The sequence below is a fragment of the Podarcis gaigeae genome (genome assembly GCF_964106915.1).
Source record: "Podarcis gaigeae genome assembly, chromosome: 13".
Classification (NCBI taxonomy): Eukaryota; Metazoa; Chordata; class Lepidosauria; order Squamata; family Lacertidae; genus Podarcis; species Podarcis gaigeae.
In genome coordinates, this window is record NC_139689.1 from 12,077,555 (window position 1) to 12,221,733 (window position 144,179).

General features: G+C 41.4%; 6 protein-coding genes and 4 long non-coding RNA genes across 14 annotated transcripts in view; 2 read left to right on the plus strand and 8 right to left on the minus strand.

The window, feature by feature from the left end:
• Nucleotides 1–1,295, minus strand: part of LOC310828923 (vomeronasal type-2 receptor 26-like) — a 5,540-nt gene extending 4,245 nt beyond the window's left edge. The window contains exons 1-2 of the mRNA XM_083707001.1: nucleotides 1,206–1,295; nucleotides 330–621 (exon numbers count right to left, since the gene is read on the minus strand). Coding sequence (XP_083563127.1) covers nucleotides 330–491 — 162 coding nt within the window. The 5' untranslated portion in view covers nucleotides 492–621; nucleotides 1,206–1,295. The remainder of the gene's footprint in view (nucleotides 1–329; nucleotides 622–1,205) is intronic.
• A 2,297-nt stretch (nucleotides 1,296–3,592) lies between these two features.
• Nucleotides 3,593–19,517, plus strand: LOC310829109. 2 transcript variants are annotated; one of them, XR_014557146.1, is made up of 6 exons: nucleotides 3,593–6,272; nucleotides 8,291–8,384; nucleotides 10,973–13,929; nucleotides 16,375–16,479; nucleotides 17,384–17,632; nucleotides 19,390–19,517. It is a non-coding gene; the product is annotated as an uncharacterized lncRNA (long non-coding RNA). The 2 variants fall into 2 exon arrangements; XR_014557147.1 differs by lacking the exons at nucleotides 3,593–6,272; nucleotides 8,291–8,384 and having other exon boundaries at nucleotides 9,554–13,929.
• On the minus strand, nucleotides 6,097–8,267 carry LOC310829140. Its single transcript, XR_014557186.1, has 2 exons — nucleotides 7,602–8,267; nucleotides 6,097–7,015 (listed from the first exon to the last, which is right to left on the minus strand). It is a non-coding gene; the product is annotated as an uncharacterized lncRNA (long non-coding RNA).
• A 65-nt stretch (nucleotides 19,518–19,582) lies between the features above and the next one.
• LOC310829118 lies at nucleotides 19,583–32,565 on the plus strand. Of its 2 annotated transcripts, XR_014557158.1 has the most exons (3): nucleotides 19,583–19,932; nucleotides 25,218–25,682; nucleotides 32,474–32,565. It is a non-coding gene; the product is annotated as an uncharacterized lncRNA (long non-coding RNA). The 2 variants fall into 2 exon arrangements; XR_014557159.1 differs by lacking the exon at nucleotides 32,474–32,565 and having other exon boundaries at nucleotides 25,218–27,371.
• LOC310829119 lies at nucleotides 20,141–26,696 on the minus strand. 2 transcript variants are annotated; one of them, XR_014557160.1, is made up of 3 exons: nucleotides 26,568–26,696; nucleotides 25,228–26,115; nucleotides 20,141–22,467 (listed from the first exon to the last, which is right to left on the minus strand). It is a non-coding gene; the product is annotated as an uncharacterized lncRNA (long non-coding RNA). The 2 variants fall into 2 exon arrangements; XR_014557161.1 differs by lacking the exon at nucleotides 20,141–22,467 and adding an exon at nucleotides 24,122–24,196 and having other exon boundaries at nucleotides 24,548–26,115.
• LOC310828783 (vomeronasal type-2 receptor 26-like) lies at nucleotides 30,591–40,741 on the minus strand. Its single transcript, XM_083706623.1, has 6 exons — nucleotides 39,548–40,741; nucleotides 37,768–38,059; nucleotides 36,357–37,244; nucleotides 35,469–35,696; nucleotides 33,910–34,036; nucleotides 30,591–33,354 (listed from the first exon to the last, which is right to left on the minus strand). Exons 1-6 carry the CDS (start codon nucleotides 39,766–39,768, stop codon nucleotides 32,453–32,455), a joined length of 2,658 nt encoding a protein of 885 aa, XP_083562749.1. The 5' UTR covers nucleotides 39,769–40,741; the 3' UTR covers nucleotides 30,591–32,452.
• Nucleotides 40,742–42,839: 2,098 nt separating this feature from the next.
• On the minus strand, nucleotides 42,840–51,915 carry LOC310828973 (vomeronasal type-2 receptor 26-like). 2 transcript variants are annotated; one of them, XM_083707096.1, is made up of 2 exons: nucleotides 51,556–51,915; nucleotides 42,840–45,646 (listed from the first exon to the last, which is right to left on the minus strand). In XM_083707096.1, exon 2 carries the CDS (start codon nucleotides 44,025–44,027, stop codon nucleotides 43,128–43,130), a length of 900 nt encoding a protein of 299 aa, XP_083563222.1. In that variant the 5' UTR covers nucleotides 44,028–45,646; nucleotides 51,556–51,915; the 3' UTR covers nucleotides 42,840–43,127. The 2 variants fall into 2 exon arrangements, with proteins under 2 accessions (XP_083563222.1, XP_083563221.1); XM_083707095.1 differs by having other exon boundaries at nucleotides 42,840–45,768.
• A 6,568-nt stretch (nucleotides 51,916–58,483) lies between these two features.
• LOC310830763 (vomeronasal type-2 receptor 26-like) lies at nucleotides 58,484–65,189 on the minus strand (the record flags this gene model as incomplete). Its single annotated transcript, XM_083710603.1, has 5 exons — nucleotides 58,484–59,385; nucleotides 60,178–60,304; nucleotides 60,568–60,795; nucleotides 63,594–64,337; nucleotides 65,019–65,189. 5 exons carry the CDS (start codon nucleotides 65,187–65,189, stop codon nucleotides 58,484–58,486), a joined length of 2,172 nt encoding a protein of 723 aa, XP_083566729.1.
• An 11,860-nt stretch (nucleotides 65,190–77,049) lies between these two features.
• Nucleotides 77,050–86,301, minus strand: LOC310830764 (vomeronasal type-2 receptor 26-like; the record flags this gene model as incomplete). Its single annotated transcript, XM_083710604.1, has 7 exons — nucleotides 77,050–77,951; nucleotides 79,102–79,228; nucleotides 79,498–79,725; nucleotides 82,045–82,332; nucleotides 82,549–82,788; nucleotides 84,346–84,637; nucleotides 86,126–86,301. 7 exons carry the CDS (start codon nucleotides 86,299–86,301, stop codon nucleotides 77,050–77,052), a joined length of 2,253 nt encoding a protein of 750 aa, XP_083566730.1.
• A 3,177-nt stretch (nucleotides 86,302–89,478) lies between these two features.
• LOC310830765 (vomeronasal type-2 receptor 26-like) lies at nucleotides 89,479–96,652 on the minus strand (the record flags this gene model as incomplete). The annotated part of the gene is made up of 6 exons (XM_083710605.1): nucleotides 89,479–90,380; nucleotides 91,172–91,298; nucleotides 91,566–91,793; nucleotides 93,304–93,579; nucleotides 95,397–95,688; nucleotides 96,477–96,652. The coding sequence occupies 6 exons, from the start codon at nucleotides 96,650–96,652 to the stop codon at nucleotides 89,479–89,481; spliced, it is 2,001 nt and encodes a 666-aa protein (XP_083566731.1).
• Between the last annotated feature and the right edge of the window lie 47,527 nt (nucleotides 96,653–144,179).

A 144,179-nucleotide genomic window follows, 5' to 3' on the forward strand; every position in this document is an offset into this window, starting at 1 on the left:
CATGTCCTGATCTTACATGATCCACTGATAATATGTTCCAAGGATATTATATGATCCCATCTGGATATCCCATTTATCAACCTGGCACTTTTGAATCAATCTTCCCTTACACACATTAAGCACACATCCTTTCTAATCTTGTCGCTCTTATGCACATTGTTGGAGACCCCCATGCTATAACATCAACAAACCCAAACATTTCAGTCCCTTTCACTTGTCCCTGTTATACCACTCTAAATTTATGAATCCATAGATTCCTATTGGAAAGAGAGCTGAAGAGTGAATTCTAGTGTGAAATCTCAATTTTCTGATACCCAGAATGTTCCTACCTGTGGAATTTTGTAAAGGCCCAAGATGTCTGCCATGCACAAGGTGACGTCAGAGCTCAGTCCCCCAATGACTCCTATTACATTTTCCTGGTAGCCACATTTGTAGTTGGGGACAAAGCTATGTGAGTTAAACAGCAGATCCAGAGTGGTGCGGTAGGTCATCTTAGAGTTATGGTAGTTGTCATAGATGTGGAACCCAAGAGTGACATTGGGCAAGACCTTGGGATTCTCATTGATCTCATCAATCACAAACACCAGGGCAAGGATGTGCTGGAAGAACTTTGATAACACGCTGTGAATAAAGTGACATTATTACATGGGGAAAGTAAATAGTGCACAAAATTTGAGAGATACAGCTTTCAGACTGTTAGGATATATAAGGACTATATTCAAAGGCAGCAAAGTTAGTAATGAATTAAGTCTTATTGGAAAGAGAGGTCTTGTTTTGTTCCTTTTTTTGCTCCTTTAGAATGTTTGGATTGCTCTTTAGTCCAAATCTGCTTTTTAAAAATCCTCAGAATGTTCTTGATTTTCACTTCATCTTCTGCATTTCTGAAAATATTGTTCCTTCTCTCTATAAAGTTTCATCTAGAAGTATGTACTGTGCCATATGAATGTGCTACGGTTTTTGTAATTATTGCTATATCCGTTTGGCAGCAGCTTTCTCTGTAAATAAAAACTTGTATTAAATGATAATAAAGCTGATGACAGCTGCCATTTTCAATGCAAATTATCAGGTTTTCGAGAGAATAAAGATACAGCAATGGAGACTTACACATATTGTACTGTAAATTTCTGTATGAAACAGATCAAACACATGTCAGGGAACATTAGCACACCAACCACATGGCAATGGCAGTGGCAATGAGTGTTTACTTCTCTGCCACTATTGCACTGACAAACAGCAATATGGAAGAGCTTTTATGAGTAGTGAATGGGTATCTGTCATCTGGCCAAGTTAGCGTTTCTCTGACATCAGCCTGCTATAACAATTTAGGGTGGCACTTTGGGGACAATATCACTCAGAGTCAGACAGTGTTTCATATCACAGTAGAGCAAGTCAAATGATATCTAGTGCACTCTCTGCTCCACCTTCCACTCAGATGTGTGGGATGTTGGCATCCAAAATGCATATGTAAAGGGTTAATTTCAAGAGCTGTAGAACTCTGTGATGTCATACACTTTGTGGCAGTTTTGACAGTTATGGCACTTAACTGAACAGTCTTAACAGTGAGAGCAGCAGCTATGAACTGTTGTGCTGCTTTCTGCCTCAGAGTTAGCTAAGTCTGTCATAGTTTAATCTAAATTTTATCTATTTAAGTCTCAGCTATATGATTTGTCTGTATTTAATCTGCAACTGCAAGTGCACTAAGTAAAGGTTATTGGCTCTTTAAACTTTAAAAGAGAGAGTTTTGCATAGTTTTTATAGGAGAAAAACGAGAACCAATTAAAGGATCAAACAACCCAGGGCTGACTTTTGCACACTCTGCAAATGTGAACTAGAGTCTAATTCCCACAAGACGTGCATCTGGCAACTTCACTATGTAGCTTTCAGCAAATACTGAAGAGGCAACTCCAGACTCTCCAAGTGACCCTATTTTCCAGGGATGTCCCTGATAAAGAGACGCCATTCTGGTTTATGATTGGATCCTGGAATGTCCCACTTTTCCTTAGGATGTCCCTACTTCCCTTGGAGAAATGTTGGGGGGGGGGTATGGAGTTATCTGACCCCTGAGCCATCTGAAGGCATCCCTGTATAGGGAAGCTTTTAAATGTTTAATGTAATATTATGTTTTCATATATGTTGAAAGCCACCCAGAATGGCACCCCAGTGAGTTGGGTGGGAAATAAATAGTAAAATTCTTCTTATTATTGAATAGGGCATCCCTATTTTCATCGGAGAGATGTGGAAGAGAATGAGTCACCGAGTCCTTGAAAGAATGCTAATAGAAGAACAATTGGCCATTTAGCAAGGGTTAGTAAGAAAGATCTTGAACACCAACATGTGTAAACATGTCTGCACTAGTCAAAGTTCATATGGGAGACTGGAAATCACACAGGGAATTTCTTCTTTTAAATAGCCACTTCATTTATGAATAACTGAGTAACTAAGACCAACATCGTGGTTCATTTTGTTTTATCTTAGCAGCCAGTCGTTAGGCAAGTTCAAGCCATTTTCCGTTACCTCTTGGAGGAGCAGATTGCATGGTTTAACTATGCAGTTTGTGAATAAGTAGGTTAATTTGCTTTTCTCAAAATTTTCCACATTTAGAAGAAGAAGAAAAGAGTTTGGATTTGATATCCCGCTTTATTACTACCCGAAGGAGTCTCAAAGCGGCTAACATTCTCCTTTCCCTTCCTCCCCCACAACAAACACTCTGTGAGGTGAGTGGGGCTGAGAGACTTCAAAGAAGTGTGACTGGCCCAAGGTCACCCAGCAGCTGCATGTGGAGGAGCAGAGATGCGAACCCGGTTCACCAGATTATGAGTCTACCACTCTTAACCACTACACCACACTGGCTCTGATTTAGCTTCATTGGATTTCCCCAAGTTCTAGTATTAGGAAAGAGGAGAAAAACTTTTCTCTATCCATTTTTACCATACCATACATAATCTGGTACACCTATATAATGTCACCTTTTGCTCACCTTTCTAAGAACTAAAATGTTATAACCTCTTCTCATAGGCGAGTTGCTGTATCCCACAGTTTGTATGTACAGATGTTTCTCATACATTTTATAAAATCTTCAAATAATTACAGGCTGTCAAATCAATGCAGTTCTAAAACTATTCATTCAAAGTATGTTTCAGTCAAATATAAAAATGTAAAGAATGAGAAAAATAACATTAAAGACTATTTACTTACTGTGGGTTGTCAATCAAGGCTTCAGAGGGGTGTTTATTGAATAAAACATTGGGGAAGACGTAGCGGATATGAGATGCTATGCCACCAATGACAGGGTCACCTGTCTCATACCACTCATGTGGAATAGGTACAGGGCTGGCTGTGGTAAAATTAGCACTATGCACTTGACACACCATGTTGGGGAAGAGCAGGAGAAGCAGCAGCAGCAAGGTTCTACACATGGACTCTTCTTGGCCTCTCTACAATATCATCATTATCATCATCATCATCAGCCTGATTTGAACAGCATGGATTTGGAGGCAGCAGATTCTGCCAATTCAGTGCTTAAAGGGACATGCATGCATCTTATCATTAAACCCTGTCACAAAGACCTGCCTTGAATGGTAAATAAGATTTGGAATTTTGCTGATATAATCACAGTGCCTGGCCTCTCTCTCCTGCATTATCCTAACTCGCTATGGAACACTGGGGTATTATAAACATTTCAGGCTTGCTTGTTGATTCTCCCCCTGACCCCACATTCTGTGTTCTGGAGCATTGACAAGGTGAATTAATTACTGCAATTTGAATAATTACAGGGGATACAATCACTTCTTGCAATTTTTTTTACGACTCCACATTGCATCATCATTAGCAGAGCTGCCAAGTAAATATATTTATCACCTCATGGAATTATAGTTTAGGAAGAACAAGGTTTTTCTTGCTTGTTTTGTGTGTGTATGCAACCATGTAATGGAGAAGAGCGAAAATGAGGTGATGTTAGATACTGCTCTGGGTGCTTTTGTGGGTATCTTGTCAGCAAATCTTCAGTGGAAGCAACATGATAACTTTCTATTTTGGTGAGCAGCAAGTTCTCACCAAGAAACAATGGTTTCCGGTAACTAGGTCAACTGTATGAATGCAACGGAGGAGGCAAACTGGATAATATGTGGGGGGAAATTGTAATTTTCTGTTCCTTGGCATGAGGAAAATTTGCATTACATTGGTCTGTAAGATGGAATGTTATTGGTATGTATCTTTATCAGTTGAGGAAGTGAAGCCTCACCCATTTGCCATTTCATACCAAGGTCCCTTTGATCCTTTGTTCTCTCAATGACTTGTCAGCCAGGCTATCACTTCATGGGAAATTAGCTTGTCCGAATTATCTTGCTGATTCAAGGGATTAGAGATGTCTAGTACACAGTTTAGCGTCCCAAACCCTAATTAAATTCTGAGACTTGCTGGGTCCAGAGATTACAATGGTCTGTCAACCACAAGCTCTATATTGCTTCATAAAAATAAATAATAGGTTTAATCATCTCTACTCCTCATTCATATCAGCTGACTATTAAGAACAGTTATTGCATTCTGTTGAGGTTTCTTTTTCCAACTCAAAGTTTTAGTTTCTTCATTTGAACTTTGGATCTGCATTTGAACTTCTGTCGCACTTGGTCAGAACAGCCTCTTAAAAGAACAGGCAACCATTTTGCAACCCGGAAATAAAATATTATTTATTTCATAGATAAAATGTTCACAATCTGATCATAAAACTGCCTCAATTTCATTTGGCCACACTGTCCTAATTTATTTAAATATGTTGATGTTTTGGAGTAGAACACAAAGAACATGTTTGAAGCCACAAAGTCTTCTGTTTATATCTTTCTTTGTATTGGATGCTACTTGTGGAGGATTGAATGACACAGCCTCCAATGACGTTAAATCAAAGTCAATTTAGATTTTAGTGAAGTTGCCTGTCAGTGTGAAGGCCAGATATATCATTCAGAACTGCAATAACTGCAGGCATAGAATTCCTGTTCCTGGATCCTGGGTCCAGCACATCCTTATGCCCACACAGCTGCAGCAGTTGCTTTAGTCAGTGGTTGGATAGGCAAACTCTGCATCGATCACAATCTTCTTGGGAGCAGAGCTGGCCCAAGACATTTTGGTGCCTGAAGTAAGCCACAAAATGGCATCTCCATCCTCTCCAGGGAAGAAGGAATGAGTGAATGTCTCCATCAGGAACAAGTGGGGAATAAAAATCAACATTGGGATCTGCTGCCCCTGTGGATCTTGCTGCCAGAGGTGGTTGCCTCACCTTGTCTCATGGAAGGGCCAGCCCTGCTTGGGAATCATGCAACACGCTGTTATCCTCTATCCCTTTATTTTCCCCTTGTGGTGTAGGAACCTATTACTATGAGTTTGAATGCATGAGGATATTACTTTAAATGCACCTATAGTTCTATATATTCTGCACCATACTAATCAATCTATTATTAAAAGATCATTTATTCTTTGTAATAAACCAACTCTGTGGGGAACATTCCAATTTGTGAGAGCTCATTTCTGGGCATGAGATAATTTGGGTCAATTCTCAGAGCTGTGTCCAGCTGACTCTAGTAAAAGATCTCACAAGGGAGTTTGTTTTAGGGGTTAGGTAGGTTGCACACATACATGGGGATTCCAATTTACACTTTTAGGACCTCATGTTCATACACTGATACCAACAACATAATTGAAACTACAAACATCTCTGTTGATTACATATTTCTCTCTATCAGCTGCTCTCTATTGTTGAATTCAGGCCTTTCCAAAATAATGTAACTTTTTAAATTTAGTTTTTTTAATTCATATATCACTTAGTCAAAAAATATACTATAATACATATATTATCTCTGCTTCTCATTCATATCAGCTATCTAATCAGAATAGTTATAGAATAAGGTTGATGTTTCTCTTTCTCTTTTGGAGTTTCAGTTTCTTCAGTTGAAGCTCATGTTTGCCTCATTTGTCAGAATGGGCTCCAAAAATAACATGCAACCATTTTGCAGTCCAGAAAAAAAGACAAAATTGCTGAAATAGTTTCATTTATTCTCATTTTTTTGATGTTTCAAAGTAGAATACAAAGAAAAACACCATGGGACCTCAAATTCTAATATTATTTATATCTTTCTTTGTATTAGATGTTCTCTGGTGTTCAACTCAGGCCTCACAAGAATAATGTAGCATTTGGGGAAAAAGATGCAAGCCAGTAATCCAGCACTAGAAGCCAAGATGGAGAAGATCTCCACAGCCACCATGTATTTTCCTCTGGTGCTCAGGTAAGTTGGAATAAAGGAGAGCCAAACACTGCAGAAGACCAGCATGCTGAAGGTGATGAACTTGGCTTCATTGAAGCTGTCAGGTAACTTTCTGGCTAGGAAGGCCACAGTGAAGCTGAAAATGGCCAGAAAGCCCATGTAGCCCAAAACACAATAGAACATGAGGACTGACCCTTCATTACATAAGAATATAATTTCTTCACTCATTGATTGCATGTCCAAATCTGGGAAAGGGGGAAAAGTTATCAGCCAAAGACCACAAAGCCCTACTTGAATTTTAGAGCAGGAGAGGACAATGGAATAAGCCAGTTTTTTGCCTACCCACTTCCTGATTGTGGATCCTGGCTTGGTAGCCATGAATGCCAAAACCACTGATATGGTTTTTGCCAAGATACTGGAGAGGGCCACAGAGAACACAATGCCAAAACCTGTTTGTCGGAGTGGGCAGGTTGCCTCCTTAGGTGTTCCAATGAACATCAAGGAGCAGAGGAAACACAAGAGGAGGGACACAAGGAGAATGTAAGTCAGGCTTCTGTTGTTGGCTTTGACGATGGCTGTGTCCCGGTGTTTAATGAAGATGCCCAACACTAGAGCTGTGATCAGAGACAACAGTAGTGCCGAGAAAGTTGAAATGATGGCCAAAGTTTCATCAAAGCCCAGAAAGTTTGGTATTTTAGGAATGCAATTATCCTGGTCTTTGTTTGGATACTTATTTGCTGGGCAACTGATACATGTTTCCATGTCTGAAAAGACAAATGATTAGGAGAATTTGAAACTATGAAGAAAATTCTTAAGAATTTTTGTCATCAGGAGTTCACCTAGCTAATGTTCTTTACCGGTGTAGCTTTCAAAGCTTCTAGCCCAAAGACATTTGCCTGAGATATATCAGAAATAAATCTCAGGCATCAAATCTGGAATTTCTACATAGAGGACATCCCTATGTGTTAGTGGCCCTCCTCCTCTTTCTTAGAATCACAAGGTGCTCTGTAGTGAAAATAGAGCAACATTACAGCTGAAATCTTGTGAGCCAAGAGAGGTCCACTGAATGAGAGATTCACTCTATCTCCAAACTGCCATCTTCTTAGAGAAGTGACCACCACTCCTATTCCATCATAATCTAGTTGAATTTGTATGTAAAATGCATTACATTCCTTTATAAAAACGATGTCTTCAGGATGTTTTAAATATTACATTGCAAACAATGGGAACAATACAGACATCAAAATTTTAATCCTTTCGCCTCCATACTTTTAGTGACAACAAAAATTTAAGGACTTAAGAGTTGGCTAAATAAATGGTGTAGTTTGGTTTTAGCATGACATTTCTCACCCTTTTCACTTGAGTATGTTCCGCTGGGACACGGATCACAATCATAGCAACAAAATTTACTTGTCTCCTTTTTTTTCTTCCCGTAACCAGGATGGCAGTTGTCATTACATACTGACAGGGGTGGCACCTATCCAAAAATATAAGAATAATTTATTTTTAAAGAAAATGTCTGGGGGGACTTAAGCTAACACCAGGGGGTCTATCAGCAAAAGGAGGACCGATAACATGAAACATATGATCCGTATGTGCACAGGTGACACATAGAATGGGATAAAAAGCTGTTGTTAAGCACCATACGAGTTCAATAAGATTCGGGTAAACATAGTTGGCATAGCTATACATACAACTTTATTAGAATTCAATAAACTGGGTATGCCAGTTGATGGAACTGCAGCTGTTTCCTTCAAGAATGTCACTTGGTGTCCTTAAGATGCAAATCAAGGCTTTGGGAATTGGAGGTACTATAGTATAAGGGTTCTGCTCCTACCTGCAGGGTTGTTACTAGAAAGTAATACTAGGAGGGTATTGCTCAGTTCCATGTCTTTGGGGCTGTGCTGGCCCACAAGGTTTCAGGTTCAGTCATCTTTATGATTCAACATTTATATGGAATAGCAGCTATCTTCTAGGAATCTGGAGGACAGTGTCACAAGTATACTGATGACCTGCATCTCTGTCTTGGCTTTCCGTAGGAATTAGGAGAACCAGTGAAGGTGTTGAACTACTGTCTGAAGGTTGTGTTGGACAGGATGGTGGCTGAATCCTTATAAGTCCAAAGTTCTTTGGGTGAGTGTTTTCTGTGTCTCAGAATTATGTGAAGGATCTCTTCTGGGAGGGATGGCACTAAATCTGAAGGAAGAAGTTTATAGGTTGGAACTACTTTGAGATTCCAACTCATCACTAGGGTCTCAAGTGGCTTTTGTGGTTGGCTCTTTATGCCCAGCTTAGGTTTATGCACTAGGTGCAGCTATGCCTAGCATCATACAAAATCCAGGATATTATAATGTTCATTTTAAGCTCAGGCAATGCTGCAACAATAATAGGATTCTATCAAATTCCACAAACTGGAGATCTCCCTCTGGGACTTCACATAAAAGAATGTCTGACAACAGTATCTGATAGCCATTGGTCCTTCTCAATGTGAGATGTCTTCTGAGCATGTTGCTCTTTTTCGTATTGTGGTTCATATGTTTGTTTAGTGTTAGACCTTACAGGATTCCTTAAAGTATATTGCTTACTGCTTGTTGGCTTACCAATATACAATAAATAGAAAGACAATATCCCTATATTATTCAATATAATATCTAATTCAAAGCAAAGTGCAATCAACCTCAGCTGGGCAACAAGTAGGCTCTTTTAAACTAACCTGCAAGCATGTTCCCACAAGTTAAGCTATTTGTTCAAATAGAGATTCTCTCCATTAAAATAGTATCCATCTAGATAGGAATTTCCTCTTCTTCAAGAATACTTTTCTCTCCCAGCAAACTTCACATTTAATCAGTGCTAAGTGACAAAAATGCCTCCTTGTTTTCATTGCATTCCATTTTATGGGATAGCCATGAATTTGACAGACTCTGCAGTTATTTCCTTACCTGAGTCAAGCCCCTGTGCCATTCAATCTGCCCATCATTAATGATGAGCTCTTTCCCTGGAGGGGCCTGAGGATCCAGCCTTCCCACTTTGACCCTGATGTAGGATCCATTTGGGAAAGTGATCAAATTTGTAATATCAAAACCAGCTGCTAATTCTCCACGTTCATTTAATGTAATTTCTTCACCAACAGAGTTGTTGAATGAGATCTTCTGTAGGAATGAGTGGAGCTAGGTGGAAAGAGAATCAAAAGGTCTGTAAAGTATTAAAACATTCTGATTAAAATTGTTGAATAGCTTTCCTAGATGCATTCAAGATCTTTATAGCTAAGGTTTATAAAGTTTTAATTCAACGTATAATTTATGACAGTGTAGAATTGGCTGAATCATTCTTGTTTTCTGCAAATGAAGGCATTTATACCACACACACCACACATGGAGGAAAAATTATATGCTGTCATGTCAAAAGACTTCTTTTATGCCCCCTTTCCATTTCACTTTTTAATCAGTATTGTGTGATGATATGTTCTTGCAATTTTTAAGAGGTTTTGAACAATCTCTCTGGATGACAATATTCAAGCCCACTACCAATTTATTGAGAAGCTGCAGTTTGTTATGCTAGGATGTGCCTCCTACCCTATGTTATTTTTAAAAAAAGGTATATTTGAACCTTAAAGATACTTTTTCAATACTGATCATTTGAATAATTAGTTATATTTTGTGCAATGCCAAACGACTCTGCTGCCTCATTTCACCAATCCCTCCCTTCTCCTCTGCAAATCAATAGTTGATTTTTCTGATGCTTTTGCTGGTGTTGGCAGTACAGAGAAGGTTTTTCAAAGTTTGTATGGGTGAGTCAGAAAGAAATTCTTAAGAAATTCAAAGCAGGAAGGGGATTGCCTATATTTTTTCTATTCTTTGTTAACATCACAAGGTGGCCAAGTGGAAAATATGCTTGATCTTAAGTTTCTTTCTCTTTTTGGTTTATGGCATCCCTATACTTTGCTAGAACAGTGCATACAATCAGAAGGTAGCAAAAGAAAAAAGAAAAAAGAAGACAGGCACACCTTCCTAGCAAATATATTTAACCAATTACGCTGCACCTAACCAAACATGGTTTGAATTTCTATTACTACCCACCCCATTTTTACTATGCACCCCAAAGCTACAAAAATTGTCTAATTAAAAGCCAATTGACATATTGGAAAACACTACCTCCAACTCATTCTCAGCTGCTGTTATTTAGCAGCTATTCTGTCTTCAGGTAGCTGCTAGTCTGGTGCTTATGAAAGTCCCTCATCCAGTATTGGTTCTGTATCGTTTTTAGAAATATGCTAATTCCCATCTTTGATATTGTATCTATTATACTTAAATTTTATTTCTGTAACTGAATATTTTTCATTCTTTTCTTTCTAAGTAAATACCAACTCACATAAAATATCAAGGGAGTCCACGAACACTTTGCAAAACAAACTCTTTGTAACAGCAAACACTACCTTCCAAGGCGCTATATTCTGAGGAGATCGTCTTCTAGCAGCCTCCATACTTCTGTGGTTGGATTTAGCCAAGTGCCTATGTAAGGCATGTGCCAAAGCAGAGACAGCATTATAGATACTGTAGCTGTGGCTGGTCATGCTCATTTCAAAAAATGGCGCAGGAAGGCTCTCCAGCATTTCCTCTCCGGTACAAGGCTTAGCTTTCTTTGTTGACTTAATAGAGTCTATAAGTGAACAACCAAATGTTTGTTCCCAGAAACCTGAGATAAAACCATCTCCCTCTTCCCAGGAAGGATTTACATGTTGCAGAAAGTCTCGGAAGTCACGAACTTCCTTGGAATGAATTGCAAAAGAGATAGCACCATGGAACATTTGAATATTAACACCAATAACGTTCTGAAGAACATATATTATGAAATCAATTTGAGCTGTGGTTATCCATACTTTTCCTTCAGGTAAGTTCTTTTTGGACTGGGAAATTATCAACTGAGTTAACTTCATTATATTTAGAGCAGTGGACAACCATATAATAGATGCACTTTCTCCATATACAACAACTGCATTTGCTTTGCTTGTTATGAAAGCTGGGGACAAGATCCTTGAGTCACCCACTATATTAAATGAGTTACTAGTGATATGAACATGTTGTTTAACTCTTTCTGTGAATGCTGAACAGATCCCATTTTTGAAAAACATTGGTTCAATGGTATTCAAGAAACGTTCTCCAGCTTCATTAGCTGGAGTGATGAGCCCAACCCATTTCCATCCAAAATGCAGAAGCAGCTGGATAATTCCCTTGTACTGAAGATCTTCATTAGGAGCCATGTGGTAAAAGGAAGGGAACTTAATTTGATCATTTGTGGATGTTTCAAATGCACCATATGAAATCTGAAAAAGGAAAAAAGAGAACCATTCCAAAGGGATGGAAGTATTCAAAGGAAACCTATTTATCTCACATATCCCAAATTTACTGATATTTTGGAAAATATCCACCTCCCCTTATATAAAAAAATACAGACACAATTTTGCTCAATTTCTCATTTCTTATGGAGAGCATTCTAGTTAGCATGTCCTGGGCTTAAATGTCCTGGTGCGGTATTATATGATTACAGTGGTACCTCGGGTTAAGAACTTAATTTGTTCCGGAGGTCTGTTCTTAACCTGAAACTGTTCTTAACCTGAAGTACCACTTTAGCTAATGGGGCCTCCTGTTGCCACTGTGCTGCCATCGCACGATTTCTGTTCTCATCCTGAAGCAAAGTTCTTAACCCGAGGTACTATTTGGGGGTTACAGAGCTGTAACCTGAAGCATCTATAACCTGAAGCGTCTGTAACCCGAGGTACCACTGTATATGATTCTATTTGGATATCCCATTTACCAACATGGCACTTTTTAACCAATCCTCCCTTACCTGCATTAAGCACACATCCTTAGTAACCTTGTTCCTGTCATGCACATTGTTTGAGACCCCCATGCTATAACAGTGCTATAACAACAACAAATCCATACATTTCAGTCCCTTTCACTTGTCCCTGTTATGCCACTCCATATTTATGAATCAATAGACTCCTACTGAAAGGAGAGCTGAAGAGTGAATTACGGTGCAAAATCTCAATTTTCTCTTATACAGAATGTTCCTACCTGTGGAATTTTGTAAAGACCCAAGATGTCTGCCATGCACAAGGTGACCTCAGAGCTCAGTCCCCCAATGACTCCTATTATATTTTCCTGGTAGCCACATTTGTAGTTGGGGACAAAGTTATGTGAGTTAAACAGCAGATCCAGAGTGGTGCGGTAGGTCATCTTAGAGTTACAGTAGCTGTCATAGATGTGGAACCCAAGAGTGACATTGGGCAAGACCTTGGGATTCTCATTGATCTCATCAATCACAAACACCAGGGCAAGGATGTGCTGGTAGAATTTTGATAACACGCTGTGAATAAAGTGGCATTATTCCATGGGAAAATAAAATAGGGCACATAATCTAGATTTGAGAGGTACAGCTTTCAGACTGTTAGGATATATAAGGGCTATATTCAAAGGTAGTAAAGTTAATAATGAAGTAAGCTTTATTGGAAAGATGGGTGCTGTTTTGTTCCTTGTTTTGTTCCTTTGGAATGTTTGGATTGCTCTTTAGTACAAATCTTTTTTTTTTCTTTTCTCAAACACATAGATTGTGAAGAAATCTATACAGAATGGGTTAGAATTTTTTTCGACTTTCAGTTCGTCTTCTGTATTTCTGACCATGTTGTTCCTTCTCTCTATACAGTTTCATCTAGAAACATGTGCTGTGCCATATCGCTATGCTACAGTTTTTGAAATTATTGCTATATCCCTTTGGTAGTAGCTTTCTCTGGAAATAAAAATGACAATAAAGCTGCTGACAGCTACCATTTCCAATGCGAAGTATAAGTTTTTTGAGAGAATAAAGATACAGCAATGGGGAGTTACACATATTGTATTTCTACCAAGTATGCCTACTTGTGAACTAGCAATGATGGTTGTCAAAGGCTCTGATCCCATGTTTACAAAGCGCTTTGAATACATTCGTCATTAAACTTACCTCTGCTTCTTTCCAATAAGCTTTGGACACTGCCATTTTATTTTAATAAATATTCTTACCACACTTCATGAAGGAAACACAGGCTGGCATTCACTTGCTATGAATCCTCACAAAACCCCCTAGGTTGTAGATGACCCAGAGAATGGAGATTTGAAACTGTATCTCCCTAGTGCTAGTCTGCCATGATAAATGACATGTGGGCAATGAAATAGGAGGGCAGAGGACTAGAACGCAGGTGATGTAAGTTTCCATATCAAACAGATCAAACACATGTCAGGGAACATTAGCACACCAAACACATGGCAATGGCAGAGGCGAAGAGTGCTTACTCTTACAGCCACTATTGCGCTGACAAAAAGCAATATGGCAGAGTTTTTAAGCGTAGTGAATGGGTATCTGTCATCTGGCCAAGTTAGCATTTCTCTGACAGCAGCCTGCCGTAACATTTTAGGGTGGCACTTTGGGGACAATATCAGAGTCTGACAGTGTTTCATATCACAGCAGAGCAAGTCAAATGATATCTAGTGCACTTTATGCTCCACCTTCCGCTCAGACGTGTGGGATGTTGGCATCCAAAACGCATATGTAAAGGGTTAATTTTAAGAGCTGTAGAACTCTGTGATGTCATATACTTTGTGGCAGTTATGACAGTTATGGCACTGTATTTAATCTGCAACTGCAAGTACACTAAGTAAAGGTTATTGGCTCTTTAAAATTTAAAAGAGAGAGTTTTATATAGTTTTTATAGGAGAAAAAGGAGAACTAATTAAAGGATCAAACGACCCAAGGCTGACTTCTGCACCCTCTGGAAATGGGAGCTGGAGTCTAATTCCCACAAGAAGTGCATCTGGCAACTTCACTATGTAGCTTTCAGCAAATACTGAAGAGGCACCTCCACACTCTCCAAGTGTCCCTATTCCTGATTAAGAGAAGCCATTCTGGTTTATGATTGGATCCCGGAACATCTCAGTTTTCCTTCAGATGTCCCTACTTTCCTTGAAGAAATGTTGTGGGGTGGGTATGGAGTTATCTGACCCCCAAGTCATCAGAAGGCAGCCCTGTATAGGGAAGTTTATAAATGTTTAATGTAATATTATTTTTTTATATGTTGGAGACCGCCCAGAGTGGCAACCCAATGGGTTGGGTGGGGAATATATGGTAAAATTATTCTTATTATTATTATTGAATAGGACGTCCCTATTTTCATCAGAGAAATGTGGAAGGGATTGAGTCACTGAGTGCTTGAAAGAATGTTAATAGAAGAACAAATGGCAATTGTGCAAGAGTAAGTAGAAAATAATTTGAACACCAAAACGTTCACTAGTCAAAGTTTATATGGGAGACTGGAAATCACATAATTTTATCTTATTCTTCTTTTATAAACCCATTTCGTTTATGAATAACTGAGTAACTAAGACCAACATTATGTTTGCTGCAAAGACCTTTCTGAACAGGGGGGAAGCAATCAATTAATAATGATACATGACATGAAATAATAGTTTTGCCTAGTGAAATTTATAGGTTCATTTTGTTGTATTTTAGCAGCCAGTCCTTATGCAAATTCAGGGCATTCTCCATTACCTCTTGGGGGAGCAAATTCCACAGTTTAACTATTCAATGTGTGCATAAGTAGGTTCTTTTGCTTGTTTTTTCCACATTTAGCTTCATGGGATTTTCCCATGTTCAAGAATTATGAGAGAGGAGAAAAAAAAATTCACCACACCATTCATAATCTGGTGCACCTATATAATGTCACCTCTTGCTCACCTTTCTCTGAACTAAAAAGCCCCAAATGTTGTAACCTTTTCTCATAGGCGAGTTGATCTGATCACTTTCTTCCTGCTTTTTCTGAACCATTTCAAGATGTACAATAAATCTTTTTAGATATGGTGAGCAGAACTGTATGCAATATTCCATAATTGGTATAATAGCATTATGATTTGGGTAGTTTTGTTTTTAGTTCCTTTAGGCTTAAGTGAAGATTCCTAGCATGGAATTTGTCATTTCCACAATTTCTATACACCAGGTCAGCATTTTCAATGAGCTATTCATTACTGTCCCAGTATCTCATTTGTGGTCAATCAGCAGTTGAAATGCCATAGATTTGTAAGTGAAATTAAGGCTTTTTTGCCCAAAGGTACATCACTTCACACATTGGATTGCATTTTTCATTTTACTGCCCATATATCCCATTTCAAAAGATCCGTTTGGACCTCTTCACAATCTATTTCTGTTTGAAACACCCTGAAAAATTTGGTTGCATCAGTAAACTTGCCACCCCCCCCCTTCTCCTTCTCTTACTCAATTTTCTCTTTGCAGAATTGGATCACTAAATCTTAAGGATTCCTAATGTCCAAGCGAGAGTTTAGACGTGGCTTATATGTGCAGTTGTTTCTCATACAGTCTACCAAATCTTTCAAATTCATGCAGTTAATTAATTAATATGGTTTATTAATACAATTCTAAAACTACTCATTCAAAACAAAGTATATTTCAGTCAAATATAAAAATGTAAAGAATTAATAAAATCCTATTAAGGACTATTTACTTACAGTGGGTTGTTAATCAAGGCTTCAGAGGGGTGGAAATTAAATAAAACATTGGGGAAGACGTAGCGGATATGAGATGCTATGCCACCAATGACAGGGTCACCCGGCTCATACCACTCATGTGGAATAGGTACAGGATTAGTTGTGGTAAAATGAGCACTATGCACTTGGCACACCATGTTGGGGGAGAGCAGGAGAAGCAGCAGCAGCAAGGTTCTACACATGGACTCTTCTTGGCCTCTCTACAATATCATCATTATCATCAGCCTGATTTGAACAGGATGGATTTGGAGGCAGCAGACTCTGCCAGTTCACTGCTTAAAGGGACATGCATGCATCTTATCATTAAACACTGTTGCAAAGACCTGCCTTGAATGGTAAATAAGATGAAATGATTTGAAATTTTGCCTATACAATCACAGAGCCTGGCTTCTCTCTTCTGCATTATTCTAACTGTCTATGGAACACTGGGAGACTATAAACATTTCAGACTTTTTTGCTGATTCTCCCCTACCCCACATTTTGCCTTCTGGAGCATTGGCAAGGTGACCTAATTATTGTAATTTTAATAATTGCAGGGGAGACAATCTCTTCTTGCCTTTTTAAGGACTCCATGGTGCATCATCCTTAGCAGAACTGTCAAGTAAACATTTGTTGCCTTAGGCAATTCTCAATTAGGAAGAGTAAGTTTTTACTAGTTTGCCAGGTAAATCATTCAGATCAGATGCCAGCCTTACAAATTGGCGCAGGGTTAGCAGCATAGTGTGAGGAGCCAAAGTCACAGCTCTTCTTAAAATATGCACCTGGGTCCATCATTCTTTAATTGAACATATGACCTCCTGTGAATCCTCACAAACCCAAAATTATACATGGTAAAATGAGAAAGGAGAAAGCAGTGACTCTACAATCCAAAACAGAAAAGCAAAACTGATGAAAAAGGGCTGATATCCAATTGTATCCATTTATAAATGGGACAAACTTCCATGAGTGGAGAAGAGAAAAAGAGCTGTTACACAGTGGTACCACATATGGTTCATGCGCAGAGGGTCTGACACTCAATACATAACATCTCCAGGGATCGCTGGAAGAGACCCCAGTCTGAAACCTTCTAAAGCTGATGTCCATTATTGTAGACAATATGGTAGTAGTAGTGAATTGGTTCAGTATAATCTAGCTTCCAATGTTCCTATGTTCGCTTCCTTCTCCTCCCTCTGCAGCTTCCCATAGGAGGGTACCCATGGTGTGCAGGAAAAGCAGAGGAAGGTGAAACGAGGGGTGAGGGGAGAGAGACTTTCTGCTAGCTATCAGGCAATGGCTTTCCCCACCTGCCTTGCCCCACCCTTCAGCCCTAGGAGCCTTTCACAGACCATGACTTTAGGAACAGCAGAAGCAGGCTTTGAATCATTTGATATTGCATAGCATCCTAGTTTCATTCCTTCACACAGCCCCTATTCATTAACACCTCTATTATGAGGGGTCATGCTTGACCTACGTTTTGTATTTGTAACTGGATAAGAAATTGGCCTAACCTGCAGTGTATCCTGGGTAATCACCTCCTTTGCCTATTTTTTCCCCAATCCCCTCTAGGAAGTTGCTGTGTGACAAGGGCCATAATAATGAAATGACTGAAAATGCTGAATTGCAGTGATGGTGATAATGAAATAAATTAGCAATGGAAACACCACTGAATGCAGATTTCAGAACTTTGTCCGAATCTCTGGAGAGAGTATTCCTCAGTAAAATATAGATAGCTGAATGTGGGATGAGTAGAACAATAGCTGGTCATGTTGGGTGTGCTGACTAGCCAGGAAACAAGATGTACAAAACTTCCTTAAGGTAGGAAATCCATTCAGGAGAACTCTCTTTAAGAAACCCTCCCTTGACTGCAATCTGTCATGTACAAAAGACTCACATCTTAGTGCCACCTATGCATCAGCAGCCCACTTCATTATATCACTTATACACACCCACTTCTGGTACTCTTACCGTAAGCCCAGCACCCTTCCACACATCTTCCTGCTACTCTCTGAGCAACATTTGTACTGCACTGGATAGCGTACCTAGGGGCTTGGTAGGGATTCAGTTGCCTGTCCGTGTGAAGCCCAGATATATCATTAAGAACTATAATAGCTTCAGGCATAGAATTTCTGGTCCTGGGTCCATCAAATAGACCTATGCCCATGCAGCTGCAGCAGTGGCTTTAGTCAGTGTTTTGATTGTTGCTCACTATCTTCTTGGGAGCAGATCGGGCCCAAGATCTTTTGGCACCTAATGTAAGCCACAAAAGGGCATTCCCATCCTCTCCAGGGAAGAAGGAGTTAGTAAATATCTACAATAGGAAGAAATGGGGAATAAAGATCTACATTGGAAGCAGCTGCCCTTGTAGATCTTGCTGTCAGAGGTAGTTGCCTCACCTTGTCTCATGGGAGGGCCAGCTCTGCTTGGGAATCATACAACACACAGTTATGCTGTATCTATTTATCTTCCCTATGTAGTGTAGGAACTTATTAATATGAGTCTGAATGTGTGAGGATATTATTTTAAATGTATCCATGGTTCTATATCTTCTACTCAATGCTAATCAATCTATTGTTAAAAGATAAACCAACTCTCTGGGGAACAGTCCAGTCTGTGAGAGGTCATTTCTGGGCATAAGGTAATTTGGGTCAATTCTCAGAGCTGTGCCCAGTTGACTCCAGCAAAATATCTCACAAGGGAGTGTGTTTTAGGGGTTAGGTAGGTTGTGGACACACATGGGGATTCCAATTTACATTTGTAATACCTCATGTTCCTAGATTGACACCAAGAACATATGTGAAACTACAAACACATCTCTCATTTACATATCTATCACTTACTCTCTATTGTTGGATTCAGGCCTCCCAAATATAACATAGCTTTTTTATTTAGATTCTTAAATAATTTATATATCACTTAGTAAAAAAAACCCCAACCACTCTAATACTAATACTCTCTATTCTTCATTCATATTCCAGTTTACATTTGTAATACCTCATGCTCCTAGATTGATACCAACAACTTAAGTGAAACTACAAACTTATCTGTCATTTACATATTTCTCCCTATCAGCTGCTCTCTATTGTTGATTTCAGGCCACACTAATATAACATAGCTTTTTTATTTAGCTTCTTAAATAATTTGTATATCACATAGTCAAAATAAATTACTCTAATACTTATCCTCTAGTCTTTGTTCATACAGTGGTGCCTCGCAAGACGAAAAGAATCCGTTCCGCGAGTCTCTTCGTCTTGCGGTTTTTTCGTCTTGCGAAGCAAGCCCATTAGCGGCTAAGCGGCTTAGCGGATCAGCTGATAAGCGGCTTAGCGGCTCAGCGGCTTAGAAAAGGGGGGGGAGGGAAAAAAACCTGCAGGAACTCACAAGACATTTTCGTCTTGCGAAGCAAGCCCATAGGAAATTCGTTTTGTGAAGCGCCTCCAAGACGGAAAACCCTTTCGTCTAGCGGGTTTTCCATCTTGCGAGGCATTCGGCTTGCGGGGCACCACTGTATTAGCTGTCTAATCAGAATAGCTATAGAGAATAGCTATATGTTGATGTTTCTCTTTCAATTTCAGAGTTTCATTGTCTTCAGTTGAAGTTCAGAAGGTAATGTGAACATTTGCCTCATTTGGTCTGAATGGCCTCTTAAAATAACAAACAACAAGTTTGCAACCCAGAAACAGAGCACAAAATAGATGAAATAGTTTCATTTGGTCACTTTGTTCTCCTTCAGTCACATTTTTGCTGAAATAGTTTTATTTGGTCACAATCAGGGCTTCTTTTCAGCCGAAACTCATATCACTGGAACTCATTTTTTACATCTCTCAGGTGGGTGCTGTTGCCATTCTAAGAGAATGAGTGAGATGTTCATTGTGAGTTCCAGCACCCATTTTCCTATTTTTTTATGTTTCAGTGATGAAAACTAAGAACAATCATGGAAGCACAAATTTTTAAATTATTTATATCTTTCTTTGTATTAAATGCTCTCTGGTGTTCAGGTCAGGCCTCACTTCAATAATGTAGCATTTGGGGGAAAAGATGCAAGCCAGTAATCCAGCACTAGAAGCCAAGATGGAGAAGATCTCCACAGCCACCATGTATTTTCCTCTGGTGCTCAGGTAGGTTGGAATGAAGGAGAGCCAAACACTGCAGAAGACCAGCATGCTGAAGGTGATGAACTTGGCTTCGTTGAAACTGTCAGGCAACTTCCTGGCTAGGAAGGCCACCGTGAAGCTGATAGTGGCCAGGAATCCCATGTAGCCCAAGACACAGTAGAACATGTGAACATGCACTGATTGCATGTCCAAATCTGGAAAAGGGGGGAAAGTTGCTAACCAAAGAACACAGAGCCCTACTTGAACAATGGAGCCGGAGAGGACAATGGAATAAGCCATTTTTTTGCCTACCCACTTCCTGATTGTGGATCCTGGCTTGGTAGCCATGAATGCCAAAACTACTGATATGGTTTTGGCCAAGATGCTAGAGAGGGCCACAGAGAAGACAATGCCAAAACTTGTTTGTCGGAGTGGGCAGGTTGCCTCCTTAGGTGTTGCAATGAACATCAAGGAGCAGAGGAAACACAAGAGGAGGGACACAAGGAGAATGTAAGTCAGGCTTCTATTGTTGGCTTTGACGATGGCAGTGTCCCAGTGTTTAATGAAGATGCCAAACACTAGAACTGTGATCAGAGACAACAGTAGTGCCGAGGAAGTTGAAATGATGGCCAAAGTTTCATCAAAGCCCAGAAAGTTTGGTATTTTAGGAATGCAATTATCCTGGTCTTTGTTTGGATACTTATTTGGTGGGCAACTGATACAAGTTTCCATGTCTGAAAAGACAAAATGAAATTACGAAGAAAATTCTTTAAAAAATTTGTCATCAGGAGTTCATCTTGTTTAATTTTCTTTAGCAGGGTAGCTTTAAAACCTCTAGCCCAAATATGGAATTTCTACACAGAAGATATCTCTGTTTTAGTGTTCCTCCTCCTCTTTTTTAAAGAAATCTATGTAAAATGCAGTATGTTCTTTGGTAAAAACATTTTCTTTAGGATGTTTCAAAGATTAAGCAATTATCTGACTTTTAGAAGACATCTGAAGGCAGCCCTGTTTAAGGAGGTTTTTAATGTTTGAAGTTTTATTCAGCTTTTAGTTCTCTGTTGGGAGCCTCCAGGAGTGGCTAGGGAAACCAGGTCAGATGGGTGGAGTATAAATAATAAAATTATTATTATTATTTATTATATTGTAAACAACAATAATAACAATATAGAAATCCATTACTTAACCCTCCCCACAGCAGAATTTTAATGACAACAAAATTTTAAGGATCTCAGAATTTGCTAAATAAATTGTGCAGTTTGGTCTATCTTAACATGACATTTCTCACCCTTTTCACTTGAGTACATCCCGCTGGGACATGGATCACAATCATAGCAACAAAATTTACTTGTTTCCTTTTTTTTCTTCCCGTAACCAGGGTGGCAGTTGTCATTACATACTGAAAGGGGTGGCACCTATCCAAATATATAGAATTTAGAATTTAGTTTTTTAAAAAATGTTTTGGAAATTTAATCTTATACCAGGGAATGTATAAGCAATAGGAGGACCAATAATGCAAAACATATGGTCCGTATTTGCACAGGTGGCACATACAATGCGATAAAAAGCAGCCACATTGCATCAAGTGAAGGCGCTGCACTGCTGTCTGAAGGTTGTGTTGGACAGGATGGTGGCTGAATCCTTATGTGTCCAAAGTTCTTTGGTTGAGTGGTTTCTGTCTCTCAGAAGGGATTGGACTCACTGTGAAGGAATACGTTTGTATTTTGGAAGTACTTTGCGATTTCAACTCATCACCAGGGTCTCAAGTGGCTTCTGTGATTGGGGGCTGCTTATGCCCATCTTAGGTTTATGCACCAGCTGTAGCTATGCCTAGCATCATGCAAACTCCAGAAGATTATAATGTTCATTTTAAGCCCAAGCAATGCTGTAACAAGATTAGCATTGTATCAGATTCAACTAAGCGGAGATCTGCCTCTGGGACTTCACACAAAAGAATGGCTGACAACAGTATCTGATAGCCATTGGTCCTTAATGTGAGATGTCTTCTGTGCATGTTGCTCTTTTTTTATTGTGGCTCATATGTTTATTTAGTGTTAGGCCTTACAGTATTCCTTAAAGGACATTGCTTACTCCCTGGTGGCTTACAAATAAACAATATTAGGAATTTCCCTATCCTATACAATATAATATCACATACTGTACAAAGCAAATTGTGATTAACATCAACTGGGCAACAAATAGGATCTCTTAAACTAACATGCTACCATGTTCCCACAAGTAAAGCCAATAGTTCAAACATAGATTCTCTTCATTAAAATACTATCCATCTATAACCATGAATGTTGGCACTTGAGCAATTTATTTCCTCACCTGAGTCAAGTCCCTGTGCCACTTAATCTGTCCATCACTAATGGTGAGCTCTTTCCCTGGAGGGGTCTGAGGATCCAGCCTTCCCACTTTGATCCTGATGTAGGATCTATTTGGGAAAGTGATCAAATTTGTAATATCATAACCAGCTGCTAATTCTCCACGTTCATTTAATGTAATTTCATCACCAACAGAGTTGTTGAATGAGATCTTCTGTAGGAATGAGTGGAGCTAGGTGGAAAGAGAATCAAAAGGTCTATAAAGTATTAAAACATTCTGATTAAGATTGCTGAATAGCTTTTCTAGATGCATTTAAGATCTTTATAATTAGGGGTTATAAAGTTTTAATTCAAAGTATAGTTTATGGCAGTGTAGAATTGGTAGAACCATTCTTGTTTTCTGCAAATGAAGGAATTTATACCACACACACCACATATGGAGCAAAAGGTACATGCTGTCATGTCAAAATACTTCTTTCATGCCCCCTTTCCATTTCACTTTTTAATCAGTATTGTGTGATGATATGTTTTGCATAATTGAGACTGGTCCGGGACATATTAGAATCTTTGCAATTGCTTCTCCTTGCCAATATCTCACTTCTAAGAGGAAGATGGTCTAAGGATCATATTTGGAGTGGACATGACAACTGAGGGGTTTTAAAAAGTTAATGTTATGACAAAACCTCCCAATGATTTATGTTCTGCTTAAGGAGCATAGCCTGCAACTCAGTAGGCATCTTATTTAGATTTGAGGAGGCCATTCAAAAGTCTCCATTACAGAAATCAGGTAGGATATGTTGAAGGAAATTCTTTGTAAGCAGGTATTTTTGTCAGTTCCTGGTGGCTGAAGGATGGATGGCGGCTAATGGATTGAGGTTGAATCCAGACAAGACAGAAGTACTGTTTTGCGGGGACAGGGGGCAGGCTGGTGTGGAGGACTCCCTGGTCCTGAATAGGTTAACTGTGCCCCTGAAGGACCAGGAGCGCAGCCTGGGAGTCATTTTGGACTCACAGCTGTCCATGGAGGCGCAGGTCAATTCTGTATCCAGGGCAGCTGTCTACCAGCTCCACCTGGTACGCAGGCTGAGAGCCTACCTGCCCGTGGACTGTCTCACCAGAGTGGTGCATGCTCTAGTTATCTCCCGCTTGGACTACTGCAATGCGCTCTATGTGGGGCTACCTTTGAAGGTGACCCAGAAACTACAACTAATCCAGAATGTGGCAGCTAGACTGGTGCCTGGGGGCGGCTGCCGAGACCACATAACACCGGTCTTGAAAGACCTACATTGGCTTCCAGTACGTTTCCGAGCACAATTCAAAGTGTTGGTGTTGACCTTTAAAGCCCTAAACGGCCTCGGCCCAGTATACCTGAAGGAGCGTCTCCACCCCCATCGTTCTGCCCGGACGCTGAGGTCCAGCGCCGAGGGCCTTCTGGTGGTTCCCTCATTGCGAGAAGCAAAGCTACAGGGAACCAGGCAGAGGGCCTTCTCGGTAGTGGCGCCCGCCCTGTGGAACGCCCTCCCATCAGATGTCAAAGAGATAAACAACTACTTGACATTCAGAAGACATCTTAAGGCAGCCTTGTTCAGGGAAGTTTTTAATGTATGACATATTAGTGTATTTTTGGTCTGTGTGGAAGCTGCCCATCTGGCTGGGGAAACCCAGCCAGATGGGCGGGGTACAAATAATAAATTATTATTTTTATTATTATTCCTGCTGAATCAAATGACTGCTGTCTCATTTTAGGCACACCATTGCTATTCTAACTTTTCGCTTGTGCATATCAAAAAGTGGATAAAAGAACTTTGTTCAGAAGACTCCATTGGAAGTGTTAAGTCTGGTGATAAATTTTTAAATTGAGCATGAAAAGCATCTCTTTACTGATCTGTATTACATGACATTTTAGAAGCAATTTTTCAGAGGTTTTGAACAATCTCTCTGGATGACAATAATTAAACCCACTATTCTTGAGACTCTTGAGAGTCCCATGAACTGCAAGAAGATCAAACCTCTCCATTCTTAAGGAATTCAGCCCTGAGTGCTCACTAGAAGGACAGGTCCTGAAGCTGAGGCTCCAATACTTTGGCCACCTCATGAGAAGACTCCCTGGAAAAGACCCTGATGTTGGGAAAGATGGAGGGCACAAGGAGAAGGGGACGACAGAGGACGAGATGGTTGGACAGTGTTCTTGAAGCTACCAGCATGAGTTTGACCAAACTGCAGAAGGCAGTGGAAGACAGGAGTGCCTGGCGTGCTCTGGTCCATGCGGTCACAAAGAGTCGGACACTACTAAACGACTAAACAACAACAACAAACAAATTTATTGAGAAGCTGCAGTTTGTTATTCTAGGATGCGCCTCCTACCCTATATTACTTTTTTAAAAAAGGTATATTGGGAACTTAGAGATGCTTTTTCAATATTGACAGTTTGAATAATTAGTTATATCTAGTGCAATGCGAAACAACTCTATTGCCTCATTCACCAATGGCTTCCTTCTCTGCAAATTAAGAGTTGATTTTTCTGATGCTGTTGCTGGCGTTGGCAGCACAGAGAAGGTTTTTCAAAGTTTGTATGGGTGAGTCAGAAAGTTCTTAAGAAACTCAAAGAGGGAAGGGAATTGCCTATATTATTTCTTATCCTTACTTAACATCACAAGGTGGCCAAGTGGATAATGTGTTTGATTTTAATTTGCTTTCTCTTTTTAGCTTATGGCATCCCTATACTTTGCTAGACCAGTGCATACAATCAAAAGGTAGGAAAAGGAAAAAGAAGACAGGCACACCTTCCTAGCAAATATCTTTAAACAATTAGGCCACATCTAACCAAACTTGGTTTGGATTTCTGTTACTACCCACCCCATGGTTACTATGCACCCCAAAGCTATAAAAATTGTCTAATTAAATGTCATTTGAAATATTTGAAAACACTACTTTCAGGACACAATAGAGAACACTTTGTAAACCAAACTTTTTTTTTTACAGCAAACACTACCTTCCAAGGCTCTATATTCTGAGGAGATCGTCTCCCTGCAGCCTCCATTCTTCTGTGGTTGGATCCAGCCAAGTGCCTATGTAAGGCATGTGCCAAAGCAGAGACAGCATTATAGATACTGTAGCTGTGGCTGGTCATGCACATTCCAAAAAATGGTGCAGGAAGGCTCTCCAGCATTTCCTCTCCAGTACAATGCTTAGCTTTGTATGTTGACTTAGTAGAGTCTGCAAATGAACAATCGAATGCTTGTTCCCAGAAACCTGTGATAAAGCCATTTCCCTCTTCCCAGGAAGGATTTACATTCTGCAGAAAGTATCGGAAGTCATGAATTTCCTTGGAATGAATTGCAAAGGAGATAGCACCATGGAACCTTTGTATATTAACATCAATCAGTTTCTGAAGAACGTATACTATGAAATCAGTTTGAGCTGTGGTAATCCATACTTTTCCTTCAGGTAAGTTCTTTTTGGACTGGGAAAGTATGAACTCAGTTAACTTCATTATAGTTAGAGCAGTTGACAACCATATAATAGATGCACTTTCTCCATATACAACAACTGCATTTGCTTTGCTTGTTATGAAAGCTGGCGACAAAATCCTTGTCTCTCTCAGCATATCAGTTATCTTACCAGTGACATGCACATGGTATTCAGCTCTTTCTGTGAATGCTGAACAGATCCCATTTTTGAAAAACATTGGCTCAATAGCATTCAAGAAACGTTCTCCAGCTTCATTAGCAGGAGTGATGAGCCCAACCCATTTCCATCCAAAATGCAGAAGCAACTGGATAATTCCTTGATACTGAAGAGCTTCATTAGGAGCCATGTGGTAAAAAGAAGGGAATTTAATGTGATTATTCATGGATGCTTCAAATGAACCATATGAAATCTGAAGAATAAAAAAGAGAACCATTCCAAATGGATGGAAGAACCATTCCAAATGGATGGAGGAACAAACATATTTATCACACATGTCGCAAATTTACTGATCTTGCTCAATTTCCCATTTCATATGGAGAGCATTTGTAGTTAACATGTCCCGATCTTATATGATCCACTGATAATATTTTCCCAGGATCTTATATGATTCCATCTGGTTGCCCCATTTACCACCTTGGCAGCTTTGAATCAATCTTCCCTTATATGCATTAAGCACACATCCTTAGTAACCTATCCCCTTTCATGCACATTGTTAGAGACCCCCATGCTATAACAACAAACCCTTACATTTCAGTTCCTTTCAATTGTCCCTGTTATACCACTCCAAATTTATGAATCAATAGACTCAAGAGTGAATTATAGTGTGAAATCTCAATTTTCTCTTACCCAGAATGTTCCTACCTGTGGAATTTTGTAAAGACCCAAGATGTCTGCCATGCACAAGGTGACCTCAGAGCTCAGTCCCCCAATGACTCCTATTACATTTTCCTGGGAGCCACATTTGTAGTTGGGGACAAAGCTATGTGTGTTAAACAGCAGATCCAGAGTGGTGCGGTAGGTCATCTTAGAGTTACAGTAGCTGTCATAGATGTGGAACCCAAGAGTGACATTGGGCAAGACCTTGGGATTCTCATTGATCTCATCAATCGCAAACACCAGGGCAAGGATGTGCTGGAAGAACTTTGATAACACGCTGTGAACAAAGTGGCATTATTTCATGCTGAAATAAAATAGTGCACATAATCTAGTTTTGAGAGGTACAACTTTCAAACTATTGTGGTATATAAGGACTATAAGGAAAGGCAGCAAAGTTAGTCATGAAGTAAGTATTACTGTATTGGAAAGATGGGTCTTGTTTTGTTCCTTTAGAATGTCTGGATTCCTCTTTAGCCCAAATCTGTTTATTTAATTCCTCAAACACATAGATTCTGAAGAGACCTATACAGAATGGGTCAGAAATTTTCTTGAATTTAACTTTATCTTTTGCATTTCTGACCATGTTGTTCCTTCTCTGTATTCAGTTTCATCTATAATCATGTGCTTTGTCATATGGTTATGCTACAATTTTTGAAATTATTGCTGTATCCCTTTGGCAGTAGCTTTCTCTGGAAATGGAAATTTGCATTAAATGATAATAAAGCTCATGATAGCTGCCATTTTAAATGCAAAGTATCAGGTTTTCAAGAGAATAAAGATACAGCAATGGAGAGTTTCACATATCATATTTCTACCAAGTATGCCTACTTGTGAGCTAGCAATGATGGTTGTGAAAGGCTCTGATCCCATGTTTACAAAATGCTTTGAAACCATTCTCCATTACTAACTTACCTCTGCTTCTTTCCAATAAAAATGAACACAAGTATTTGACCCCCGCCCCCAATTCATCAAGGAAACACAGGCTGGCTTTCACTTGCTATGAATCCTCATAACACCCCCTAGGCTGTAGATAACCCACAGTTTTATCTATGTAAGAAGTTTTAGCTATTTAAGTCTCACCTACCTGTGTTGTACACTTTTTATCTGCAACTGCAAGTACACTAAGTAAAAGTTATTGGTTCTTTAAACTTTAAAAGGGAATGTCTTGCATAGTTTTTATAGGAGAAAAAAGGAGAACTAATTAAAGGATCAAACAACCCAAGGCTGACTTCTGCACACTCTGGAAATGGGAACTAGAGTCTAATTCCCACAAGAAGTGCATCTGGCAACTTCACTAAGTAGCTTTCAGCAAATACTGAAGAGGCACCTCCACACTCTCCAAGATTCCCTATTTTACAGGGACGTCCCTGATTAAGAGAAGCCATCCTGGTTTATGATTGGATCCCGGAATTTCCCAGTTTTCCTTAGGATGTCCCTACTTTCATTGGAGAAATGTGTGCGTGGGGGTATGGAGTTATCTGACCCCCGAGCCATCTGAAGGCAGTCATGTATAGGGAAGTTTTTAAATGTTTAATGTAATATTATGTTTTTATATATGTTGGAAGCGACCCAGAGTAGCAACCCAATGAGTTGCAGAATTGGATCACAAAATCTTAATGATTCCTAATGTCCAAGTGAGAGTTTAGACGTGGCTTGTATGCGCAGATGTTTCTCATACAGTCTATCAAATCTTTCAAATAAATACAGTCAATTGATTAATACAGTTTATTAATACAATTCTAAAACTACTCATTCAAAACAAAGTATATTTCAGTCAAATATAAAAATGTAAAGAATTAATAAAATCCTATTAAGGACTATTTACTTACAGTGGGTTGTTAATCAAGGCTTCAGAGGGGTGTATATTAAATAAAACATTGGGGAAGACGTAGCGGATATGAGATGCAATCCCACCAATGACAGGGTCACCCGGCTCATACCACTCATGTGGAATAGGTACAGGATTAGTTGTGGTAAAATGAGCACTATGCACTCGGCACACCATGTTGGGGAAGAGCAGGAGAAGCAGCAGCAGCAGCAAGGTTCTACACATGGACTCTTCTTGGCCTCTCTACAATATCATTATCATCATCATCATCAGCCTGATTTGAACAGCATGGATTTGGAGGCAGCAGACCCTGCCAGTTCAGTGCTTAAAGGGACATGCATGCATCTTATCATTAAACACTGTTGCAAAGACCGGCCTTGAATGGTAAATAAGATGAAGTGATTTGAAATTTTGCCTATACAATCACAGAGCCTTCTCTCTTCTGCATTATTCTGTCTATGAAACCTTTCAGGCTTGCTTGCTGATTCTCCCCCACCTGACATTTAGCCTTCTAGAGCATTGGCAAGGTGACTTAATTATTGTAATTTTAATAATTACAGGGGAGACAATCACTTGCATTTTTTTTACGGACTCCATGGCGCATCATCTTTGGCAGAACTGTCAAGTAAACATATTTATCACCTCATGGAATTATAGCTTAGGAAGAACATGACTTTGCTTGTTTTTTGTTGTTTTATTTTGTATGCAACCATGTAATTGAGAAGCGAGAAAATGGAGGGGTGGTAGATACTGCTTCTTGTGCCTTCGTGGATACCTTGTCATCAAGGTGTTGATGGAAGCAACATGATAACTTTCTATTTGCGTGGACAGGCGGAGTCCCCAGATCCCGCGCGGTCCCCCCGTCATGTGGAATAACGACTCAAGACAATGTGCTATGGGATTAAATTGGCCACAACTTTATTAAATTTCAAATGTGGGTAGACCTTGGCTCAGGCATTGGGCGTTCTCCCTCCCCAGTCCCCAGCTGGGGACCTAGGGAGCATCAGGGTTATCCAGTGTGTGTGTGTGGGGGGGGATGGGCCGGCTCTGGAGAACATATGTTCAAACAGAGATAGCCGCCCCCGTTACGCCGCCGCCGCAGGGGAGAGCAATGACGACCTTTCGGCGTACGGTCAAAGCCTCCCTTCAGAAAACCCCTTTAACGGGGAACCCTGGTATCGCCGCCGCAAAGAGGAAGATGGACAAAAGGATTCCGCCCAAGGCCTGATACCGCCAAAGTTGTGACGTTTTGCTACGGGAAAGGCGAAACCTGCCAATGCAGGGAAATTCCTTTCCGGCCCTTTAACAGTGACCTTAACGTAGCAGCGCCCGCATACCTGTGAAGAAAAGTTAACCTGCAAAACCTGTGAGGAAAAATTAACCTGCAAAATAAGACATTAACTGAGGGTGGGTAGGGTGGGAGAAGCTCTGGAGCCAAGTGAGAATTCCCAGGTAAGATCCTCCCTCCTTTGTGTGGGCAGGTAATCCCTCCCCTACCTGGCCTGGTCTCCTTGGCAACTCTTCCCCCAGGTGGGATTGGACAACTGACTGAGGTAGGCGGAGACCTCCAGGTATCCCACCTGAGGGAAGGCAAAGCCAAGCCTATGCTGTTGGAGCCGCTCCAGATCTAGGGGCTGCATGCGTCCACGCAAAGGGCACCCCCCGTTTTAAGCGGGGAGCGGTCATTGTGTGAGCAGCAAGTTCTCACCAAGAACAATGGCTTCTGGGTACCTAGGTCAATTGTATGAATGTAATGGGGGAGGGGAACTGGATAATTTTGGGGAGGGGATGTCTTTGCCATTTCACACCGGGTTCCCTTTGATCCTTCGTTTGACACATCACCCAGCCTATCACTTCACGGGAAATTAGCTTATATTAATCAGCTGCTGATTCAGGGGATTAGAGATGTCTAGTACATAGTTTGGCATCCCAAACCCTAATTAAATTCTGACACTTGCTGGGTCCAGAATTTATAGTGGCCTGGCAAACAACAAGCTCTATATAGCTTCATAAAAATAAATAATAAGTTTCTGTTTCCATCTCAAAGTTTCAGTTTCTTCAGTTGAACTTTGCATCCGCTTTTCAACTGTTTTTCACATTTGGTCAGAACAGCTTCTTTAAAGAAGAGGCAACCATTGTGCAACCCAGAAATTAAAGATTTTTATTACATAAATAAGATGTTCATCATTTAATCCTAAATTGCTGAAATAGTTTCATTTGGCCACATTTTCTAATTGATTTACATATGTTGATATTTTGATGTAGAATACAAAAAACATGTATGAACCCAGAAAGTCTTCTGTTTATAACTTTCTTTGTATTAGATGCTACTTGTGGAGGATTGAATGACATGGCCTTTGATGATGTTAAATCAAAGTCAGTTTAGATTTTAGTGAAGTTGCCTGTCAGTGTGAAGCCCAGATCTATCATTCAGAACTACAATAGCTTCAGGCATAGAATTCCTGGATTCTGGATCCTGGATCCTGGGTCCAGCACATCCTTATGCCCACACAGCTGCAGCAGTTGCTCTAGTCATTGGTTGGATAGGTACAGGTAAACTCTGCATCAATCACTATCTTCTAGGAAGCAGAGCCGGTCCAGAACACTTTGGTGCCTGAGGTAAGCCACAAAATGGCATCTCCATCCTCTCCAGGGTAGAAGGAATGAGTGAATGTCTCCATCAGGAACAAGTGGGGAATAAAAATCAACATTGGGATCTGCTGCACCTGTGGATCTTGCCACCAGCGATGGTTGCCTCACCTTTCCTCATGGGAGGACCAACCCTGCTTGGGAATCATACAACACACTGTTATCCTCAATCCCTTTATCTTCCCCTTGTAGTGTAGGAACTTATTACTTTGAGTTTGAATGCATGAGGATATTACTTTAATTGCACCCATGGTTCTATATATTTTGAACTATGCTAATCAATCTATTGTTAAAAGATCATTTATTATTTTGTAATAAACCAGCTCCATGGGGAACAGTCCAGTTTGTGAGAGCTCTTTACTGGGCATAAGATAATTTGGGCCTATTCTCAGAGCTGTGTCCAGTTGACTCCCGCAAAATAGCTCACAAGGCAGTGTGCTTTAGTGTCAGTGAAGCTCAGATGCTGACAGGAGAAGAAGAAGCAGGCACAGGGAGAGGACAGTTAACAGCAGAAAGTAGAGAGGAGGGGGAGAGCAGCTGTAATCTGAGCTCTGACCAAAGGGACAGACAGATGTGTGAGAACTCCGATAGTGGGCAAGATGTTGGAATGCAGGAAACACTCTCTGCCAAATCTCATAGGATTTCAAAAGGGGCAGAGACACTTGAAAGATACCGGAAGAGAAAGCGGGGGCTTCTGTGCTTGGGAAGGGGGAGGAGCTCAGTCCGGGCAACATCATCTTCTGGGGAGGACGATGAGTAGAGGAGCTCCGTCCTAGTTTGTTATTGTAGCAATAAATCTGAAATAATTAACAGCCAGAGTAGTCTCGCGTTTGTGGGAGAGACCAAGCCGTAATATTTAGGGGTGAGTTAGTTTGTAGACACAAATGGGGATTCCAATGTACACTTGTCTGACCTCATGTTCCTAAACTGATACCAAGAACATAAGTGAAACTACAAACACATCTGTCATTTACATATTTCTCTCTATCAGTTGCTCTCTATTGTTGAATTAAGGCCTCACTAATATAACATAGCTTTCTTATTTAGTTTCTTAAATAATTAATATATCACTTAGTAAAAAACAACTCTAATACTTAACTCTTTATTCATATTAGCTGTCTAATCAGAATAGCTATATAATAATGTTGATGTTTCTCTTTCAATTTCAGAGTTTCATTGTCTTCAGTTGAAGTTCAGAAGGTAATGTGAACATTTGCCTCATTTTGTCTGAATGGCCTCTTAAAATAACATGCAACAATTTTGCAGCCCAGAAACAGAGCACAAGATAGATGAAATATTTTCATTTGGTCACATTGTCCTCATTCATTCACATTTTTGACATTTCATTGTTGAAAATTAAGAACAATCATGGAACTACAAATTTTTATATTATTTATATCTTTCTTTGCATTAGATGTTCTCTGGTGTTCAATTCAGGCCTCACAAGAATAATGTAGCATTTGGGGAAAAAGATGCAAGCCAGTAACCCAGCACTAGAAGCCAAGATGGAGAAGATCTCCACAGCCACCATGTATTTTCCTCTGGTGCTCAGGTAGGTTGGAATAAAGGAGATCCAAACACTGCAGAAGACCAGCATGCTGAAGGTGATGAACTTGGCTTCGTTGAAACTGTCAGGTAACTTTCTGGCTAGGAAAGCCACAGTGAAGCTGACAGTGGCCAGGAAGCCCATGTAGCTTAAAACACAGTAGAACATGTGGACGGACCCTTCATTACATAACAATATAATTTCTTCACTCATTGATTTCATGTCCAAATCTGGGAATGGGGGAAAAGTTGCCAGCCAAAGACCACAGATCCCTACTTGAACAATGGAGCCGGAGAGGACAATGGAATAAGCCAGTTTTTTGCCTATCCATTTCCTGATTGTGGATCCTGGCTTGGTAGCCATGAATGCCAAAACCACTGATATGGTTTTGGCCAAGATGCTAGAGAGGGCCACAGAGAAGACGATGCCAAAACCTGTTTGTCGGAGTGGGCAGATTGCCTGCTTAGGTGTTCCAATGAACATCAAGGAGCAGAGGAAACACAAGAGGAGGGACACAAGGAGAATGTAAGTGAGGCTTCTATTGTTGGCTTTGACGATGGCAGTGTCCCGGTGTTTAATGAAGATGCCAAACACTAGAGCTGTGATCAGAGAGAACAATAGTGCGGAGGAAGATGAAATGATGGCTAAAGTTTCATTAAAGCCCAGAAAGTTTGGTATCTTAGGAATGCAATTATCCTGGTCTTGGTTTGGATACTTATTTGCTGGGCAACTGATACATGTTTCCATCTCTGAAAAGACAAAATGAAATTACAAAGACAATTCTTAAGAATTTTAGTCATCAGGAGTCCACCTAGCTAATGCTCTTTACCAGGGTAGCTTTCAGTCTTCTAACTCAAAGACTTTCGTCTGAGATATTTCAAAAATAGATCTCATGCATCAAATCTGGAATTTCTACATAGAAGATATCTCTATCTTTTAGTGACCCTCCTCCTCTTACTTAGAATGCTCTGTAGTGAAAACAGAGCAACATTACAGCTGAAATCTTGTGAGCCAAGAGAGGTCCACTGAATGAGACATCTACTCTCTCCCCAAATTGCCTTCTTCTTCGTGGAGTGACCATCACTTCTATTCGATCAGAATTTAGTAGAATTTGGATGTAAAATGTATTACGTTCCTTTCTGAAAAAATATTTTCTTCAGGATTTTTTTAAAGATTATATTGTAAACAATGAGAACAATACAGAAATAAATTATTTAACCCCCACACCACAACATATTTTAAGGATCTCAGAGTTGGCTAAATAAATTGTGCAGTTTGGTCTATTTTAAGATGACATTTCTCACCCTTTTCACTTGAGTACATCCCGCTGGGACATGGTTCACAATCATAGCAACAAAATTTACTTCTCTCCTTCTTTTTCTTCCCGTAACCAGGACGGCATTTGTCATTACATACTGACAGGGGTGGCACCTATCCAAATATATAGGAATAATTTTGTTTTTAAAGGTTTTATGGGATTTAATCTAACATCAGGGGATCTATCAGCAATAGGAGGACCAATAACGTGAAAACTATGATCCATATGGGCACGTGGAACATAAAATGGGATAAAAAGCAGCCGTTAAGCATTATTAGATTTGAGTATAAATTAGAGGTTCTGCTTCTACTTGCAGAATTGTTTCATGAATGTTCTACCAGAAGCATCTTGCGTAGTTCCATGGTTTTTGGGCTGTGGTTCCCCATGAGGTTTCAGGTTCTTTCATCTTTGTGATTCAACATTTATATGAAACAGTTAGGGGCTATCTTCAAGGAATCTGGAGCACAGTGTTCATATGTATACTGATGATGTATACATCCCTTGGAATGAGGAGAAACAGTGAAGGTGCTGCACTGCTGTCTGAAGGTTGTGTTGGACAGGATGGTGGCTGAATCCTTATAACTCCAAAGTGCTTTGGGTGAGTGGATGCTGTCTCTCAAAAGGATTGGCATGCCTTCTGGGAGGGATTGGACTCACTGTGAAGGAAGAAATTTGTAGTCTGAAACTACCTTGAGATTCCAACTCATCACTAGGGTCTCAAGTGGCTTCTGTGGCTGGTCTGCTTATGCCCCTTTTAGGTTGATGCACTAGGTAGATCTATGCCTAGATGTATACCTGCTGCACATAGCATCATGCAAACTCCAGAAGATTATAATGTTCATTTTAAGCCCAAGCAATGGTGTAAAAAGCTTAGCATTGTATCAGATTCCACTAACCGGAGATCTGCCTCTGGGACTTCACATAAAAGAATGGCTGACAACAGTATCTGATAGCCATTGGTCCTTAATGTGAGATGTCTTCTGTGCATGTTGCTCTTTTTCGTATTGTGGCTCATATGTTTATTTAGTGTTAGACCTTATAGTATTCCTTAAAGGACATTGCCTACTTCTTGGTGGCTTACAAATAAGCAATATATAGAAAGGCAATTTTCATATCATATACAATATAATATCACATACAAAGCAAATTGTGATTAACATCAGCTGGGCAACAAGTAGGATCTCAATAATAATAATAATAATAATAATAATAATAATAATAATAAAAGTATTTATATCCTGCCCGCCCCACCTGAAGCCGGGCTCAGAGAGGCTAACAACAGTAAAATGATAAAACATTCTAAAATCTAAACTAACATGCTAGCGTGTTCCCACAAGTAAAGCCAATTGTTCAAATAGAGATTCTCTCCATTAAAATACTATCCATCTATATATTAATTTCCTCTAAAAAAACCCCCCACTTTTCTCTCTGAGGAAACATCACATTTAATCAGGTGCTAAGTGAAAAAAGCCTCCTTGTTTTCATTGCATCCCATTTTATTTGGATAACCATGAATGTTGGCATTTGAGAAATTTATTTCCTCACCTGAGTGAAGTCCCTGTGCCATTTAATTTGTCCATCATTAATGGTGAACTCTTTGCCTCGAGGGGCCTGAGGATCCAGCCTTCCCACTTTGACCCTGATGTAGGATCTATTTGAGAAAGTGATCAAATTTGTAATATCATAACCAGCTGCTAATTCTCCACGTTCATTTAATGTAATTTCATCACCAACAGAGTTGTTGAATGAGATCCTCTGTAGGAATGAGTGGAGCTAGGTGGAAAGAGAACCAAGAGGACTATAAAGTATTATAACATTCTGATTAAGATTGCTGAATAGCTTTCCTAGATGCATTCAAGATCTTTATAACTAAGGGTTATAAAGTTTGAATTCAAAGTATAGTTTATGAAAGTGTAGAATTGGGAGGACCATTCTTGTTTTCTGCAAATGAAGGAATTTTATACCATACATGACACAGTCAGATTGATAATTTTTGAATACATTCGAAAGATAGGTTACCTATTGTCACAGTAAAAAACTTCTTTTATGCCCTTTTTCCATCTCACTTTTTAATCAGTATTATGTTATTATATGTTCTTGGATAATTGGGACCAATCAGTCACATATTGAAATACGTGCAATTGTTTCTCCATGCAGATACTCTAACTCTAAGAGGAACGTGTTCTAGGAGAGGGGAGATGACAACTGAGGGTTGTTTTTTAAGTTAACATTATGACAAACCCCCTCTTTAATTTATGTTCTGCTATAAGAAGCATAGCCTGTGATGCAGTAGAAATCTTCATTGTTTGTTTCCTTAACAGGATACCTTTTATTGTTTTATTTATAACTAAATACCAACTCACATAAAATATCAAGGCAGGGCACAATAGTGAACACTTTGTAAACCAAACTTTTTGTAACCACAAACATTACCTTCCAAGGCTCTATGTTCTGAGGAGATTGTCTGCCTGCAGCTTCCATTCTTCTGTGGTTGGATCCAACCAAGTGCCTATGTAAGGCATGTGCCAAAGCAGAGACAGCATTATAGATACTGTAGCTGTGGCTGGTCATGCTCATTTCAAAAAATGGCGCAGGAAGGCTCTCCAACATTTCCTCTCCGGTACAAGACTTAGCTATCTTTGTTGACTTTGTGGAGTGTGCAAGTGAACAATCAAATGTTTGTTCCCAGAAACCTGAGATAAAATCATCTCCCTCTTCCCAGGAAGGATTTACATGTTGCAGAAAATCTCGGAAGTCATGAACTTCCTTGGAATGAATTGCAAAAGAGATAGCACCATGCAACATTTGTATATTAACATCAATAACTTTCTGAAGTTCATATAAAATGAAATCAATCTGAGCTGTGGTAATCCATACTTTTCCTTCACGTAAGTTCTTTTTGGACTGGGAAAATATGAACTCAGATAACTTCATCAGCTTTAGAGCAGTTGACAACCATGTAATAGATGCACTTTCTCCATATACAACAACTGCATTTGCTTTGCTTGTTATGAAAGCTGGCGACAAAATCCTTGTCTCTCTCAGCATATCAGTTATCTTACCAGTGACATGCACATGGTATTCAGCTCTTTCTGTGAATGCTGAACAGATCCCATTTTTGAAAAACATTGGTTCAATGGTATTCAAGAAACGTTCCCCAGCTTCATTAGCTGGAGTGATGAGCCCAACCCATTTCCATCCAAAATGCAGAAGCAACTGGATAATTCCTTGATACTGAAGAGCTTCATTAGGAGCCATGTGGTAAAAAGAAGGGAATTTAATTTGATCATTTGTGGCTGCTTCAAATGCACCATATGAAATCTGAAAAAGAAAAAAGAAACCATAAGGAATTGATGGAAGTATTCATAACAAACCTATTTATCCCACACATCTCAAATTTACTGTTGTTGGGTTGTTTTTTTTTTTGGGGGGGGGGACCCACTTCCTCTTACATAAAAAATACACAAGCAATCTTGCTCAATTTCCCATTTCATATGGAGAGCATTTCTAGTTAACATGTCCTGATCTTATATGATCCACTGATAATTTCACCCCAGGATCTTATATGATTCCATCTGGATATCCCATTTACCAACCTGGCACCTTTGAATTAATCTTCCCTTATATGCATTAATCACACATCCCTAGTAACCTACCCCCTCTCATGCACATTGTTAGAGACCCCCATGCTATAACAACAACAAACCCATACATTTCAGTCCCTTTCAGTTGTCCTTGCTATGCCACTCCAAATTTATGAATCAATAGACTCCTACTGGAAAGAGAGCTGAAGAGTGAATTATAGTGTGAAATCTCAATTTTCTCTTACCCAGAATATTCCTACCTGTGGAATTTTGTAAAGACCCAAGATGTCTGCCATGCACAAGGTGACCTCAGAGCTCAGTCCCCCAATGACTCCTATTACATTTTCCTGGGAGCCACATTTGTAGTTGGGGACAAAGGTATGTGAGTTAAACAGCAGATCCAGAGTGGTGCGGTAGGTCATCTTAGATTGATAGTAGCTGTCATAGATGTGGAACCCAAGAGTGACATTGGGCAAGACCTTGAGATTCTCATTGATCTCATCAATCGCAAACACCAGGGCAAGGATGTGCTGGTAGAACTTTGATAACACGCTGTGAATAAAGTGGCATTATTATGTGGGGAAAGTAAATAGTGCACAAAATCTACATCTGAGAGAGAGAACTTTCAGAGGAAAGATGGGTCTTGTTTTGTTCCGTTAGAATATTTGAATTGCTCTTTAGCCCAAACCTTTTTTATTTTATTTCTCAAAGACGTAGATTGTGAATAGATCTATACAGAATAGGACAGGAATTTTCTTGACTTTAACTTCATCTAGAAATAACTGCTGTGTCATATGACTATGCTACAGTTTTTGAAATTATTGCTATATCCCTTTGGCAGTAGCTTTCTCTGGAAATGCAAACTTGCATTAAATGATAATAAAGCTGATGGCAGTTGCCATTTTTAATGCAAATCATCAGGTTTTCAAGAGAATAAAGATACAGTAATGGAGTTTCACATGTATTTCTACCAAGTATGCCTACTTGTATGCTAGCAATGATAGCGAGTGTACTCTCTGCTTCTTCTTCCCCTCAGAATGTGGGATGTTAGCATCCAAAATGCATATGTAAAAGGTTAATTTCAAGAGCTGTAGAACTCTGTGAGGTCATACAAGTTGTGGAAGTTATGACAGTTGACAGTTATGGCAGTTAACTGAACAGTCTTAACAGTTGGAGCAGCATTTATGAACTGTTGTGCTGCTCTCTGCCTCAGAGATGACCAGAACTGTACACAATATTCCATAATTAGTATAATAGCATTATGATGTGTACAGTATCCCTTTTTAGATGAGGTGACCGGAACACAGTATTCCAAGTGTAGTCGCACCATAGATTTTTGCTTTTTCTGAACCTTTTCCAGATGTACAATATATCTTTTTAGATGAGGTGACCAGGACTGTACACACTGTTCCATAATTAGTATGATAGCATTAAGCCTTGGGTGGTTTTGTTTTCAGTCCCTTAAGACTTAAGTGAGGATTTCTAGAATGGAATTTGTCATTTCCACAGTTTCTATACACTGAGTCATTATTTTCAATGAGCTATCCATTACTGTCCCAGTATCTCATTTGTGGGCAAACACCCCCAGTTTAAACACCATAGACTTATAAGAGAAAGAAGGATTATTATTATTTTTGCCCAAACATACATCACTTTACAGATTGAATTACATTCATCATTTAACTGTCTATACATCCAGCTTAGCAAAATATGTTTGGAGCTCTTCACAATTCATTTTTGTTTTAGGCACTCTGAATTTTTTTTGTCGCAACAGCAAATTTGACTGTTTCATTTCTTAGGTTTTTATGTCGCCCTGTTCTATTCTTACTCAATTTTCTCTTTGCAGAATTGGATCACTAAATCTTAAGGATTCCTAATGTCTAACTGACAATGCAGACATAACCTGTATGCACAGATATTTGTTATATCATCCATCAAATCAATACAGTTCTAAAACTATTCATTCAAAACAAAGTATATTTCAGTCAAATATAAAAATGTAAAGAATGAAAAAAATAATATTAAGGACTATTTACTTACATTGGTCTGTCAATCAAGACTTCAGAGGGGTGTTTATTGAATAAAACAGTGGGGAAGAGGTAGCGGATATGAGATGCTATGCCACCAATGACAGGGTCACCTGGCTCATACCACTCATGTGGAATAGGTACAGGATTAGTTGTGGTAAAATTAGCACTATGCACTTGGCACACCATGTTGGGGAAGAGCAAGAGAAGCAGCAGCAGCAAGGTTCTACACATGGACTCTTCTTGGCCTCTCTACAATATCATTATTATCATCAGCCTGATTTGAACAGCATGGATTTGGAGGCAGCTGATTCTGCCAATTTAGTGCTTAAAGGGACATGCATGCATCTTATCATTAAACTCTGTCGCAAATACCTGCCTTGAATGGTAAATAAGATGATGTGATTTGATATGTGACCTGTACAATCACAGAGCCTGGCCTCTCTCTCCTGCATTATTCTAACTGTCTATGGAACACTGGGAGACTATAAACATTTCAGGCTTGCTTGCTGATTCTCCCCCACCTGACATTTAGCCTTCTGGAGCATTGGCAAGGTGACTTAATTATTGTCATTTTAATAATTGCAGGGGAGACAATCACTTGCAATTTTTTCCGGACTCCATGGCGCATCATCTTTGGCAGAACTGTCAAGTAAACATTTGTTGCCTCAGGCAATTCTCAGTTAGGAAAAGTAAGATTTTACTAGTTTGCTAGGTAAATCACTGAGATCAGATACCAGCCTCGCAAACTGGCGCAGGGCTGGCAGTGAGGTGTGAAGAGCCAAAGTCGAAGCTCCTCCTAAAAAATGCACCTGGGTCCATCATTCTTTAATTGAACGCTTGACCCTTCTGTGAATCCCCACCAACCCAAAAATATATATGGTAAAATGAACTTCAAGGAAAAAGCAGTCACTATACAATCCAAAACAGAAAAGCAAAACAGATGAAAAAGGGCTGATATCCAACTGCATCCATTTATAAATGGGACAAACTTCTACGAGTGGAGAAGAAAGTGCAAAAGAGCTATTACACAGTGGTACCACATATGGTTCATGTGCAGAGGGTCTGACATTCAATACCTAACATCTCCAGGTATTGCTGGAAGAGACCCCACTCTGAAACCTTATAAAGCTGCTGTCCATCATTGTAGACAATATGGAACTAAATGCAGTAGTGAATTGGTTCAGTATAATCTAGCTTCCCTTCCTTCTCCTCCCTCTGCAGCTTCCCATAGGAGGGTACCCATGGTGTGCAGGAGAAGCAGAGGAAGGAGAAATGAGGGGTGAGGGGAAAAAGACTTTCTGCTGACTATCAGGCAATGGCTTTCCCCACCTGCCTTGCCCCACCCTTCAGCCCCAGGAGCCTTTCACAGACCATGACTTTAGGAACAGCAGAAGCAGGCTTTGAGTCATTTGATGTTGCATAGCATCCATAGTTTCATTCCTTCACACAGCCCCTATTCATTAACACCTCTATTATGTAGGTCTATTATGCTTGACCTACATTTTGTGTTTGTAACTGGATAAGAAGTTGGATGCGGGTGGCACTGTGGGTTAAACCACTGAGCCTAGGACTTGCCGATCAGAAGGTCAGCGGTTCCAATCTCCATGATGGTGTGAGCTCCTGTTGCTCGGTCCCTGCTCCTGCCAACCTAGCAGTTCGAAAGCACATCAAAGTGCAAGTAGATAAATAGGTAGCGCTCTGGCGGGAAGGTAAACGGCGTTTCCGTGCACTGCTCTGGTTCGCCAGAAGCGGCTTAGTTATGCTGGCCACATGACCCAGAAGCTGTACGCCGGCTCCCTCGGCCAATAAAGCGAGCTGGGCACCGCAACCCCAGAGTCGGTCACAACTGGACCTAATGGTCAGGGTCCCTTTACCTTTTAAGAAGTTGGCCTAACCTGCAGTGTATCCTGGTTAATCACCCCCTTTGCCTATTTCTTTTCCAACCCTCTCTAGCAAGTTAATAATTAAATGACTGAAAATGCTGAGTTGCAGTGATGGTGATAATGAAATATATTAGCAGTGGAAACATCACTAAATCCAGATTTCAGAACTTGAGACTTTGTCCGAACCTATGGAGAGAGTATTCCTCAGTCAAATATATATACCTAAATGTGGGATGAGTAGAACAATAGCTGGTCATGTTGGGTGTCCTGACTAGCCAGGAAACAAGTTTTCCTTCCTTAAGGTAGGAAATCCATTCAGGAGGACTCTCTTTAAGACAACCTTCCTTGACTGCACTTTGTCACGTACATAAAGACTCATACCTTTGTGGAAGCCCACCTATACATCAGCAGCCCTTTTCATTACATAACTTATACACCCCCACTTCTGGTACTCTTACCGTAAGCCCAGCAACCTTCCACACAACTTCTTGTGTACCTAGGGGCTTGGTAGGGATGGAATTGCCTGTCTGTGTGAAGCCCAGAAATATCACTAAGAACTGCAATCCCTTCAGGCATATAATTTCTGGTTCTGGGTCCATCAATTAGACCTGTGCCCATGCAGCTGCAGCAGTTGCTCTGGTCCATGGTTGGATAATTAAACTATGGATCAATCACTATCTTCTTGGGAGCAGATCTGGCTGAAGACATTTTGGCACCTGATGCAAGCCGCAAAATGGCTTCCCGCTCCCTGACAGAGAAGAAGTAGTTGGTGAAGATCTACAACGAGCAAGTGGGATATAAAGATTTACATTAGGATCTGCTGTCCCTGTAGATCTTGCTGACAGAGGTGGTCACCTCACCTTGTCACATGGGAGGGCCAGCCCTACTTGGGACTCATACAACACACTGTTATGCTGTATCCATTTATCTTCCCCTTGTAGTGTAGGAACTTATTAATATGAATTTGAATGTGTGAGGATACTATTTTAAATGCACACATGGTTCTGTATGAGCTGCACTGTACTAATCAATCTTTTCTAATAAACCAAAACTGTGGGGAACAGTCCAGTTTGTGAGAGGTCATTTCTGGGCATAAGGTAATTTGGGCCTATTCTCAGAGCTGTGTCCAGTTGACATCAGCAAAAGATCTCACAAGGGAGTGTGTTTTAGGGGTTAGGTAGGTTGTGGACACACATGGGGATTCCAATTTACATTTGTAATGCCTCATGTTCCTACCAAGAACATATGTGAAACTACAAACACATCTCTCATTTACATATTTCTCTCTATCAGTTACTCTCTATTGTTGGATTTAGGCCTCACAAATATAACATAGCTTTTTTTATTTAGATTCTTAAATAATTTATATATCACTTAGTCAAAAAACCCCCCAACAACTCCAATACTAATACTCTCTACTCTTCATTCATATTAGCGGTTTAATCAGAATAGCTATAGAGTAATGTTGATGTTTCTCTTTCAGAATTTTATCGACTTCAGGTGAAGCTCAGAAGCTGATGTGAACATTTGCCTCATTTGGTCAGATTGGCCTCCTACAATAACATGCAACAATTTTGCAGCCCAGAAACAGAGCACAAGATAGATGAAATAGTTTCATTTGGTCACATTGTCCTCATTCATTCACATTTTTGACATTTCAGTGTTGAAAATTAAGAACAATCATGGAGGCATAAATTCTTATGTTATTTATATCTTTCTTTGTATTAAGTGCTCTCTGGTGTTCAAGTTAGGCTTCACTACAATAATGTAGCATTTGGGGGAAAATATGCAAGCCAGTAATCCAGCACTGGAAGCCAAGATGGAGAAGATCTCCACAGCCACCATGTATTTTCCTCTGGTGCTCAGGTAGGTTGGAATAAAGGAGAGCCAAACACTGCAAAAGACCAGCATGCTGAAGGTGATGAACTTGGCTTCGTTGAAAGTGTCTGGCAACTTCCTAGCTAGGAAAGCCACAGTGAAGCTGACAGTGGCTAGAAAGCCCATGTAGCCCAAAACGCAGAAGAACATGAAAACTGACCCTTCATTACATAAGAATATAATTTCTTCACTCATTGACTGCATGTCCAAATCAGGGAATGGAGGAAAAGTTGCCAGCCAAAGACCACAAAGCCCTATTTGAACAATGGAGCCGGAGAGGGTTATGGAATAAGCCAGTTTTTTGCCTACCCACTTCCTGATTGTGGATCCTGGCTTGGTAGCCATGAATGCCAAAACCACTGATATGGTTTTAGCCAAGATGCTAGAGAGGGCCACAGAGAAGACAATGCCAAAACTTGTTTGTCGGAGAAGGCAGGTTGCCTGCTTAGGTGTTCCAATGAACATCAAGGAGCAGAGGAAACACAAGAGGAGAGACACAAGGAGAATGTAAGTCAGGCTTCTGTTGTTGGCTTTGACAATGGCAGTGTCCCGGTGTTTAATGAAGATGCCCAACACTAGAGCTGTGATCAGAGACAACAGTAGTGCCGAGAAAGTTGAAATGATGGCCAAAGTTTCATCAAAGCCCAGAAAGTTTGGTATTTTAGGAATGCAATTATCCTGGTTTTGGTTTGGATACTTATTTGCTGGGCAACTGATACATGTTTCCATGTCTGAAAAGACAAAATGAAATTATGAAGAAAATTCTTAAGAATGTTTGTCATCCGGAGTTCAACTAGTTAATGTTCTTTACCAGGGTAGCTTTCAAAACCTCTAGCTCAAAGACTTTTGTTTGAGATATTTCAAAAATAAATCTCATGCATCAAATCTGGAATTTCTACATAGAGGACATCTCGATGTGTTAGTGGTCCTCCTCCTCTTCCTTAGAATCTCAAGCTGCTCTGTAGTGAAATGAGAGCAATATTACAGCTGAAATCTTCTGAACCGTGAGAGGTGCAATGAATGAGACATTCATTCTCTCCCCAAACTGCCTTCTTCTTCATCGATCATAATTCTTCTTCTCCATTGTAATTTAGAAGAATTTGGATGTAAAATGTATTACCTTCCTTTCTAAATATTTTTTCTTCAGGATGTTTTAAAGATCATATTGCAAACAATAAGAACAATTTAAAAATCTATTATTTAACCCTCCCCCACACCAGAATTTTAACAACAACAAAATTTTAAGGACCTCAGAGTTGGTTAAATAAATTGTGCTGTTTGGTCTATCTTAACATAACATTTCTCACCCCTTTCATTTGAGTACATCCCGCTGGGACATGCTTTACAATCATAGCAACAAAATTTACTTCTCTCCTTCTTTTTCTTCCCATAACCAGGACGGCAGTTGTCATTACATACTGACAAGGGTGGCACCTATCCAAAAATATTGGAAGAATTATTATTTTTTAAATGTTTGGGTGGTATTAGCCTAACACCAGGTGATATATAAGGAATAGGAGGACCAATAGCGTGAAACATATAGTCCATATTTGCACAGGTGGCACATACAATGGGATAAGAAGCAGCTGCATAGCGTCATACAAATTCAAGAGGATTATAATGTTCATTTTAAGCCCAAAGAATACTGTAACAAGCTTAGCATTCTATCTGATGCCACTAACTGGAGATCTGCCTCAGGTATTTCACATACAAGAATGGCTGACAACACTTTCTGATACCCATTGGTCCTTCTCAATGTTAGATGTCTTCTGAGCATGTTGCTCTTTTTTGTATTGTGGTCCATTTGTTTATTTAGTGATAGACCTTACAGGATTCCTTAAAGTATATTGCTTACTCCTTGGTGGCTTACAAATATGCAATAAACAAAAATGGAATTTCTATATTGTATACAAGATGATATCACATACCAAGCAGAATGCAGTCAACATAAGCTGGACAGCAAATAGGATCTCTTAATCTAATGTGCAAGCATTTTCCCACAAGCAAAGCTAATGGTTCAAATACAGATTCTCTCCATTAAAATACTATCCATCTACATATTAATTTCCTCTTCTTAAAGTCTACTTTTCTCTCCCAGCAAACTTCACATTTAATCAGGTGCTAAGTGAAAAAACGCCTCCTTTCATTGCATCCCATTTTATGAATGTTGCTATGTGATGCCAATAAAGGTTACTTGTTTGATAATCATGAATGCTGGTATTTGGGAAATTTATTTCCTCACCTGAGTCAAGCCCCTGTGCCATTTAATCTGTCCATCATTAATGGTGAGCTCTTTCCCTGGAGGGGCCTGAGGATCCAGCCTTCCCACTTTGACCCTGATGTAGGATCTATTTGGGAAAGTGATCAAATTTCTAATATCAAAACCAGCTGCTAATTCTCCACGTTCATTTAATGTAATTTCATCACCAACAGAGTTGTTGAATGAGATCTTCTGTAGGAATGAGTGGAGCTAGGTGGAAAGAGAATCAAAAGGTATATAAAGTATTATAACATTCTGATTAAGATTGTTGAATAGCTTTCCTAGATGGATTCAAGAACTTTATACTTAGGGGTTATAAAGTTTTAATTCAAAGTATAGTTTATGACAGTGTAGAATTGGCAGAACCATTCTTGTTTTCTGCAAATGAAGGAATTTATACCACACACACCACATATGGAGGAAAAGTTACATGCTGTCATGTTTAAAGACTTCATTTATGCCCCTTTTCCATTTCACTTTTTCATCAGTATTGTATGATGATATATTCTTGAATAACTGGGACCAATCAGCACATATGAAAATCTTTGCAGTTGCTTCTCCATGCAAATTTCTCATGTCTAAGAGGAAGATGTTCTAAGGATTATATCTGGAGTGGACATGAGAACGGAAGATTTTTAAAAAGTTAACTGTATGACAAAACCTCCCAATGATTTATGTTCTGCGTAAGGAGCATTGATTGCAACTCAGTAGGAATCTTCTTTTAGAATTGAAGAGGCCATTCAAAAGTCCCTATAAAATAAATCAGGTAGCATATGTTGAAGGAAATTCTTTGTGAACAGGCATTTCTTTCACTTCCTGCTAAATCAAATGACTGCTGTCTCATTTTAGGCAAACCATTGCTATTCTAATTTATCACTTGAATACACTCAAAAGCGGATAAAAGAACTTTGGTCAGAAGAATCCATTGGAAGTGTTAACTCTGGTAATAAATTGTTAAAATGAGCATAAACAGGATCTCCTTATTCACCTGGATAACAGGACAGTTTAGAAACAATTTTTCAGAGATTTTGGACGATCTCTCTGGATGACAATATTTAACCTCAATACCAGTTAATTGAGAAGTTTCAGTTTGTTATTCTTGGGTGCTACCTCTACCCTTTGTGTTTTCTGTGAGGTACATTGGGACCTGAAATATATTTTTTCAAAATTGGTACCATAGATAATTAGCTTTATCTAGTGCAATATCAAACTGCTCCACTGCCCCATTTCCCCAATGGCTCCCTTCTTCTATGAAGAACAAAAGCGTATTTTTTCTTGCTGCTTTTGCTGGTTGTGGCAGTGCAGAGAAAGCTGGTGAAAAGTTTGCAAAGTTTGGTTGGGTGAGCTTGAAAGCTCTTAAGGAATTCAAACAGGGAATGGAATTGCCTATTTCCATGTTAACATCACAAGGTGGCCAAGTGGAGAATGTGTTTGAATTTAATTTTCTTTCTCTTTTAGCATATCGTACCTAGTTGTGTACCAAATGCAATAATACAAGTAATTTCTCACTCGCTGGATCATCACTTTGTCTTGGTGAGGGGGCCTGCACATTCCTATGACCCTTGTGAACAAAGCTGTCGGGAGTCTTGTACTCCCAATAGGATCACCCAAGCTGATAAGGTCAAAGGGGAAGAGCTAGACAAAGAATGAACCAAGAAGTCCTCAGTGGCAGAACAGCTGGATGATAACAAACGGTATGTTACAATGGCTGTGAAGGTGGATGAAGGCTTCAGCAGATAAGAATCTACCAGTCATTGTGATAATCATGCCACCGGAATAAAGCATTCCTGTGAAGACTGGATTGGTCAGCGTGCACTGATCTACACACATAAAACAAATTCACACACAGTTATCTTCCAAAAACCCATCCCAAACCCCAAAAGTCCCATGGCAATTGGCAAATGGTAATGGGGGCAGGATCGTGAAATCTGGAAACCCCTAGCCATGAACTGGCGCATGGGTGGTGGATACAGATTCAGTCGCTCTGACTCAAGGAATGAGGCAGTTGAGCAGCTCGGCAGCTGTATCCATGACTGAGCAGCCCTTTTTAGGATCCACTCTACTCACCCCAAAAAGGGACTAGAAAAGGTGTCCTAAACATAGTCTGCCTCCCTTTTCCCCTGAGTGAATTACCATGCCCAGTGGGGTCACCACCCAGCGGTCATAAAAGACAATTGAACTTTGGAACATGGAATATATGGACTTAGTCAGATAACACAGATAATGAATGTCCTGAATGCAGAACTGCATCATTGCAAGAGAGCTGCGACATTTTTACATCGATATTGCAGCACTTCAAAAAACTCAAAGAGCAGGTGAGGGTCGACTGAAGGAAGAAAAAGGAGGAAAGGCCTCTCCCCCTTCTGGAGGGGAGGTGTTGTGGGCGGGATGCGATTTCTGCATCACGTAGGGGGCGTTATGCCCCCTGCCCCACTCACCTGGCTGGCATGCCATGCCCCTGGGTAAGCACCCAACCGGGCGACTTGGTGGGGCGTGGTTTGCTGTTTAAGTTAAAGCCATGCCACCCATTCCGCCCATTTCTTCACCTTTTCACCACGAGTCACCCACCCACCACTCTCTTAGGGTTCAGGGCTTAGCTTCTCTCTTGACCTTCCTATGGACCTATGGTTGGTCGCCCAGGTTGCCCAGGGGGCCTGGTAGGAATTTTTCCAAATGGCATTAGGCCTTTTGGTTTTTTCCCTTACCTCGTAGCAATCGTCACAACTTTCTCGGTATTTGGCGGTTAGGCATTGCAATGTGTTGTTGGTGTGTGGAAGGGCAAGGTGTGGCCATCTCCCATCCCTTCAAATTTGGGTATTCTGTTAAAGGAATTTGGTGGTTGTGGATCCTGTCCGATGCCTGTGTGGCGGGGGGCCATGGCACGACCCTCGGTGACATCAGGAGAGAGCTTATAGTTGTATTAGCATCAACAGGCTCCCCCTACTGGTGGATAACCCCTCTTTAGGCTCACCCCTCTAAGAGTGGGTGGAGTCAATCTTCCGTGGTCCAATGCCTAAGCCAATACATTCTCACTTGCTGTAATCAATAAAGTTGTGGCCTTTTCTTGCCCATTAACCTTATACAGTGTGTCCACGTGTCTTTATTCCTCAAAGCGGGGATCGGGTCCTCGAACCACAACACATTCTTCTGGAAAAAGTCTACCTAAACAAGAACGTTGAATACATGGAGTAGGCTTTGCTATCAAGAACAATCTTGTGAAGCTCTTGTCAGAAGTCCCTACCAGCATTAATGAACAACTTTCAACCCTTCAAATAAAACTCACAAAAAACCAACGGGCTACTATTCTAAGCGCTTATGCATCAACACTGGATGCTGATGAAGACATTAAAGAATTTTTTTACTCTCAGCTAGATACCATCCTATTGGAGACACCTAAGGAGGATAAAGTTATCCTCCTAGGTGATTATAATGCAAGAGTTGGGTGAGATTTCAATATGTGGCCTGGGACTATTGGGGAAGAAGGAATTGGCAGCAGCAACCAGAATGGAATCTTACTTTTGACGATATGTGCAGGGCACAACCTTGTTATTACCAACACACTCTTCCGACAAAAAAATAAATCTAAGACATATTGGAGACGCCCTCGGTCAAGCCACTGGCACCTCTTTGACTATGCAATTGTCTGAGCTGAAGATCAATGTGACATGCTCCTTACCAGAGCTATGATGAATGCCGATGACTGCTGGACAGATCACTGATTAATACACTCCACAATGGCTATCAAGGATAGGCAGGCTTCAAGGAAGGAAACCAAGGCACAAAATGAACACTCAAGTCCTTCAAGATCCTATTAAGCGGGATTGTTTCCAAGTGACTCTTAAGGACCATCTGCTTTTGGAACTCCCTGATAACATCGAGGAACACTGGGCCAAGCTAAAATCATCCATTATTGCAGCCTGTGAACAAACTATTGGATACCAAACCAAGAAACACCAGGACTGGTTTGATGAGAATGACAGTGAGATTGAATGCATGATTGACAAGAAAAAGGAATGCCTTTCAGATCTGGCAAAGAGACAGAAACTGCGCCACTATGAAAAAAAACCTATGCCAATGCTAATGCTGAGGTTCAATGAAGAACCAGAGAACTAAAGAACACCTGGTGGATTAAAAAAGCTCAAGAGATCACTGTAAATTGTAATGCCTTGTGGACTCTTCTTCTGAAAATTGGCTGCCCAGATAAATTTGTGAACATCATTTGGCTTTTCCATGATAATATGACAACAACAATCGTAGATAACAATGGTTCTCAAAGTGAACCATTCACAGTGGGATCATGTGTTAAACAGGGTTGTGCTATTGCCCCAACTGTATTCATTATTTTCATTTCCATGATCCTACACCTTGTTGAAGGGACACTCCCCTCCAGAGTAGAAATCATATGGAATCATATGGAAATCATATGGCAACAGATGGAAAGATATTTAATCTTAGCGGGCTGAAAGCAAAGAGTAAGGTTACCGTAACTTCCATCATAGAGCTTCAGTATGCTGATGACAATGTAATGTGTGCACACTCAGAGGATGACCTACAAACCATCCTAAATATCTTTGAAGAAGTTTACATAAAGCTTGGCCTATCACACAACTTACAAAAAAACAAAGTGCTGCACCAACAAGCACAAAACAACCTCTCTGCAGCACCACAAATCCAACTCAATGGTGTAACATTGGATAATGTCAATCACTTCTCCTACCCGGGCAGTTATCTCTCCACAAGGGCCAACACTGATGTCTAAATCCAACATTGTCTGAGTTCTGCAAGTGCAGCTTTCCACCAATTGAAGTGTAGAGTGTTTGAGGACCAGGACATTCACAGGGAAACCAAAATGCTTGTTTACAAAGCTATTGTTCTACCAACCTTACTGTATCCTTGTGATACGTGGATCACTTATAAACACCATCTCCAACTCCACAAAAGATTCCATCAACAGTGTCTCTGAAAATTTTTACACATCACTTGGGAGGATAGGCGAACTAATGCCAGTGTACTGGAAGAAGCAAAGGTCACCAGTGTTGAAGCAATGATTCTTCAACATCAACTTTGTTGGACTGGTCATGTTGTGTGGATGCCTGATCATCGTCTTCCAAAGCAACTACTCTATTCCAAATTTAAAAATGGAAAGCAAAATGCTGGTGGTCAACAAAAGAGGTTTAAAAACAAAAGAGGGCCAAGCAGAAACTGTGAGCCATATTCTATTCCACTCTAGATTTTATTCAGATTTCAGAGCATCCCTCATAAACCTGCTTGTACAAAAAATGCCAGGGAGGATAGAGGAATACTATTTAAATTACCTCCTGTCCAACCAGAATTCTTATGTCACTAGAAATGTAGCTAGATTTGTGCAATAGCCATAAGTAAAAGAAAGCCAAAGATTACACAGCTGCATAAATCGTCATAAACTGGTACAGTTCTTAGTTAAATCTTTTATTATTTTAAACTTTTATGGTGTTTTATTCCACTGGACATGTATTTCAAGTACACTTAACCATTATATTGCTTGTTAAACACCATACTGATCATTTTTATTGTTTGTGTAGAGAATTATCCAGAAATTTTGGTTTAATATGCTAGCTGTTTGCCGTAATAAACATTGATTGAGCTTATGGCATTTCCACACTTTGCTAGAACACTGTAAAATGTTTGCGCCCCCTGGAGATAGGCAGAAGGTAGGGGTTTGAAAAAGACAGACAGACCTTCCCAGCAAATGTATTTAAACAATTATGCCACACCAAATTTGGTTTGGATTTCTGTTACTATGCACTCCACAGTTACTACCAGCCCCAAAGCTTCAACAATTGTCTAATCAAATGCCACTTGAAATATAGGAGCAGCATTCATTCCAGCTCTTTAAATATCTGCTGTTATTTAGCCACTATTTATAACTACCGTAAATATCAACTCACATAAAATATCAAGGCAGTGCACAATAGTGAACACTTTGAAAACCAAACTCTTTGTAACAGCAAACACTACCTTCCAAGGCTCTATATTCTGAGGAGATGGTCTTCCTGCAGCCTCCATTCTTCTGTTGTTGGATCCAGCCAACTGCCTATGTAAGGCATGTGCCAAAGCAGAGACAGCATTATAGATACTGTAGCTGTGGCTGGTCATGCTCATTTCAAAAAATGGTGCAGGAAGGCTCTCCAACATTTCCTCTCCGGTACAAGACTTAGCTTTGTATATTGACTTAGTAGAGTCTGTAAATGAACAACCGAATGCTTGTTCCCAGAAATCTGTGATAAAACCATTTCCATCTGCCCAGGAAGGATTTACATTCTGCAGAAAGTATCGGAAGTCACGAATTTCCTTGGATTGAAATGCAAAGGAGATAGCACCATGGAACATTTGTATATCAACATCAATTTTTTTTTGAAAAATATTTATTACGAAATCAATTTGAGCTGTGGTAATCCATACTTTCCCTTCAGGTAAGTTCTTTCTGGACTGAGCAAATATGAGCTCAGCTACCTTCATTACGTTTAGAGCAAATGACAACCAGAGAAGAGATGTACTTTCTCCGTATACAACAACTGTGTTTGCTGTGCTTCTCATGAAACCTGGGAAAACAAAACTTGTGTCACGCACCACATCAAGTATGTTACCAGTGAAACGTAGATGGTATTCAACTCTTTCTGTGAATGCTGAACAGATCCCATTTTTGAAAAACATTGGTTCAATGGTATTCAAGAAACGTTCTCCAGCTTCGTTAGCAGGAGTGATGAGCCCAACCCATTTCCATCCAAAATGCAGAAGTAATTGGATAAGTCCCTGATACTGAAGTCCTTCATTAGGAACCATGTGGTAAAAGGAAGGGAACTTAATTTGATGATTTGTGGCTGCTTCAAATGAACCATACGAAGTCTGTAAAAGGAAAAGCCCAAGCATTCTGAGTGAAAGAATTCATAACAAACCTATTTATCCCATATATCTCCAATATAATGATTTTATGGGAAACACCCACCTACACTTACATAATAAATAAAAACACAGTCTTGCTCATTCCCCTGCCCTGTAGATATTAATTTCCATTATTATGGAATCAAAGCAGATTCCTACCTGTAGATGTTACTTTACTTCAAGTATAGGAGAGCATTTACTCTTTTTTAATTTGATGCTTTCTGCACCACAAAATTAAAAAGCAGTAAAATACAAAAATACCATATCAATCACAACCAGCAAAAAACAAAAGAACTAAAATGAAATTAAGCAACACAGAACACCACATAATACTGCTAGAAGTGTCTCCCAAATGCCAAATGACAGAACAGTAACTAGAAAACACGGTTTTCAATTAGCCGTTGAATGTGAACATTTTGCAGAAACAGCATAGTTCCCAGAAAAAGAATTTCCCAATTCTTACGGAAAGCATTCCTAGTTAACATGTCCTGAGCTTATGTGATCCCATGATAATAATTTAATAATAATATATATCCCACATATCCCAAATTGACTGTTTTTTTTGGGAGGGAAATACCTACTTCTACTTGCATAAAAAGTACAAACACAATGTTGCTTAATTTCACATTTCATATGGAGAGCAAGTCTAGTTAACATGTCCTGATCTTACATGATCCAGTGATATTTTGTTCCAAAGATATTATATGATCCCATCTGGATATCCCATTTACCAACCTGGCACCTTTGAATCAATCTTCCCTTACCTGTATTAAGCACACATGCTTTGTACCCTTGCCCTTGTCATGCACATTGTTGGAGACCCCATGCTATAATATCAGCAAACCCATACATTTCAGTCCCTTTCACTTGTCTCTGTTATACCACTCCAAATTTATGAATCAATATACTCCTGCTGGAAAGAGAACTGGAGAGTGAATTATGGTGTGAAATCTCAATTTTCTGATAACCGTAATATTCCTACCTGTGGAATTTTGTAAAGGCCCAAGATGTCTGCCATACACAAGGTGACCTCAGAGCTCAGTCCCCCAATGACTCCTATTACATTTTCCTGGGAGCCACATTTGTAGTTGGGGACAAAAGTATATGAGTTAAACAGCAGATCCAGAGTGGTGCGGTAGGTCATCTTAGCATCATAGTAGCTGTCATAGATGTGGAACCCAAGAGTGACATTGGGCAAGACCTTGGGATTCCCATTGATCTCATCAATCGCAAACACCAGGGCAAGGATATGCTGGAAGAACTTTGATAACACGCTGTGAATAAAGTGGCATTGCTTCATGGGGAAATAAAATAGTGCACAAAATATAGATCTGAGAGATACAGCTTTCAGACTTTTGGGATATAGAAAAACTATAAGGACTACATTTTTTCCTATGAGCAATAGACATGACCAGTTTATTTTTCACATTTTTTACCACCTTTCAGCAATGAAACATAAGCTGGCTTACTCTGTTCTCTTTGCTCCTCTTGAATCCTCACGACATTCCCTTGGCTGGAGTTAACCCAGTGAATGGAGATTGGAAGCTGTATCTCCCTAGTGTTAGTCTGCTATGCTAGCCAACAACAAGAATGCAGGTGGTGTAAATGTCTGTCTGAAACAGGTCAATCAAACGTGTGCATAACATTAGCACACCAACCACATGGCGGCGGCGAAGAATGCTTACATGGTGGCAGAGCTTTTATGAGTGGTGAATGGGTATCTGTCATCTGGCCAAGTTACCATTTCTCTGGCATCAGTAATGGTGCATGAATGAGCTATCCCAGGAGCTCATTTCTGGTCAGTCAGACCAATTCAAACGCCATAGTGAAATTAAGACATACTTTTTTTTTTTGCCCAAATTCAAATCACTTCACTCATTGAATTTCAGTTGTCATTTTACTGCTCATACATCCAGTTTGGAAAGATACATTTGGAGCTCTACGCAATCCATTTTTGTTATAACCAATCTGAACAATTTGGTCACATCAACAAACTTGGCTGCTTCACTTCTTCGGTTTTTATGCCACCCGCCTTCTCCTTCTCTTACTCAGTTCTCTCTTTGCAGAACTGAATCACTAAATCTTAAGGATTCCTAATGTCCAAGTGAGAGTGTAGACGTGACTTGTATGCACAGATGTTTCTCATACACTCTATCAAATCTTTCAAGTCAATAGAGGCTGTCAAATCAATGTAGTTCTAAAACTATTCATTCAAAGCAAAGTATATTTCAGTCAAATATTAGAATGTAAAGCATGAGTGAAATAATATAAAGGGCTATTTACTTACATTGGTCTGTCAATCAAGACTTCAGAGGGGTGTATATTAAATAAAACATTGGGGAGGATGTAGCGGATAAAAGATGCTATCTCACCAATGACAGGGTCACCTGGCTCATACCACTCATGTGGAATAGGTACAGGATTAGTTGTAGTAAAATTAGCACTATGCACTCGGCACACCATGTTGGGGAAGAGCAGGAGAAGCAGCAGCAACAAGGTTCTACACATGGACTCTTCTTTGCCTCTCTACAATATCATTATTATCATCAGCCTGATTTGGACAGGATGGATTTGGAGGCAGCAGACTCTGCCAATTCAGAGCTTAAAGGGACATGTATGCACCTTATCAGTAATTTCAACCCTTCCACAAAGACCTGCCTTGAATGGTAAATAAGATGCAGTGGTTTAAAACTTGACCTATATAGTCACAGAGCCTGGCCTCTGTAACCTGCATTATTCTAACTGCCTATGGAAAACTGGGATACTGTAAATATTTTGGACTTTCTTGTTGATTCTCCCCCCACCCCGCATTCTGCCTTTCAGAGCTTTGACTAGGTGAATTAATTATTGTAATTTTAATAATTACAGGGGAGACCACCACTTTTTGCAACTTTTAAAGGACTCCATGGTGCATCCAGAACTGCCAAGTAAACATATTTATCACTTCAGTGAGTTATAGATTAGGAATGGTTCTTCAAAGTCATCTAGTCCAACCTTCTTGCTGATACAATACACCTATAGTTATGAAAATACGGTATTTTTTAGAGATCAACTAGCCTTCCCCCAATTTGCTAATTTGCTACTACTGGGGCTTCTGTACTCTCTCATGTATGTACAGTAACTTTGTTGGGACCCTTTTGCCATCCCACTAACTGGATCTTGGGAACAGCGCTGGAACCGTCCCAGCACGTAGGGACCCTGGGAAATGAAGTAAACCATGACATCTAGCCACTTTAGAAACAATACATTCTTATTGTCTGAAGCAATCTGGTATGCATGGGAACCTCTCTGGCAGTGCACTCACTACTGATGGGTGGTCCCATCAGTAATAGTGAATGCAATGTGCTCCAGGTCTTGCTGAACTGCAGCTCCCATCACCCACCCATTTATATCCATTTCTTAAATGATTCAGTATATTTAAAGGACATGGTTGGATTGGTGATTAACACAGTGCAATTTCTTTATGGGCTTCTTTGATGTCGTAAAAGGCACCTTGAGAGTGTCAGTGGACAAGCAATCTGGGTCCTTATTGCTGGATTCTCATCATACTTGGGTACTTTCCTGAACAAAAAGTGAATGTATTTATTATTGGCGATAATTAGGCGTGGCGTGGCTAATTACTTTACGATCCTAATTAGTCCTTTACAGCGGTCCGGTACTTTCCTGAACAAAAAGTGAATGTATTTATTGCCAGACTGGCTCCACTCAACTGCCTTTAAGTTCTGTAGCTTCTGGACTGGCACAGCCAACAGTAGGCACTGGTTTGGTTGCTAGTGCAATTCGGCACAGGATGAATAACAAGGCCTCAGGCAAAATTAAACTAGAATTCAATATGCTTTACTAAAAGTTTCATTTTCATTTTTTTTTCATTAGGTTTTCACATAATACATTTTAAGAACATCATATGTTAACCATTCTTATTTTTCTGTTTTTCCCCCTGTCACTTCTTATATCACTCAATAAGACCTTATATCTCCATTCTCTGTACTGTCCATTCATTTCTAACATTACACAAAGTATAAAATATAAGCCTAAAAATAACATATTCTTGTTGTTCTGTTACTCAAGATATAAATCCATCTCAAATTGGACAAGAATCAAAGGATTTTCTTAAGGAATCTGAAAATGGTTTCCATTCTTCTACAAACATCTCACTGGTCCACTCACCTTCTACAGTGGGCGGTGTTGCGGCCAGGGATCCAGGAGCTTTAGTGACCTGGCTGTAGGGCGGAGGGATGCCGCCCGGATCATTCTGACTCCCAGCTGTGTCAGGCCCCCGGCTGTCCAATCAGTACAACAAGGCATGGCCGTAGGCTGCTTAAACAATGGCGCGGATCAGGGACACCCTCTTGTTCACATCCTCATTGGATCTCCCAGCCCACCCACTGGATCTCCAGCATTGCTATAACAGCGACCTTGTGACAAACCAGCGACCTTGTAACAGCGACATGTGACAAAAGGCACGTCAAAGGGCTCCCCCTACTGGTGTTTTAAGGGGCAAGTTTGACTCTCCTTTGTATTTTTACTCATTGGGAAAGAAGTACAGTGGTACCTCGGGTTAAGAACTTAATTTGTTCTGGAGGTCCGTTCTTAACCTGAAACTCCTCTTAACCTGAAGCACCACTTTAGCTAATGGGGCCTCCCACTGCTGCCACGCCTCTGGAGCACGATTTCTGTTCTCATCCTGAAGCAAAGTTCTTAACCCGAGGTACTATTTCTGGGTTAGCGGAGTCTGTAACCTGAAGCGTTTGTAACTTGAGATACCACTGTAATCATCCAAAAGGCAGATAGGTGTAAAGGTGGTGTTCCCTCTTTGCAGTAAAACTCCAGGACACGCCGCATGATATTTACAGTCTTTATTACATATATACAAAGAACAGCTGCAGTTCAAAATCATGCATCCGAACCTGTCGCGTCAGTTTCGGGGAGTGGTTTCCTTTGATTTGGGCGCCAACAAAGTAGGCATGGAAACCTCACGATACGTCTTTGCTCTTTACATTTCATTTCCCTCCTTGCCTGCGCTGGTGTGAAAGCTCCCCCCCCCCATTTTCTGAGTCTAAACTTCCTCCTACTGGCTCTGGTGGGTTGTAGGGCTTTTCACCATCCCTGACCCCCTGCTCCTTCTAACTACGCCCCACCCCACCCCCTGCTCTGCTTCGTGCTTCAGTTCCCTGCCTTCCTCTTCTGTCAGTTCCTGCTCAGAACCCTCCCCTGCTACTGATGAAACTGTGTATTCTGGCTCTCCCATGACAATAGGGTGGCATCTGATTGTGACCATCCATGAGTAGAAAAGACTTCCATATGTATAGAAGTGAAGGGTCTTAGCTCACTGGCATGTTCCATTCAAGGTTCTCACAGGACCAGTGGCCAGGGATGTTGGGAGTTGTAGGCCAAAAACATCTGGGGACCCAAGGTTAGAGCATAGTAGTGAGCTACCTGTAGATGGGAAGAGGCATCAATCCTGTGGGGTGGGATGTCTGACACAGAGGAGAGTCATGTCACATCAGGCTTTTACATTCTCCTGATGCTTGCCTAAGAACTCCCACCTCTGATCAGGAGAGTTTCAGGAGCTCTTGGGAAGATACCGGGGGGGGGGGGGGGGACCTGTGGCTACAAGTGAATAAGAGGAAGGGGACATGTAGACATTCATCCACACAATGTTGGATATCATCCACAGTTTCATTCATACACACAGTGTCAATTCATTTACACCTCATTTGTTACTATGCTACATATCAGTAAAATAAATGATAAGGCATTCTCAGCTGTTATTTAAATATTTTCAAGAAATTTCATTTCCAGGAAAATCTTGGTAAAAAGACAATGCCAACAAGTCTAAATAGCCTAAATCCCAACAAAATGGACTTCCTTGGGAGGTAGGATGGCCATCTGTCATGGATAGTTTAGTTGAGATTCCTCCATTGCAGGGATTGGACTAGATGACCATTGATGGGAGAATTCTACGGTTCTGTGATTTGATGAGAAATTACAAAATATTCTGTAATTACATCTTTCTCCGTATCAGCTGCTCTCTGTTATTCAGCTCAGGCCTCACCACAATGATGTAGCATTTGGGGGAAAAGATGCAACCCAGCAGCCCAGCACTGGAAGCCAAGATGGAGAAGATCTCCACAGCCACCATGTATTTTCCTCTGGTGCTCAAGTATGTGGGAATAAAGGAGAACCAAACACTGCAGAAGACCAGCATGCTGAAGGTGATGAACTTGGCTTCATTGAAGCTGTCAGGCAACTTCCGGGCTAAGAAGGCCACAGTGAAGCTGACAATGGCAAGGAAGCCCATGTAGCCTAAAACGCAATAGAACATGAGGACTGACCCTTCATTACATAAGAATATAATTTCTTCAGTCATTGAGTGCATGTCCACATCTGGAAATGGGGGAGAGGTTGCCAGCCAGAAGACACAGATTCCTACTTGAACAATGGAGCAGGAAAAGACAATGGAATAAGCCAGTTTTTTGCCTACCCACTTCCTGATTTTGGAATCTGGCTTGGTAGCCATGAATGCCAAAACCACCGATATAGTTTTGGCCAAGATACTGGAGAGGGCCACAGAGAAGACGATGACAAAACCTGTTTGTCGGAGAAGGCAGGTTGCCTCCTTAGGTGTTCCAATGAACATCAAGGAGCAGAGGAAACACAAGAGAAGGGACACAAGGAGAATGTAAGTGAGGCTTCTGTTGTTGGCTTTGACGATGGCAGTGTCCCTGTGCTTAATGAAGATGGCAAGCACAAGAATTGTGATCAGAGAGAATAAAAGTGCAGAGAAAGTTGAAACAATGGCCAAAGTTTCATCAAAGCCCAGGAAATTTGGTCTCTTTGAAATGCATTGATCCTGGTCTTCATTTGGATACTGACCTGCAGGGCACCTGACACATATTTCCATCTCTGTAAATACAATGTACAAGAAAACTGAAAGAACCATGATTATGCTAAAGGATTTTATTATCAAAAGAAGGGGAGATTTTATGAAACCATACTGTAATGGTTCTAGGGGTTGCTCGTGCATAAGCCGGTGCAAACACCTGGCTGGGTTGCCTGAGTGAACCTTTTCTGTCTGGACAGCCACTCACCCGTGGCTGTCTCAATCACTGGCAGAATCCGTCGGTGGGCGTTTCTTAAACTTCTTCCAGCAAAGAAGCTCTTTGACGCCTAGTCTCCTCCTACTCTCTCTGCTCGAAAGCCTTCTGCACAAGGAGGGTGTAGGCAGCGGAGGACCCCTACTCTCCCCGCTGGTCCCCGGCAAGGAGTCATGGGACCGCCTCGCCGCTTCCCCCACCTGCCCCCCTTCTCCACTGGTGCTACGCTGATTCTCTTCCCCAAGAGATGGGCTGCCTCTCCCAATCCCGGGACGCTCTCTGGAATCCCTCTGGATTTTGCTCTCTCCCCCCGGCACTGGTGGCAGTTCCCTGACACATACGTAATTGTGCATAATTGCCAGTAAGTAAGGGGTTAAGGGACACAGGGCTGTAAATTTTTAGAAAAGACTTTGATATCACTTTTCCAAGAAGGGAGGAAGCATGTATTATTTCCAGATCCCTCCCCACCCCCAACCCCCAATAATATATCAAACCATAATATAAGCATTCTCTCTCCCAGAAATTTAAAGGCAACAAAACTGCCCAGAATTTACTAAAATAAATTGTATAGTTTGGTTTATGCTAACACGGCATCTCTCACCCTTCTCATTTGAGAACATCTCGTGTGGACACGGATCACAATCATAACAGCAAAACTTCTCCCCCTCCTTCTTTCTCTTCCCATAACCAGAACGGCAGTAGGCGTTACATAATGAAAGTGGCGGTTCCTTATATAGGATATAAGATAAGAAAATGTTTGGGGTAAATTAATCTAACATAAGGTGATTTATTAATAAATAACGTGAAATGTATAATTCATATTTACAAAGGTGACACGTCCTTTGGAATTCCCCCCCCCTTTTTCTTCCAGTGAAATACAAATTCAATTATGTATTAAGTGAGGAACTGCTTCCTTCCTCCCCTCACACCCCCATCTTATTGGATAACTATGAATGCTGCCATTTGAGAGCCAGTGCAGTTATTTTCTCACCTGAGTGAAGCCACTGTGCCACTTGATTCTGTCTGCATTAATGGTGAGCTCTTTGCCAGGAGGGGCCTGAGGATCCAGCCTCCCCACTTTGACCCTGACATATGATCCATTTCGGAAAGTGACCACGTTTGTAATATCAAAGCCAGCTGCTAACTCTCCGTATTCATTTAATGCGATTTCATCACCAGCACTATTATTGAATGAGATCTTCTGCAGGAATGAGTGGACCTAGATGAAAAGAGAACCACAAGGTCTATAAAGGCAGGGGATGGATGGGTGTGCGTGGGACTCCCTAGTCCTGAATGGAGTAATTGCTCCCCTAAAGGTTGGGTTGCCATATGTTGAGAATGACCGCTCCCCACTTAAAACAGGGGGCGCCCTTTGCAGGGACGCGTGCAGCCCTGGATCTGGAGTGGCCCCATCAGCATAGGCTTTGCCTTCCCTCAGGTGGGATACCTGGAGGTCCCCGCCTACCCCAGTGAGTTGTCCAATCCCACCTGGGGGAAGCGTTGCCAGGGAAACCAGGCCAGGTAGGGGGAGGGATTACCTGCCCACACAATAGAGGGTGGATCCCAGACATATCCAGAATACTGCAGTCAGAGGTGCAGATAAATTCTGTGATACAGGTTACTGCAGCAGCTCCATCTCTATGTTTCCTTGGTTCTACATACAACCAAGAGATAGCACTCCAGGCCTTCTCCTTAAACATCCCTGCTAAATGTCCCTGTTTACAAGTCCTGTTCATGAACTTCTGCTTATGAGCTGCAAAAGAGACTGCAAGCATTTAAGCAGAACTTGTTTCCTTATCCATCACTGTCACTCAGACCTTTCCCCCACCTCTCTCTGTGGTTTTTTGTGGTATGTGGTATATTGGGAACAACGTTTCTCTTTCAAAATTGGTAGCTTCTGCTTCTGCTTTTGATGGTGATGGCAGCAAAGAAGGCTGGTTAAAAGTTTGCAAAGCTTGGGTGGGTGAAGCAGACATTTGTGTGTTGGGGAGATTGCATATTTTCTTCTTTACTTGAGTTTAATATCACAAGGCAGCCAACTGGAGGATGTGCTTGACTATCATTTTCTTTGCCTCCTGGAATCCCTGCATTTTATTAGTTCACTGTAGCATGACCCCCCCATAGTCAAATAGCCTGGCTCTGGAGTTACCGTGGAAACCAGAAATTTTCATGGACACTGCACCTGGTTTTGAGAAACTACAGAAAGTCACAAGGGTCATTTCAGACAGTTTGACATGCACTTGACTTGGCCAATTTGTGCTGTTAACAGTAAAGGTAAAGGTACCCCTGCCCGTGCGGGCCAGTCTTGACAGACTCTGGGGTTGGTGCGCCCATCTCACTCAAGAGGCGCACCCCGAAGACACTTCCGGGTCACGTGGCCAGCGTGACAAAGCTGCATCTGGCGAGCCAGCGCAGCACACGGAAACGCCGTTTATCTTCCCGCCAGTAAGCGGTCCCTATTTATCTACTTGCACCCGGGGGTGCTTTCGAACTGCTAGGTTGGCAGGTGCTGGGACCGAGCAGCGGGAGCGCACCCCGCCACGGGGATTCGAACCGCCGACCTTTCAATCGGCAAGCCCTAGGCACTGAGGCTTTTACCCACAGCGCCACCCGCGTCCCGCTGTTAACAGTAGGTAAGAGGAAAAACAGATAGGCACACTTAAGCCACAAGTTTATTAACAAAATCCGTATCCCCAACCAAAACTTGGTTCAGATTAATGTTACTGCCCATTGCTGTTATTTGAGAGCATCTTAAAAAGCAGAGACATCACCTTGCTGACAAATGTCCGTATAGTTAAAGCTATGGTTTTCCCAGTAGTGATGTATGGAGGTGAGAGCTGGACCATAAAGAAGACTGATTGCCAAAGAATTGAAGCTTTTGAATTCTGGTGCTGAAGGAGACTCTTGAGAGTCCCATGGACTGCAAGAAGATCAAACCTATTCATTCTTAAGGAAATCAGCCCTGAGTGCTCACTGGAAGGACAGATCCTGAAGCTGAGACTCCAATACTTTGGCCACCTCATGAGAAGAGAAGACGCCTTGGGAAAAGACCCTGATGTTGGGAAAGATTGAGGGCACAAGGAGAAGTGTGGAAATATGGTCATTTGTCCATAAGAGCATGGGCAAAAGTTCATTATTGCAAGGATGATTTCATAGCAGAAAGCATTGCTTGGAAGCATGATCAACGCGTGGAGAGCTCATGCCATCCAATGATTGGTCCACGTAGCATAGCATGATCAACTGCGTGGTCTGGTGTGAGAACATGAGACTAATGTATTGTATTGTCTTTTATCTGCTGACTGAGGCAAAGCTCTCTCCTTGAATTTGTATCTTTTCTTGGACACACAAATAAAGGTTGGGGCTACAGCAGCTTCTAGAGAGAGCTGCGGCCATAGATTTCTTCAACCCATCTCGGCGTGAGACTGATTATTTACGGATGGTGAGCTGGTTCTCGTCAGAGAAGGGGATGACAGAGGACGAGATGGTTGGACAGTGTTCTCGAAGCTACTAACATGAGTTTGACCAAACTGCGAGAGGCAGTGGAAGGCAGGAGTGCCTGGCGTGCTCTGGTCCCTGGGGTCATGAAGAATCGGACACGACTAAACGACCAAAAAAACAACAACAAGTTCTTCAAGTAGTTGCTGTTATTTTCTTGCTTATGAAAACATATGTAATTTAAATTATTTTTATTCATTTTCTAATACCCATTTTGGATACCACAACAAGGTTTATTTTTAGTTATCAAGGTCTATTCTTTTATTTCTTTACTGATAGTACATTGCCAATTCACATAATATAATCAAGGCAGTGCACAACACTGAACACTCTGTAAACTGAACACTTTGTAACAGGAAACCCTACCTGCCAAGGTTCCAGATTCTGATGAGAGAGTCTTTCTCCACTCTCTGCTCCTTTGTGGTTGGCTTCAACCAAATACATGAACTGTAAGGCATGTGCCAAAGCATAGACAGCATTATAGATACTGTAGCTGTGGCCAGTCATGCTCATTTCAAAAACTGGTGCAGGAAGGCTCTCTAGCTTCTCCTCTCCGGTACATGTGCCATCAACGTATTTTGACACAGTGGAGTTTGAAACTGAACAACGAAATGCTTGTTCCCATAAATCGTTGATAAAACCATCTCCATCTGCCCAATAAGGGTTTACTTGCTGAAGAAAACCTTGGAAGCTGTGAGTCTCCTTGGAGTGGATAGCAAAGGAGATAGCACCATGGAACATTTGTAAGTTAAAGCCTAAATCTTTTTGAAACATATCTAATATGAAATCGATTTGAGCTGTTGCAATCCATACTTTTCCTTCAGGTAACTTACTATATTCATGATATATTAGCAGATTTATCTTGATTGTCATTGCAGCACGTGACAGCCATGAAATAGACTGACTTTCTCCATATATAATAACAGCATTGGCTTTGCTCATTATGAAAGCTCGTGTGACTAGCTTCGATCTACGCTTCATATCATCTATCATATCAAGGATGTTACTGCTGAAACGCTGATGGTACTCAATAGTTTCCGTGAATGCTGAACAGATCTGATTCTTGAAAAGCATTGGCTCAATAATCTGCAAGAAACGTTCTCCAGCTTCATTATCTGTGGTAATGAGTCCAACCCATTTCCATCCGAAATACAAAAGTAACTGGATAATTCCCTGATACTGAAGTCCTTCATTGGGGACCATGCGGTAAAAGGAAGAGAATTTGATTCGGTTATCCGCGGCTCGTTGAAATGAACCATATGAAATCTGAAAAAAAGGAAAGAACCAAACTGTTCAAGTGGAAGCAAGAACTCACAACACACTCATTTATCTGAATATAAATCTTATTTAACCAAATGTACTCATTTTAGGGACAACACCAATCTCTTTACATAGAAAAATGCACACAAATAATTGTGCTTAATAATTTCTGTAGCTATTCGTTCTGAATATTATTGAGTCATGACATTTGTATACATTGATTGTCTCCAAGTATTTGGTGCATTTTTTATTGCTGGTTCTTACTGCTTTTGGCACTAAGTGCAGATTCAACAAAACTCCAACGTGGAGCTGGAGCAACAGAAACCACTGATCCTGCTCTTTTGTTCTATAATCCTTATAGTGATTGTAGAGAGAAGTTGATGCTCCATCTATTATGAACTCTCCTGAAAAGGTATTCTGGGAACTCCAGAAGACCTCCAGAAGAGTATGTATGTTGTTGGTTTGTGAGTGCAATAAACCATATATCAGTAAAATACAAAAATAGGATGGCAATCATTGCCAGCAAACGTTAGAGCAACTAAGATGAACTCATACAATGCAGCAGAACAGCACAAAATAGTCTTCTCAATTAACCTCTGAAAATCAACAATGCTGAATAACATCATACATCCCCACGTAGGAAATCTCATAATTCTTAGGGAGAGAGATATTCTTAGTTGTATATACTTCCAGGGAGGAGATAACAAACAGAACATCTTCTGTTGACAGCTTGTTGACAGAGATAATTGTGTGGTGACTCCCAATAGCCAAGTCTTGGCTGTTGAATTTGGTCTGGGCATTTGGGTCTGAAGACTGGGAAAATGCTGCTTTGCAGAATGAAGAACAGCTGAAAGTCATTGCAAAGTGAATAATTTGAATAATCATTTTCATGACAGGTGGGCCTTCCTCTTTTATTTCATCTCTCTCTCTCTCTCTCTCTCTCTCTCTCTCTCTCTCTCTCTCGCCTTCTGCTTTGGGACAGTATTGGGAGTATACACAAATGAAAGTGATGGTTGGTTGGTTGGTGAAGCATCCTATGTGAAAAGCAAAGAAGGGAAAATCTCCCAGGGTGGAAGACTGGAAGAAGAAATAGCTCATAGTTGAGAGCTGTGAGAATCCACCCCTTTCTGTTTGAGAGAAGGGTTATGATCTGAGCCAGCTGAACCTCAAGCAACAGCTTGGGATCCAGGAGTACCCACAATCTATTAGCCGCTCCTTCAGAGAGAATGTAACCCCAGCAAGAGCAGGCCACCTCCCACTCATCTGGCCAGTTTATTGGCTCTCAGCCAGTCCATTACTGAGGCATGACATTGGTTCAGAACATCCACTGCAGTTGCAAAGAGAAGTAGAGCTACGTGTTATCAGTATATTGCTGACAACGTACTCCAAAACTCTGGATGACCCCACTCAGTGGTTTTGTGTAGATTTTAAACAGCTTGGGATATAAGGAACCCAAATTGAAGGCTCCATAAGACTCTGGAAATGACCACCCAAATTGAACTGGTACCACCTCAAAGAAATGCTGTCCTCCCACAATTCGGAAAGCTGTTCCGGAAGGACACCATGGTTGAGGGTATTGAAAACTACTCAGAGGTTGAGGAGAATTAAAAGGGACACATTTCTCCTCTCTCTCTAGTCAATGTGTTCTGAGTTATTTATGCCTCTGTAAGCCAATACTGACATCATGGATTTACATGGGTAGCTCACAAGCAGCAAGTGCAATGCTTTCAGGATTGTTGAATGCATCTAGGTGCCCTATTTACCAACCTGGTGCGGGGAAATTATTGATCAACAAAAGACTAGGACAGGAATTTATATCATCGGATAAAGTTAAGAAAAGAGCAGTTGAAATACAAGCTCAAGGAGAAAATTTTTTGATAATAGGGATTTATGCAACAAATGAAGGGAAGTCAGAATTCTTTAAGAAATTGCATGAGATTTTAATGGACTATATGGACTATAATTTAATTCTGATGGGAGACATGAATGGAGTTGTCTCCACAAACATGGACAAAGCACAAAGACAGGTGGTCTCCAAAGATGGGAGACTACCAAAGACTTTTTTTGAAATGACTGACAACATGGACTTGATGACATTTGGAGAACAAAGAACCCTCTCGAGAGAGAGGGAACCTTTTACTCTGAAGCAAAAATGACATGGACGAGAATTGACCAAATATGGATAACTAGTGGGATGGCTCCAAAGATAAAGAAAGTGGAAATCTGCCCAAAGACTTGCTCCGACCATAACGCCGTAAAGATGGAGATGAAATTAACAACAGCTGGAGCCAGTGTGGTGTAGTGGTTAAGAGCGGTAGTCTCATAATCTGGTGAACCGGGTTCGCGTCTCCGCTCCTCCACATGCAGCTGCTGGGTGACCTTGGGCCAGTCACACTTCTTTGAAGTCTCTCAGCCTCACTCACCTCACAGAGTGTTTGTTGTGGGGGAGGAAGGGAAAGGAGAATGTTAGCCGCTTTGAGACTCCTTAAAAAGGGAGTGGAAGGCGGGATATCAAATCCAAACTCTTCTTCTTTAGATGGAGGATGAATGATACCCTATTTAGAGATAAAGAGGTTTACAAAAAGGCCCAAAAAACTTTGAGAGACTATTTTGAGATAAATCTGAAAACTGAGGTGGAGAAGAGAGTAACTTGGGATGCAAGTAAAGCTGTGATGCGAGGATTTTTAATACAACAGAACTCTATAAAGAGGAAAAAACAAAATGAGAAGGATAAGATTCTAGAAAAGATAAAAGAAGGAGAAAAGAAATTGAGGCTTAAACCAAAGTCCCAGGAGATTTTGAGAGAAATTAAGTTTTATCAGACCCAATATATGGAACTGATGAATCAAGAGATAGAATGGAAAATTAAGCAAATGAGACAAAGGACATTTGAGTCAGCAGATAAGTGTGGGAAACTTTTGGCATGGCAACTGAAGAAGAGACAAAAATTAAATACGGTTACAAGTTTAGAGGTCGATGGAAAGAACATTTATAGACCAAATGCGATTAGAAATTGTTTTCAGAGTTACTTCAGAAGACTCTATTCACAAGGGCCGGTGAACGAAGGAGAGATAGACGAATTTATCAAGAAATATGGATTACAAAAAATTTCACAACAAAGCAGAATGGTTTTGAATCAGAAAATATCTGAACAAGAAATAGAGGGTGCCATTCAAAATATGCAGTTGGGAAAATCTCCAGGACCAGATGGATTGACATCCAGATACTACAAAGCTTTGAAGGAATGGTTGGTACAACCTTTGAAGGAAGTCTGCAATGAAATTTTAGAGGGGAAAAAGGCACCGGAAACATGGAAAGAAGCGTACATTACACTTATACCAAAAACAGAGGCTGAAAAGACCCAGATTAAGAACTACCGCCCTATATCATTACTTAATGTGGATTACAAAATTTTCACAGATATTTTGGCAAAAAGATTGAAAAAAGTGTTGGTGCGAGAGATTCATAAGGACCAGGCTGGCTTTCTCCCAGGAAGACATCTATCAGACAATGTGAGAAATATAATAGACATCATAGAGTTACTAGAAGTTAATATAAATACTAAGGCAGTTTTGATATTTGTGGACACGGAGAAAGCTTTTGACAATATTTCCTGGAGTTTTATGAAGAAGAATCTACAAGGGATGGGGGTAGGCCAAGGTTTTGAAAATGGTATAGGTGCAATATACTCTGAAAAAAAGGCAAAGCTAATTGTAAATAACATGGTTCCTGAAGAATTTCGGATAGAAAAAGGGACACGACAGGGGTGCCCAATATCCCCATTACTTTTTATATCGGTTCTGGAGGTTTTGTTAAATATGATAAGAGGGGACCAGCTGGTTAAAGGGGTTCAGGTTGGAGCTAAACAATACAAACTGAGGGCTTTTGCAGATGATCTAGTACTCACCCTACAAGAGCCAGACACTAGTACGAAAAGAGTTTTAGAGTTAATTCAAGTATTTGGTCAAGTAGCAGGATTTAAGTTAAATAAACAAAAAACTAAAGTACTGGAGAAAAATTTAACAGCTAATGAGAGGGAGTGGTTTCAGAATGAAACTGGATTAACTGTAGCCAAGAAAGTGAAATACTTGGGGATCAATATGACATCTAAGAATGTGAACTTATTTAAAGACAATTATGAGAAATGCTGGACAGAAGTAAAGAGAGATCTACCACCTGTAACATCGGGGCCCAGTACGGGCCACATGTTCTCCTGCAATGATTTTGCAAAGTTTTTTGCAGATAAAATCGCTCAGATTCGGAAAGAAGTAGACTCCACCGTGGGAGCAGGGCCGGGGCGGGAGAGTGCTAGAGTCCTGTCTGATCAAGTTGTGTGGGATCAATTACAATCTGTTACCTCTGAGGATGTGGACAGGCTGCTTGGACAAGTGAAGCCAACCACCTGTCTCCTGGATCCTTGCCCATCCTGGCTTATAAAAGCTAGCCGGGAAGGACTGGGCGATGGGCTTCGTGGGGTGGTGAATGCTTCCCTCCGTGAGGGAGCCTTCCCAGACCCGCTGAAAGAGGCGGTTATTAAACCGCTTCTTAAAAAACCATCTTTAGATGCGGCCACGATGGCCAATTATCGCCCAGTCTCAAACCTTCCATTCTTGGGCAAGGTGATTGAGCGAGTGGTTGCTGAACACCTCCAGGCACGCCTGGAAGAAGCGGACCATTTGGATCCCTTCCAGTCGGGATTCAAGCCTCATCATGGGACTGAAACTGCCTTGGTCGCACTGGTTGATGATCTCCGGCGGGCTAGGGACAAAGGTGAGAGCTGTTTCCTAGTTCTGCTGGATCTCTCAGCGGCGTTTGATACCATCGACCATGACATCCTTCTGGACCGTCTTGAGGGGCTGGGAGGTGGGGGCACTGTCATACAGTGGTTCCGCTCCTTCCTCCTGGGCCGTGTTCAGAAAGTGGTGGTGGGGGATGAGTGTTCAGACCCCTGGGCTCTCACTTGTGGGGTGCCTCAGGGTTCTGTCCTCTCCCCCATGCTTTTTAACATCTACATGCAGCCGCTGGGAGGGATCATCAGGAGGCTTGGGCTGGGTGTTCATCAGTATGCAGATGATACCCAGCTCTACCTCTCTTTTAAATCAGAACCAGTGAAGGCGGTGAAGGTCCTGTGTGAGTGTCTGGAAGCGGTTGGAGGATGGATGGCGGCTAACAGATTGAGGTTGAATCCTGACAAGACAGAAGTACTGTTTTTGGGGGACAGGAGGCGGGCAGGTGTGGAGGATTCCCTGGTCCTGAATGGGGTAACTGTGCCCCTGAAGGACCAGGTGCGCAGCCTGGGAGTCATTTTGGACTCACAGCTGTCCATGGAGGCACAGGTCAAATCTGTATCCAGGGCAGCTGTTTACCAGCTCCATCTGGTACGTAGGCTGAGACCCTATCTGCCTGCAGACTGTCTCGCCAGAGTGGTACATGCTCTGGTTATCTCCCGCTTGGACTACTGCAATGCGCTCTACGTGGGGCTACCTTTGAAGGTGACCCGGAAACTACAACTAATCCAGAATGCGGCAGCTAGACTGGTGACTGGGAGCGGCCGCCGAGACCATATAACACCGGTCTTTAAAGACCTACATTGGCTCCCAGTACGTTTCCGAGCACAATTCAAAGTGTTGGTGCTGACCTTTAAAGCCCTAAATGGCCTGGGTCCAGTATATCTGAAGGAGCGTCTCCTCCCCCATCGTTCTGCCCGGACACTGAGGTCCAGCTCCGAGGGCCTTCTGGCGGTTCCCTCACTGCGAGAGGCCAAGTTACAGGGAACCAGGCAGAGGGCCTTCTCGGTAGTGGCGCCCGCCCTGTGGAATGCCCTCCCATCAGATGTCAAAGCGATAAACAACTACCTGACATTCAGAAGACATCTGAAGGCAGCCCTGTTCAGGGAAGTTTTTAATATGTGACATTTTAGTGTATTTTTCATCTCTGTTGGAAGCCGCCCAGAGTGGCTGGGGAAACCCAGCCAGATGGGTGGGGTACAAATAAATTATTATTATTATTATTATTATTATTATTATTATGAAATATGGTCAAATTTGAAGCTTTCCTTGTTAGGCCGAATTGCTGTTATCAAGATGAATGTTTTGCCTAGAATGTTGTTTTTGTTTCAAACTTTACAGATTGTGGATAAAATGGACTGTTTCAAGAGGTGGCAGAAAGATATATCTAAATTTGTCTGGCAGGGCAAAAAGCCCAGAATAAAATTGAAGATATTAACGGATGCAAAAGAAAGAGGGGGTTTTGCCCTGTCGGACTTAAAATTGTACTAAGAATCAGCAGCTTTCTGCTGGTTGAAAGATTGGCTTCTTCTTGAGAATACAGACATTTTAGATTTAGAAGGGTTCAATACTAGATTTGGTTGGCATGCATACATATGCTATGACAAGGTAAAAGTTCATAAAGGTTTTAAAAACCATATTGTTAGGAAAGCTCTATATAATGTTTGGACTCACTATAAAGATCTGTTGGAAAATAAAACCCCAAGGTGGCTGTCGCCAATGGAAGCCAAGGAGGTGAAAAAACTTAATATGGAATCCAAATGGCCAAAATACTGTGAAATTTTAGAACAAGAGGGTGAAAAAGTGAAACTACAGAGTTATGAGAAACTGAAGTCTAAAGTACGAGATTGGCTCCATTATTATCAAATAATGGAGATATATAAACAAGACAGGAAAATTGGCTTCCAGGTGGAGAGATCAAAACTAGAAACAGAATTGTTAGATTCCAATACTAAGAATTTGTCAAAGATGTATAATTTGCTGTTGAAATGGAATACGCAGGATGAAACGGTTAAATCAGTTATGATTAAGTGAGCACAAGATATTGGTCATAATATCATGTTTGCGGACTGGGAACAGTTATGGACCACCGGTATAAAGTTTACGGCATGTAATGCCTTAAGAGAGAATATTATGAAAATGATTTACAGGTGGTACATGACCCCAGTCAAGCTTGCTAAAATCTATCATCTGCCCAATAATAAATGTTGGAAATGTAATGCAACTGAAGGTACTTTCTATCACCTTTGGTGGACATGCCCGAGGATTAAGGCCTTTTGGGAAATGATCTATAATGAAATGAAGAAGGTACTTAAATGTACCTTTCATAAGAAACCAGAGGCATTTCTCCTGGGCATGATCGGCCAATTGGTGCCAAAGAGAGACAGGACTTTTTTAATGTACGCTACCACAGCAGCTAGGGTACTTATAGCAAAGTATTGGAAGACACAATAACTACCCACCCTGGAAGAATGGCAGACGAAGGTGATCGACTACATGGGACTGGCCGAGATGACTGGCAGAATCCGTGACCAAGGAAAAGAGACGGTCGAGGAAGATTGGAAGAAATTTAAAGTGTATCTTAAGAATGACTATAAAATTAATGAGTGCTAAAATGTCGAGGTTAGAGAAAAAAAAGAGGATTACAGCTGTAAATGATTAGGTAAGAGAGAAGGGAGAAAAAGAGTAATTAGTTAAATTAAGTGAGGATTTGCTGAAGGAAATTTGGAAATAGGGATGCAGAAAGGAGAGGTATGGGGAAGTCGGAGAAGTAAGGTTTATGAAAAGAAGGTTTTGAAATTATATTTGTGTGTGTTTATGTGTTTGTTTGTTTTTGTATAATGTATTGTAATGTGTTTAATATGTGCTGGAAAATCAATAAAAATATTTTTTTAAAAAAGACAAGTCTCATAAAACCAGCATGCTGAAGTCTAATTAATGCATGGAGGGGTTAATGCTATAGAGCAGGTTGTTCTGCCAGGCTGGGTTCCCCCCTCACCTCTGGAGGAGGGTAATTAAGCCTATTTTTGTCCTTCAGTCTACCTGAGAAGCTTAGCATGTAGAGAGGTCTGAGTTAGGTCACATCACATGGCTCTAACAGGCCATACAAATTTAGGGACTTTGACAGTTGAAACAAAGCCAAGTTACTGCCTGTGTTTTCTGACTGGGGGAAGAGGGGACTATTTTGGAACTCACAAGGTCATACTTTAAAAGTCTTACGGCTTATACTTCAATGCTTTACTTTGCTGCATGTTTTGTTATTTTATTTCTCTGCTGGGATTCTCTCACTAAAGAGTACTTGCCACAAACATGCATCTTGCCATCCAGGGAATTCTCCTTTCTATATTTTATTTTTTACTTTGCCACCAACACCTGGAACCTTTCAAGCGATCTTCCATTACATGCAATAAACATGCATTCTTTGGAACCCTCTTGGACACCCCTACACATTGTTGGTTGCCTATGTTATACCTCCTCAATATATGCATATATTGCAGCCTCTTTTACTCTTTTCATTTCTCTAGTTCATATTCAGGAAGCAGCAGATCCCTAGCAGAAGAAGAAGGGAAGAGTTTCTCTTTTTTTATTCTCATATTCTACCTAAGATTTCTGCCATGCACAAGGAGGTCTCTGAGCCAAATCCCCCAATGACAGCTGCTCCATTCTTTTGGATCCTACATTACCCTTTTCCATTACCCTTTTTAATTTAATCACTTCAAATTTATGCATCAACAGATTCCTAGTGGAAGGAGAAAAAACTGAATTCTGGCATGAAATATCAATTTTGTGAATACCCACCTGTGGAATCTTGTAAAGACCTAAGACATCTGCCATGGATGAGGAGGTGTCAGAGCTAAGTCCCCCAATGACTCCTACTACTTTTTTCTGAATGCCACATATGTAGTTGGGGACAAAGTGTTGTGATTTAAAGAGCAGATCCAGAGTGGTTTGGTAGGCCATCCTTGAATCAAAATAGCTATCATAGATGTGGAATCCAAGAGTGACATTGGGCAAGATCTTGGTGTTCTCATTGATCTCGTCAACAGCAAACACCAAGGCAAGGATGTGTTGGTAGAACTTTGTTATCACCCTGCAAATGAAGTGAGTTACCATTTCACGAGGGAATTAAACAGTGCATGAAATTCAGAACTGAAAGAGTCACCTGCCTGCCTATCCACCTCTATCTTGGCTTCTTAAAACAAGCTGTAGGCAATTGACTGAGGAGGTGTGGGGATTGATCAAAGCCTTGTTGGAGGATGGAGAGACACTATTACATTTATCATTCTGAATATAATTTCTAAAGCTTTTCTAACAATATATCTTTTTAGGTGAGATGACCAGAACTGTTCACAATGTTCCAAGTGTGATCACACCACAGATTAGTAGAACTGCATTAAGATATTAAAGTTCTGTTTCCAGTCCATTGAGGGCTGCTTGCTAGAATGAATTTGCCATTTTCACAGCTGCTGCACACTGGGTGCACATTTTCACTGAGGTATCCACTACGCCTCCAAGGTCTCGTTCCTGGTCAATTGCCACTAGTTCAAATGCCCAATGTTTATGCATGAAATTAATATATTTTTTGCCTGAATAAGCCTCATACACTTGCTTATACTGAATTGCCTTTCCCAGTTTACTGCCTCTGCCCCTAATCTGCAGTCTGGAAACTGCTTTGTGTTCTCACTCTCTCTCTCTTTTTAACAACTGACAATTTGGGTATCATCAACAAACTTGACTACCTAACTGCTTGGCTATATGTTACAGGGCATTTTTTTGTTTGTTTGTTACCCACTTTTTCTTTTCCTGCTCTCTCTTTTCTGTGTCTTTCCAGGAAAATATGAAACACCTTCCAGAAAAAAACTTTTTTTAAAAGGTTCTAAAACTACCCCCAAAAAAGTGATCATAGTAATTTTCTGTAAGATATAAACATATAAAGAACACATAAAATAATGCTAACCACAATTTACTTACACTGGAATGTCAATAAAGACCTGAGAAGGGTGTTTCTTGAAGGAAAGCTTGGGGAATATGTAACGGATAAGAGACACTATTCCACCAATCACGAGGTCACCTTCTTCATACCATTCATGTGGAATATCCACAGGATTATTTCTACTGCAAACAACAATATGCACTTGGGGCACCATGTTGGGAAGCAGCAAGAGAAGCAGAAGCAGTAACATACTGATCACAAATATCCTTCTACACATATATTCTCCTTTATCTCCCTAGAATGTTGTGACTATCATCAGCCTGACCTGTATAGGAAGGATTTGGTGACAGCCAACTCTGGAAATGCAGTACATAAATGGACATGTATCCACCTTCTCATTAACTTCAACACTGTCACAAAAAAATCAGTGAATCCCAAATAAGCTACAGTGATTTGAAATCTGACCTACACCATGAAAGAGGGGGAAAGATTGAAATAGCAGAGCCTGTTTTGATTTTTTATTTCACATTCTGCCTTCTGAAGCTTTGCCAGGTGGATTGATTATAATAATTTTAATAATTACAGGGGAGATAACCATTTGTGCAATGTTTTTGGACTCTATGGTGCATCATCAATAGGAGAACTGCCAAACTAAACATATCTGTCACATCACAGAATCATAGACTAGGAAAAGACCTCCAAGGTCATCATAGTAAAAAAACCCATTTATGGTCAGGCATAATACCCATTTATGGTCTTCCTATAATACCTTGCTTAACACACACTCTCCTATGTAACATTGATCAGACACTCCCATCCACCCTACTAAGTGGATATTTTGGGGAAATGTGGGAGAGAGTCATAAGCATATCCAGATGTTGGAACCCAACCCAAGTCTAACCCCTTTTGAAAAAAACAAACAAAGAATGAAGCAATGTGGCATGCATGATCACATCTCTGCCATCATTCTCTCACTCTGGGGAAATATGTAATTCAGACAAATGACAGGATGGTCCCATCCATGTAAATTGTAAACCAATGATAGACAATGTTGTTCACTCTGAATTTTGCTGCATTACAGCTTACTTCATCCCTGATAATAAGTTGTAGTCCAGCAACAACTGGAGGGGAACAGATTGACTACCTCTGGTGTAAGGGAAAGTTTCTGGTGTAGAAATAGACTTCCTCTCTGATGTGATCTTTATCTGCCAGGGATGTGTCATATAACAGATCGTTTTGAGTCTGGCGCACTTGCTAAGGCAAGAACCATGATTTCCCGACTCCTATGCAAACCTCACATCAGTCCAGAAATGAGATTCAAGGAGTTTAGGTGTTCTGGTTCACCCTGAGAGCTTTTAGATTGGTTTGAGGTGTGTCACATGATGCGTCATGTGATGCTGCCTGGCATGTGCTGGGTAGGGGCGGAACACACAGAAGGCAATCTCTGTGCTTGCTCGTCCCAGCCCGGCTATTGGGCTACCAGACTGCTGGGCTGCAGCTGGGACGAGTGAAGCAAGATCATACATGCTTGTCCCAGCTACCACATGGCTCCTGGGCTGCCAGGCAGAAGCTGGGGCTGGGGTGTGTGGAGAGCGCCCAGCCGTGGTGGGGCGTGGCATCCCCCTAAACATTGGGGAAGCTGAAGCCCCCTCTGCCCCCTATACCTGGTGCCACTGATTGTTCTTGAGTCCTTACCAGAGCAGAAAGTGAATCTCTTCATTGCCCAACTGCCTCCACTTAGTGGTCTTTAACTCCTTTAGTTTCTGGACTCACTAAGCCAACCATATACACTGGTTTGGTTGCTATTGCAATTAGGCAGAGGGTGGGTAATAAGGCATCAAAATTGAACTAAAACACAATTAGCTTTTAATACAGGTGCTTTTGTAATGTGGCAATAGACACAATGACTGTGAAGAGATATTTTTTAAAAAAGAATTTTATTTTAAAACAGTTGGGCAGTTAAACTGAAGAGCTCACAAATATAGCAAGACTCTTCCCAATAAACAGTGCCTAGATCTGTTCCTCGAATCAGACAACCTACTCTGCCTCACACTACTATTTATATATATCTTATTTCTCAACCTTCCGGCCAATCAGAAGCATAGTAGAGTTCCGCTTAGGTTCCCATTTGTCCAAACTATAGTTGGCTCTCTTGTGTATTTTTATGTATTGCATAAGAAGCGTTTCAAGGAAACAATCATTATCCAAAAAACAAACACAACAAGATAGGTGACATCCACTCATGAGTAGAAAATACTTCCATGACAAGAGAAGGGAAGAGTCATAGCTCACCAGCATCTTCTTGTGCTGATGATCAAGCTGCAGGTTGAGAGAGACATCAGTCTTGTGGTGTGGGGTACAAGGCAGGGAGGAGACTCAGGAGGCATCAGGCTTTTACATTCTCTGGGGAAGACATACCCGATGATCAGATATGTTTCAGAGTAAACACAGCTTTACAAGCCTGGTGCCTGCTTCTAATTTTGCCTGATATCCGTCTCCAACAGCCCCAGATCAGTTTGCATCATACCACACAAACCAGAGCAACTCAACACGAGTGATCCAAAATGCTCCCAAATGGATTGAGTAACACTCTCACTCACTATAAGGCAGATTCTGATGTTCTCCTTTCCCTTCCCCCCTCTCTGCAGTTTTCTAAGAATTCCCAAAAACTGCTCAAGAGAGTTTCAGAACATCTTGGGAAAATATGGGAGTCACTCTGTGGATGCAGGAGAAAGAGAGTATAGGAAGGCCATTGTACAAGCAGACTTTCACTCATGCAATGCTGAGGTATCAATTTAAAGTTTTATTCCATCACAGAGTGTCAATATATTTACACCAAAAATGTTCCTATGCTGAATACAGAGAACATGATAAAAAATCTCTTATATTATTCATCTATTTTCAGATATCATTTCTCAGACCAGCACAGTGAAATTCAACCTGGCCAGAAAGACTACAGAACCTAAGTCTCAAAAGAAATGACAGTCTCTTCTACCATTTATATCTTTCTCCGTATCAGCTGCTCTCTGTTGTTCAGCTCAGGCCTCGCCACAATAATGTAGCATTTTGGGAAAAAGATGCAACCCAGCAGCCCAGCACTGGAAGCCAAGATGGAGAAGATCTCCACAGCCACCATGTATTTTCCTCTGGTGCTCAGGTACGTTGGAACAAACGAGAGCCAAACACTGCAGAAGACAAGCATGCTGAAGGCGATGAACTTGGCTTCATTGAAGCTGTCTGGCAACTTTCTGGCTAGGAAGGACACAGTGAAGCTGACTATGGCCAGGAAACCCATATAGCCCAAGACACAGTAGAACATGAGGACTGAACCTTCATTACAAAGAAATATGATTTCTTCCGTCATTGAGTGCATGTCCACATCGGGGAATGGGGGAGAGGTTGCCAGCCAGAAGACACAGATTCCTACTTGAACAATGGAGCTGGAGAGGACAATGGAATACGCCAGTTTTTTGCCTACCCATTTCCTGATTCTGGATCCTGGCTTGGTAGCCATGAATGCCAAAACCACTGATATGGTTTTGGCCAAGATACTGGAGAGGGCCACAGAGAAGACAATGCCAAAACCTGTTTGTCGGAGAAGGCAGGTTGCCTCCTTAGGTGTTCCAATGAACATCAAGGAGCAGAGAAAACACAAGAGAAGGGACGCAAGGAGAATGTAAGTGAGGCTTCTGTTGTTGGCTTTGACTATGGCAGTGTCTTTGTTCTTAATGAAGATGGCAAGCACAAGAATTGTGATCAGAGAGAATAAAACTGCAGAGAAAGTTGAAACAATGGCCAAAGTTTCATCAAAGCCCAGGAAATTTGATCTCTTTGAAATGCATTGATCCTGGTCTTCATTTGGATACTGACCTGCAGGGCACCTGACACATATTTCCATCTCTGGAAATACAATGTACAAGAAAATGAAAGAACCATGATTATGCTAAATAATTTTGTTATCAGAAATGTGGGAGATTTTATGAGACCAAACATAATTGTGCATAACTGCCAGTAAGTAACTCCTGTTAAGGGACACAGAGCTGTGAATTTCTATGAAAGGCTTTGATATCACATCTTCACTTCTCCATGGTCCTGTTTGAACCATGCAACTGACCACACACATTAGGTTGGAGCTTCCTAGCTCAGACTACATGCTCGAGTATACTCTCTGTATTTTGTAACCAAGAATACCTTGCCTGTGTTGCCTCTGCTGTTGCATTAAAGGATTTTTGTAAGTAAATCATTTCAACAGATTAATGGTTGTGTTCCATTCACTCCAAGAGGGATTGGGGAGAATTCTTAGCACTTAAAACTGGGACATTTAAAAGTCTAACAACCTATCTTTCCTATGATTTGCAAATATTGCATAGATCGGCATTTTAAATTCCACGAGGCACTGTTTTGGCTAAAGAGTGAGTCAAGCCCTTCACATTTTCTTCATTTCAGGCAGTTGTTTTTTTCCCTACACATGTCCTACACATGTTGGACTTTATTCTTAATTGGTATTCAGTAGTTATTACCCAACAAGAAGTCCACTTTGCATACTGTTTTTCACCCGGAAAAACTTCAAAACTCCTAGCCAGAATGCTTTTGCCCTAGATGCTTCAAAAATAAACCCATGTTACAAATGTGGATAAGCTACGTCATATGTTTTCACTGGTGCTTTTCTTTTTTCCTCAGAACCTCCAATACTGCATAGTTAAATGAGAGAAATCTTACAGCTGAAATCTTGGGAGCAAGAGAGGTGATTTTGACAGGACTTTCACCTTCACTCCCCCAAATCCAGCTCCTAAAGAAGGGGCCACCACTTCTATTCCACCCTAAGTTAGTCAATGTTGGTGGGAAAAGTCAATACCTCCCTTTCTAAAATATGTTCTTCCAGATTTGTTAAGGATAACATTATATTGATTTTATCTATAAACCATGAGAATAATATATCAAGCCATAATTTAACCATTTTCTCTTTCAGAAATTTAAAGGCAACAAAACTGCCCAGAATTTACTAAAATAAATTGCATAGTTTGGTATATGGTAACATGGCATCTCTCACCCTTCTCATTTGAGAACATCTCATGTGGACACGGATCACAATCATAACAGCAAAACTTCTCCCCCTCCTTCTTTCTCTTCCCATAACCAGGATAGCAGTTGGCATTACATAATGAAAGTGGCGGTTCCTATCCAAAGATATAGGATATAAGATTAGAAAATGTTTAGGATAAATTAATTTAAAATAAGGTGATTGATTAATAAATAATGTGAAATGTACAATTCATACTTACACAGGTGACACGTCCTTTGGAAGAAAACTTTCTTTTCCCTTCCAGTGAATTACAAATTTAATTATGTATTCAGTGCAGAACTGCTTCCTTCCCCCACTCACACCCCATCTTATTGGATAACTATGAATGTTGCCATTTGAGAGCCAGTGCAGTTATTTTCTCACCTGAGTGAAGCCACTGTGCCACTTGATTCTGTCTGCATTAATGGTGAGCTCTTTGCCAGGAGGGGCCTGAGGATCCAGCCTCCCCACTTTGACCCTGACATATGATCCATTTCGGAAAGTGACTAAGTTTGTAATATCAAAGCCAGCTGCTAACTCTCCATATTCATTTAATGCGATTTCATCACCAGCACTATTATTGAGTGAGATCTTCTGCAGGAATGAGTGGACCTAGATGAAAAGAGAACCACAAGGTCTATAAAGAAGGAGAAGAAGAAGAAGAGTTTGGATTTGATATCCCGCCTTTCACTCCCTTTAAGGAGTCTCAAAGCGGCTAACATTCTCCTTTCCCTTCCTCCCCCACAACAAACACTCTGTGAGGTGAGTGGGGCTGAGAGACTTCAAGGAAGTATGACTGGCCCAAGGTCACCCAGCAGCTGCATGTGGAGGAGCGGAGACGCGAACCCGGTTACCCAGGATTACGAGACTACCGCTCTTAACCACTACACCACACTGGCTGGGATAGACAGGTTGTGTGGGACTCCCTAGTCCTGAATGGAGTAATTGCTCGCCTAAAGGTTGGGTTGCCATATGTTGAGAATTTCCCAGACATATCCAGAATACTGCAGTCAGAGGTGCAGATAAATTCTGTGATGCAGGTTACTGCAGCAGCTCCATCTCTGTCTATGTTTCCTTGGTTCTACAAACACCAAGAGACAGCAGTCCAGGCTTCCTCCTTAAACTCCCCTGCTAAATACCCCTGTTTACAAGTCCTGTTCATGAGCTTCTGGTTTCGAGCTCCCAGAGACTGCAACTAGCTAAGTAGAACTGAGTAGAACTGCTTGTTCCCTTCTCCATCACTGCCACCCAGACCTTCACCGCACCTCCCTCTGTGCTTTCTTTGTGGTATATGGTATGTTGGGAACTTAAGGTTACCATTTGCAATTGGTAGCTTGAGGAATAATTAAATTAGCTTTATCTAGTTTATGACATCCGCCATCCCTGCTCACCATTCTCCACTGCAAAAGGAGAGTGTTTTTCCCCTCCTGCTCTGGCTTTTGATGGTGGTGGCAGCAGAGAAAGTTGGTTAAAGGTTGGCAAAGCTTGGGTGGGTGAGGCAGACATTTGTGTGTTGGGGAGATTGCACATTTTCTTCTTTACCTGAGTTTAATATCACAAGGCAGCCAATTGGAGGATGCGGTTTACTTTCATTTTCTTTACCTCATGGCATCCCTGCATTTTGCTAGCTCACTGTAGCATGACCCTTTTCCCCTCCTCCCAGTTGTTAAATAGCCTGGCTTTGTGTGCGGAGCTACTGTGGAAACCAGAAATTTCCATGGACACTGCATCTGGTTTTGAGAAACTACAGAAAGCCTCAAGGGTCATTTCAGACAGTTTGACGTGCACTTGACTTGGCCAATTTGTGCTGTTAACAGTAGGTAAGAGGAAAAACAGACAGGCACACTTAAGCCACAGGTTTCTTCACAAAATCTGTATCCCCAACCAAAAGTTTGTTCAGATTTATGTTACTGCTCACTGCCCCTCGCATATAACAATTGTCAATTTAATTGCCACTTGATATTTAGGACGACCCTTGGTTCTAACAGTTCAAATAGTAGCTGTTACTTGAGAGATATTAGTATTTCAAGTATTATTATTATAATATAAAATAAAACCAAAAGCAATAACCCAATAAACCCAACTGGAGTTGCTGTTAGTTTCTTGCTTATGAAAGCATATGTCATTTAAATTATTTTTATTCATTTTCTAATACCCAACTTGGATACCACAACATTACTTGAAATTTATTTTTAGTTATCGAGGTCTATTCTTTTATTTCTTTACTTATAGTGCATTGCCAAAACACATAATACAATCAAGGCAGTGCATAACACTGAACACTTTGTAAACTGAACATTTTCTAGCAGGAAACTCTACCTGCCAAGGTTCCAAATTTTGGGAAGAGAGTCTGTCTCCACCTTCTATTCTTTTGTGGATGGTTCTAGTTGAATACATAATCTGTAAGGCATGTGCCAAAGCATAGACAGCATTATAGATACTGTAGCTGTGGCCAGTCATGCTCATTTCAAAATATGGTGCAGGAAGGCTCTCCAGCTTCTCCTCTCCAGTACATGTGACATAAAAGTATTTTGACGCAGTGGAGTTTGAAAGTGAACAACCAAATGCTTGTTCCCATAAATCTTTGATAAAACCATCACCATCTTCCCAATAAGGGTTTACTTGTTGAAGAAAGCTTTGGAAGCTGTGAGTCTCCTTGGAGTGGATAGCAAAGGAGAGAGCACCATGGAACATTTGTAAGTTACAGTCTAAATCTTTTTGAAACATATCTAATGTGAAATCGATTTGAGCTGTTGTAATCCACACTTTTCCTTCCGGTAATTTAATATATTGAAGATATATTAGTTGAGCTACCATCATTGTCTTTGCAACATTTAACAGCCATGCAATAGATTGACTTTCTCCATATACAACAACAGATTTGGCTTTGCTCATTATGAAAACTCGTGTGAATAACTTTGAGAAACGCACCACATCATCTACCATATCTAGCATGTTACTGTTGAAATGCACATGGTACTCAGTCGTTTCTGTGAATTCTGAACAGATTCCATTCTTGAAAAGCATTGGCTCAATAGTCTGTAAGAAACGTTCTCCAGATTCATTGGCTGGAGTGAGGAGCCCAACCCATTTCCATCCGAAATACAAAAGTAACTGGATAATTCCCTGATACTGAAGTCCTTCATTGGGGACCATGCGGTAAAAGGAAGAGAAATTGATTTGATTATCCATGGCTCTTTGAAATGAACCATATGAAATCTGAAAAAAAGAAAAAGCCAAACTGTCCAACTGGAAACAAGAACTCACAACACACCCATTTTATCTGAATATAAATCTTATTTTACCAAATTTGCTCATTTTAGGGACAACACCAATCTCTTTACGTAGAGAAATGCACACAAGTAATTGTGCTTAATAATTTCTGTATTTATTCATTCATAATATTATTGAGTCATCACATTTGTACACATTTACTGTCTCTAAGTATTTGGCGCATTTATTATTGCTGGTTGTTACTACTTTCTTCACTAAGAGCAGATTGAGCAAAACTCCAATGTGGAGCTGGAGCAACAGAAACCACTGATCCTGATCTTTTGTTCTATAATCCTTATAGTGATGGTAGAGAGAAGTTGATTCTCCATCTATTAAGAACTCTCCTGAAAAGGTATTCTGGGAACTCCAGAAGATCTCTGGAAGGGTATGTATGTTGTAGGTCTGTGAGCGCAATAAACCATATATCAGGAAAATACAAAAATGGTATGGCAATCATTGCCAGCAAAATTAGAGCAATTAATTTGAACTCAAACAATGCTGCGCAACAGCACAAAATAGTCTTCTCAATTAACCTCTGAAAATCAACTGAATAACATCATACATCCCCACGTAGGAAATCTCATAATTCTTATGGAGAGAGACATTCTTAGTTGTACATACTTCCAGGGAGGAGATGACGCACAGAACATCTTCTGTTGACAACTTGTTGCCAGAGATAATTGTGTGGTGACTCGCGATAGCCAATACCTGGATGTGGAATTTGGTCTGGACATTTGGTCCTGAAGATTGGGGAAATGCTGCTTTGTAGAAGGAGGAACAGCTGGATGTCACCCTAGAGTGAATACTCTGTATAATAATTTTTGTGACAGGTGGAAAATGGGGGCCTTCCTCTTTTATTTCATCTCTCCCTCTCCCCTACAACTAAACAACAACAACACACATGAAGGTGATGGATGGTTAGTGAAGGACCCTGTGTGAAAGGCAAAGAAGGGAAGATCTCCAAGGGTGGGACACTGGGAGAAAAAAAAGAAAAGCTCAGAGTTGAGGGCTGAGGGGATCCACCCCTTTCTGTTTGAGACAAGGGTTATGGTCTGAGCCAGCTGAACCTCAAGCAACAGCTAAGGATCCAGGAGTACCCACAATCTATTAGCCGCTCCTTCAGAGAGAATGTAACCCAGCAAGAGCAGGCCACCTCCCACTCATCTGGCCAGTTTATTGGCTCTCAGCCAGTCCATTACTGAGGCATGACATTGGTCCAGAACATCCACTGCAGATGTAAAGAGAAGTAGAGCTACGTGCTATCAGTATATTGCTGACAACGTACTCCAAAACTCTGGATGACCCCACTCAGTGGTTTTGTGTAGATTTTAAACAGCTTGGGATATAAGGAACCCAAAATGAAGGCTCCACATGCCTCCGGAAATGACCACCCAGATAGGACTGGTACCACCTCAAAGAAGTTCTGTCCACCCACAATTCGGAAAGCTGTTCCAGAAGGACACCATGCTTGAGGGTATTGAAAACCACTGAGAGGTTGAGGAGAATTAACAGGGACACGTTTCTCCTGTCTCTCTAGTCAATATGTCCTGAACAATTTATGCCTTTGCAAGTGAATATCAACACCATGAATTAGGATTGGACTCGATGGCCCTTGTGGTCTCTTCCAACTCTGTGATTCTATGATTCATGCAGCTAGGGCAATGTTTTCAAGATTATTGTAATGTGAATCCATTAAGATGTCCTATTAGTCAAACTGGCCCCCCTTGGAAAAATCTTCCATTATGTGTATTAAACACATATACTTTAGAATCTGGGTCCTCTCATATGCCTTATCGGGTACTCATAGTATGAATCCCCCCAATATATTCATATATTGCAACCCTTTTACTTTTTCCATTTTACAACTTCATATTTATAAATCAGCAGCTTCCTAGTGAAAGGAGAGAAGAGTGAATTACAGCATGAAATATCCATATATTTTTAATATCCATATTCTACCTGTGGAATCTTGTAAAGACCTAAGACATCTGCCATGGATGAGGAGGTGTCAGAGCTAAGTCCCCCAATGACTCCTACTACATTTTTCTGAATGCCACATAAGTAGTTGGGGACAAAGTGATGCGATTTAAAGAACAGATCCAGAATGGTTTGGTAGGTCATCTTTGAATCAAAATAGCTATCATAGATGTGGAATCCAAGAGTGACATTGGGCAAGATCTTGGTGTTCTCATTGATCTCGTCAACAGCAAACACCAAGGCAAGGATGTGTTGGTAGAACTTGGTTATCACCCTGCAAATGAAGTGAGTTACCATTTCATGAGGGAATTAAACAGTGCATGAAATTCAGAATGGAAAGATTCACCTGCCTGCCTTTCCATCTCTATCTTGGCTTCTTAAAAGAAGTTGTAGTCAATTGACTGAGGAGGTGTGGGGATCGATCAAAGCCTTGTTGCAGGATGGAGAGACACCATCTTCCTTGAAGCAGGAAATGGTGTCCCCTCCTTCAGAGACTTGCCCAGAATCAAAAAAATGTTAAACAACCATTGCCAAGTGGCAAATATTCCACTCTGGGATGCTTGGCAGAGATTGAATATCTGGATCCTTTTTCAGTCTGGCTTCTAAGAAGTTTTAAGGGCCTTCTCTGTAGCAACCCCCAAGGTATGGAATCACCTCCCCACATAAGCATGTCTGGCACATTCAGTACCTAGGATTCGGGAAACACTGCAGATGTACCTCGTCCTAACATTTGAGACCTGTGAATTTTCCAGGATCGACCCTCTTCCTGTGACACTATTGCTTGAATACTGAAATTTAAAATGTTGTGCCCCACTCTGGCTCTTGATTGACTGTTTAATGAACACTGCCTAATTAATTTTCCTGAGTTCTAGTATTCTGAGTGAGGGAGACAACTTTTCCCTACTGACTGTCTCCACATCATACATAACCTTAAACATATTGTCACCTCTTGCATGCCTTTTCTCTAATTTAAAAAGGGGGAGATGTTCTAGCTCTTTTATCATTCTGAAGGTAATTTCTAAAGCTTTTCCAACAATAAATCTTTTTAGGTGAGATGACCAGAGCTGTTCACAGCATTCTAAGTGTGGTCACACCAGAGATTAGTAGAATTGCATTGTGATATTGAAGTTCTGTTTCCAGTCCATTGAGTGCTTCTTGCTAGAATGAATTTGCCATTTTCACAGCTGCTGCACACTGGGTGCACATTTTCGCTGAGGTATCCACTACGCCTCCAAGGTCTCATTCCTGGTCAGTTGCCACTAATTGAAATGCCCAACGTTTATTTGTAAAATTAATATATATTTTTCCTGAATAAGTCTAATCTTACACTTCCTTACACTGAATTGCGTTTCCCAGTTTACTTGCCATGCACCTAGTCTGCAGGGATTATTTTGGACTGCTTTGGGCTCTATAGTTGTTTTTTTTAATAGCAACTGAACATTTGGATGTAATCAGCAAACTTGAGTACCTCACTGCTTGGCTGTACGTTAGAGGGTATTTTTTTTAAAAAAATGTTGCCCACTTTTTCTTTTCCTGCTCTCTCTTCTCTGTGTCTGTCCAGAAAAATGTGAATCTTTCTTCATCTTAATTGACAGCTTAGGCATAGTCTACAGTTTATGTAAGTATATTTCTCATTAAAAAAATTGTCTGTTTGCTCTTTTAAAATGTTCTAACCCCCCCCCCCCAAGCAATCAATGTCCTTTTCTGTAAGATATTAACATATAAAGAAAACATAAAATACGGTTAATGACCATTTACTTACACTGGGATGTCAATAAAGTCCTGAGAAGGGTGTTTCTTGAAGGAAAGGTAGGGGAATGAGTAACGGATAAGAGACGCTATTCCACCAATGACAAGGTCACCTCCTTCATACCACTCATGTGTAATATCCACAGGATTATTTCCACTGCAAACAACAGTATGCACTTGGGGCACCATGTTGGGAAGCTGGAGGAGAAGCAGCAGCAGCAACAACATCCTGATCACAAATATCCTTCTACACATATATTGTCCTTTATCTCTCTACAATATTGTTATTATCATCAGCCTGACCTGTATAGGAAGGATTTGGCGACAGCCAACTCTGGCAATGAGGTACGTAAATGGACATGTATCCACCTTCTCATTAACTTCAGCACTGTCACAAAAAATTCTGTGAATTCCAAATAAGCTACAGTTATTTGAAATCTGACCTATATAATGCAAGAGGGGAAAAGATTGAAATAGCAGAGCCTATTTTGATTTTTTATTTCCCATTCTGCCTTGTGAAGCTTTGCCAGGTGGATTGATTATAATCATTTTATAATTACAGGGGAGATAATCATTTGTGTAATATTTTTCGACTCTGGTGAATCATCAGTAGGAGAACAGCCAAAGTAAACATATCTGTCATATCACAGAATCATAGGCTAGGAAGAGACCTCCAAGGTCATCAAAGTAAAAAACCCATTTATGGTCAGGCATAATACCCATTTTTTAGGGACGCGGGTGGCGCTGTGGGTAAATCCTCAGCACCTAGGGCTTGCCGGTTGCATGGTCAGCAGTTCGAATCCCCGCGGCGGGGTGAGCTCCCGTCCTTCGGTCCCAGCTCCTGCCCACCTAGCAGTTCGAAAGCGCCCCTAAAGTGCAAGTAGATAAATAGGTACCGCTTTCTAGCGGGAAGGTAAACGGCGTTTCCGTGTGCTGCTCTGGTGCCAGCTCGTCAGAGCAGCTTCGTCACGCTGGCCACGTGACCCGGAAGTGTTTCTGGACAGTGCTGGCCCCCGGCCTCTTAAGTGAGATGGGCACACAACCCCAGAGTCGGACACTACTGGCCCGTACGCGCAGGGGGTACCTTGACCTTTTATAATACCCATTTATGCTCTTCCTATAATACCCTGCTTAACACACACTCTCCTATGTAACATTGATCAGACACTCCCATCCACCCTACCAAGTGGATATTTTGGGGAAATGTGGGAGAGAGTCGTAACCATATCCAGATATTGGGACCCAAGCCAATACAGTCTAACCCCTTTTGAAAAAACAAACAAAGAATGAAGCAATGTGACATGCATGATCACATCTCTGCCATCATTCTCTCACTCTGGGGGAAAATGTAATTCAGATGAATGACAGGGTGGTCCCATCCATGTAAACAAATGATAGACAATGTTGTTCCCTCTGGATTTTGCTGCATTACAGCTTCCTTCATCCCTGATAATAATGGTTTGTTGTAAATGGATGGGAGTTGTAGTTCAGCGACAACTGGAGGGGAACAGATTGACTACCTCTGGTGTAAGGGAAAGTTTCTGGTGTAGAAATAGACTTCCTCTCTGATGTGATCTTTATCTGCCAGGGATGTGTCATATAACAGATCGTTTTGAGTCTGGCGCACTTGCTAAGGCAAGAACCATGATTTCCCGACTCCTATGCAAACCTCACATCAGTCCAGAAATGAGATTCAAGGAGTTTAGGTGTTCTGGTTCACCCTGAGAGCTTTTAGATTGGTTTGAGGTGTGTCACATGATGCGTCATGTGATGCTGCCTGGCATGTGCTGGGTAGGGGCGGAACACACAGAAGGCAATCTCTGTGCTTGCTCGTCCCAGCCCGGCTATTGGGCTACCAGACTGCTGGGCTGCGGCTGGGACGAGTGAAGCAAGATCATACATGCTTGTCCCAGCTACCACATGGCTCCGGGGCTGCCAGGCAGAAGCTGGGGCTGGGGTGTGTGGAGAGCGCCCAGCCGTGGTGGGGCGTGGCATCCCCCTAAACATTGGGGAAGCTGAAGCCCCCTCTGCCCCCTATACCTGGTGCCACTGATTGTTCTTGAGTCCTTACCAGAGCAGAAAGTGAATCTCTTCATTGCCCAACTGCCTCCACTTAGTGGTCTTTAACTCCTTTAGTTTCTGGACTCACTAAGCCAACCATATACACTGGTTTGGTTGCTATTGCAATTAGGCAGAGGGTGGGTAATAAGGCATCAAAATTGAACTAAAACACAATTAGCTTTTAATACAGGTGCTTTTGTAATGTGGCAATAGACACAATGACTGTGAAGAGATATTTTTTAAAAAAGAATTTTATTTTAAAACAGTTGGGCAGTTAAACTGAAGAGCTCACAAATATAGCAAGACTCTTCCCAATAAACAGTGCCTAGATCTGTTCCTCGAATCAGACAACCTACTCTGCCTCACACTACTATTTATATATATCTTATTTCTCAACCTTCCGGCCAGTCAGAAGCATAGTAGAGTTCCGCTTAGGTCCATTTGTCCAAACTATAGTTGGCTCTCTTGTGTATTTTTATGTATTGCATAAGAAGTGTTTCAAGGAAACAATCATTATCCGAAAAACAAACACAACAAGATAGGTGACATCCACTCGTGAGTAGAAAATACTTCCATGACAAGAGAAGGGAAGAGTCACAGCTCACCAGCATCTTCTTGTGCTGATGATCAGGTTGAAAGAGACATCAGTCTTGTGGTGTGGGGTACAAGGCAGGGAGGAAACTTAGGAGGCATCCAGCTTTTACATTCTCTGGGGAAGACATACCTGATGATCAGATATGTTTCAGAGTAAACATAGCTTTTCCAGCCTGGTGCCTGCTTCTAATTTTGCCTGATATCCGTCTCCAACAGCCCCAGATCAGTTTGCATCATACAACACAAACCAGAGCAACTCAACACGAGTGATCCAAAATCCTCCCAAATAGATTGAGTAACACTCTCAGTCACTATAAGGCAGATTCTGATGTTCTCCTTTCCCTTTCCCCCTCTCTGCAGTTTTCTAAGAATTCCCAAAAACTGCTCAAGAGAGTTTCAGAACATCTTGGGAAAATATGGGAGTCACTCTGTGGATGCAGGAGAAAGAGAGTATAGGAAGGCCATTGTACAAGCAGACTTTCACTCATGCAATGCTGAGGTATCAGTTTAAAGTTTTATTCCATCACAGAGTGTCAATATATTTACACCAAAAATGTTCCTATGCTGAATACAGAGAACATGATAAAAAAATCTCTTATATTATTCATCTATTTTCAGATATCATTTCTCAGACCAGCACAGTGAAACTCAACCTGGCCAGAAAGACTACAGAACCTAAGTCTCAAAAGAAATGACAGTCTCTTCTACCATTTATATCTTTCTCCGTATCAGTTGTTCTCTGTTGTTCAGGTCGGGCCTTGCCACAATAATGTAGCATTTTGGGGAAAAGATGCAACCCAGCAGCCCAGCACTGGAAGCCAAGATGGAGAAGATCTCCACAGCCACCATGTATTTTCCTCTGGTGCTCAGATAAGTTGGAACAAACGAAAGCCAAACACTGCAAAAGACTAACATGCTGAAGGTGATGAACTTGGCTTCATTGAAGCTGTCTGGCAACTTTCTGGCTAGGAAGGCCACAGTGAAGCTGACAGTGGCCAGGAAGCCCATGTAGCCCAAAACACAATAGAACATGAAGACTGACCCTTCATTACAAAGAAATATGATTTCTTCAGTCATTGAGTGCATGTCCACATCTGGGAATGGGGGAGAGGTTGCCAGCCAGAAGACACAGATTCCTACTTGAACAATGGAGCTGGAGAGGACAATGGAATACGCCAGTTTTTTGCCTACCCATTTCCTGATTGTGGATCCTGGCTTGGTAGCTATGAACGCCAAAACCACCGATATGGTTTTGGCCAAGATGCTGGAGAGGGCCACAGAGAAGACAATGCCAAAACTTGTTTGTTGGAGAAAGCAGGTTGCCTGCTTAGGTGTTCCAATGAACATCAAGGAGCAGAGAAAACACAAGAGGAGGCAGAGGAGGAGAATGTAAGTGAGGCTTCTGTTGTTGGCTTTGACGATGGCAGTGTCCCTGTGCTTAATGAAGATGCCAAGCACAATAATTGTGATCAGAGAGAATATAAGTACAGAGAAAGTTGAAACAATTGCCAAAGTTTCATCAAAGCCCAGGAAATTTGGTCTCTTTGAAATGCATTGATCCTGGTCTTCATTTGGATACTGACCTGCAGGGCACCTGACACATATTTCCATCTCTGTAAATACAATGTACAAGAAAAATGAAAGAACCATGATTATGCTAAATAATTTTGTTATCAGAAATGTGGGAGATTTTATGAAACTAAGCATAATTGTGCATAACTGCCAGTAAGTAACCCCTGTTAAGGGAAACAGAGCTGTAAGTTACTATAAAGAGTGAGTCAAGCCCTTCACATTTTCTTCAATTCAGGCAGCTGTTTTTTTCTTTGTAGTTCCCTACACATGTTGGACTTTATTCTTAATTGGTATTCAGTAGTTATTACCCAACATGAAGTCCACTTTGCATACTGTTTTTCACCTGGAAAAACTTCAAAACTCCTAGCCCGAATGCTTTCCCCCTAGATGCTTCACAAATAAACCCATGTTACAAATGTGGATAAGCTATATGTTTTCACTGGTGCTTTTCATTTTTCCTCAGAACCTCCAATACTGCATAGTTAAATGAGAGAAATATTACAGCTGAAATCTTGGGAGCAATAGAGGTGATTTTGACAGGATTTTCACCCTCACTCCCCCAAATCCAGCTCCTAAAGAAGGGGCCACCACTTCTATTCCACCCTAAGTTAGTCAATGTTGGTGGGAAAAGTCAATACCTCCCTTTCTAAAATATGTTTTTCCAGATTTGTTAAAGATAACATTATATTGATTTTATCTTTAATCAAGAGAATAATATATCAAGTCACAATTTAAACATTTTCTCTTCCAGAAATTTAAAGACAACAAAACTGCCCAGAATTTACTAAAATATATTGTATAGTTTGGTATATGCTAACACAGCATCTCTCACCCTTCTCATTTGAGAACATCTCATGTGGACACGGATCACAATCATAACAGCAAAACTTCTCCCCCTCCTTCTTTCTCTTCCCATAACCAGGACGGCAGTTGGCATTACATAATGAAAGCGGTGGTTCCTATCCAAAGATATAAGAAAAGGTTAATATTAAGAAAATGTTTGGGGCAAATAAATCTAACATAAGGTGATCTATCAGTAAATAATGTGAAATCCATATTCACACAGGTGAAACGTCCTTGGGAAGAAAACTTTCCTTTCCCTTCCAGTGAATTACAAATTTAATTATGTATTCAGTGCAGAACTGCTTCCTTCCCCCACTCACACCCCATCTTATTGGATAACTATGAATGTTGCCATTTGAGAGCCAGTGCAGTTATTTTTTCACCTGAGTGAAGCCACTGTGCCATTTGATTCTGTCCGCATTGATGGTGAGCTCTTTGCCAGGAGGGGCCTGAGGATCCAGCCTCCCCACTTTGACCCTGACATATGACCTGTTTCGGAAAGTGACTAAATTTGTAATATCAAAGCCAGCTGCTAACTCTCCATATTCATTTAATATGATTTCATCACCACCACTGTTGTTGAATGAGATCCTCTTCAGAAACGAGTGGACCTAGATGAAAAGAGAACCACAAGGTCTATAAAGGCAGGAGAAGGACAGTTGTGTGTGGGACTCCCCAGTCCAGAAGGGAGTAACTGTGTCCCTAAAGGTTGGGTGTCCAGAATTTCTGTAATCTCTAAAAAGGTCCAGGGAAATCCATACGTATGGCAACCCACATTGGTATTGCTGTAATATTTTGATTTGTGTGAAATTGGCAAAAAAGCTCAATAACTCTTGGTAAAGCTTTTCTGCCTGGATCTTCACTGTTTGAAATATAGCAAACTTCAGTTCTTAAGTATTACTATTATTATTATTTCATCTTATACACTGCCCTATACCCGGAATCTAACGGCGGTTATATATAAAATCAAACCAAAAGCACATAAAATATAAAATCAAACCAAAAGCACATAATAAATTATGGCACACTTAAGCCACACGTTTCTAAACAAAATCTGTATCCCCAACCAAAAGATGGTTCAGATTTATGTTACTGCCCACCACCCCTAGCATATAACAATTGTCAATTTAATTGCCGCTTGATATTTAGGACAACCCTTGGTTCTAACATTTCAAATAGAAGCTGTTACTTTAGAGATATTAGTGTTTCAAGTATTATTATTATAATATAAAATCAAACCAAAAGCAATAACCCAATAAACCCAAACGGAGTTGCTGTTAGTTTATTGCTTATGAAAGCACATGTCATTTAAATTATTTTTATTCATTTTCTAATACCCAACTTGGATACCACAATATTAATTAAGGTTTATTTTTATCGAGGTCTGTTCTTTTATTTCTTTACTTATAGTGCATTGCCAACACACGTAATACAATCAAGGCAGTGCACAACACTGAACACTTCATAAACCGAACACTTTCTAGCAGGAAACTCTACCTGCCAAGGTTCCAATTTTTGATGAGAGAGTCTGTCTCCACTGTCTGTTCTTTTGTGGATGGTTCTAGCTGAATACATGATCTGTAAGGCATGTGCCAAAGCATAGACAGCATTATAGATACTGTAGCTGTGGCCGGTCATGCTCATTTCAAAATATGGTGCAGGAAGGCTCTCCAGCTTCTCCCCTCCGGTACATGTGCCATCAATGTATTTTGACACAGAGGCATTTGAAACTGAACAACCAAATGCTTGTTCCCATAAATCTTTGATAAAACCATTTCTATCTTCCCAATAAGGGTTTACTTGTTGAAGAAAGCTTTGGAAGCTGTGAGTCTCCTTGGAGTGGATAGCAAAGGAGATAGCACCATGGAACATTTGTAAGTTAAAGTCAAAATCTTTTTGAAACTTATCTAATATGAAATCAAATTGAGCTGTTGTAATCCACACTTTTCCTTCAGGTAACTTAATATGTTGATGATACATTAGCAGAATTATCTTCATTGTCTTTTCAGTCCTTAACAGCCATGCAATAGTTTGACTTTCTCCATATATAACAACAGCATTTGCTTTGCTCATTATGAAAACTCGTGTGAATAGCTTTGAGAAATGCACCAAATCGTCTACCATATTAAGCATATTATGTTTGAAATGCAGATGGTACTCAATCGTTTCGGTGAATGCTGAACAGATCTGATTCTTGAAAAGCATTGGCTCAATAGTCTGTAGGAAACGTTCTCCAGCTTCATTATCTGTAGTGATGAGCCCAACCCATTTCCATCTGAAATACAAAAGTAACTGGATAATTCCCTGATACTGAAGTCCTTCATTGGGGACCATGCGGTAAAAGGAAGAGAATTTGATTTGATTATCCACGGCTCTTTGAAATGAACCATATGAAATCTGAAAAAAAGAAAAAGCCAAACTGTTCAAGTGGAAACAAGAACTTACAATGCACTCATTTATCTGAATATAAATCCTATATACCCAAATGTACTCATATTAGGGGCAATGCCAATCTCTGTACATGGAAAAATGCACAGAAATAATTGCACTTATTAATTTCTGTAGCTATTGATTCTTAATATTATTGAGTCATCACATTTGTGCACATTGATTGTACAAATCCAAGTATTTGGTGCATTTATTATTTTTGGTTGTTACTGCTTTCTGCACTAAGTGGATGATTTAACAAAACTCCAATGTGGAGCTGGAGCAACAGAAACCACTGATCCTGCTCTTTTGTTCTATAACCCTTATAGCAGGGGTCAGCAACACTGTATGTTGTAGCAGGATTGGTATCTGAGAGCAGCAAGGAAGTAAAGAATTTCCCTGAGCATCCTGGGTACTTATGAAGTAGTGGGGAAATCAGGCTAATACAAATGTCTCTGTAATATAGGCCCTGGAGAAGGACATGCTCTACTGTTTCTATTTGTCCTGAGTCACAGGGGCATTGTCTCTCCAGGTAGGCAATTTTCCTGTATTGACCTTCAATAACGGCCGAGGGTAGGGCATGACATTGAGCCAGGGTGAAAGCCCTTCGGTGTTTAGGGACTTTGAGTTTACTTAGATATGCTATAGGGGAGGCAAAGTACCTGGTGGATTCCTTGGCAAGAAATGTTGGAGTCCTGGCTCTCTGTGTCTACTACACATGTTTAATGAGTGCTTTAGCCTGAACATATCCCATGCTAAGTAGAAGACCTGGAAAGAAGCCCAGGGATGAGATTTTAGTTGCCACTGCCTTTTTCCACGTGGATTGAAAATCATCATTCATAGTTAGTGGGGCAAGGCCATGTGGAAATTAAGATAGTTTAAGCCAGTCATTGAGTCTGGTCACCCACACTCTAGCCTCCACTTTTGTGAAGCCTGTCTCAAGTCTCAGAGTAGCATTAGAGACACATTTTGGGACTTGAAGGACTGACCTTAGAAATTTGGATTGCACAAGTTCTAGTGGTGCAAAATTGGAAAAGAGAAGTTGTGCTATAGGCTTGGCTTTAAATAATTTGAGTGCTGCTGGTATATAAGGACAACCTCTTGTTTTAAAAAAATTAAGAATTGCTGGTAAGCTTCTCCGAACAATTTCAGCAGCATAGTCCCCATGGGCTTTCCTACTGACAGTAGAATGGAAGACTACCCCTAGGTATTTGAAGCAGGAGACCTGCTCAATCTTGTGGCCATCTATGCTCCAGGAGTGGCTCCTAGGCCTTTTGGCAAATGCCATGATTTTAGTTTTCTGATAATTAAGTTCTAGGTGGTCCTCCTTACAGTACTATATTAATGTTCTCAGAGATCTTTTGAGGCCAAAAGGTGTTCTTGAAAGTATTGCTGCATCATCTGCATAGAACAGGACAGAGATGTGTCTTCCAGTTAGTTTTGGGGAGTGAAAGTTTATGTTTTGGAGATGGTCCACCATGGAGATGATATAGAAATTAAATAAGAGTGGGGCCAGTATGCAACCTTGCTTGACACCTTTCTCAGTTTCAATGACATTGGTGAAATGGCCCCGAGGGTTCAATAAACATGTACTGAAAGATTGTTGGACACTCATACACATTGTTGGATGCCCATGTTATAACTTCCCAATATATGCATATATTGCAGCCTCTTCTACTCCTTTCATTTAAGCAGTCCATATTCATGAATCAGCAGATTAATAGAGGAAGAAAAAGGGAAGTGTTTATTTTTGTGTGAAATCTCTCCCACCGCCCCCCAAATTCTACCTGTGGAATCTTGTGAAGACCTAAGATGTCCGCCATGGATGAGGAAGTGTCAGAGCTAAGTCCCCCAATGACTCCTACTACATTTTTCTGAATGCCACATATGTAGTTGGGGACAAAGTTATGTGATTTAAAGAGCAGATCCAGAGTGTTTCGGTAGGTCATCCTTGAATCAAAATAGCTATCATAGATGTGGAATCCAAGAGTGGCATTGGGCAAGATCTTGGGATTCTCATTGATCTCGTCAACAGCAAACACCAAGGCCAGAACGTGCTGGTAGAACTTTGTAATCACCCTGCAAATGAAGTGAGTTACTGTTTCACGAGGGGATTAAACAGTGAATGAAATCTAGATCTGAAAGATTCACCTGCCTGCCTATAATGAAAGGGCACAGCTAGAAAATTTAGTCATGAATGAAGTCTTATTAACATTATTTATTATTATTATCAAAATTTCTATACCGTCTTTAATCTGAGGATCAGAGGGTGGTTTGCCATAAAAAACAACAGCACCAAAATAGGCATGACCACTTATTTACTATATTTTTATACCATTTTTTATCAAGGAAGCTCAGATCCCTTTATCCTTGAATCCTAACAACAACTCCTAGCCTGTAGGTGACCCAAAAAATGGAGATATGAACCAAGAGCGCTTGTGTGCAGGTCTGTGTCTGAAGAAACAGAAGGGCTGGTGGTTGGAGCACTGCCACGTAAATCATGGCATCAATCATGTATGTGTGAGACTGTATTAGGACACTGCAATGTGGTAGTAGCATTGGCGCAGAAAGCTTACCTTTCTGCCATGACTGTGTTCACAAGTAGCCATCTGACAGAGCTTTTCCAAGTGGTGAATGGCCAAGAGGGGTGTTTCTTTGACATCTTCAGAAGCCTGGTGTAATGATTTTAAGGCAATTTAGAGGAAAAATCTCTCAAATTTAGGCAAGTCAAATGGTATGCAGTGGGCTGCCTGTTCCAACTTTACTGAATCCACATTGCCTATTGCTTTTTATAAAATAGGTTCTAAACCCACCCCACCATCGCCCAAAAAGCACACATAAAATAATGTTAACGACCATTTACTTACACTGGGATGTCAATAAATTCCTGAGAAGGGTGTTTGTTGAAGGAAAGGTAGGGGAATAAGTAAAAGATATGAGATGCTATTCCACCAATGACAAGGTCACCTTCTTCATACCATTCATGTGGAATATCTACAGGATTATTTCTACTGCAAACAACAGTATGCACTTTGGGCACCATGTTGGGAAGCAGCAAGAGAAGCAGAAGCCGTAACATATTGATCACAAATATCCTTCTACACATATATTCTCCTTTATCTCTCTACAATGTTGTCACTATCATCAGCCTGACCTGAATAGGAAGGATTTGGTGACAGCCAACTCTGGCAATGCAGTACGTAAATGGACAGGTATCCACCTTCTCATTAACTTCAACACTGTCACGAAAAATTCAGTGAATCCCAAATAAGCTACAGTGATTTGAAATCTGTCCTTTACAATGAAAGAGGGGGAAATATTGAAATAGCAGAGCCTATTTTGATTTTTTATTTCTCATTCTGCCTTGTGGAGCTTTGCCAGGTGGATTGATTATAATAATTTTAATAATTACAGGGGAGATAACCAGTTGTGCAATGTTTTTGGACTCTATGGTGCATCATCAGTAGGAGAATGGCCAAAGTAAACATATCTGTCACATCACAGAATCATTGATTAGGAAGAGACCTCCAAGGTCATCTAGTCCAGCCTCTTGACTAAGACAAGAAATTGATAAGTAAAATAACCCATTTATGGGCAGGAATCAATCCTCTTCCTGTAATACGCTGTTTATACTCTCTCTCCTATGTAACATTGATCAGACACTGTGTTATATACTGAGTTGAATAGAATCCAAAAGGCAGCAGTCTGATTGGTCCTAGAACAATGCAGCAGTATGATTGGTCCGCAGGAGCCACCCAATCCAGCTCCAGGTGGAAGTGAATCCACAACCTGATTGGCCCACGGGAGAATCCCGGAATTAGCCAATCACGTGTGGCCTATTGTGTAAATAATGTATATAAAGCAGATACTTTGGGGGAACTTCTATTCTTCCTCACCACTATGAACTGAATAAAGAGCATGAAATCCTCTCTCGGCTTTGAGTATATTTCAGTTGGCTAAAACAATTCCAGTGAACAGTGCCTAGATCTGTTCCGTAAATCAGACAAGCTACTCTGCCTCACAGTGCTATTTCTATACTTCTTATTTCTGTACCTGTATTTCTATTTCTCTACATTTGGCCATTCTGAAGCATAGCAGAGTTCTGCTCAGGTTCCCATTAGTCCAAACTACAGCTGCCCCTAGTGTTGCCCTACGTCAGGAATTTCCCGGAGAAATAAGTGTCCAGTGAAATTAGTGTCCGGGAGGGAATTTTGGGAAATCTGCAAAATGTCCAGATTTTTGCCAATAGAACCAGGAAGTGTGTGTTTGATTAATACCTGTGCTACTTCACGCTCCCTCCCTTATTGTCTCTTTTAACTGTTTGTCTTTATTTATATCCCCTTTTATGTTTATGTGAGTCACAATCACTTTTAACTATTAACTTTTATCTCTTTCCTCTCTAAGTGCTATGTGCCTAATTTTATTCGCATGTTTTTATCATATGCTGGTCTGTGACCGTAATAAAATTTGATGATGATGATGACGAGTAACACTTTTTGCCTTATTTGGGGGAATTCCTAAAACAGCTCCAAAGCTCAACAACCTTTGTGTCTGTGATGGCCTGGGAATCTGATTCAGAGGCTGAACCGGAGGAACCCCAGCCTGCACAGGAGTCCCCGCCTCCAGGGCCGGCTGAGCTGGGGCAGGGCCTTGGATCTGAAGCACCTGCACCTGTGCCGGATCCTTAGGAGCAGGCACCAGGTGAATCCTCTCTGGCTCCGGAGGTGATTGAAGACACAGTGCCTACAGGTGCACCTCTCCCAGCCCTGTCAGGGGAAGGTGAGTCTTCCCCTGGGTCCAGTAACCCTTCAGCCTCTCCTGAGCTGCAGAGGCTCAGGGCAGAGAGGTGGAGGGAACTGGTTTCTCCCAGGAGGAGTGCTCGCCTTAAGGCCAGGAGAGGCGGGTCTCCTGGGGGCCAGGACCGCTCCTGGCCTCAGAGAAGATAAAGGCGAGTCAGCCCGGTCCCAGGTTGCGGGAGCAACGTCGTTGAAGAGCTGTTTCGGCCAGCAACCAGTCCTGTTCCTCCAGAGTTCCTGTCCTTGTCCAGCTCCTCGCTTTGGTCCCCGCTTCGCCCATGGAGGACAGTCTACCAACCCGCGACCCAGGACCCTGACCTCGCCTCCCGGTAACCTTCCCACCCCCCGGGAGGGAAGGTTTACTTCTTGAAATATAGCAAACCAAGCTGACCCTCTTGTAGATTTTTATCCACTTCAAAAGAAGTGTACTACTGGGCTATAGCTCAGAAAAATCTTATTTTTATTAAATATAGTAGTGATCAACCAACAGATTGGAAGAGGCATCAATCCTGACGTGTGGGGTTCAAGGCATGGAGGAGACTCAGGAGGCATCAGGCTTCTTGCATGATATCTGTCCCCAACAGCCCTAGATCATTCTGTACCATACAACCCAAACCAGAGAAAGCCACAGCTACTCCAACTCAATATGACTGATGCCCAAATACTTCCAAATAAGCATAATTTGGATGGAGACTTGGCTGAATTTAGAGCATGGTCCTGATAGAATGGGCAATGCTCTCACTCAGTATAAGGCAGCTTCCAATGTTCCCCTTTCCCTTTCCTCTCTCTCCAGATTCCTAAGGACCCCCACTTTTGCTCAGGAGTTTCAGAACCAATTGGGAAAGTGGATGTGGGAGAAGTAGAGTGAGGGAAGGTGTAGAAATTCAATACCATCCATAGCTTCTTCCATACATGTAATCACAGTTTATTTACACCTCATATGTAAGTATGCTGAATACCAAGAACATACATGATAGGACAATCTCTTCTGTTATTTTGATCTTTTCAGGTAACTACCTTTCTTGGAAAACCACAGTTAAATTACACTGGTCAACAACAAATTTGTTGTCTGCATTTTTTCAGTTGATTTAGGACGAATCTGGTGCACTGAATCCAAAAATCACATTGGTTTTGCTCAATCAGGTCAAGTTTTTGAGCTATGGCCACATGTCTTTTTTATGTTTTTGTTCACATGTACGCTTGTGTGGAGCATTTCAGAAGAAGTTGGTGGGGGTAAAATGCCATGTCGAATAATTGTTTTGATTGGAAATGATTAATTTAATGATAAGAAGTATTCAGGTCCGATAGTTCTGGGTGATTATGTCGAAAAGGGATCAGTTTGAAGTCATAAAACCTCGAAATCTTCCATAAATTGGTGCAGCTGCGATCAACAGAAAGAACCAGAGCAGCCTCAAGTATCCTCATCTTCAATCAGCACATCGTCCTGTAGCTCTTTGCGTTGAAATTCCAGTACTTATCTTCGGACAGCAGCAAGCAATCACTGAAATGTGTTCTGCTACACAACGGCAACCAGTTTGCCTCTATACCCCTGGCTCACTCGAGTACACTGAAGGAGAACTATGAAGTGGTGAAGTATGTGCTGGAGAAAATTGGTTATGATCAGCATAAGTGGTTTATTTGTGTTGACCTGAAGATGGTGAACTTTTTGTTGGGACTACAGTCTGGCTTCACCAAGTACCCATGTTTTCTGTGCATGTGGGATAGTAGGGACCGTGCTCAGCATTACACAAAGAAGGACTGGCCTGTGCGGGAGGAATTGGTGCCTTGCAGAAAAAGTAACGTCATCCACGACCCTCTGGTGGACAGAGACAGATTACTCTTCCCACTGCTGTACATCAAGCTCGGCTTAATCAAGCAGTTCACCAAGGCTCTGGACAAGGATGGTGACTGCTTCACTTACTTGTGCCAGGCTTTTCCAGGATTGACCACGGAGAAGTTGAAAGCTGGCATCTTTGACGGTCCTCAGATCCGTCAGCTCATCAGAGATCCAGAGTTCGGAAACTCAATGAACGAAGTGGAACTGGAAGTGTGGAAGGCATTTGTTCTGGTAGTGAAGAACTTTCTTGTCAACAATAAGGCCAGAAACTACGCAGAACTTGTCAACAACATGCTGACTGCTTTCAGAAACCTGGGCTGCAACATGAGCGTCAAGATGCACTACCTATTTTCACATATGGACCGGTTTTCTGAGCACCTGGGTTCAATGAGTAACAAGCAGGGGGAGAGATTCCATCAGGACATGAAAGAGATGGAGACCAGGTATCAGGGTCGCTGGGATGCAGTCATGATGGCTGACTACTGTTGGACTCTGAAGAGAGACCTCCCTGCTGCTGAGCATTCCAGGAGTTCCAAGGAACGGAAGTTCAAGCCCTGAAGTTTGAAAAATGGTGAAGCAATATGCAATTTACGTGTACGGCACTGTGGGTAAAACCTCAGTGCCTAGGGCTTGCCGATCGCATGATCGGCGGTTCGAAACCCCGCGGCGGGGTGAGCTCCCGTCTTTTGGTCCCAGCTCCTGCCCACCTAGCAGTTCGAAAGCACCCCTAAGTGCAAGTAGATAAATAGGGACCGCTTTATAGCGGGAAGGTAAACGGCGTTTCCGTGCGCTGTGCTGGTGCTGGCTCGCCAGAGCAGCTTCGTCACGCTAGCCACGTGACCTGGAAGTGTCTTGGACAGCGCTGGCCCCGGCCTCTTAAGTGAGATGGATGCACAACCCTAGAGTTGGACACGACTGGCCCATACGGGCAGGGGTACCTTTACCTTTTACCTTTATCAATGCCCACCATTCAATTTACAGTAAACCTGACCTGATGGAGAGAAACGGATGCCATTTCCTGATTCAGCAGTGCAAAAATACCCTAAATCAGTTGTAGAAATCTAGACAACATTCAAAAAATAAAAAATTGTTGCCCAGTGTTCTCATACCAACAGTCTACACACGAAACAGCAAACTATTCTGTTCTTTACATCTTTCTCCGTATCAGCTGCTCTCTGTTATTCAGCTCAGGCCTCACCACAATAATGTAGCATTTAGGGGAAAAGATGCAACCCAGCAGCCCAGCACTGGAAGCCAAGATGGAGAAGATCTCCACAGCCACCATGTATTTTCCTCTTGTGCTCAGGTATGTGGGAATAAAGGAGAACCAAACACTGCAGAAGACCAGCATGCTGAAGGTGATGAACTTGGCTTCATTGAAGCTGTCAGGCAACTTCCTGGCTAAGAAGGCCACAGTGAAGCTGATAATGGCCAGGAAGCCCATGTAGCCTAAAACACAATAGAACATGAGGACTGACCCCTCATTACATAAGAATATAATTTCTTCACTGCTTGAGTGCATGTCCACATCTGGGAATGGGGCAGAGGTTGCCAGCCAGAAAGCACAGAGACCCACTTGAACAATGGAGCCGGAAAGGACAATGGAGTACGCCAGTTTTTTGCCTACCCACTTCCTGATTGTGGAATCTGGCTTGGTAGCCATGAATGCCAAAACCACTGAAATAGTCTTGGCCAAGATGCTGGAGAGGGCCACAGAGAAGACAATGCCAAAACTTGTTTGTCGGAGTGGGCAGGTTGCCTTATTAGGCATTCCAATGAACATCAAGCAACACAGGAAACACAAGAGGAGGGAGATGAGGAGAATGTAAGTGAGGCTTCTGTTATTGGCTTTGACGATGGCAGTGTCCCGGTGCTTAATGAAAAGGCCAAGCACCATAGCTGTGATCAAAGAGAATAAAAGTACAGAGAAAGTTGAAATAATGGCCAAAGTTTCACCAAAGCCTAGGACGTTTGGTTTCTTGGGAATGCACTGATTCTGCTCCTCATTTGGATATTGATCTGGAACACATCTGGCACAGGTTTCCAACCCTGAAAAAAAAGGTTGCATGACTATTGGAAACAATCCAGAATATGCTTGAGTTTTTTTTTAAAAAAATCAGGAGTCCACTTAGCATATTGTTTCCATGAGGAAATGTTGCACACCTTCTAGTCCAATGCTTGTGCCCTTGATAATTTGATTATAAAGTCATGCATGAAATCTGACATATCCTATATGGGGAAAATGTGCTTTTAGAGGTCCTCCTCCATTTTCTTAGAAGCACAGATTAAATGAGAGAAATATTACAGCTGCAATCTTGGCAGCAAGAGAGGTGATTTTTATCAGATTTATATCTTGTCCCCAAAGATCCTTGTTTTTAGAGAAATGTCCACCACTTCTATTCCATCCTTCCTTCCCCAAAAGTAAGAGTTTTGTGTCTTCTAGGACAGAATGCATGTACAAACTGAGGGGTGGATCTATATTGTATATTGTATATTGTATATTGTATATTCTATATCATGGTGTATATTGTTAAAATGTGTTATTAAACTGTGGCAGCACAGCTGTGAGCCACCGTCAACGAGAAACTTCATTAAACATTAGAGAATAGTATATGCAATAATGTTTAGAATAGAAATGTATGTAGAAACAGCGATGGAAAAGCTTTACATTACAAATATTCATGGTATACTCTCTTGAAGGATAAGATAATTTCTTCATAGTGGCAGCTTTTACAGAGACAGAAGGGAGATAATTCTACTATTGTTAATAAAAAGGTAAAGGACCCCTGACAGTTAAGTCCAGTCACAAATGACTCTGGGGTTGCGGTGCTCATCTCACTCTATAGGCCAAGTTAGCTGACGTTTGTCCGCAGACAGTTTTTCTGGTTCATGTGGCCAGCATGACCAAGCCACTTCTGGCGAAACCAGAGCAGCACATGGAAAAGCTGTTTATCTTCTCGCTGGAGTGGTACCTATTTATCTACTTGCACTTTGACATGCTTCCGAACTGCTAGGTTGGCAGAAGCTGGGACCGAACAAGGGGAGCTCATCCCGTTGCGGGGATTCGAACCGCGACCTTCTGATCAGCAAGCCCTAGGCTCAGTGATTTAGACCACAGTGCCATCCACGTCCCAATACTATTGTTAATAAACAATATCAATTGAGACCCTACAGAGCAAACCTCATTGCCGATTTGCTCAGAATTTACTAAAATAGCTTGTATATGGTAATATGGCATCTCTCACCCTTCTCATCTGAGAACATCCCATGAGGACATGGATCACAATCATAACAACAGAACTTCTTCCCCTCCTTCTTTTTTTTCTCATAACCGGGAAGGCAGTTGGCATTACATAAGGATAGGGGTGGCACCTATCCAAAGTGACACAAAGAAGTTAATATTAAGAAAATGTTTTAGGGGATTCATCTAACATCGGGTGATCTACCAGTAAGAAGATTACAATGTTCATACCTAGATTGACCATTGCTACAACCATCAGATAATTTGATCTAATACATTACTGGTTACTGCTCTTTGCTGCTGTAATTTCACTTGATGTCCCCTTAGTGAGCTTCAAGGAGTTGGGATTTGGAGGTAGTGAATTACTGTGGTTCTGCTCCTATAACTTATACCATTGGAAAAAAGAGAAGCAGCGAAGATGGTGCACAGATGTATTGGGGTTGTGGTGGACTGGTTTTAGAAAACCAACTTCATAAAAAGCAGGGAACTACAATACAATGTGTACATAAAATAAGTTGGGACTTTTTTAAGATCACAAAGAAATATATCCAACATTTTTCCAATGGCCTTTTAAAAAAATATATGATTTTGTAGGCAACTAATGCTGACAAGCCTTGGATTGAATAAATCAGAAACATTTGTTAAACTATAGCAGCCAATATCCTTTTAATAATCTAAATATATGCAAAAGAATATTTTGATACACGAGGAATTGGGAATGAGATTTAGCAAATATTTGGCTAACAATTCAGGAAGGAAAATAGATGTGGGCATTAAAATGTTCCAAAGATGTTTACACATAATTGATTGATTGATTGATTGATTGTTAGATTGATTGGGGTATAATGGAATTCAGTAAGATCTAATACATATCTTTTGCCTTTTTAAAATAATAATGCCTTTCTGGACCGAAGTACTGAATATTTCATCTTCAGAAGTCAGCTGCTGTTGAACTTTTCCCAGTGCTGTTTTTCTTTACCAATATATATTCTCAAAACAAGAACAATCATATTACCACCTTTAGTTCTCATAAAACTCAGAACCGCTTGTGAGGATATTGATGCCTTCTATGCAGTGGGGTACCTAGGCTCCCTTGTGCCCTTGGCAAGGAGATATATCAGTGCCTCCAATGTTGGGAGGACCATGGAAGACTTGGCTGGTTCGCTGGCTTCTCCATCCACTGAGCTCTGCCATGCCTGGCAGTACAGGACTATGACAAGCAACTGGATTCCTGTACTGAGGCATTGAGAGGAGCCTACATGCCTTGCCCACAGCCGATGGAGTATATGGATGAGCAGCCAGGCTAGTAGCCACTCCGAGCAAGACATGATTTGCTCCCCCTGGGCCTGTGCCTGTGGCAGGGGCCAACCTGGCAAACAATTACGTACACCCCGGCTTTGATCATTCCAACTCGACACTAGAGTTTCAAGAGGCACCAGAAGATTACAATGTTAGCAATCTGTCTAATGCTACTAACCGGAAAACCACCTTGGACCAACAAGCATGTTGGTAAACACTGTCTGATAGTCATTGATCCTTCTTGGTGTGACATGTCTTCTGTGCATATTGCTCTTTTTGATTACGTGGTTCATTTGTTTAATTATTAAAGCAATTATTAGTAGCATCATTATTAGTAGTGGCAGTAGCAGTTGGGCAGCACCTCCTTTTTCACCTCAAGTGGCAAAACTACATGCCCTCCGACCTCCCACAGTGATTTCCTTACCTGAGTGAAGACTCTGTGCCATTGGATTCCGTTCCCATTAATGATGAGTTCTTTGCCAGGAGGGGCCTGAGGATCCAGCTTCCCAACTTTGATCCTGACATAGGAATTATTTGGGAAAGTGACCAGGTTTATAGTATCAAAGCCAGCTGCTAATTCTCCATGTTCATTCAATGTGATTTCATCCCCAGCACTGTTGTTGAATGAGATCCTTTGTAGCAATGAGTGGAGCTAGGTGGAAAGAGAATCAGAAGGCCTAGAAAATGTTGTAATAGTCTTAAATCCCAGCAGCGTATTTTTAGAACAATTATTAAACGTTCAAGTAGTTGCTGCTATTCTGTCACTTATGAAAGTCTGTGTAATCTAAAGTCTATTTAGTGTAACTGTAGGAAATAAAATAATTTAAGGTTAATCTTTCATGTATATATTACTTTCAGTTATTTACTTATAGATGAATGCCGACTCACATTATAGATCAATACAGCGCAGAACACTGAATACTTTGCAAGGTGAACATTTTATAAGAGGAAACATTACCTGCCAAGGCTCTACAGTCTGAGAAGAGAGTCTGTCTCCACCCTTTATCCTTTTGCTGATGGCTTCAGAGGAGTACCTAATATGTAAGGCATGTGCCAGAGCATAGACAGCATTATAGATACTGTAGCTGTGACCGGTCATGCTCATTTCAAAATATGGTGCAGGAAGGCTCTCCAGCATCTCCTCTCCAGTACATATGTCTGCTGACCCAGTGGAATTCGAAAGTGAACACATGAATGCTTGTTCCCAGAAATCGTTGGTAAAACCATCCGCATCTGCCCAGGAAGGCTTTACATTCCTCAGAAAGTCTGAGAAGTCTTGAATGTCCTTGGAGTGAATGGCAAAGGAGAACGCACCATGGCATATTTGTATATTTATTTCAAAAGGTTTTTTAAAAAAAGCTAATGAGAAATCAGTTTGGGCTGTTGTAATCCATACTTTTCCTACACGTTGCTTCCTCTTAGATGGAGGCAATAGCAGCTGAATCATATTCTTTGCCTCTATAGCAATAGTTACCCACAAAATAGATTCTCCATATATAACAACCACATTTGCTTTGCTTGACATGAAAGCTGGGGTCAAAATCCCTGTGTCATCCAGCATATGAAGTATGTTACCTGTGAAATGCAGATGGCAATCAACTTTTTCAGTGAATTCTGAGCAGATTCCATTCTGGAAAAGCATTGGTTCAATGATCTGCAAGAAACGTTCTCCAGCTTCATTATTTGGAGTGATGAGCCCGACCCATTTCCATCTGAAATGCAGAAGTAACTGGATAATTCCCTTGAACTGAAGATCTTCATTGGGGACCATGCGGTAGAAGAAACCACATTTGATTTGATCATTTGTGGCTGGTTCAAATGAACCATATGAAATCTGAAAAGGAAAAAGTCAAACCTTTCCATGTGAAAACAAAAATTCAAAACACACACATTTATCTGAATATACATCCTGTATATCCCATATTTACTAATCTTCGCCATGGCGAACCCCCATTTACATAGAAAATATATTGCTCAAAAACCAAACAAACAATATTTCTCATTTAATTTTGTAGATATTAATTCCTACTATTACGGGAGTCATCACAGCTGCATACTTGTAGACACAGATTCTCTCCTTTCATTGGCTTCAACAATACTCTAAAGTGGACCATGAGAAAGACAAGCAATTGATCAGTGTCTTAGTGTTTATAATCTTTAAAACACTTGGAGAGAGAGGTTGATAGCATTTCTACTAAGAACTCTCCTGGATCTCCTGGAAATCCTGAAGATTTCCTGGCCATTATTATTGTTGTTGTTGTTGTTGTTTTTATTATTATTATTATTATTATTATTATTATTATTATTATTTGACCACAATAAACCATATCCTATAAAAATAAAATACCAGCTAATATTAAGGCAACTAAACAGAAGTCTAGTAATGCAGCAAAAGAACACCATATGGGTAACACTATATCCCTCCCCAAATGCCTCAAAAATAACAAGAAATTTGTTTTCGATTAGCCTCTGAAAATGGACAGTACTAAACATCATCATACGTACATCATCATCATACAGGGAGTGGATCTTATGATTCCTAGGGAGAGGGACATTGTTGTCTCAAGTTATTTATGGCTTTGTAAGCCAGCTTCAGGGGGACGTGGGTGGTGCTGTGGTCTAAACCACTGAGCCTCTTGGGCTTGCCGATCAGAAGGTCGGTGGTTCGAACCCCCACAACGGGGTGAGCTCCAGTTGTTTGGTCCCAGCTCCTGCTCCTGCAGTTTGAAAGCACGCCGAAAAGTGCAAGTAGATACAGTGGTGCCCCACAAGACGAATGCCTCGCAAGACGAAAAACCCGCTAGACGAAAGGGTTTTCCGTTTTCGAGGCGCTTCGCAAGACAAATTTCCCTATGGGCTTGCTTCGCAAGACGAAAACATCTTGCGATTTTTTTCCGCTCCCCCCCTTTTTCTAAGCCGCTAAGCCGCTAATAGCCGCTAATAGCTGCTTAGCCGCTTTGCCGCTTTGCCGCTTTGCCGCTAATAGCCGCTAAGCCGCTAATAGCGCTAATCCGCTAATCCGCTAACAGGGTTGCTTCGCAAGATGAAAAAACTGCTAGACAAAGAGACTCGCGGAACGGATTCTTTTCGTCTTGCGAGGCACCACTGTAAATAGGTACTGCTCCGGCGCGAAGGTAAACGGTGTTTCCATGCACTGCTCTGGTTTTGCCAGAAGCGGCTTTGTCATGGTGGCCACATGACCCAGAAAAACTGTCTGTGGACAAACGCCGGCTCCCTTGGCCTGTAAAGCGAGATGAGCACCACAACCCCAGAGTTGTCTGTGACTGGACTTAACTGTCAGGGATCATTTACCTTTACCTTTTTTTAAAAGCCAGCTTCATCACTATGAATTGGGACTGGTATACCTCTCATGCAGCTAGGGCAGTGCTTCAGGAATGATGTAATATGAAATTTATCAAACTGGAATATTCAAACAATTTTACATTAAATATACTGTACACACATTCTATAGAACCTGTGTCATTTCATGTACATTGTTGGGTATTAATATTATACTCCCCAAAATATATCCATATATGGCAGCCCATTTCCCTTTTCCATTTTACCACTTCATATTGATGTATCAACAGATTCCGATTTGAAGGAGAAAAGAGTGAATTAAAATATGAAATACCAATTTTTCAATACCCATATTCTACCTGTGGAATCTTGTAAAGACCTAAGACATCTGCCATGGATGAGGAGGTTTCAGAGCTAAGTCCCCCAATGACTCCTACTACATTTTTCTGAATGCCACATTTGTAGTTGGGGACAAAGTGGTGTGATTTAAAGAGCAGATCCAGAGTGGTTCGGTAGGCCATCTTTGAATCAGAATAGCTATCATAGATGTGGAATCCAAGAGTGACATTGGGCAAGATCTTGGGATTCTCATTGATCTCATCAACAGCAAACACCAAGGCAAGGAGGTGTTGGTAGGACTTGGTCGTCACTCTGCAAATAAAGTGCCTTATTATTTTATGGGCAATTAAACAGTGCACAACACCTAGATATGAGGGATACAACTGCCTCAATTAAATCGTGTTGGAAATATAGAAATTGTTTTCTGCCTTTAGAGGTAATGTTTGGATCTCTCTTCCATCCGAAACAGATATTTTCCCCTTTTCCGAACACATATATTGAGAAGTGATCTTCACTTGTTTTTCTAAGCATGCTGCTTTTTATCACCAGCAACATGCCCCGTTATTGACATCATTACTACACCCCTTTTGTCAGTTGTTGTCCCTAGCAAAACAAACTGGTATGAAATGAAAATAATTTAGATATGCCTTCAGTTTTATACCATCCTTCAACAAAGCAGCTCAAGCTGGTTTTCATAGCTTTTCTCTCTCCACTTGCATACTCATGAAAGCCCCTAGGGTGTAGCTGGCCAAGTAAATGGAGATTTGAACCCAGATCTCCCCAATGCAAGGCTGCCATGTGATATTACTGTGGGCAGGAGGATCAATGACTAGAGAGCAAGTGGTGGTGATCTGAAACAGAATCAGCTCAAACATGGTTGAGGTTTCATTTCTGTACCTGGTAATGGAAGGGAAGGGGCAGTGGTAAAAACAGCCTACTTCTTCACCACAATTGTGTCCACAACTAGCTGTCTGGAAGAGCTTTTCAATGCTGAATATACACTTACTATCTGGCCAGGAGAGCATTTTTCTTATAATGTTAGCAACCTGCTATTATAACTTTAGAAACTCTTTAGGGATGGAATCAATCAGATTCAGAGTTGCATACCATGATTAGAGCCAGTCAAATGGTATTCACAAAAAGTGTCTTCTTTGTTCCATCTTTGCTGGATCAGTTTAGATTATCATGGCCGGAGGATGTAGTGAATGTGATTCGAGAAATGAAGCTGACCAATGGACCCCATGACCCTTGCCTATCTTGGCTTTGGTACTATGGCACCCTGGGCAAGGCCAAAATTTTGCACCCACTTGGCCCTTCCTAAAGGTGGGCAAAGCTGTGCCAGGCTTAAGGAAGGAGACACAAGGCTCACTTGGGTAGGATCCAAGAGCCCCCGCCCCCCCCGGATCCCAAAGCTGGGGAAGTGCTAACTAGGCTTTGGGAAGGAAGCAGGAGGACTCCAGGACCTCGTCGGAGCCCATGACTCCTTCCCAAAGCCTTGATTACCAGGTTTGGGGACAGCAATCCAATGGCTCTGTGTCCAATGTGTGCTCACTGCTCGCAGATCCTAAACATCACCCTTGCGACTAGTGAGGTCTAGCGAGTGAACTATGCTTCATCGGAGGATAGAGAGATACCATGAATCTTGAAGCTGGTTATAAAATAGTCTTATAAAATCTTATTATTAGCTTTAATCTTCCATTGGGTTTCAAAGCAAACCAAATACTTTATAGTCAGATATAATTGTAGAAAGAATAAATGAAATGATCTTAAGAGCCATTTACTTACATTGGGCTGTTAATAAAGGCCTGAGATGGGTGTTCATCAAAGGAAATGCTGGGCAATAGGTAATAGATATGAGACATTATCCCACCAATGATAAGGTCCCCTTGTTCATACCATTCATGTGGAATATGCGCAGGATTTTTTCCACTGCAAACAACAGTGTGCACTTGGGGCACCATATTGGGAAGCAGCAGGAGAAGCAGCAGCAACAGCAACATCCTCATCACAACCATCCTTCTACACCTGGAATCTCCTTTGCTTCTCTACAATATTGAAATTGTCATCAGCCTAACTTGAACAGGGTGTATTTTGTGACCACTGACTCTGCCAATTATGTACTTAAAGGGGCAGGTATCCACCTGCTCATTAACTTCAACACTGCCCCCCCAAAATTATTGAATGCTATGATTTGAAATCCAACCAATAGAATGAAAAGCAAAAGCTGGCCTCACCTCTCCTTAGCTTACCTTAGCTCTCTATGGAACACCCGGGTGCTTTTAATCATTTCAGATTTAATTATTTTTTTCTTATTTCCCATTCAGCCTTCTGGAGCTTTTCTAGGTGAATTGATTACCATAATTTTAATAATTATAGAGAAGATAATTACTTTTGCAATGTTGTTGGACTTGCAATGTGTTGCATCACCAGTAGGAGAACGGCCAAAGTAAACATATTTGTCACATTGCAGAATCAACGCTGGACATCCAGAACTAAAAACAAACCAAGAAAAAGGAAAAACATTCTACCTGTAGACAGGCATCCATATTTCACCTAAAAACTTCTCTATCAAAATGTGTTTATAGGTGAGCCAACTGCATCCTTTCCCCATTTGTCTAATTTCCTACTGTTATTGGGCCTGACACTCTCTGACATATGAAACATTGATTCCAGTTGCTAGATCTTGGAAACAATGATGGAAATGGTCCAAACCATATCAGGATATAGAGACCCTGGATAATACAGACCCAATACATTTGAGTGGACATGTATATACTGTTTGAAGCAGAGTGACATGCTTGGGAACACCTAAGGTAGTGTCAGGGCCTGGCTGGATGAGGAGAGTAGTGTAAGCCAGTGCCAGGAGGCACCTGAGGGGGAAGCAGACTTTGAACCAGGTTCAGACAGCTGGGACAGAGAGGAATCATCAGCAGAGACTGAACATGAAAGGGAGAGGCTCGAGGTATCCACAGAGGTGACAGAGAAGGAGTAGAGGGTGTCCTGCTCTGCCATACAGAACTGATTCATCTCCTTTCCCTTCCCCATTCTCAGTGCAGAAACAAAGAGTTGAGAACAGGCTGGAACAATTAAGAATGGACGTATAAATAGGGGGTGAAAGGGGCAGGAATTTAATTTCTGCAACTGACCTGCTTAGCTGATGAAGTGCCATGTGATGTCTCATTGGTGACTGAGCTATAAAGTTGATTACTCTCAAGCCCTGCTTTGTCTGCTTACAGCGTTGAACCACAAATAGAAGGACTTTCCTGGCAGCCTGACAGGCAGAGGATTTTGAGTCCATGGGTCGCTTCTCCAACTACATTCTTTCTGTGGCACCCCTGTGAGGTTCAGGACCCCAGTTATGTTACTCCTTGCCTGCAGAGCTGGCAGCCTCCCACCTTTTTTTAAAAACACCCACCCTTGTGGTGTTTTCCCTCAGCCTCCTCTCCTCTGCTCTCTCCTCGGGAGTCCTCCAGGAAGCTGATGCTGCTAACCCTGGTTTCTGAGCTGCCCCCTTACCCCAAACTGGGGTGCCTTCTAACACTTCCCCATTGCTGGGAGGCAGAGGCACCATTCATCTGGAGAGCATGTAGCTAAGGCTGTAGAAGCCTTTGAGAGACCGAGTCACAAGAGGGCATGAGAGGAGGGAGGGAAGGAAAGAGGAACAGAGGCCAGTGTTGTCCATGGCACACCTGACCATCATTCAAGGCACCCCAGTGTAAGGCACTGATAGGCTCTGTTATGCTGTCCAGATGTTTTTGGTCTACAGCTTCCACCATCCTTGATAGCAATGGTCTGTTGTAAGCTGGTGGGAGCTGCAATTCAGCAACATCTGGGGGATCCACAGATTGATGACCCCTGGTGCAAATAAGAGTGGGGTGCAGAATAAGGCTCCATCGCTAGTATGATATTGATCCACTAGGGGTATGTTAGGTATTAGAGACCTCTGAATCTGGAGCAGTCTCTACATATGGCAAAGTGAGTCACTTCCTGGCTTCCTGGCACAGTCTTATGTCAATTGAGTTAAGAGATTCCAGAAGTGTAGAAATCCAGGTTTATTTTATTTTTATTTTTTTAATAATATTTATTGAAAGTTTCCAAATATAACAAAAAAAGAAAAAGAAAAAATAAAACATTTACTTTTAGACCTTATTTTCATTAGCATCTTTCCAGGACTTCCCTACCCCACCCCCTCTTGTATTCCAATTCCTTCAAATAAATTCAGCAAGTTCTTACCCCAAATTTTAGACTTATTGTCATTAACCCAATGTTAAATTTTTTTTCCCATCCCCTAAAATCGACCCCTGTTTCCTTCCACGAGTTCCCCTCTTTAATATGCTGAACAGAATAGAATAATAATAATAAAAAGTGTAATTTTACACCCTTTGGATTCCAAATTTCCCTCCCCCCTTTCCCGGTTGCGCTCCCCAATGTCCATCAATGTCTGCTGTCGTCCTGGAGATCCCACATCTAGGCCGAAATCCTTCACAACTCCACTTTGCCGTCTTTTTAATAGTCTTTGCCATCTTTTTTGTCGTCTTTAATTTCGAGCATCCAATCTTGGAAGGACTCTATCTCAAGAAGGTCCATTTTTTCCATCCAGATCTCTATATTTAAGAGTAAAACTCCAATTTTATTTCTTTAGACCTTTCAAATCTGGATGTCCCAAATGTTCCCACTTCCAGCTTTGTCCAATTCTTGTTGTTCTTATTGTTCTTGTTATTCTCTCTCCTCACTTTCCTCTGGTTTCTTTTCCTGCTCCACTGCAAAAATGTTCTAATTCCAAAAGCTTCTAGTTCCTCTACAGAGGCTTTGTTATTCAGGAACAAAACCTTACGTCAAGTCCCTTCCATTCTTCAATAGATAAATCTATTGTCTCCTTTAGTGTAGAGACCTCTGTAGACAAAATAGTGTTCCATTTCTGCAGTTTTCCCAGGAGATAAAAAGTCCTATTCAATTCCATGCGTACAGCAATACTTGTAGTGTCCCACAGCCCCTCTAGAGGGATTATGGTAACTCAGTTTCCTTCCAGATCACACCCAACAGTCAAAGTAACTTGTTATCCCTTGTTTTCAACAATTTATATCAAATTGTAACAAATGTAACCGGCAAAGTCCTCGTAACAAAGTTCTCTTTTTATTCTTCAACTTTGACAGCTCCTTTGACAGCTGTCAAAGCTTCTGTTTCTCCTCACCAGGCACTCTCACGAATCGCTCCTGGTTCCCGGGGGGGGGGGGGGTTACGTTTTAGCTCACACGTTCCACTTTTCTCCTCCAGCACAGTCTTATAATTTTCCGTCGTGAAATTTAACTTTATCAATATAAAATAGCTCTCGATCTTAGTTGTCAAATCCTTGCTTTAAATCCTCTACAACAGGGGGGAGACGGACTTCCTTTTTGCACCTCCCCCGCTCGTTCCAAATTTAGATTTTTTTTTTCTTTTTAAATCCGATTTCCCAATTACTCACGGGTTGTTCTTTTTAGTCCAAATTTTCAATGGAAGAAATCAGCGCTCTCCGTCAAATGGCATGCGGCTTCGCTCGGCAGGGGAAGCGGAGGACTCATAGCACCACACCACCCCCATCCCCCGCTCCGTAGCCTTTAAAAAGGCTCCTTCGCGGGTTGGGGGGCGCAAACGGTGCCCGCCGAGTCACCATGTCCATGGGTTTCAGCGCCCATGGTTTTTGAGGGTCCCCGCGTTGCCGGCGTGGTAGGACCCAGCCCCTGCCGAGCAGGCTCCCTCCGGAGCTCGGAGGGAGTCCGCCATTCGGCAATGGCGCCAACCCGGAAGTCTCGTAGAAATCCAGGTTTATACTGGGAATTCTAAAATTGGTTAGAGGTGTCTTTTTGTACCTGGAATTTCTAGTGGAATGCTCATATGATTTTCAGTTTGGAGCACTTTTAAATGTTCTGCTTCCACATATAATGAACATCGTAAATAAATACGTACATAAATGTAGACTCCTCAAAATGAATCACACAAAACACGACCCATGATTTAATAGAATTACTGTTACAATGAAATTGTCACTTTCCATTCATTTCTTAAAATAATCAGTACATGTAGGGGAATGGTTGGGTTGGTAATGAACATAGAGTCATTTCTTGATTGGCTTCCTTGAGGTGTGATGACACAAGCTGGAAACTGAATCTTGAGAGTGGCAGTGGGCAAACAATCTTTGGCCGTTACTACTGGATTCTTACCTTCTTCTTCATCCTTACCTAAACATAAAATATCTTTACTGCCTGGCTCCCTTCATTTACTTGCGCAAACTTTTTGAAATGGCTCAGCCTCTTTGCTAGTGCAGTTAGGCATATAGTGAAGACAAAGTATCTCAGATCCAATCTGCTGCAATTTACATAGAATCATAGAATCATTGAATCATAGAGTTGGAAGAGACCACAAGGGCCATCGAGTCCAGCCCCCTGCCAAGCAGGAAACACCATCAGAGCACTCCTGACATATGGTTGTCAAGCCTCTGCTTAAAGACCTCCAAAGAAGGAGACTCCACCACACTCCTTGGCAGCAAATTCCACTGTCGAACAATTTTATGGCTGTCTAACATGAACTTAATAGACGGTCACCCAAAATAGGGAAAATATGGCTTGGGCCATGGTCAAATCTGGAGCACAGCCCTGCTGGATAGACTCATGGACTGATTATAAGACAGCTTCTCAATTTTTTTTGCTCCTTTTCATCTCTTCTCTCTGTACCCCATTACTTCCTCCTCAGGAGAGGTTCAGGGCCTCTTGGGAAGATAGGGGGCATTTCTTTGGATGCAGGAAAAGAAGAGAAATGGAATGTATAGGCATTCAAAATTTTTGTATATAATCCATGGTTTCTTAAATAAACATAATCCTGTTTCATTTACATGTCATACGCAACAATGCTGGATATCAAGAACATAGATGATAACACCAGTGACCCCCCCAGGGGATGCAGGTAGATGCATAACCCTAAACATTTTGTGAATGTAAGTTTGGCCTCATTAAGGGGCAGAATTTCAATATGAATGGGAAACTGAGAGTACCACTAAACATTTTCTCTCCTTTTTATAAAATAAGCACTGGATAAGACAATTTCTTCTGTTATTTTCATCATTTCATTTAACTTCCCTTCTTGAAAAAAAACACAGTGAAATTATCATGCCAACAAGCCTACAGAGTCTAAATACATAAATGACAAACTATTCTGTTATTTACATCTTTCTCCGTATCAGCTGCTCTCTGTTATTCAGCTCAGGCCTCAACACAATAATGTAGCATTTAGGGGAAAAGATGCAACCCAGCAGCCCAGCACTGGAAGCCAAGATGGAGAAGATCTCCACAGCCACCATGTATTTTCCTTTGGTGCTCAAGTATGTGGGAATAAAGGAGAACCAAACACTGCAGAAGACCAGCATGCTGAAGGTGATGAACTTGGCTTCATTGAAGCTGTCAGGCAACTTCCGGGCTAAGAAGGCCACAGTGAAGCTGATAATGGCCAGGAAGCCCATGTAGCCTAAAACACCATAAAACATGAGGACTGACCCTTCATTACATAAGAATATAATTTCTTCAGTCATTGAGTGCATGTCCACATCTGGGAATGGGGCCGAGGTTGCCAGCCAGAAGGCACAAATTCCTACTTGAATCAAAGAGCAGGAAAGGACGATGGAGTAGGCCAGTTTTTTGCCTACCCACTTCCTGATTGTGGAATCTGGCTTGGTAGCCATGAATGCCAAAACCACTGAAATAGTCTTGGCCAAGATGCTGGAGAGGGCCACAGAGAAGACAATGCCAAAAGCCGTTTGTCGGAGTGGGCAGGTTGCTTTGTTAGGCATTCCAATGAACATCAAGCAACACAGGAAACACAAGAGGAGGGAGATGAGGAGAATGTAAGTGAGGCTTCTGTTATTGGCTTTGACGATGGCAGTGTCCCGGTGCTTAATGAAAAGGCCAAGTACCATAGCTGTGATCAAAGAGAATAAAAGCGCAGAGAAAGTTGAAACAATGGCCAAAGTTTCTCCAAAGCCTAGGAAGTGTGGTTTCTTGGGAATGCACTGATTCTGCTCTTCATTTGGATATTGCTCTGGAGGACATCTGGCACAGGTTTCCAATCCTGAAAAAAGGTGGTATGACAATTGGAAACAATCCAGTATATGCTTAAGAGTTTTTTTAAAAAATCATGAGTTCCCTTACCGTAGTGTTTCCAAGAGGATAAGTTTCAAAACTTCTAGTCGAAATGCTTGTGCCCTAGAAGCTTTGAAGATATAGTTCCCAAGGAACCTTGTTCTTAGAATAAAGACCCCAATTCTTTTCCATCCTCCCTCCCCCAAAACCTTGGTTTCTTCCAGGGCAGAATGCATGTACAATTTTTATGTCTTTTTGCATCAAAACAGAGGAGCGGATCTACACTCATGGTGTATATCATTAAAATGTGTTATTAAAAGTTGGCAGCACAGCAGTGAGCCACCATCAATGAGAAACTGCATTAAACATTAGAGAATATTACCTAGCAACTAGGAAACTAGAGCTAATACACCCAGGAACCTCACCAAAATGCTGGAGAGGGTGCACCTCCACAGGCACATACCTACACATGTGGTGGGAATGCCCCCAAATCCAACTATTCTGGACAACAGCCATACAAGAAATGCAAAATAACTAAGCAAGTATTAAAAATCACACCAGAAGTGGCCCTATTAATCATATTCCAAGACAGCAATGCCCACTCACATCACAAAGAACTCATAACCCACCTTCTCTCAGCAACCACAAACATCATAGCCAGACACTGGAAAGACCTGTCGGGAGTAAGCATGGACCAATGGTACCAAATAGTATGGGAAACAGTGCTACTAGAAAAATTAACCAATAAACTGAAAGTGACACAGTGACAAATAGAAGAAGATACCTTCACTCCGGTGCGACTCCCCTTTATCACATACACAGCCCAACAAGACAATGACAAGAATCCATCAACAGCATATGAATCAATATGGCTAACCTGATCCAAAACACCCACACACAAAAACAAAGTTCACCACAACCAACCACAAACAAGCAACTGCACCGTAGGCCAACCCCAATCTCTCTCACCACCAAAGGAACACATGCGAATAGCAAAGAGCACCTGCACAATCTACACTGACACGAAACCCCACACATACATTAAGCAAAATAGAAATATCGCCTCCCGACCCCACCCCCACGCACCATGGCCCCCTCCACCTCTTCCCCCCTTTTCTCTTTCTAATGTAACCCTAATGTCTCAACAAATGAACTGACCTATGGAAAATGTAACTTGAAAAAAAGAGACACTGCACATACCTTTGTAAACCAAGAAAACGTAAAGAAATATATATATATATATATATTTAAAAAATTAGAGAATATTATATGCAGTAATGTTTAGAATGGGATGCGGGTGGCGCTGTGGGTTAAACCACAGAGCTTAGGACTTGCCAATCAGAACGTCGGCAGTTTGAATCCCTGTGACGGGGTGAGCTCCTGTTGCTCGGTCCCAGCTCCTGCCAACCTAGCAGTTTGAAAGCATGTCAAAGTGCAAGTAGATAAATAGGTACCGCTCCAGCGGGAAGTTAAATGGCGTTTCCGTGCGCTGCTCTGGTTTGCCAGAAGCAGCTTAGTCATACTGGACACATGACCCTGAAGCTGTACGCTGGCTCCCTCGGCCAATAAAGTGAGATGAGCGCCGCAACCCCAGAGTCTGCCACAACTGGACCTAATGGTCAGGAGTCCCTTTACCTTTACTTGTAATGTTTAGAATATCAATGTATGTAGGTACACTGATGGAAAATCTTTACATTACAGATTACGGTCACATCCTCATGGTATACTCTCTTGAAGGTTAAGATAATTTCTTCATAGTGGCAGCTTTGAAGGGAGATTATTCTACTACAGTGGTACCTCGGGTTAAGTACTTAATTCGTTCCGGAGGTCCGTTCTTAATCTGAAACTATTCTTAACCAGAAGACCACTTTAGCTAATGAGGCCTCCTGCTGCTGCCACGCCGCTGGAGCACAATTTCTGTTCTCATCCTGAAGCAAAGTTCTTAACCCAAGGTACTATTTCTGGGTTAGCAGAGTCTGTAACCTGAAGCGTATGTAACCTGAAGTGTATGTAACCCAAGGTACCACTGTATTGTTAATAAACAATATTAATTGAAACCATACAGAGCAAACCTCATTGCCAATTTGCTCAGAATTTACTATAATAGCTTGTATATGGTAATATGGCATCTCTCACCCTTCTCATCTGAGAACATCCCATGAGGACATGGATCACAATCATAACAACAAAACTTCTTCCCCTCCTTCTTTTTTTTCTCATAACCAGGAAGACAGTTGGCATTACATAAGGAAAGGGGTGGCACCTATCCAAAGAGACACAAAGAGGTTAATATTAAGACAATGTTTTAGGGGATTCATCTAACATCAGGTGATCTACCAGTAAGTAGGAGGGCTAAAAATGTTAACTATAGGTTTTCTATGTGCCAAAGCATCACATACACAGTGGGAGAAAAAGTTATAGTTCTAAGCATCATACAAACACAAGAAGATTACAATGTTCATACCTAGATTGACCATTGCTACAACCATCAGATAATTTGATCTAATACACTACTGGTTAGTGCTTTTTATGGTACTACAGCCTCCTGCTCTTTGCTGCTGTAATTTCACTTGATGTCCCCTTAGTGAGCTTCAAGGAGTTGGGATTTGGAGGTAGTGAATTACTGTGGTTTTGCTCCTATTTGGACAGCCCTATCACTTATACCATTGGAAAAAAGAGAGGCAGCGAAGATGGTGCACAGATGTATTGGGGTTGTGGTGGACTGGTTTTAGAAAACCAACTTCATAAAAAGCAGGGAACTACAATACAATGTGTACATAAAATAAGTTGCGACTTTTTCAAAAAGAAATATTTCCAACATTTTTCCAATAGCCTTTTTAAAAAATATATGATTTTGTAGGCAACTAGTGCTGATAAGCCTGGGATTGAATAAATCAGAAACATGAGGCTTTGAGAGGAGCCTGCATGCCTTGCCCACAGCCGATGGAGTATATGGATGAGCAGCCAGGCTAGTAACCACAATGTGTACATAAAATAAGTTGTGACTTTTTCAAAAAGAAATATTTCCAACATTTTTCCAATGACCTTTTTTTAAAAAAAGTATGATTTTGTAGGCAACTAGTGCTGATAAGCCTTGGATTGAATACCATATTTTTCGCCCCATAGGACGCACCAAGTTATTTGGGGGGCGAAATAAAGGGGGAAAAATTATTTCCCCCCAGGCGCTTGTGGGGCCTGCAGCGGGGAGAAGCGCTTTTCTCCCCGCTGCCCGCCTGCAGACCAGGTCCGGTGACAGCGGGAGGACGCGCTGCGCCTCCCAGCTGTCCCCGGAGCTTGTGGGGCTGGCAGCGGGGAGAAGCGCTCTTCTCCTGGCCGCCCGCCTGCAGATCAGGTCCCCGCCGTCAGCCTCCAAATGTCTCCCTGCCGTCAGCCTCCAAACCACATCGGGAGACAGCGGGATGGCGGCATTCCGCCTCCCCGCTGTCCCCCGACCTTGTGGGACTGGCGCTGCGGCTCTCCTGAAGCCTGGAGAGCGCGAGGGGTCGGTGCGCACCGACCCCTCTCGCTCTCCAGGCTTCAGCGAAAGCCTGCATTCGCCACATAGATCACACACGCATTTCCCCTTCATTTTTGGAGGGGGAAAAGTGCATCCTATAGGGCAAAAAATACGGTAAATCAGAAACATGAGGCTTTGAGAGGAGCCTGCATGCCTTGCCCACAGCCGATGGAGTATATGGATGAGCAGCCAGGCTAGTAACCACTCTGAGCAAGGCATGATTTGGGGGGCTCCCCCCGGGCCTGGGCCTGTGGCAGGAGCCAACTTGACCCACAATTACGTACATCCCGGCTTCTAGCATTCTAACTCGACACTAGAGTTTCAAGAGACACCAGAAGATTACAATGTTAGCAATCTATCTAATGCTACTAACTGCATGTTGGACAACACTGTCTGATAGCCATTGGTCCTTCTTGGTGTGACATGTCTTCTGTGCATATTGCTCTTTTTGATGATGTGGTTCATTTGTTATTAATAAAATTATTAGTAGCATCATTATTAGTAGTGGCAGCAGCAGTTGGGCAGCACCTCCCCCCACAGTGATTTCCTTACCTGAGTGAAGACTCTGTGCCATTGGATTCCGTTCCCATTAATGGTGAGTTCTTTGCCAGGAGGGGCCTGAGGATCCAGCTTTCCGACTTTGACCCTGACATATGAATTATTTGGGAAAGTGACCAGGTTTGCAATATCAAAGCCAGCTGCTATTTCTCCATGTTCATTCAATATGATTTCATCTCCAGCACTGTTGTTGAATGAGATCCTTTGTAGCAATGAGTGGACCTAGGTGGAAAGAGAATCAGAAGGCCTAGAGAATCCTAGAAGGATTTAAGTTATTTTTCTACAAGAGTTATCCACTTCAAGCAATCTTTTTTTATTACCATTGTAGATGAGCATAAGTAAGGTGGGGCACTGTCATTTAAAATCTGTAATATGGTTTGGAAAGCTAAAAAGTATTTAAACAGAAGGTACCGTATTTCTCCATGTATAAGACGATGCTCGTCTTATATGATGATGATGATGATGATATTATTATTATTATTATTATTATTATTATTATTATTATTGTTGTTGTTGTTGTTGTTGTTGTTGTTGTTATTATTATTATTATTATTATTATTTATTTATACCCCGCCCATCTGGCTGGGCCTCCCCAGCCACTCTGGGCGGCTTCCAAAGAAACCAAAAATACAGTAAAATCACACGTTAAAAACTTCCTTGAACAGGGCTGCCTTAAGATGTCTTCTCAATGTCAGGTAGTTGTTTATCGCTTTGACATCTGCTGGAAGGGCGTTCCACAGGGTGGGCGCCACTACCGAGAAGGCCCTCTGCCTGGTTCCGTGTAGCTTTGCTTCTCGCAATGAGGGAACCACCAGAAGGCCCTCGGCGCTGGATCTCAGCGTCCAGGCAAAATGATGCGGGTGGAGACACTCCTTCAGGTATACTGGACCGAGGCCGTTTAGGGCTTTAAAGTCAGCACCAACACTTTGAATTGTGCTCGGAAACGTACTGGGAGCCAATGTAGGTCTTTAAAGACCGGTGTTATATGGTCTCGGCGGCCGCCCCCAGTCACCAGTCTAGCTGCCGCATTCTGGATTAGTTGTAGTTTTTCGAGTCACCTTCAAAGGTAGCCCCACGTAGAGTGCATTGCAGTAGTCCAAGAGTGAGATAACCAGAGCATGCACCACTCTGGCGAGACAGTCCGCAGGCAGATAGGGTCTCAGCCTACATACCAGATGGAGCTGGTAAACAGCTGCCCTGGACACAGATTTGACCTGTGCCTCCATGGACAGCTGTGAGTCCAAAATGACTCCCAGGCTGCGCACCTGGTCCTTCAGGGGCACAGTTACCCCATTCAGGACCAGGGAATCCTCCACACCTGCCCGCCTCCTGTCCCCCAAAAACAGTACTTCTGTCTTGTCAGGATTCAACCTCAATCTGTTAGCTGCCATCCATCCTCCAACCGCCTCCAGACACTCACACAGGACCTTCACCGCCTTCACTGGTTTTGATTTAAAAGAGAGGTAGAGCTGGGTATCATCTGCATACTGATGAACACCCAGCCCAAACCTCCTGATGATCTCTCCCAGCGGCTGCATGTAAATGTTGAAAAGCATGGGGGAGAGGACAGAACCCTGAGGCATCCCACAAGTGAGAGCCCAGAGGTCTGAACACTCATCCCCCACCACCACTTTCTGAACATGGCCCAGGAGGAAGGAGCGGAACCACTGTATGACAGTGCCCCCACCTCCCAGCCCCTCAAAACGGTCCAGAAGGATGTTATGGTCGATGGTATCAAACGCCGCTGAGAGATCCAGCAGAACTAGGAAACAGCTCTCACCTTTGTCCCTAGCCCGCCGGACATCATCAACCAGTGCGACTAAAGGCAGTTTCAGTCCCATGATGAGGCCTGAATCCCGACTGGAAGGGATCCAAATGGTCCGCTTCTTCCAGGCGTGCCTGGAGTTGTTCAGCAACCGCTCGCTCAATCACCTTGCCCAAGAATGGAAGATTTGAGACTGGGCGATAGTTGGCCATCGTGGCCGCATCTAAAGATGGTTTTTTAAGAAGCGGTTTAATAACCGCCTCTTTCAGCGGGTCTGGGAAGGCTCCCTCACGAAGCCCATCGCCCAGTCCTTCCCGGCTAGCTTTTATAAGCCAGGATGGGCAAGGATCCAGGAGACAGGTGGTTGGTTTCACTCGTCCAAGCAGCCTGTCCACATCCTCGGAGGTAACAGATTGGAATTGATCCCACTCAACTTGACTAGACAGAACTCTAGCACTCTCCCGCCCCGGCACTGCTCCCACGGTGGAGTCTACTTCTTCCCGGATCTGAGCAATTTTATCTGCAAAAAACTTTGCAAAATCATTGCAGGAGAACATGTGGCCCGTACTGGGCCCTGATGTTGCAGTTGGTTCCACCTGAAAAAGTCTCCTGCTGCTGTTTTCTGCAGATGCAATAGAGGCGGTGAAGAAATTCTTCTTTGCCGTCGTTATCGCCACTTGGTAGGCTCGACATTGAGCTCTTACCTGTGTCCGGTCAGATTCGGAATGAGTTATCCGCATCTGGCGCTCTAGCCGTCTCAACGATTGTTTCATTGCCCTCAGATCCATGGAAAATCACGGGGCTGTCCGGGCTCCATGCAATCGGAGAGGGCGCTTCGGAGCCAAACAGTCAATATGCGGATAGGCATATGCCCATGCACCCACAAATTGTTCAATGAGTGGGTCAGACCCCCCTCAATATTCTGCAGCCAGAAGGGCTCTGGTGGGCCTGCTGCTACAGCAGTGGGCTCCTATGGAGCAGTGCGAAGGGGCGATGAAGCGCCTTATAAACTCTGAAGGCCATTAGGAGATACCCTAAAAAGTCCTCTGAAAAGCCCGGAGGGGGCAGCTGGGGCTCCTCCCAGTGTGTGACAACACATGGAGCATGTGACATCACACATGGGCATGGGACACCCACAATGTGGGGAGGAACATGGTGCAGGTGGCCCCAAGCGTCATTTTTGACAGCTTCAGATACATTCCACTTGGCCAATTGATGCCATTAACCTCATACAACAAGTTGTCTAATTCAGTGGTTTACTATTAGAGGTCTGAGTACCCCAGAGTTTCCACAGAACACACCCAGGAGGTCTGCAGTATCATCCCCTGCTGGGCTACTCACTTTTCTTGTTAATTGCACAGGGAAAACCTTCCACGGATCATTCAGCCTCTGCTTGCGACCAATTCCTGCTTTCTGGCAGGGGAAAAACTTGTGAAAGAGTCGCTGGATGGCAAGCGAGGTGGGATTGGGGGAAAAACCTCAGACACATTTTCTTAGTGCTCTTTAAATTGGAGAGTGGGAGGGAGAAAAAGTTTTGTATCTCCTTGACCTCTGAAGGGCAGGTGTTACCCAGGGAAGGTGTCACTACCAAGAAGGCCCTCTGCCTGTTTCCTACTTAGATAGATGATAGATAGATAGATGATATAGATAGATAGATAGATAGATAGATAGATAGATAGATAGATATAGATAGATAGATATAGATAGATAGATAGATAGATAGATAGATGATAGATGATAGTTGATAGATGATAGATAGATAGATGATAGATAGATAGATAGATAGATGATAGATAGATGATAGATAGATAGATAGATGATAGATAGATAGATAGATAGATAGATAGATAGATAGATAGATGATAGATGATAGATAGATGATAGAAAATGGATAGATAGATAGATAGATAGATGATAGATAGATAGATAGATAGATAGATAGATATAGATAGATAGATGATAGATGATAGATGATAGTTGATAGATAGATAGATAGAGCTAGATACATGGATAAAGGTTTCGAAGCTGCTAGAAATGTCAAAATTTGTTCATTTGTACTATGCTTTAATAAAATTGAATTTTCTCTGCTCCAACTAAATCTTTGTCATTTTTGCATGGTAAAATCACAAATTTTATGGTCTGTTTTTTAGTAGACTAAAAATCCTCTGTTATTTGGGGCTACCCCACATTTTCCTCTTAAAATTGCTTAAAAGTGCCAGTTCTAAATGTTTAAATAGCAGCGTATTTTTAGAACAATTATTAACCTTTGAAGTAGTTGCTGCTATTCTGTCACTTATGAAAGTCTGTGTAATCTAAAGTCTGTTTAGTGTAATTGTAGGAAATAAAATAATTTAAGGTTAATCTTTCATGTATATATTACTTTCAGTTATTTACTTATAGATGAATGCCAACTCACATTATATATCAGTACAGCACACAACACTGAATACTTTGCAAGGTGAACACTTTAGAGTTTGGATTTGATATCCCGCTTTATCACTACCCGAAGGAGTCTCAAAGCGGCTAACATTCTCCTTTCCCTTCCTCCCCCACAACAAACACTCTGTGAGGTGAGTGGGGCTGAGAGACTTCAGAGAAGTGTAACTAGCCCAAGGTCACCCAGCAGCTGCATGTGGAGGAGCAGAGACGCGAACCCGGTTCCCCAGATTATGAGTCTACCGCTCTTAACCACTACACCACACTTTATAAGTTACCTGCCAAGGCTCTACATTCTGAGAAGAGAGTCTGTCTCCACCCTTTATCCATTTGCTGATGGCTTCAGAGGAGTACCTAATATGTAAGGCGTGTGCCAGAGCATAGACAGCATTATAGATACTGTAGCTGTGGCCGGTCATGCTCATTTCAAAATATGATGCAGGAAGGCTCTCCAGCATCTCCTCTCCAGTACATATGTCTGCTGACCCAGTGGAATTTGAAAGTGAACACATGAATGCTTGTTCCCAGAAATCGTTGGTAAAACCATCCGCATCTGCCCAGGAAGGCTTTACGTTCCTCAGAAAGTCTGAGAAGTCTTGAATGTCCTTGGAGTGAATGGCAAAGGAGAACGCACCATGGCATATTTGTATATTTATTTCAAAAGGTTTTTTAAAAAAAGCTAACGAGAAATCAATTTGTGCTGTTGTAATCCATACTTTTCCTACATGTTGCTTCCTCTTAGATGGAGGCAATAGCAGCTGAATCATATTCCTTGCCTCTATAGCAATAGTTACCCACAAAATAGATTCTCCATATATAACAACCACATTTGCTTTGCTTGACATGAAAGCTGGGGTCAAAATCCCTGTGTCATCCAGCATATCCAGGATGTTACCAGTGAAATGCGGAAGTTCTTCATTTTTATCTGTGAATTCTGAACAGATTCCATTCTGGAAAAGCATTGGTTCAATGATCTGCAAGAAATGTTCTCCAGCTTCATTATTTGGAGTGATTAGCCCGACCCATTTCCATCCAAAATGCAGAAGTAACTGGATAATTCCCTTGTACTGAAGATCGTCATTGGGGACCATGCGGTAGAAGAAACCACGTTTGATTTGATCATTTGTGGCTGGTTCAAATGAACCATATGAAATCTGAAAAGGAAAAAGTCAAACCTTTCCATGTGAAAACAAAAATTCAAAACACACACATTTATCTGAGTATAAATCCTGTATATCCCATATCTACTAATCTTCGCCATGGCGAACCCCCATTTACATAGAAAATATATTGCTCAAAAACCAAACAAACAATATTGCTCATTTAATTTTGTAGATATTAATTCCTATTATTATGGGAGTCATCACAGCTGCATACTTTTACACACAGATTCTCTCCAGGAACAGGAGAGCTTTTACCCTTGCACTGCCTTCAAGAATACTCTAAAGTGGACCAGGAGAAATACAAGCAATTGATCAGGATCTTTTTGTCTATAATATTTAAAACACTTGTAGAGAGAGGTTTTAGTCATGCTGGCCACATGACCCAGAAAAACTGTCTGTGGACAAATGCCGGCTCCCTCGGCCTGTAAAGCAAGATGAGCGCAGCAATCCCAGAGTCGTCTGTGACTGAACTTAACTGTCAGGGTTCCTTTACCTTTACCTTTTTTAAAAAAAGCAAGCTTCATCACTATGAATTGGGACTGGTATATCTCTCATTCAAACAATTTTCCATTAAATATACTGTACACACATTCTATAGAACCTGTGTCATTTCATGTACATTGTTGGGTACTAATATTATACCCCCCAAAATATATCCACATATGGCAACCCATTTCCCTTTTCCATTTTACCACTTCATATTGATGTATCAACAGATTCCTATTGGAAGGAGAAAAGAGTGAATTATAGTATGAAATACCAATTTTTCAATACCCATATTCTACCTGTGGAATCTTGTAAAGACCTAAGATATCTGCCATGGATGAGGAGGTTTCAGAGCTAAGTCCCCCAATGACTCCTACTACATTTTTCTGAATGCCACATTCATAGTTGGGGACAAAGTGATGTGATTTAAAGAGCAGATCCAGAGTGGTTCGGTAGGCCATCTTTGAATCAGAATAGCTATCATAGATGTGGAATCCAAGAGTGACATTGGGGAAGATCTTGGGATTCTCATTGATCTCATCAACAGCAAACACCAAGGCAAGGAGGTGTTGGTAGGACTTGGTCGTCACTCTGCAAATAAAGTGCCTTATTATTTTATGGGCAATTAAACAGTGCACAACACCTAGATCTGAGGGATACAACTGCCTCAAGTAAATTGTGTTGGAAATATAGAAATTGTTTTCTGCCTTTAGAGCTAATGTTTGGATCTCAGTTCCATCCGAGAAAGATTTTTTTACTTTTCTGAACACATAGATTGAGAAGTGATCTTCACTTGTTTTTCTAACCATGCTGCTTTTTATCACTAGCAACATGCGCCGTTATTGACATCATTACTACACCCCTTTTGTCAGTTGTTGTCCCTAGCAAAACAAACTGGTATGAAATGAAAATAAAGAAATTTAGATATAGCTATATGGGATTGACTGGCAGTGCAGACTTTGGTACTATGACTCCCTGGGCAAGGCCAAAATTTTGCTCCACTCTGCTCTTCCTAAAGGTGGACAAAGCTGTGCCAGGCTTAAGGAAGGAGACACAAGGCTCGCTTGGGTAGGATCCAAGAGCCCCCCTCCCCCCGGTTCCCAAAGCTGGGGAAGTGCTAACTAGGCTTTGGGAAGGAAGCAGAAGGACTCCAGGACCTTGTCAGAGCCCATGACTCCTTCCCAAAGCCAAGTGTCTTGCTTACCAGGTTAGGGGACAGCATTCCAGTGGCTCTGTGTCCAATATGTGCTCACTGTTCACAGATCTAAAACACCACCCTTGTGACTACTGAGGTCTAGCGAGTGATCTTTGCTTCATTGGATGTTAGAGAGATACCATGTATCTTGAAGCAGGTTATAAAATAGTCTTATAAAATCTTATTATTAGCTTTAATCTTCCATTGGGTTTCAAAGCAAACCAAATACTTTATAGTCGGATATAATTGTAGAAAGAATAAATGAAATGATCTTAAGAGCCCTTTACTTACACTGGGCTGTTAATAAAGGCCCGAGATGGGTGTTCATGGAAGGAGATGCTGGGCAATAGGTAATAGATATGAGACATTATCCCACCAATGATAAGGTCACCTTGTTCATACCATTCATGTGGAATATGCACAGGATTATTTCTGCTGCAAACAACAGTGTGCACTTGGGGCACCATTTTGGGAAGCAGCAGGAGAAGCAGCAGCAACAACATCCTCATCACAACTATCCTTCTACACATAGAATCTCCTTTACCTATCTATAATTTTGAAATTGTCATCAGCCTAACTTGAACAGGATGTATTTTGTGACCACTGACTCTGCCAGTTCTGTACTTAAAGGGGCAGGTATCCACCTGCTCATTAACTTCAACACTGCCACAAAAAATAATTGAATGCTATGATTTGAAATCTAACCAATACAATGAAAAGCAAAAGCTGGCCTCACCTCTCCTTAGCTTACCTTAGCTCTCTATGGAACACCCGGGTGCTTTTAATCATTTCAGGTTTAATTATTTTTTTCTTATTTCCCATTCAGTCTTCTGGAGCTTTTCTAGGTGAATTGATTACCATAATTTTAATAATTATAGAGAAGATAATTACTTTTGCAATGTTGTTGAACTCTGTGTTGCATCACCAGTAGGAGAACGGCCAAAGTAAACATATTTGTCACATTGCAGAATCAAAAGTTAGGAAGAAACCTCCAAGGTCATCTTGTCCTCTCTACTTGCTATTGCAGGACATCCAGAACTAAAAACAAGCCAAGAAAAAGAAAAACACTCTACCTGTAGACAGGCATCCATATTTCACCTAAAAACTTCTCTATCAAAATGTGTTTATAGGTGAGCCAACTGCATCCTTTCCCCATTTGTCTAATTTCCTACTGCTATTGGGCCTGACACTCTCTGACATATGAAACATTGATTCCAGTTGCTAGATCTTGGGAACAATGATGGTCCAAACCATATCAGGAAATAGAGACCCCCGGATAATACAGTCCAGCTACTTTTGAAAGGACATGTATATACTGTTTGAAGCAGAGTGACATGCTTGGGAACACCTAAGACAGTGTCAGGGCCTGGCTGGATGAGGAGAGTAGTGTAAGCCAGTGCCAGGAGGCACCTGAGGGGGAAGCAGACTTTGAACCAGGTTCAGACAGCTGGGACAGAGAGGAATCATCAGCAGAGACTGAACATGAAAGGGAGAGGCTCGAGGTATCCACAGAGGTGACAGAGAAGGAGTAGAGGGTGTCCTGCTCTGCCATACAGAACTGATTCATCTCCTTCCCCTTCCCCATTCTCAGTGCAGGAACAAAGAGTTGAGAAAAGGCTGGAACAATTAAGAATGGAGGTATAAATAGGGGATGAAAGGGGCAGGAATTTTGGGGGGGGCACTAGGGGCGCATTGGAAGATGGCCGACAATACCATCTCTCCTACCCAAATGGGGTAATTAAGAGGCTGTTATGGGAGTAGGCAGCCTCCATTGTTGCCCCAAGGGAATGGGGAACACTGCCCTTGCCTGCTGTGCCCATAAATCACCCCCAAATTCGAAAGAAGGGGGTGAGGGCACTAGGCAGAATGCCCCCGTGTGGACCTCGACTCTCCTGGAAGCTGTCTCTGATCGCGCACTAGCTGCAGCAATTTGGAATAATTACCGTATTTTTCACTCTATAACACGCACCCGACCATAACACGCACGTAGTTTTTAGAGGTGGAAAATCCATAGGCATGCCACCCGTAGGCATTTCCTCCATAACACGCACAGACATTTCCCCTTACTTTCTAGGAGGAAAAAAGTGCAAAAAATACGGTAATTACAAAAGAAGCAAATGCACTTATTTCAAGTGAAGAAGGGGAGTGAAGTCTGCTAATTTAAGGGACCGCTGTGAACGAAGACTATGGGTTGGAGCAACAGGAATATTTTACGATGAAGATACACCAAAGGCTGGGTATGTCGGCAACGGGACTGAATGGGGGGGAAACCTTTTTTACTTTCCTTCTATGTGATTTACCAAGAACCCCTCCTCATTAGAACCGTCAGTTTAACTGACCCAAGCAGGATGATTAAGGTCTGTGTGGAGATAAACTTTAACCAAAAGTATGCTTTATGGAGATCGAGAAGCAATAAGAGCTTTTGGAATGGCGCAGCAATTAATTCAGAGTCACCATCTTGCCAAAGGATTTATAGCCGGGAGGAGTAACGGACTTGTTTTCAGATTGCATTCCTGGTGAATCTCCTCAGAGGTTTGAGAAAGGAGGCAGATTGATGAAGGTTAATGATGCTAAGACTGTTTTGATGTATGGAAGTGATGTTATATGGAAAACGTCTGGATATGACTACTGGATAAAAAAATAATAATATCCATGCAGGATTACAAACTGTTTTAACCAGCTTGTGGAGACTATCAGAGGCCACAAGGAGAAAGGAAAAATCTATGAAAATAACAACAAGAGATGTGGAAAAACAATAAGAAAGGACTGGATAGTACAGTGAACATCATATGGTTAGATTTGTGGACATTAAAACAGCAGCAAGAAGCAAGAAGTTGACTGGATCCGCTTCGGAACTTGAAATATGGGTACCCTCAACAAAAATTTAAAATTCGGCTGTGTAATTTGGAATTTATGTAATCTGGTTTGATTTGATGTGATTGGTCGGTTAATAAAAAATTATTCTGAAAGGGGCAGGAATTTAATTTCTGCAACTGACCTGCTTAGCTCATGGATGTGCCATGTGATGTCTCCTTGGTTACTGAGCTATGAAGTTGATTACTCTCAAGCCCTGACTTTTTCTGCTTACAGCATTGAGCCACAAATGGAAAGGCTTTTCTGGCAGCCTGACAAGAGGCTTTTGAGTTCATGGGTCGCTTCTCCAACTACATTCTTTCTGTGGTACCCCTGTGAGGCTCAGGACTCCAGTTATGTTACCCCTTGCCTGCAGAGCTGGCTGCCTCCCACCTTTTTTTTAAACACCCACCCTTGTGGTGTTTTCCCTCAGCCTCCTCTCCTCTGCCCTCTCCTTGGGAGTCCTCCAGGAAGCTGATGCTGCTGACCCTGGTTTCTGAGCTGCCCCCTTACCCCAAACAGGGGTACCTCCTAACACAGCCCTACTGCTGGGAAGCACCCCCTGGCCAGTCCCAGAGACACCATTCATCTGGAGAGCATGTAGCCAAGGCTGTGGAAACTTTTGGGAGACCGAGTCACAAGAGGGCATGAGAGGAGGGAGGGAAGGAAAGAGGAATAGAGGCCAGTGTTGTCTGTGGTACCCCTCACCATCATTCAAGGCACCCTAGTGTAAGGCACATATAGGCACTGTTATGCCGTCCAGATGTTTTTGGTCTACAGCTTCCATCATCCATGATAGCAATGGTCTGTTGTAAGCTGGTGGGAGCTGCAATTCAGCAACATCTGGAGGGCCACAGATTGATGACCCCTGGTGCAAATAAGAGTGGGGTGTAGAATAAGGCTCCATCACTAGGATGATATTGATCCACTAGGGGTATGTTAGGTATTAGAGACCTCTGAATCTGGAGCTGTCTCTACATATGGCAAGGTGAGTCACTTCCTGGCTCCCTGCACAGTCTTATGTCGATTGAGTTAAGAGATTCTAGACATGTAGAAATCCAGGTTTATACTGGGAATTCTAAAATTGGTTAGAGGTGTCTTTTTGTGCCTGGAATTTCTATTGGAATGCCCATATGATTTTCAGTTTGGGGCACTTTTAAATGTTCTGCTTCCACATATAATGAACATCGTAAATGAATATGTACATAAATGTAGACTCCTCAAAATGAATCACACAAAACATAACCCATGATTTAATAGAATTACTGTTACCATGAAATTGTCACTTTCCATTCATTTCTTAAAATAATTAGTACATGTAGGGGAATGGTTGGGTTGGTAATGAACATAGAGTCATTTCTTGATTGGCTTCCTTGAGGTGTGATGACACAATCTGGAAACTGAATCTTGAGAGTGGCAGTGGGCAAGCAATCTTTGGCCGTTACTACTGGATTCTTACCTTCTTCTTCATCCTTACCTAAACATAAAATATCTTTACTGCCTGGCTCCCTTCATTTACTTGCGCAAACTTTTTGAAATGGCTCAGCCTCTTTGCTAGTGCAGTTAGGCATATAGTGAAGACAAAGTATCTCAGATCCAATCTGCTGCAATTTTATGGCTGTCTAACATGAACTTAATAGACGGTCAACCAAAATAGGGACAATATGGCTTGGGGCATGGTCAAATCTGGAGTACATCCCTGCTGGATAGACTCATGGATTCATTATAAGACAGCTTCTCAAATTTTTGTGTTCCTTTTCATCTCTTCTCTCTGTACCCCATCACCTCCTCCTCAGGAGAGGTTCAGGGCCTCTTGGGAAGATAGGGGGGCATTTCTTTGGATGCAGGAAAAGAAGAGAAATGGAATGTATAGACATTCAAAGTTTTTGCGTATAATCTATGGTTTCTTAAATAAACATAATCCTGTTTCATTTACATATCACACGCAACAATGCTGGATATCAAGAACATAGATGATAACACCAGTGCCCCCCCCCCCGAGGGGACACAGGGAGATGCAGAACCCTAAACATTTTGTGAATCTATGTTTGGCCTCATTAAGGGGCAGAATTTCAATATGAGTAGGAAAACGAGAGTACCACTAAACATTTTCTCTCCTTTTTATAAAATAAGCACTGGATAAGACAATCTCTTCTGTTATTTTCATCATTTCATTTAACTTCCCTTCTTGAAAAAAACACAGTGAAATTATCAGGCCAGCAAGTCAACAAACTATTCTGTTATTTACATCTTTCTCCGTATCAGCTGCTCTCTTTTATTCAGCTCAGGCCTCACCACAATAATGTAGCATTTAGGGGAAAAGATGCAACCCAGCAGCCCAGCACTGGAAGCCAAGATGGAGAAGATCTCCACAGCCACCATGTATTTTCCTCTGGTGCTCAGGTATGTGGGAATAAAAGAGAACCAAACACTGCAGAAGACCAGCATGCTGAAGGTGATGAACTTGGCTTCATTGAAGCTGTCCGGCAACTTCCTGGCTAAGAAGGCCACAGTGAAGCTGATAATGGCCAGGAAGCCCATGTAGCCTAAAACACAATAGAACATGAGAACTGACCCCTCATTACATAAGAATATAATTTCTTCACTCATTGAGTGCATGTCCACATCTGGGAACGGGACAGAGGTTGCCAGCCAGAAGGCACAGATTCCTACTTGAATCAAAGAGCAGGAAAGGACAATGGAGTAGGCCAGTTTTTTGCCTACCCACTTCCTGATTGTGGAATCTGGCTTGGTAGCCATGAATGCCAAAACCACTGAAATAGTCTTGGCCAAGATGCTGGAGAGGGCCACAGAGAAGACAATGCCAAAAGCCGTTTGTCGGAGGGGGCAGGTTGCTTTGTTAGGCATTCCAATGAACATCAAGCAACACAGGAAACACAAGAGGAGGGAGATGAGGAGAATGTAAGTGAGGCTTCTGTTATTGGCTTTGACAATAGCAGTGTCCCGGTGCTTAATGAAAATGCCAAGTACCATAGCTGTGATCAGAGAGAATAAAAGCGCAGAGAAAGTTGAAACAATGGCCAAAGTTTCCCCAAAGCCTAGGACGTGTGGTTTCTTGGGAATGCACTGATTCTGCTCTTCATTTGGATATTGCTCTGGAGGACATCTGGCACAGGTTTCCAATCCTGAAAAAAGGTGGTATGACAATTGGAAACAATCCAGTATATGCTTAAGAGTTTTTTTTAAATCATGAGTTCCCTTACCGTAGTGTTTCCAAGAGGATAAGTTTCAAAACTTCTAGTCGAAATGCTTGTGCCCTAGAAGCTTTGAAGATAAAGTCCCCTAGGAACCTTGTTCTTAGAATAAAGACCCCAATTCTTTTCCATCCTCCCTCCCCCAAAACCTTGGTTTCTTCCAGGGCAGAATGCATGTACAATTTTTATGTCTTTTTGCATCAAAACAGAGGGGCGGATCTACACTCATGGTGTATATCATTAAAATGTGTTATTAAAATGTGGCAGCACAGCAGTGAGCCACCATCAATGAGAAACTGCATTAAACATTAGAGAATATTACCTAGCAACTAGGAAACTAGCGCTAATACACCCAGGAACCTCACCAAAATGCTGGAGAGGGTGCACCTCCACAGGCACATACCTACACATGTGGTGGGAATGCCCCCAAATCCAACTATTCTGGACAACAGCCATACAAGAAATGCAAAATAACTAAGCAAGTATTAAAAATCACACCAGAAGTGGCCCTATTAATCATATTCCAAGACAGCAATGCCCACTCACATCACAAAGAACTCATAACCCACCTTCTCTCAGCAACCACAAACATCATAGCCAGACACTGGAAAGACCTGTCGGGAGTAAGCATGGACCAATGGTACCAAATAGTATGGGAAACAGTGCTACTAGAAAAATTAACCAATAAACTGAAAGTGACACAATGACAAATAGAAGAAGATACCTTCACTCCGGTGCGACTCCCCTTTATCACATACACAGCCCAACAAGACAATGACAAGAATCCACCAACAGCATATGAATCAATATGGCTAACCTGATCCAAAACACCCACACACGAAAACAAAGTTCACCACAACCAACCACAAACAAGCAACTGCACCCTAGGCCAACCCCAATCTCTCTCACCACTAAAGGAACACATGCGAATAGCAAAGAGCACCAGCACAATCTACATTGACACAAAACCCCACACATACATTAAGCAAAATAGAAATATTGCCTCCCGACCCCACCCCCACGCACCATGGCCCCTTCCACCTCTTCCCCCCTTTTCTCTTTCTAATGTAACCCTAATGTCTCAACAAATGAATTGACCTATGGAAAATGTAACTTGAAAAAAAGAGACACTGCAAATACCTTTGTAATCCAAGAAAACTTTAATAAAAATATATTTTTTAAAAAAATTAGAGAATATTATATGCAGTAATGTTTAGAATGGGACGCGGGTGGCGCTGTGGGTTAAACCACAGAGCTTAGGACTTGCCAATCAGAATGTCGGCGGTTTGAATCCACGTGACGGGGTGAGCTCCCGTTGCTCGGTCCCTGCTCCTGCCAACCTAGCAGTTCAAGAGCACGTGAAAGTGCAAGTAGATAAATAGGTACCGCTCCAGCGGAAAGGGAAACGGCGTTTCCGTGCGCTGCTCTGGTTCGCCAGAAGCAGCTTAGTCATACTGGTCACATGACCCAGAAGCTGTACGCCGGCTCCCTCGGCCAATAAAGTGAGATGAGCGCCGCAACCCCAGAGTCTGCCACAACTGGACCTAATGGTCAGGAGTCCCTTTACCTTTACTTGTAATGTTTAGAATATCAATGTATGTAGGTACACTGATGGAAAATCTTTACATTACAGATTATGGTCACATCCTCATGGTATACTCTCTTGAAGGTTAAGATAATTTCTTCATAGTGGCAGCTTTTACAGAGACAGAAGGGAGATTATTCTACTACAGTGGTACCTCAGGTTAACTACTTAATTCGTTCCGGAGGTCCATTCTTAACCTGAAACTATTCTTAACCAAAAGCACCACTTTAGCTAATGAGGCCTCCTGCTGCTGCTACGCCTCTGGAGTACAATTTCTGTTCTCATCCTGAAGCAAAGTTCTTAACCCGAGGTACTATTTCTGGGTTAGCGGAGTCTGTAACCTGAAGCATATGTAACCTGAAGCGTATGCAACCTGAGGTACCACTGTATTGTTAATAAACAATATTAATTGAGACAATACAGAGTAAACCTCATTGCTTATTTGCTCAGAATTTACTATAATAGCTTGTATATGGTAATATGGCATCTCTCACCCTTCTCATCTGAGAACATCCCATGAGGACATGGATCACAATCATAACAACAAAACTTCTTCCCCTCCTTCTTTTTTTTCTCATAACCAGGAAGACAGTTGGCATTACATAAGGAAAGGGGTGGCACCTATCCAAAGAGACACAAAGAGGTTAATATTAAGACAATGTTTTAGGGGATTCATCTAACATCAGGTGATCTACCAGTAAGTAGGAGGGCCAGAAATGTTAACTATAGGTTTTCTATGTGCCAAAGCATCACATACACAGTGGGAGAAAAAGTTATAGTTCTAAGCATCATACAAACACAAGAAGATTACAATGTTCATACCTAGATTGACCATTGCTACAACCATCAGATAATTTGATCTAATACACTACTGGTTAGTGCTTTTTATGGTACTACAGCCTCCTGCTCTTTGCTGCTGTAATTTCACTTGATGTCCCCTTAGTGAGCTTCAAGGAGTTGGGATTTGGAGGTAGTGAATTACTGTGGTTTTGCTCCTATTTGGACAGCCCTATCACTTATACCATTGGAAAAAAGAGAGGCAGCGAAGATGGTGCACAGATGTATTGGGGTTGTGGTGGACTGGTTTTAGAAAACCAACTTCATAAAAAGCAGGGAACTACAATACAATGTGTACATAAAATAAGTTGGGACTTTTTCAAAAAGAAATATTTCCAACATTTTTCCAATAGCCTTTTTAAAAAATAAATGATTTTGTAGGCAACTAGTGCTGATAAGCCTTGGATTGAATAAATCAGAAACATGAGGCTTTGAGAGGAGCCTGCATGCCTTGCCCACAGCCGATGGAGTATATGGATGAGCAGCCAGGCTAGTAACCACTCTGAGCAAGGCATGATTTGGGGGGCTCCCCCTGGGCCTGGGCCTGTGGCAGGAGCCAACCTGACCCACAATTACATACATCCCGGCTTCTAGCATTCCAACTTGACACTAGAGTTTCAAGAGGCACCAGAAGATTACAATGTTAGCAATCTATCTAATGCTACTAACTGGAAAACAGCCTTGGACCAACAAGCATGTTGGACAACACTGTCTGATAGCCATCGGTCCTTCTTGGTGTGACATGTCTTCTGTGCATATTGCTCTTTTTGATTACGTGGTTCATTTGTTATTAATAAAATTATTAGTAGCAGCATTATTACTAGTGGCAGCAGCAGTTGGGCACCACCTCCCCCCACAGTGATTTCTTTACCTGAGTGAAGACTCTGTGCCATTGGATTCCGTTCCCATTAATGATGAGTTCTTTGCCAGGAGGGGCCTGAGGATCCAGCTTTCCGACTTTGACCCTGACATATGAATTATTTGGGAAAGTGACCAGGTTTTCAATATCAAAGCCAGCTGCTATTTCTCCATGTTCATTCAATGTGATTTCATCCCCAGCACTGTTGTTGAATGAGATCCTTTGTAGCAATGAGTGGACCTAGGTGGAAAGAGAATCAGAAGGCCTAGAAAATGTTGTAATAGTTTTAAGTCCCAGAAGGATTTAAGTTATTTTTCTACAAGAGTTATCCACTTCAAGTAATCTTTTTTTATTACCATCGTAGACGAGCATACGTAAGGTGGGGCACTGTCATTTAAAATCTGTAAAATGGTTTGGAAAGCTAAAAAGTATTTAAACAGAAGGTACCGTATTTTTCCATGTATAAGATGATGCTCGTCTTATATGCGGATAGGCATATGCCCATGCACCTACACATTGTTCAATGAGGGGGTCAGACCCCCCTCAATATTCTGCAGCCAGAAGGGCTCTGGTGGGCCTGCCTGCTACAGCAGTGGATTCCTATGGAGCAGTGGGAAGGGGCGATGGAGCCCCTTATAGACTCTGAAGGCCATTAGGAGATACCCTAAAAAGCCCTCTTAAAAAACCAGAGGGGGGAGCTGAGGCTTCTCCCAGTGTGTGACAACACATGGAGCATGAGACATCACACATGTGCATGGGACACCCACAATGTGGGGAGGAACATGGTGCAGGTGGCCCCAAGCATCATTTTTGACAGCTTCAGATACATTCCACTTGGCCAATTGATGCCATTAACCTCATACAAGAAGTTGTCTAATTCAGTGGTTTACTATTAGAGGTCTGAGTACCCCAGAGTTTCCACAGAACACACCCAGGGGGTCTGCAGTATCATCCCCTGCTGGGCTACTCACTTTTCTTGTTAATTGCACAGGGAAAACCTTCCACGGATCATTCAGCCTCTGCTTGCGACCAATTCCTGCTTTCTGGCAGGGGAAAAACTTGTGAAAGAGTCGCTGGATGGCAAGCGAGGTGGGATTGGGGGAAAAACCTCAGACACATTTTCTTAGTGCTCTTTAAATTGGAGAGTGGGAGGGAGAAAAAGTTTTGTATCTCCTTGACCTCTGAAGGGCAGGTGTTACCCAGGGAAGGCATCACTACCAAGAAGGCCCTCTGCCTGTTTCCTACTTAGATAGATGATAGATAGATAGATAGATGATATAGATAGATAGATGATAGATAGATAGATAGATAGATAGATGATAGATAGATAGATGATAGATAGATAGATAGATAGATAGATGATAGATAGATAGATGATAGATAGATAGATAGATGATAGATAGATAGATAGATAGATAGATAGATAGATAGATATAGATAGATGATAGATAGATAGATAGATAGATAGATGATATAGATAGATAGATAGATAGATAGATAGATGATAGATAGATAGATGATAGATAGATAGATAGATAGATAGATAGATAGATAGATAGATGATAGATAGATAGATAGATAGATAGATGATAGATAGATAGATAGATAGATAGATAGATAGATAGATAGATGATAGATAGATAGATGATAGATATAGATAGATAGATAGATGATAGATAGATAGATAGATAGATAGATGATAGATAGATAGAAGATTATGATAGATAGATGATAGATAGATAGATAGATAGATGATAGATAGATAGAGCTAGATATATGGATAAAGGTTTTGAAGCTGCTAGAAATGTCAAAATTTGTTCATTTGTACTATGCTTTAATAAAATTGAATTGGTCTCTGCTCCAACTAAATCTTTGTCATTTTTGCATGGTAAAATCACAAATTTTATGGTCTGTTTTTTAGTAGACTAAAAATCCTCTACTTATTTGGGGCTACCCCACATTTTCTTCGAAAAATTGCTTTGCTTCCTTACAGTTATCAAAATTTTCAAAAGCAGGGGTTCCATGGTTTAGCTTTTTAAAAATAGTGGATCCTCACTAATTAGCTAATTAGGAACCACTGGTCTAATTAAATGCCAGTTGAAATACTGGAACAGTGCCAGTTCTAAATGTTTAAATAGCAGCGTATTTTTAGAACAATTATTAACCTTTCAAGTAGTTGCTGCTATTCAGTCACTTATGAAAGCCTGTGTAATCTAAAGTCTGTTTAGTGTAATTGTAGGAAATAAAATAATTTAAGGTTAATCTTTCATGTATATATTACTTTCAGTTAGTTACTTATAGATGAATGCCAACTCGCATTATAGATCAATACAGTGCACAACACTGAATACTTTGCAAGGTGAACACTTTATAAGTTACCTGCCAAGGCTCTACATTCTGAGAAGAGAGCCTGTCTCCACCCTTTATCCTTTTGCTGATGGCTTCAGAGGAGTACCTAATATGTAAGGCGTGTGCCAGAGCATAGACAGCATTATAAATACTGTAGCTGTGGCCGGTCATGCTCATTTCAAAATATGGTGTAGGAAGGCTCTCCAGCATCTCCTCTCCAGTACATATGTCTGCTGACCCAGTGGAATTTGAAAGTGAACACATGAATGCTTGTTCCCAGAAATCGTTGGTAAAACCATCTGCATCTGCCCAGGAAGGCTTTACATTCCTCAGAAAGTCTGAGAAGTCTTGAATGTCCTTGGAGTGAATGGCAAAGGAGAACGCACCATGGCATATTTGTATATTTATTTCAAAAGGTTTTTTTAAAAAAGTTAATGAGAAATCAATTTGGGCAGTTGTAATCCATACTTTTCCTACATGTTGCTTCCTCTTAGATGGAGGCAATAGCAGCTGAATCATATTCCTTGCCTCTATAGCAACAGTTACCCACCAAATAGATTCTCCATATATAACAACCACATTTGCTTTGCTTGATATGAAAGCTGGGGTCAAAATCCCTGTGTCATCCAGCATATCCAGTATGTTACCAGTGAAATGCGGAAGTTCTTCATTTTTATCTGTGAATTCTGAACAGATTCCATTCTGGAAAAGCATTGGTTCAATGACCTGCAAGAAATGTTCTCCAGCTTCATTATTTGGAGTGATTAGCCCGACCCATTTCCATCCAAAATGCAGAAGTAACTGGATAATTCCCTTGTACTGAAGATCTTCATTGGGGACCATGCGGTAGAAGAAACCACGTTTGATTTGATCATTTGTGGCTGGTTCAAATGAACCATATGAAATCTGAAAAGGAAAAAGTCAAACCTTTCCATGTGAAAACAAGAATTCAAAACACACACATTTATCTGAATATACATCCTGTATACCCATATTTACTAATCTCTGCCATGGCGAACCCCCATTTACATAGAAAATATATTGCTCAAAAACCAAACAAACAATATTGCTCATATAATTTTGTAGATATTAATTCCTATTATTATGGGAGTCATCACAGCTGCATACTTGTAGACACAGATTCTCTCCTTTCACTGGCTTCAACAATACTCTAAAGTGGACCATGAGAAAGACAAGCAGTTGATCAGCATCTTGTATCTATAATCTTTAAAACACTTGAGGAGAGAGGTTGATGGCATTTCTACTAAGAACTCTCTTAGATCTCCTGGAAATCCTGAAGATTTCCTGGCCATTATGCATTTTATTATTATGTGACCCCAATAAACCATATCCTATAAAAGCAAAATACCAGCAAATATTAAGGCAACTAAACAGAAGTCTAGTAATGCAGCAGAAGAGCACCATATTGGTAACACTATATCCCTCCCCAAATGTCTCAAAAACAACATGAAATTTGTTTTCGATTAGCTTCTGAAAATGGACAGTACTAAACATCATCATACGTACACAGGGAGTGGATCTTATGATTCCTAGGGTGAGAGACATTGTTGTCTCAAGTTATTTATGGCTTTGTAAGCCAGCTTCAGGGGGACGTGGGTGGCGCTGTGGTTGAAACCACTGAGCCTCTTGGGCTTGCTATTCAGAAGGCTGGTGGTTTGAATCCCCATGACGGGGTGAGCTCCAGTTGTTTGGTCCCAGCTCCTGCCAACCCAGCAGTTCGAAAGCACGCCAAAAACTGCAAATAGGTTCTGCTCCGGCGGGAACGTATATGGTGTTTCCGTGCACTGCTCTGGTTTTGCCAGAAGCGGCTTAGTCATGGTGGCCACATGACCCAGAAAAACTGTCTGTGGACAAACGCCGGCTCCCTCAGCCTGTAAAGCGAGATGAGCACCGCAACCCCAGAGTTGTCTGTGACTGGACTTAACTGTCAGGGATCATTTACCTTTACCTTTTTTTAAAAGCCAGCTTCATCACTATGAATTGGGACTGGTATACCTCTCATGCAGCTAGGGCAGTGCTTTCAGGAATGATGTAATGTGAAATTTATCAAACTGGAATATTCAAACAATTTCCCATTAAATATACTGTACACACATTCTATAGAACCTGGGTCATTTCATGTACATTGTTGAGTACTAATATTATACCCCCCAAAATATATCCATATATGGCAACCCATTTCCCTTTTCCATTTTACCACTTCATATTGATGTATCAACAGATTCCTATTGGAAGGAGAAAAGAGAGAATTATAGTATAAAATACCAATTTTTCAATAACCATATTCTACCTGTGGAATCTTGTAAAGACCTAAGACATCTGCCATGGATGAGGAGGTTTCAGAGCTAAGTCCCCCAATGACTCCTACTACATTTTTCTGAATGCCACATTCATAGTTGGGGACAAAGTGATGTGATTTAAAGAGCAGATCCAGAGTGGTTCGGTAGGCCATCTTTGAATCAGAATAGCTATCATAGATGTGGAATCCAAGAGTGACATTGGGGAAGATCTTGGGATTCTCATTGATCTCATCAACAGCAAACACCAAGGCAAGGAGGTGTTGGTAGGACTTGGTCGTCACTCTGCAAATAAAGTGCCTTATTATTTTATGGGCAATTAAACAGTGCACAACACCTAGATCTGAGGGATACAACTGCCTCAAGTAAATTGTGTTGGAAATATAGAAATTGTTTTCTGCCTTTAGAGCTAATGTTTGGATCTCAGTTCCATCCGAGAAAGATTTTTTTACTTTTCTGAACACATAGATTGAGAAGTGATCTTCACTTGTTTTTCTAACCATGCTGCTTTTTATCACTAGCAACATGCGCCGTTATTGACATCATTACTACACCCCTTTTGTCAGTTGTTGTCCCTAGCAAAACAAACTGGTATGAAATGAAAATAAAATAATTTAGATATAGCTATATGGGATTGACTGGCAGTGCAGACTTTGGTACTATGGCACCCTGGGCAAGGCCAAAATTTTGCTCCCGCCTGGCCCTTTCTAAAGGTGGGCAAAGCTGTGTCAGGCTTAAGGAAGGAGACACAAGGCTCGCTTGGGTAGGATCCAAGAGCCCCCCCCCCCCGGATCCCAAAGCTGGGGTAGTGCTACCTAGGCTTTGGGAAGGAAGCAGAAGGACTCGAAGACCTCGTCAGAGCCCATGACTCCTTCCCAAAGCCAAGTGTCTTTCTTACCAGCTTAGGGGACAGCACTCCAATGGCTCTGTGTCCAATGTGTGCTCACTGTTTGCAGATCTAAAACATAACCCTTGTGACTACTGAGGTCTAGCGAGTGATCTTTGCTTCATTGGAGGATAGAGAGATACCATGTATCTTGAAGCAGGTTATAAAATAGTCTTATAAAATCTTATTATTGGCTTTAATATTCCATTGGGTTTCAAAGCAAACCAAGTGCTTTATAGTCAGATATAATTGTAGAAAGAATAAATGAAATGATCTTAAGAGCCGTTTACTTACATTGGGCTGTTAATAAAGACCCGAGATGGGTGTTCATGGAAGGAGATTCTGGGGAATATGTAATAGATATGAGTCACTATGTCACCAATGATAAGGTCACCTTGTTCATACCACTCATGTGGAATATGCACAGGATTATTTCTGCTGCAAACGACAGTGGTCACTTGGGGCACCATATTGGGAAGCAGCAGGAGAAGCAGCAACAACAACATCCTCATCACAACCATCCTTCTACACCTGGAATCTCCTTTGCTTCTCTACAATATTGAAATTGTCATCAGCCTAACTTGAACAGGGTGTATTTTGTGACCACTGACTCTGCCAATTATGTACTTAAAGGGGCAGGTATCCACCTGCTCATTAACTTCAACACTGCCACAAAAAATAATTGAATGCTATGATTTGAAATCTAACCAATACAATGAAAAGCAAAAGCTGGCCTCACCTCTCCTTAGCTTACCTTAGCTCTCTATGGAACACCCGGGTGCTTTAAATCATTTCAGATTTAATTATTTTTTCTTATTTCCCATTCAGCCTTCTGGAGCTTTTCCAGGTGAATTGATTACCATAATGTTAATAATTATAGAGAAGATAATTACTTTTGCAATGTTGTTGGACTTGCAATGTGTTGCATCACCAGTAGGAGAACGGCCAAAGTAAACATATTTGTCACATTGCAGAATCAAAAGTTAGGAAGAAACCTCCAAGGTCTTCTTGTCCTATCTTCTTGCTATTGCAGGCCATCCAGAACTAAAAACAAGCCAAGAAAAAGAAAAAACACTCTACCTGTAGGCAGGCATCCATATATCACCTAAAAACTTCTCTATCAAAATGTGTTTATAGGTGAGCCAACTCCATCCTTTCCCCATTTGTCTAATTTCTGACTGCTAATGGCCCTGACACTCTCTGGCATATGTAATATTCATTCCAGTTGCTAGATCTTGGAAACAATGCTGGAAATGTTCCAAACCATATCAGGATATAGAGACCCTGGATAATACAGACCCAATACATTTGAGTGGACATGTATATACTGTTTGAAGCAGAGTGACATGCTTGGGAACACCTAAGACAGTGTCAGGGCCTGGCTGGATGAGGAGAGTAGTGTCAGCCGGTGGCCCAGGATGCACCTGAGGGGGAAGCAGACTTTGAACCAGGTTCAGACAGGTGGGACGGAGAGGAATCATCAGCAGAGAGTGAACATGAAAGGGAGAGGCTCGAGGTATCCACAGAGGTGACAGAGAAGGAGTAGAGGGTGTCCTGCTCTGCCATACAGAACTGATTCATCTCCTTCCCCTTCCCCATTCTCAGTGCAGGAACAAAGAGCTGAGAAA

Coding starts and splice junctions, on each gene's coding strand:
- LOC310828783 (XM_083706623.1), bottom strand. CDS start 39,768: ATGTGTAGAACCTTGCTGCTGCTGCTTCTCTTGCTCTTCCCCAACATG. Junction 38,060..39,547: donor GTCTTGATTGACAGACCAAT/GTAAGTAAATAG, acceptor CTTTATTCACAG/CGTGTTATCAAAGTTCTACC. Junction 35,697..36,356: donor AGAACATAGAGCCTTGGAAG/GTAATGTTTGTG, acceptor CTTTCCACCTAG/CTCCACTCATTCCTACAGAG.
- LOC310828973 (XM_083707096.1), bottom strand. CDS start 44,027: ATGGAAACATGTATCAGTTGCCCAGCAAATAAGTATCCAAACCAAAAC.